Below are 144,179 nucleotides of genomic sequence, written 5' to 3' on the forward strand. Positions count from 1 at the left end.
CTTGTAGGATAACTTAATATACCCAAGAATGTTGACTATAATTTAGAACCTTTTTTTGATTTAAAAGATTTATATAGGCTCAGAAATAGCCTTTCAAATAAATATAAGTTATTACCATTTCTCACTCCTTTATTATGAAAAACAATTGTATCTACTTTAATTGCAATTTGCAGAAAATAAATTTGGTTAACATTTTTATCGCATACACTTATTTAAAAACTATTAGCTTTATTATGATAATAAATTACATTTTTTTAAACTTATCCTTTTGAGTGGAAGTCAACTTAATAATATAATTATAAGATTTATTGTCTATTTTTTTATAAGATGAAATAATTTCATTTTAGATATATTATAATATTAGCCTTGTTGGACCCCACCTTAGGAAAACAGACTTTTAGGGAAACTTTATTTGAATAAAAACAAGTACGTATAGTTTCTTAAATTACATTATTTACAAAATTGAATGGTATTTTACAAAAAAATCGACCTATTTTTTCTTCGAGTTTTTTTGGGTATTTTCCTATTAATTTAAAAAAATAATATATATATATATATGTAATTAGTTTAGTTACATTTTGCTTTTAGATTATTAGTAATCACTAATGGAAGCATTAATCTAAGAAAATAATAATAAAGTAATGTTTTTTTTTTTTTTTTTGCTTCTAACTAATATGACGAAATTACTTTTCAATGGAGTAATATTTAATAAGTAACTTGTTAATCTATTAGGTAATATTATTACCCATACGTAAAAAATGGATCTTTATAATGAAAAAAATAATTTTTCCAATTAGAAAAGCAAAAGTGGTTCTTGCAATTGCTCTTTTTTCTTATTATTTAATAGGTCATTGTGGTCTTACATTCTCTCGCTGAAGTAAGCTTTCTCACCTATCTTTGCTTTTTTACTAGCTATAATTAAATAAATATATACGAATTTAAATATGATTAGAATATTTAATTGCACTAATGCTATTTTAAATGGAAAAGGGTTTCTTCTTTATTGAGTTAATACATTATCTCCCCCCAAAATCATATAACAGGCAGCTGATATTAATAAGGGTCGTAATTCTGTTATAGCTTAGGTCTCGCTGGTAATCCCCTTCTTACGGGCTATGCAGGTGGGACAAATCTTTTTTTACCTCTATTAAGTATGAGGATCCCTTTCTATTTGGTCCAGTTCTGTCTTAGGACAGATCTTATCGATTATTCAGACTGCCGGCCCTTGTGACTGGTCCTTAACTCTGGGTCTTTGGCATTTTTCTTACAAATGTTGGGCATAAATGAAGTCAAATGAGATACATATTATGAGCATTGCACATTTGGGCGATTCGAATTTCCACTTTTTCAAATTTTGATTATGGTTAATGCAGAAAAGTTGTGACATTGATATGAAAATTTCCTATGCAAAATTTAATTTCCTTACGAGGTCATCTTTAGGTGGCACATCTCGATCAAATGAAGAAAAAAAGACTCTCTACTTAATTAATAGAGATACAAAGCTCTATATTCTATATAAAATAATTTTGAAAGAAAAAAATAGGAACCCCTAAAAAGTGTTTTTATAGTTTTTTTTTCTAAATGTGTCCTATTAAACAAAAATAGATCAGAAAATTTGATAATTCACGAATAGTGTGCATCACTTTTGTACGGTGTCAGAAAGGGAAGATCAAAATGTTCTTATTCTGTTCATCTTTTTGCTCCCTAGGGTAGCTTTAAAAAAACTTATTATAACCAACGTTAGTAGAAATACAAGGTTATACCAAAACGTTTTTCGGACTGATGTTTGACTTCCTCCACGCTTTTTAATGGTGACGTAAATGTATAATACTATTAAAATTAATCATATAGCTTTTAGTTTTATATGGTATTTATATAGTATTGTTATTCTCTAAGACGTCGAAATCTATCTGTATTACCCAGTAGTTAAATTGAAAATTCTAGCAATCCTGGTTTAGCCATTTATTTTCATTAACCTTGATTAAAAATACAAAATATTTCATAATTTTTAATCACAAAACAATGATTAATGCTATATTTAAATCTTTTTGACGAAATAAAGAACATTTGTTACCTTTCAAACTATAGAAAAGATATGATACCTGAAGATGACATTATAGGACTATGAAATATTGCATAGGAACTTTTCATACCATAACACAACTTTTCCAAGCTAGCCGTAATCGAAATTTTAAAAAAAATCTAAAGACAAAACGCCCTATTCCAGATATCTTGCAAAAAATATTTTGTCCCATCATAATGCAATTTAACACCAACATATTATATTTTGACTTACCTATATAACTTATTCTATTACCCGAATAATGGAATAGCTAAAAAAAGGATAAACACCCTCAATGACACCGGTAGGGACTGATTTGACATCCTTAATGACCAGCAAGTGGGACTGGACTGAAACACAGTCCTTCGTCCTAAATCAGAACAGTCCTAACACCCCCCTCCCCTTAAAAAAATAAGAAGAAACACAAATGCAATTTTAATTGAAATATTTTTCAAACCCTCTAATAAAATGAGTCAACAAATGATCATCATTATTTGTTCCTCCCCCCCCCCCTCCCTCAATAAGATGGAGTCTTAACTTTCTTCTAAAAAAAAAAAGAAAAATATTCAACAGTTGACTACATAATATCAATAGGTTTGATAGTGTTGGACACTTGTTGAATAAGAGTTAATATTAGTTGTATTCATATGTTGAATTAACGCCAAAAGCTGAAAATATTGAACCATTTTTGAGTGGTTTTATTTATGGAAAAGGAGAAATCCTATTTGATGCTACATAAAAAGCCCATAAATATTGTAATGACGTATTTTTTTCACTCTAACTCACATAATGTGTACATACTTTCAAATATATATTATACACTCGTTCATAGAAATTACTACAACTACAAGTAAGCGCAAAAAGAGGGGGAAATAACTTCTCTTCCACTTTTTTTCTCTCTTTCCATAATGCTTTTCTTTGTGTTTCCTTCTTTTGATGATGAAGGGAGGGGGGGGGGAATAACAAAAAAGAAGCAAAAACCAAAATTACGATCTTTTATTAGTTTATGGTGTGTCCCTTAAGAAGTTAGAAACTATCTAAACTTGTTTCAGGTGGTTCTTAAAGTAAATGAAAATATAGAAAGAATTAGCGTGTGTCGTACGTCATATCAATAATTAATTTTCCCTTTCAAACTCTATCAACAAAAGAAATAATTCTGTATTTATTTATACTCACAAGGTAAGGGAAATCTTTAAATCCAAATACCTCTATAAATACCTAATATTCGTATCTGTATAATACATTACATAAATTTTTCCATTGGAAAGTAATTTACTACATCTGTCAAATAAAAAAATAAATTATCCCGAATCCGTTTCATTAAGGCATTAATGGGTGGGTTAATATAAAAACAATGTTGAACCAAAATCATGGAAAGGAGCAAATCCCCATGAATTTTTTACTGTATATCTCCAATATTTGAATAACATATTTCTGTCAAATATAGGCTTGGTAGTCAAATTTTTGGGATAGGTTAAGATTCAAAAGAATTTAATCAATTGTTTAAAACTTTTATTTGATTTTTGAGAATTAAGTATGTTGGCTCCTAAATGGACTTTCCAAATATATACAATTTCTCAATCTTTTATTGTGATAATCAATTTTATGTACTTTAAAAGTCATTTACGGGTTCTCCATAGGGCTTATATAAATAATTGCATAATAAATAGTGCCTATATCGTGAAAGAGCAAATGAAATTCACATTCAGTTTTGATTAGAAAAAAAATCATTCTGTCGACGGGCTACATATATAGTACATTTTATAGCTCTAAAAATATGAACTGCTGGTATATCAAAAAAATAAAATGAAAATTAATATGGTCAGCCTGACAATTGGAAGAATGTTTAGAAGGAGTGTAAAATAACTCTTAAGACGTTTCATTAGATTATGTGAAAGCAACAAAAAGATGAATTTAATTGAAAAAAATTTCACTCCGCATCAAGCGAGAATATATGCTGGAATTACTACGATGTGGATTTTCAATTTTGCATCAATGTTACTCTTCGTCTTTCATACACTAGTGATTACTGGGTACTTAGATTTTTTCTCTTCAATAATACAATAATAGCTTTTGAAAATTGTAAAAATAGAAAAAAAAATCACTGTTTACTTTTTCAACTACAAAAAGTCTCATGCTCCTGCAATGTCTTATTTTAATAATTACATAGATATAATTACAGTAAGCTCTTATTGGGAAGACATAATTAACAAAGGTGTACAAAGTATGACTTCAAACGAGTACTACTATAACTTTTTGTATGTAGTGGAGAAACTTAATAGTATTTTATATTTCTTAGTATGTTATCATTATTCTTTAATGATAAAAACATATAAGTGTAAAGTGTTTGTGCGCATTAATGACGAAGAGTGACACTCGAGATTTGTTGTGGAATTTTTATAGATGTAAGCTCCATAGGGATATAAAGGAGAACTGAGGATCGACATCAGAGTAATTTCTGCCATTGCCCTACCTAAATACAGAGTCAGATTTGTATTTCTTTCCTTCCTCTTATGGCTTCTGCTTGTAGCTCATCTAATAAAACGCAATAAGTCATGACAACTCTGAAAACTGCTCTTCTTGTAAACAATACTTAAATTGGCATGCCTGACGAACAACATTTTTAAAATATTGGGGGATAATGTTTAATCCATTTATGGTACTGTGTATATACTAATTCATTGAAATATATGCATATTTACTTTTAGCACAAAGCCCATGAAATTTTGAAGAAAGTGACAAAAAACTATAAAATCCTCATTTTATTTTTTTGAATGTCGTTGATCATTTATTTAACATAAAAAAATGGTCCAAAACCATTCATACAATTTTTTTGTAAAATTATCATTTATTCATAAAGAATGAAAGAGTACCATGCCCATTTATGTCATCTATATGTTCTTTTTAACTTCATATAAATCCTATTTAATGGGTGGATAACCCCTTCACTATTGATTTGATTATTTTTATGAATAAATCATCTAAGGTTGATTTAATATTAAATAGTTTTACTGTTTAAATTTAAATATTTCCTTTTCATTAAATTTTATTTTGTTATCAAAGAATTTGAAAATATTCAGCACTTAACTTTGATTAACTTGAGCAACAAAAAAATAAAAATACTGATAGTTAACTAGATCTAACAGAAGAAAATAAACATTTGTGAATAAAAGGCTAATTATTCACGCTTAAAATTATTTTTTTTTCCATTAAAAAGAATTGAGACAACAACCCTAGTTCTGATTCAAACAAACACCTTAAAAAGTTTCTTTCATCTATATTGTATTTTATTGGGATTGGATGAATTTACACAAAATATAAACACCTATATGAAATTAAAATAAGATTTTGCAAATAAAAGGTACATTTTCATAATTTTTTTCTTTAATACTCAATAGGTTGGTTAATCCTATAAAAAGTGAAAAAATATCAAAAATTTAATTTTCGACGAAAAAATAATTTTATAGTTGTGATTATTAGAGAAGAGATAACATTTTGAAACGTACGAGGAGACCTCAAACCGAGTTCAGTTGAAATCCTTCATAATTATTAGACTGTTGCTATTTATTTTTCTTCGCTCTTCCTAGTATCAAGTGTGAGAGTATTGTAAATCGTGAGCATTTTTAGGGATGTAAGCAAATAAACCCTAAATTCACATAGTACTTTTGGTAATTTGAGAATTTTTTGTACTTGACCAGCTTAGCTGCTATGTCGTTTCATTAGATTACATGAAATAAGTTATATAAGGCATGAAATAAGCATACGTCAATCCCCTCTGTATCAAGCAAAGAACATGTACAGAAATTTCACCGTTGTCAATCCTCAATTATACTCCTAGTCCAACAGATACTTTCAAACTTATAACCTCCCATTAAATCATCAACATTACTCTTTGTCATGTATAAGCACACAGACTCGTGTTTTTACTTTATACTTAGATGTTCTCTCCTCAAGAATGAAAGAGTAACTATAACAGCTTTAAAAAATTTAGATAAACACTCTTCAGATTGTAACTAAAACAAAACTAGAACACTATAAAAAACTTAGGATTCTCTGGCTATAATAACGTTTTGGATGTTATCAAGATGTGTAGTTAATTTTTACACGCCGTATGCGCTCATTTTCTCTTCTCTAGACTGATTAAATCGTTAAGTACTACTTGAATAAAATATGGAACGTCAAATGTTTGTTTTTTCTTGATCTGAATAATTGTTTATAAATATTTATTGCATCAACATAAAAACAATCTTAAAGAAATTAAATAAAAAAAATACCAATTTACTTCATTACTTTATCAGACAATATACATAGATGTAGATATTTAATATACATATTGAGTCAATTATAGGGTTTGTATTCAATTATGTTGGATAGTTAGGATCGATAAAAATGAAAACTTTAAAACTTTTTTGATTTAAAAATTATAGTAGCACTGATATAGCCCCTTAAATATAAATTTTTAATTTATCCTTCTGTTATTGTGAAGATCTATCCTTGCTAGTTTAAGAGTTATTTGCGGGTTCTCCATAGGTCTAAACAGAATAACTTTTTCATAAAGGTTGAATACAAATGCAGCCCACAGTCAATTTTGAAAAACAAAAAAAAAAATCCTTCTAGCTTTTTTCTGTGTTGAAGGGCCACATATTTTATATATTACTAGTTTGTACGAGTACAATGGCTCATTTGTCGGAATAGAACAATTTTTTGACTCACAAGTTAATGAATCTTTTTACTTTTTACAATTTTTTTTTCATGCCTATGCTTCATGTGTATGTAGATTTATTAAAATATGATAAATAATATGTTGTCTTGTTAACATTTGTAATAGCTGGAATATCCGCAAGAGTCAAAATGATAAAACTATTACAAAAATATAATGATACATTTTGAGGTTCTTGCCTAAAGTAATATTCAAAAATAATATCATTATTAAAAAAAAAAATATATATAGTGCATTTATTTAAGACATATTTATATTCATTTGTTATTAAAATTTAAACTTCTGGAGAAACTAAAAGGCACTGTTCTAATAATTTGAAAAGGGGGAAAAATCTAAAGTAGGTCTGGGTGGATGTGTCACATAAAGTACATTTTGAAGAAAATAACTATTTTACATCGAGCCTATTCGTCATATTAAAAAGAAAAAAAGAAGTACATATAAAAAAGTAATGTATGTGATAAGATTAGATTGAGTGACCAGTGTATGTTGCTAAATCTCAGCTAGAGAGAGCTCTAGAGACTTTAGTACTATCATGCTAATCCCTTCATGTTCAAAAAGAAAAGAAAAAGGAATAATATATATTTAATGCTGTAAATGTTAAGAGTTTTTTAGCGCCATAGTATTTTTGTTGTAGACATACCTATTGTTTCAAGCTCTTATTATTATTTTATTCTTGAGGACACATTTTGCTGTATTAAAATAGATGATGGATCTCCATAACAAATTTTGAGTGTTACTTTCTGCTTTTATGAGCACAATCACACTTAGTTAATCAATAATTAGATTTTCTCTCCATAGAATTAAAAAAAAATAATAACAGCCTAATTATTATTTTTTAAATTTGACTTGGTTAGCTAGCGACTAATATAGTCTCTAGATATACTCTCTGGCTTAGTTTTAGCTACATACACTCGTTGCTAAGCCTCGCCTAAATCCATATCCATTATTTTTTATAATGTACTTTCCTGTAATTATTGTTTCAGTATGAGCTTTGGCTAAATATGGTTGTTTTTAAAATGGGTCCCAAACTCTAAACGGTATATAGATGCTTAAAACGTCTTCGAGATTTGATTTATTTTTAAATACCGTTTTTAAACAACTTGACACCTAAGAAGGCGATTCCAGAAATACCCGGGCAGGCTAAGAGATGGTGAAACTATATTTCAAAGTAAACAATCTATAAAACAACCCTATGTTTCAAGTTTGAGAGCGAGCTCCACGTTGTTTTGTATTTGCTTTGTAGACAGTAATAATAAACGTGTCATCGAATTAGTAAAAACTGAGAAAATTATTCATTTTTTTGTATTATAATAAATTTTTTTAAAGGAATCAGCTCAACTAACATAAAAGTTAATCTGGATTCTACTCTGAGTTATTCTTCTAAATTGTGATGAGCATTGGTATATTTTCAAATGTACCAAACGTTTGACTACAAAAGGATGTAATAAAAACAAAACTTTAAGACAGTTATGTTTCCTTATAAATCACAAAAATAATTTAAAGCTTTGGGCTGTTATAGAAAAAAAAACTCATTAAAGGATTTCGAAAATAAATAAATAAAAATATCAAATTAAGTTTATCAACCATAAATCACTTCCTAAAATTTGGAGCGGCTCTCTGGTTACGTGACTGAATGTTACTATTGATTACAAAACCTTAGTTAACATCAGCTGAATGCTGGGTTCTTACGTTGGAGTAAAATTTTATATTACTCCACACAGAGAAAACCTTTTACATTTAAAATAATATTAACCCAGGAAGAATATATAATAAATATTCGAAAATCTAATTTAAAAACCTTAGCCTCTCAACAACAAAATATGCATAAAAATATTAACTGAATAGAAACAACAAATAAAACAATTAGACATACATCAATTTTCATATCGATTCTTGTCAATAAAAAAATAGACACTGAAATTAAATTAAGCTCTTATATAAAAATAATAATAATGGATAAGTTATTACTAAATACACAAAAATTAAATCAAAAGACTAGGCCTCATAACTTTATCTGATAGACGTACTATTAAAGATATAATTATGCTTCACCGAATTTTAAACAAAAATATAAACCTATTTTCCCCACCCTGGATACTCACTAATGACTATCTCTTCCACAAAACCAGACTCTCAACTCTTAATACCATCTACCTACCAAGACAAAATATTGACATCCTTAAGCATAGTTTCTTTTACAGACCGACAAGTCTTTGGACTACAATAGATATTTGCTTTCACCAGGAAAGTGTGGCTGACTTCAAGCGATTTTTAGTTAATTCTTATTTTTGTGACACATATATATATATTTTTTACATTTTTGGTTTATTTTATTGTGTTGTTTTTTTTTGTTGCACTGTTACTGTTTATTCCAAATATTCCAGAAGAATGAAATAATTTGAATTGAATGCCGTAGCTCAATGGATAAGAAGCTCGGCTGAAATTATTATCAATGTGCGTAGGTTTGCGTTTTGGCCGTTCCTAGAAAAGGAAATGTACTTAATGTATATGGACTTCCAAGACGATTCTTAGGTCAGATAGAGTAATTGTCATAATATTATGTTTACTTTTACTTTATCAGTACAACTCCATCAGAACAACTAAATGAACAAAACAAGAAATACTTAAGAGATTATTCATAGACTAGCTTTGAGTCACTTCCTGAACAAAATTTCCGGGGCATATTTTGAGCTTGGGATGCAATAGAGCAAAATCCCTATTTTCGTAAATTGTAAATAAATAAATAATGAAATAATCGCCTCAAAACTATAAACAAGTCATTAACCCAAAAAAACCACTACTGGATAAATATTTGTATTGCTGAATAATAATTTATAATTAACTAAGTACTAGCCTGAATGAGATTACCCTTTGAATGAAGTAACGTGGTAATTTTGCAACTGTAAGAAAAAGTTTCATATTGCATAAGAAAAAAAAGCAAAACGTACTAAAATGCCGGCATCTGCGTTATCATAAAAAGCGACATCTTGCCCAGGAAAAAGATTTTACAAAGACCATAAATCTACGCTAGCTATCAAGTGCGTTTGGCCAATTTTTTTAAAATATTTTTTTTTTTTTTTTTGCATAGGAGCGTTAAAAAGTATTCTGAAAAAGGTGCAATAATTGATATAGTACCCCTAGTACCATATAAATCCATTTTTTTATTTATAAATCTACAATGTTTTAATATTTGTTCTACTCTGCCCTTGTTCATGAAGGATCGAAGAATAATATAAATTTTGGCACTTTTTTGTACTAATAGTTATATATTTATATATTAATTAAAGATCATTCATATCAATGTCGCTTTTAATGCAACTTATAAGAGTTCAATAATGTAATTGTTGTTAATTTAAGGTTTCATCCTCTTTTCAATTAATTATTATTTTCAACTGGGTATACTTCAAAGCGTTATGATATAAGTACATAATTTCCTATAAATGATCTTCAAAGTATTAATTAATTTAAAAAATTATTACTTTAAGCATGTAAAACTTCCATTTGCGTCATGATGGTATATCTAACGAATCCTCATAACTAAAAGTAATAGTTCATTAATTTTTTTTCTTTAAAACTTTTAAAATCGAAAGCTTAAGTCTGACTATTTGAAGAATGTTTGAGCAAAGAACAGTTTATTAAATTTTTCAAGAAATATTTCTTTTCCGTATGCCTGTTAAATAATATTGTTTGTAACAGAGCTGAAGTCGAGTACATACATATTTTTTTAATCAAGTTGGAGTCATCAGTACCCGTTTCGGGTTCATTAAAAAAGATATAAGTCCTGTTTTATATATAATTCACTTCCTAAGCCAGGCTTATGAAACTCAGTTACGAACTGGAAATAGCTCAAGATCATTTGATCTCAGGTTGGCTGAACACGTAAAATAACAGAAATAGCCTTTTGTTAGTGTCGCACGTATATATATTATCAGTGGGGCAGTTGAAATTAGATCAGTAGTCGAGGGGCAAGGAGGTTGCCTTTAAATATTTAACAAACTCCCTAATATGAGTCAAACAGAAATTAATTGACTCATCACCCAGGAGAGTAATTAACTTTTTAAAATTTTAATTTATTAAGAACTAATTATGATTGATAAATTTGGCATTTTTTTGTCCTATTGGTAATTAATAAGAAGTTAAATATTAAAAAGAACAAAACAATTTTAATATTTGTATCAGTATCGAAGTTGTCCATTAAGACGGTATCCAAATTGGCAGAAAATTTCGTATTGGTACATCTCTAGTCATAACGTTTTATTAGGTTAACTGTGATGAGCTATGAAAGGAAGGTAATACACACCAATCCCACTCCTTTTTGTAATCAGACTTAGAAAAGAATTACTACGATGTCGATCCTCTATTATACTCTAAGTCCAAAAATAGCTTACGCCTATAACTACCCAACTAAGCATCACAAGTACACACACCAGTGATTACTATACTTAAAACTCTCCAAGAATCAAAAAATACCGATAACATCTTTTAAGAATAAAATACTGTTCAGGGTGCAACTTCAAGAAGTCTTGTACTCCGTCTAGGGCATATTTTCTTCAACTGTAACTATTTAAATTGATTTTTTATAAAAAACAAGAAAAGGAATTTTTTGGCAAAAAATCCAAATGTATTAAATTCAATGTTGTTTGCAAATCTGAGTCAAATTACAATTGTAAGTTTTTTTTTTTTTTTTGTTTAACTTGTTTCTGAATATTTAAACTTTAAGTCTTTAGACTTAATTTTGATTAATGATCCAAATTAATCAAAAGAAAACCAAAAACAATTGTAACATATGAGTCTTTAAAAATCAGAAAGGAACATCCACAAAATTTACATTACAACTATCATATTTATGATCCACTTTTATTTATCAAATACTTTTTATATCTATTTTTTTATTCTTTTAAAGGAAGGGGGGAGCGGGAGGCAGTTTGGCTTTTTTATTACTTTTTGAGATTTTTAAGTTTAATAATTAAAGTTTTGAAGAATGTTTTGTATTAATGATCTACCTCAACGATGAATATGAAAAAGGAAAATGTCTTATTATCTATATGACATGCCTTAATTAATTAATTTTAAAGTAATATACACAACTTAATATTCTTTTCTCCAACCTCTATTTTAGATTTTGAATTCACAAGTATATAATATAATAACAATTAAGTATTCAATTTGTCCACTGATGCTTAGAGCGAATATATCATATTCAACAACTATTAAGCCAAAATATTTCACTCTTACAAATAATATAAATCTTAATAATGTAATTAAACTATCACTAAAGTAAATTCATATGTAAACTTTCGTAGTTAGTAAAGTTCACGAGTGAATTAAAGAATACACGGCTATTGCACATATTGCTTTAGAATTATTGAATGCATTTATAAATAGAATTGTAATATTAGTTTTTACTTCTTCGTTTTATTATTAATAACACTTATGTATTAGATATTTGAGCAGAATGTACTCCTCAAGGATTACATTCAAACGTAGTTCAAGCAATTTATTGTTAAAATATTCATTTTAATGTTTGGGTAGCTAAATACCCCAAAGAAAAAAATAATGGGGAAAATTACTGCTCTGAACATACTCAAGTTAAGTTTAAGATATGACAAGAACTGCTTTAAGCATTGAAACTATTAGTGTTGCAATTAAATATTTGATCAATAAATAACTGATTGGTTGTGCTAAAAATGTTTACCGTTTAAAATATATGAACCGATATAATAAATTAATACAATATTCAAATAAGAATATTTTTTTAATCTTCCATGTATTGGTCAGGGGAAGTTGCACATATTAAGTATAAGTAAATAATAGATTCTTATAATTACTCCATCCATTCTAAGAATTGAAGTCCATATACATAGTGATGTAAACCATGTGTATTTTTTAGCTGACTCTTTTTTTGGAATTGGTAACTTGATGTATAATTTTTCCTTTCCTTGGCTATTGTCATTAATGTTAAACTCCTGAGTAGTTGACTTCCTGTGTTATTGCATTAAATTATAAACGAACACTTTATTGATCATTTTGGTTTCTACATGAATGACGTAGAGTGGAGAGGGATTCTTTCAATGTTATTATTGTAAATTCTTGTTGCACTCAAAGTTGAATTGGGAATCAACATTGGAGTAATTATTTACAGTTTCTTTATTTATTTTCTTCTCCCCTCCTCCCTTGTCACAGTTGATTGTAGTGATCCAATGGAAAGTCAGGAACACTTTGCTGCTCTCCTTCAAAACACTCAAAAATTCAAAATTGTCATCTAGATTGACTATCTAGATTTGCTATTTTTTTTAACAAACCCAAAATGCACACAATTTGTATCACTCATTATACACTTACTATATTTCCTTCTCTTCAAACGCCCCAATATCGAACCTACCCACAATGAGCTTAAGAGAATATTTTCTACCAATGGGCGTTGTCGATGGAACGACGTTGTTTGATAAGATAAAATCTATTTTTGGTTGAACGGTGGGTTTTTCCCCTTACTAAAAGTTGTCTTAATCTATAAAAGTGTAAAAATAATAAAAAAACACTTTTGAAAACCAGATCTGATACAGAAAAACTAACTATAGAATATTCGTGAAGAAAGAATTAAGTACATAATATTTTTGTTGATGACTTGCACACCAAATACGACATGATTTGGTCATTGAACATTTTCAAATATATACTATAGTTGCTTTCTGTGTTAATCAATCTTTTTATTCTTTCAAAATGAATATTTATGTTTTATTTATATCTTCATTATTTTTCATTTTTATTTTTATTTGATTTATTATATTGAGTGAAAGATTTTGTATACATTAATATTATTCAAAACATATTACAGTAGACAAATAATACATTTTTATTGCCTATTCAACAAATTTTAAGATAAGTAAGAATAAACAGTTTTACTAAATATTTGTTTGATAAAACCTTATCAAAAAATTTATTGTCAAGTTAATGAAATACAAAATGTAATGATATATTTTTATACTTGTGCATGCTAATCAAAATATACTTATAAAATGATTGAAATACAATTGGCATACACATTATATTAAATATATTAAGCGTACTCCCAGATTAAAAAATTGCACTTAGCAACAATTTAGCAACGATGATATTCAAGTATGAATGTCATTTTTATTATGAGAAAATTAACTCCAAACTCAAGGATGTTTTTTTAGCGATAGTTATGATATAAAAAATATATAGGATTATATGATTAGTTATACATTTATTGGTAATTATGGTATTACTGAATTCATACCTGTATTACAATTAGCTACCTATAGTATATATAGGTAGGGCAGCAAAATGTGGACTTGAGAGATGGATTTAGAAATAAATCATCAATAATTTTATATTTTCAATATTAGCCAAAAAAATAATTTTAGTAAAATATGTGGACATGGTTTTTTTTGGATAGATTCCCTCTCCAAAGTGCCCCATATGGAGAAGTCCAGTGTGTTCAAATCTGGTAAGGAAAGGGCGTTATCACTTTGGACCACAATCGAGCCGTTTTTTCTGCGCATTACTTTTGTCACTTGGTGGACATATGAGAGGGGGAGCCATCCTAAGTCCACACGTTGTTACCCTCCGAGTAGTTGGTCTTCAGCTACGGCAAGATTGTGTACTTAAGCACTTTGTAGTAGGCCTTTTGGCCGATTTTCTGTCCAGCCTTGAAATAGAATTGATGCATCTTCTCATTAGAGGTCACACGCCGATGACCATTTTTTTGGGCCGGTTATCTGGATTGGTAAGCCCTTTGGACTTCTTTCATTGTTTTTTTGCTTCCGGCGGTTGTGAAATACACCAACTGTGATAATCTTTTTATCCGAGAAATTTTTCACAATTGACCCATTTGCTTTTATTCATGTGTGGTTTTTTTGCACCTCTGGAGCTTTCTGGCTTTCATGCTCTCTCTCGAGGTAGTGTGGTGTCTTTGTAAATAAATATAATCCCAAGTTTTGCTTCATACCCCTCCTAGGGGCCACAGAGAAGAAATTAGGAGGTGATTTATTGAATTAGCGGGATCTTCCTTTATATTCTTCTCCAAATTTAACAAGAACTTCGTATCACTCTTTAAATTATGCCCTCCACTTCTGAAATTCTTGAGAGGTTTTCTCTACTTTTTTTTTTTTTCATCTTGGCCAGTATACTAGAAACTAAATAATGTCCGTAATCTTCATCAAATCAATTCCAGGATATAAGAGATCTGAGATGCACTGCCTTTTTGCTTGTTGCTCACTCATAATGATGAAATGAATAATTTTGTGGCGATTACATAAAATCAAACTATGAATTTTTTGATGAAACAGAGAAAAACGCCTTATAAGTTTTTTACTTCAATGAAAAACCGAAGAGGATTTTTTAATGAGTAAAATACAATATTAAATCACTGAAAAGCTGTCCCATCAGTTATTAATATTATATATACTTTTTTCAATTTTTACATGAACATAATATATACAATTTCAGTCAATTTGATGTTGTGGTTATTTGAACTTTAAATCGTATTTTGACATCATCAATATAATCGATTTCAGTTGGTGAGACATGTTCTTTAGGAGCTAATCCCTTTCTTTTCATTATTACTCGCAACGTCATGGCGTCTCGATAACTTTTCAGTTCACCTTACAAACTGTGGCTTTTAAGGACTTTATCACTTTTTTAAATTAATATAAATTATAGTACACATACCAACGTATATGTCCATCATACTGTTGCAATATTGAGAAAAATTAAACTAGCTTACTTTTATGTTATTGCCACAGATATTTAGTTTTTGTAAAAAAACTCGGCTGAAACAGAATATCAAAAAATAATCACTAAACCTTTTCATATTAATGAGAAAATAAACATTCATTAACAGTCCAAGTTTCGCTGCCCTACCCTGTATATAAATATTTTTTTAAATTATTATTATTTATTCTCAACCATACAGGTGAACATAATCATTATCAATGAAAAATATATATGATATGCACATAAATAAAAAAAAAAAAACACACACACAAAAGAAAAAAAAATATAAATAGGATTTTCTACAAATTAATTTATTTCCACTTGAAGGGGAAACTTATTCCTTTTAAACACATTTATTTGAACTTTCCCCATCACTAATTTTTTTTTTATTTTCAATCTAAAATGAGCAAATTTAAATTTGAAATAATTTCAATTACTATTCAAAACAATAATCATTTTTCAACAGTTTTGTGTTATAAAATATTCAAAGTAAGCCATTTTACTATCTGAGAGTACTTATTTTGTTGTCTTTTCTGATTGCTTCAAAATTGTGAGGTACTATAAGCGTTTAATAATTCAAATGTGTTTTGTGTATCCTTCATTGATATTTATAGATCATCTTTTATTTTTTTAATTAATAATTTAGTATCATTTACCATTTTAATCAAAGTTACAATAAGTAAGTAGTTTCTTTACTAAAACAGTTGAGAAAGCAAAAGTGCGATTGTGAATGAAATTGTTAATAAAATATATGTTTTTATTTGTTAATTACGTTGCAATAAAATCATTTTATCGGTTCAAGACTAAATTTACATTACAATAATGATAGAAAATTTTCTATTTAAAGTTGTTGTACAAGGGTCTCAGTAAAGAACCAGAGATACAGCTATTATTATAGACTTTAAATTTAGTAATTGCAACGATTTTACTTCTGATTTATTTGTAACGAAAATTGATGTTAATATACAGGGTTTCTATAATAAATCGAGACTAACTTTAAACGTCTGTATCTTGCTCATTTGATAAGCCAAAGAGCTTTAATTAGCGTGGAATAAAAGGTTCCTAGAAATTATATATTGGTGCATTTGTTGTATTCATACATCTATGGAGGAAGCTCTAAGTAAAACTATATGAGAACTGTCCTAAGCGGTGACACTCTCTAAATATGATTGCACCCTAACAAAGTACCCAAAGATGGTATTTTATCGTATTTTGTTTAAATTTAAGGAGACAAACAAGGTCAACAAAGATAAACTGAGTCCAAGAAGTGATAAAAAACTCACATCACGATTTAAAACATTTAATATAGACCAAGTCTGAGACTTTGTACTCGCTAAGGCAATGAACGTATTCAAAAAAACCATTATTAATCCCGTGATCAAATTAAAATACATAGCTAAGCACTGGCAAAGTGGCATCTTTTAAATTTTGTTAAATAACCATATTAGTTTTCAATAAAAGGAAATATGTTTTTAAAAGTTGGTTTCTTGGTTTTGTCAAAATTGTTCGGGATTTTTTTAATTTTTTTATAAAAAATGATCACTCAAAAAATAAAATTTCTTTATATTATGTCAAATATTGGTGGCTTTATTTCGTCAAAAAGTAATATAACACCCCTTCCCTAAAAAAAATTATAGTCATTACGTGCGTGCCTTTGAGCATTTTAGTGACTAAAGGACTAAAATAACTATTCTTTAATGTACTTTACTAAGTTTTTTTTATTAGACTAAGGTTCTTAGTGCCATCTTGCGGCGATGTATGTATGCTTTGTTTGTTGCTCATGTTCCTTTTTTAATAAAAAAAGCACAAAAATATATTTAAAATATTGTGTTCCTGAAAAAGTAACGAGTAAATAGCTAACGAAAAAATATGTCTTGAAGAGTGAATTAAACTTCCCACTCATAATCGTAATGTATTAATTAGCATATGAAAAGTTACCATTATCCTTTATTAAATACAAAGAACTGGCCTTGAAGATTGATTGATTAAAAATAATAGAAGAGTAGGTTTATACAATTATACTTAAAGAAACGACCCGACCTATGCTTTCTTTTAATGACAATGGTAGAAAATGATATACAGTGAGTGAGGGGGGGGGAGGGGGGGGTATATATACACTACAAACAGTTAGAAAAATGATTAAATATATTTCTAAGTGCTTTTTTCCTCTTTTCTTTGTGAATAAGAAGTTACATATGGTATTTGTGTAAGTAAATATTTGATCCAGCTTTTCTTATTTAGATAAAAATACAACTTTATATATATATATATTAAGCAAAAAAAATTAAAAGTAGCCTTCTCCAACAAAATGGACATACTCTTTAAGAGATGTAATAAATAAATAACTTTAAAGTTATTATAGAGTATAAATAAACCATAACTTTAAGTATACTGAAAAGATAATTAATAGCGTAAAAAAAATAAACGTCTTCACGTTATAAAGTTTGATTTTGTGTGCAGAGATTTAATTAAGCATCAGCCCATTGTTGTAATCCTACAAATATGGATATCTATGTATATTTAAAAAAACAAATTAACAATGAATGTCTATCTCTGGAGGACATATTAGTACATTTATTTATATTTAGTATACAAGCAAATAATGTCCTTATTTTTGTCTGTTCGTCGACGCATAATAACTACGAGCAATGTTGGGTACTCCTGTGAGTATTTAATAAATAAAATATTTGAATTGTTTCTTTTTTGGGCTTTTGTCAAAGGGAATTATTCCCATTTTTTATAGATATTAAGAAATGCTATAAATATTATAAAAATAAATGAATATTTGTAAATGAAAAAGATTGTTAGTGCATTCATTATTATATGCTAAAATTAAAATATTAGCACAATAACTTTACTTTTATTTTTATATCAGAAAGACATGTCTAAAATATAACATATTCTAGTTTTTTTTTTTTTTTTTTTTGCGTGTTCTGTTCATTTTTATAACAATATTACCCTTGATTATAATTAGTCTTATTAAGATTGATTTGTTAACACAAACTAATTATCATTAAGGAGTCAACATATTTATATAACCAAGTAAAGAAGAGGCCAACAGTTATAGAATATAGGACGTAGTAGGATATAAACCATAGATTAACGAGATTGCTTGATAATGCTGGTATTGCATGATTTCATAACTATTGATGCTGGGATAACTTTTGATATACATATCCTTAAAATCAAAGTTTGCTATACTATGTGTTTGTTTGCCGTAAAGTAATTTTTGAGTGTAACTACTTGATTTTGTAATTAAAAAATATAGCACAATAGGCAATGGACAAGGTAGTAATTATTCTCTGGAATTTGATGTATGATACTCAGTTCGATACTTGATCGTTTCTGAGAACGAAATATAATTATAATGTATGTACTTTAAAGACAATTCATAGGTCAGATGGAGTAATTATAATACTAAAATGTTTACTTATACCTAATTAAACACTGCAACTCAATCTTACCAATTAATGGTACATTAAAAAAAAGAAGGTGTGTAGTTAAACTCAGCTCCCCATATTAAAAAAGAAATGAGGAGTATATGTGATTTCGGGATTGATAATCCTAAGTATTTTTTAACGTGATAGTTTTTTTGCGGATGGCAATTCGAAAATCGTTTTATTTTTTCAAAACGGTTGTCATAATTCTTTCATATTAAAATGAAAAAGAAAGTTGATTTCAATTTTATATTAAAAGATAATGAAAATTACTATAAATTATCTTTTGCAACGAACGTTTGTTGCTAAAGCTCAGCTTGATAGCGGTCTTGAAACTAAGGAACTTTTGGTTTATCACTTCATATAAAATCAACATCAAGCTACTATTATTATTTAAATTTTGAGGAGATAATATCTAACTATGGAATAAGTACGTGTGAGTATAAGGAGTTGTTGGGGAGTTACCTTTTACATTAATTGAGCAAATTTTTTCAATTCGTTTACGACTAATAATACTGTGTACTCACACTAGTTACTACATCAAACGTTATCAATGGAAACTTGTACACAACATTATATACAAAGTTTTATTAACCTTTTCAAATATAATATTTAAATGTAAATATTAGTAAAGAATACTGAAATTATATTGGGTATCCCTTGAGGAAAAATAACTGGGGGGGGGGAGAGAACATTTTTTAATATATTAACATTCTTTGTAAACAAATAATATGCAATCAGTAGACTGATTTTTTATTAACTTTTTTTTTACAGGAAAAATGATCAATATTTTTAGCTTTGGGAGTTTTCTCTTAAACTTGTTACTTTCTTTTTATAGATAGAATTTGATTTTTCTTAGATATAGTTGAATGTATATTGTACATATTATAAGACATTTCTTCTAATATATATTTAAATATGTTGTTAAAAAAATAGTTTTACAAAAATTTTGATATACATAAGTATGTCTTATAATATATGTATATTAGAGTGTCCTGTTTTTGAGTCAATATTTGTCTCCGCCTGCAGAAATGCATTTTCTGTTCGGGGAGGGTGGGTCAAAATGTTAATATTGACAAGGTTTGGTATCTCTCAGATCATATTGAGGGTGGTAGATGCCATTTCAGTTAGGGATCTACTGTAAATGTATTCTCGTCCATGAAGAAAAGAAATTAGTTTCCTCAGGTCATTATAAAGCTTTTTGCACCGATCAAATCGTAATTGTTGTTTTTTGTTGAGTAAACAAAGGTCGTTCAATATGTCTGAGAGATTTGCCACCGGCTTTTATTACTGCATTGGACTCTGTTGAACGGTTACCCGATCGCTTCTTCGCCAAGTCTGCCATCGTCATCTTCGAATTTTTCAAAAGAGTTTTTTTTGCCGTTTAAGGATTTAATTTGATCGGCCTTCCGCTTCAATGATAATCATTGATGTTTTCACCATTGTTATCCTAACTCTCCATACGATGATTTTCAGACATTAAGGGTCAGAATTGCTAAATCTGACGTGGACTAAAAGAGCCACTTCTTTCTTTTTTGGCTCCAATTTTGTTAATGCTTATCCTAGAGACTTGGTAAATAAGGTGTTAAAGAGATAAACAATCAGGTGTTCTTTATTGTGATTTGTGAATATTTTGTAAAAATTTTAGATCTCCTGAAATCTTGGGATAAAAAAATAGAAAGATCCTTACTATATATTTATGATGACAAAAAATTTACTACGCAGTTTCAAATCTCGGCTGGCCGGATTTGTTATAATGTTCCATGTAAAGACTGGGAAAAAACTTTTAATTCATCCATTCACGCTTTCGTAGATTGTCCAAGTGTTCGAATTCGAAAATTATTTAGTTCCTTGAATGTAAAGGGACTAGATGACCAAGAATCAAAATTCCCCAAAGCAATGGCTTTGTTTGGGCTTTCAAAACGAAAGGGATCTGCGGAAAGACGAAAGTGTTGAAATTATAATTATTAAATTTTCTCATTGCCAGCAAAATTAAAAATTATGAACCCTTAGTGATGTTATTAGGTATTACCCCTCGATGTCCACAAAATATTTAGACTCTTTGGGGATTTTCACTCCGGAAAATTAAACAGAAAATGGATTGTACTATCTAACAAAGCTTTTAAAAAGAAATAGTCTAACTATAGAAACTGTTTGTAATTTTAATGGTAGATTGCTTCTTTTATTATTCTTATTTGATCCTATGTTGGTTTAGTTAAATGCTTGTATAAGTGTTCTAAATTCTGTATGATGAAGGATTTTATATAGTCGTTTTTGATAAGTAATATGTGTATAGTGTTTATGTAGTTTTAGTTTTTTTTTAAAGGGATAATTATAAACTAAAATGTTTATTTATGTGATCGTTTTACGTGATCCTTCTTTCTTCATTTATTTTTTATGTATTTTTTGTATATAAAATGAAAACCTCAATAATAAAAAAATAAAAAAGGGGCTAAAAAGATAAACAATCAGCTGGTTTTTTTTTTTTGTAAACGCAACTTTTGTATAAAATTAACCAAAATCCTCATAATGCAATTAAAGTCATGCTCCAAAACTGTTTGACGATCCTTTATAATTTTGATATATAAATTGATAGTGTTTTTATAAAAATTGATCTTGTTTGGAGGGGCTGTATGGAACAACTTGTCGGAGGATTTTGTCACGTGTATTAGAATACTTTCCCTTCTATAATGTTATTTAAAATGTAGAAAGTCTTTGTTGTAGTATTTCATTTTCTCCCCCTAAAATCAGATTAATGCCAGTTGATTTTTATAAGGGCTTAATTCAGTAGTACCATATGTCTCACTCCCACCTTTATTTATGCAGTAAAAAAAGTTCAAGAAGTTTAAGAGGAACTGGTTTAATCTTTTGCCTAAAAAATTAAAGGGAGTGTAACTCAAACAGAGTAACTCAAGCTATTGTTAGCAAGCCCGTATAAAATGAAAAATATAGAGGAGGCAAAGTATGCAACATAATCTCTCATCAACTTTACTTGACAATCGGGGTATTTTCAACAAATAATAGGTATATGATTTTTTTTATATATATAATATTGAGATATTCCAATTTGAAAAACCTTACAAATTATGTCTATTTTCCCAGCTGAATTAATGATGCATACATAAGACTGAAAAAAGAGTATTTGATTTTAAAAAAATAACAAAATGTATTAATTTATTTAACCATAAAAAAACTTCGAAATGTGAACCTTAAAGAAAGTTTAACTCTTTTATAATACACTTTTTACTTTTTATAAGAACTCATGAATTGTTTACTAACATTTTAATTTAAAAAAAAAACCAACAATATATGTATGTATATATTAAAAATCGGTAGAGTAGAACGAATAAAAAATAAATATATAGTGTAGGAACCAAAATGACATTTTTTTAAAGAAGTTTCTCCTATTTATTAAAGTATATTTATGTAATAGAAACACATTTTTACTAATTATGTTTGCAGCCTTGTATTGTAATAGCTTTTAGAATGAGAGAAGGCGGGGCTGATGATGCTCTTATGCAGCAAGATGCGGCTTATTTCAAAAAATTCAACCCTGAACGTTAATATTTGTGGTGACTCCTTTAGTCATCTTAAAATGACCTTTTTTATCCCGTGCGTCATTTTTACTTCCACAACATCCAATATCTGCATTTTATAAGTATCACAAATAATTCTTCAAACGTTTGATATTTGCTCCGATATTTTATATGATGAAATCAGAAAACAGGAAGGAATGGAACAAAAATTGTTTTTCAATTTTAGTATCCAGAGAATTCAATAAAATATATATAGTACTCATAAAAATATGAATGCATATGTTACGACTTATATACTTCTTCGAAAGAATGCATTGCAAAGTTTTTCTCCGTTGTCTTTACGAGGAACTCAAAAATAAGATTTATTCGTTATCAACAGTTTTCAAGTTTGTCTTACATTAAAACTGTTCTTTTTTTTGAATGGTCATTCTGCTAACATTCCTAAACCAGGGTCAAATAGTTAAATCTGTACATTATAACTCAAATATTTGTTATTCAAAAAAGTGTTTCTGGGATACAAGTACATCTTATCGTTTGTAGAATATCAGATCTGAAATTTAATTGGAAAATATTTTGATATTAGTCATGTCTTCTGTTAATACGCTTAATGATTAATCATTAGTGGATAATTTTGAAGAAGACGGACTTTACTGAACCAATACCACTAAACGAAGATGTTAAGAGGATCATTAACATAAAATCGATTTCGTATCCATTGGAAACCTCTTCAGAAATATTGTTAATTGATGATCTATCTCAAACTACAAGGAATAATGATTATAACAGTAATATTACAAGTTACTACTGTTTTAATAATTATTCCTTACATTAAATTGATAAAAATATCGTTAAAAGTTACAGAATTTGAATTAAGTACACCGTGTATTTGTTACATATTATCTAAAAATGAATCTGAAATTTGATTCGTTATCTATTAGTCCATAAATATAATTATCTCGTTCGATTAACAAACCCACGTTTTAAGTAAAGTTTGTTAAACACATGCAAATTACTGCTTCATTGATGTCATAGATTGCATACTAAATGGAATGAATAACATATTTTGAGCATTGTTATTCATTAAGTAGTTATTAAAAATTTACAAAGGTAAGTAGTAAGTAAATATGAAAGAAGGTAAATTAGTGCACGTACATTGTGGTCCAGAGTTAGAGTCCCATTAACCTTAATTTCATTAATTAACATTTATTTTTTGTAGAGATTTTGTTAGCCAAGTTAGAAATATCGTGTCAACAGAATAGGGCCTTAGAACATACTGGAAATGAGGTACAAAAATTGTGCAAAATCAATTTGGAAACTCCTTCCTCTGATCTGAAATACCTTGACTTAGCAATGTTGAGCATGGTCGTCTGGAGTGGGATTGTTGTGATGCATTCTAGACTCCCCAAATATTCCGTAATGGTAGCAGAGATCAATATATTCTGGAAGGCGATGTGTGAACTAGCTGCAATCTGTGAGTAGTTCAGAACTAAGGCAAGAACATTGAATAATGTTTTATTCAATTGGAGGGTATTATTTAACTTGTGAAAAATAATTAATACACATTCTATCATAAACCATAATATGTGAGAAATTTCATTTCATTGATGCAACTTTAATTCTGGAACATGCTGAAATATCTAAACCTATTTAACTCAAAAGAAAATACCAAAATTTGAATAAAATCAAAATAATATGTAGGTAGAAAAGATATTTTACAAATAATACAATTTTTTCGTTCCCTTCGTCTTACTTAATACATCATGGCTATATCACAATTTATTCTTCTTAATATACAAATAAATCAATAAGTTAAACTTTCTATTTATGCCCGTTTCCCAAAGGGTACAATACAATTATTTGTTGATCACTCGTCTTATTATAGAAATGGTAATAGTAACTGGTAATGCATGGAGTTATTAGTCGTCGATTCACTGACAAAACTTGTTTTAATAATATAGATATCCTTTATAAATATAGAAGGTAACTTTTTAACCAATCCTCAGTGTTATTTTCCAGGTTTCATAAGCCCACATAGTAACTCAATACTTAAATATTATTTCTTCCAGAATAAAAAAATACTTGATTTTTGTTCCATTTTCTATTTCCTAAATGACCCCATTTCGAAATAATTTCTTTTCTTATTGTGAATGGATCACTTTATTGCGTCGATCATGTCATCTCATTCCCAAGGACGGAGTCCATTCAACTCCCTTATGAGGTTTGGTAGTTTTACTTGGATGAATTCTCCTCCAGTTGTCCCTCGTGGAATTCGGAATCCAAATTTGAACAACTTTTGAAATGGATAATCGAGTTAGAAGTATATTCTATCGACTGCATCGATCTTCCCTTTACAGGGCATGATATCATGAAATTGGTATAGAAATCGGAAAAAATATGATGATAATGTTGACTATTTGCTAGTACACCCCCATGAAAAATTTGTTATATAGATCTTCTTTTTTTTTTAAATTATTCATTGAATATATTTCTATAGTATATTCTAAGATATTCCTTTTCACTATGTATTATGAATGAATTATAAGGGTCTAAAGAAAAATGTAGTTTGTCATCATTTTTTAGCCTAAAAATAAAAATATATCGAGTTCAAACAAGATACAGAATCAATAAAATCATTATGAAATTATAAAAAAAAACACTTTTAGATAAGTTTTATTAACCTTACTTTTGTGATTGTTTTAAGGGTAAAAATGACTCTGTACTATAATATTTCGGAATTACTATAATCCCAGATATTTCTGAATTCATATGACTGAGAGAAAAACTGAGATCCGTTTGGATTTCGTGCTCATAGATAAATTTGATTATTATATTCAATTTAGCAGTACAAAATTTCCTCCCATAATTGTTCCCCTGTATTATTTGAATAGTAGTGTATGTGAGATATAATCAGCAGATGATGTGATTGACTTATTTTAATAAATACCAAGTAATTTCGGAAATTTTGTAAGTTCTTTTTTTTATAGAAAAGGTTTTATAGAAGATATATAATAATGGCAGTGAAGTTCTCTATTAATAAATTTTTAGTTTATTTTTAGAGTACAATTTACTGAAGATAGATAATTTCCTCTTGGAATGTTTTCAAGTACACCAATTAATCCAACTTAAATTTAATTCGAGATAAAATACTGTGACATCATTTAAGTTGTATTTATGGATATAGCTCTAACGTTATGTTTCTGAATGCTGTTACATGGCAATAATTCACCTTTTTTAGAATTAAAAAGAGCAAGGGCTTATGATTGTGCTATTTAGGGGTTTCTAAGATAATATACCTCCAGAGTGAAGACATTATGTCAAAGTGATCTATATATTCCAAATCAAAATTTAGATATCTATGCAATTCATTATATATAATTGAGTTAAGTTTATATGCTCAATATTCTCCTTGCTACATTGGTACAAGTACATTGGTTCAATACTTGATTTTATTGAAAAAATACATTCCAAATCTTTTTCCCATGCCCTTAAATTTCATAAGTATGAATATTGATTTTTAGGGGTAGTTTTTCAAAAACCTTGCCCAATGAGCCTTAATTATATTAACACTACTTATTCTTAAAATAATTTCACAGTTTTAGAATAAAAATAATGTGAATAATATAGTATGTCAATTTGGTTTTGTAAATATAAAGCTATAAAGTAATACATATGAAGGAAAAGACGCAAAGCGATTGACCCTCTACGCGGTACAGAATCTGTCTTATTTCCGTGCTATATTTTTTTTTGTGTAATAATAAGCTATTTTCAAAACAAATGCCATTAAATTATTTATCTAAATTCGCCATTGAAAATAAATAATTTAAAGCCCATGAAAATTATTTTCAAGTATAGAAACATAACAATGTCAAAAATGTTTTTGGAATATGTCTAAGGTACTTGTGATGTTAAAAAATTTAGCATCAATATTTTAAATTGATACTTCAATTTCCAAAATTAATACCAAAAAAATTTAACTAAATAAAATAACTTTCTAATGGAACTTTATTCAAACTAAAATTTGACTGTAAAGTATAAAAACAGGTAGCTAATTGATGAAATAAATTTATCATGTATGAAATTTGAATTTAAAAAAATATATATGTGCCTAATTAATTTGAAATTTAATATCATTTTTATTAATATAAAATTGTAGTATCACTATTTTTAATTTGTAAATTTATTTTCATTAATATGGCTGTTTAGAGAATTTCCAGACTGACTGGATCTCAATTTTGTGAGATACAACCTCATTGAATAGAAAACTATTTTAGTGCATCACTTGAGTGATTCATTGGATCCGAAACACACCAGAGTTTCTTAAGGTTTTTATTTCCTTTGGAATCTGTGGAAGTAGTATATTTTAGAAAATACTATAAAGGTATATAACCAGTTTAAAATTTTTGTCCTTGGCTTCAAATTGTCTGTTCCTTAATGCATATATATCGAAAAACATGAAATTAACATTTATTAACTTTTTTTTGCTGTTTTTACTTCCAATGAGTAACATTTTATATACCATAGAATAAACCTTGATATCTCAATAAAGATCTGAAAGTATTTTTTTATACAACATATCTTAAATATGTTTAAAAAAATGCTGACTTTTTTAATGAAGTTGTCTTTACTTTACAACAAAAAATGATTTTGATCTTCACAACAAAGTTGTTTATGTTATTGCCGGGGTTCATTTATTTAATTTTTAGTCAGCAGGACTACAGTAAAAGTTTTGACCAATCTTGGTACGAAGATGATGTATGGTCACTGTAAGAGGCCATTAAATTTCGAAAGTTATAAAATTCCTTTTCATATGCCTCGATATCAAAGTATTAAGATACTCACGATCAACACACAAAGACAAAAAATATTAGACTTGTGTGATTTATCTTTATAGTCTTTTCTCTAAAAAAATTATCCGTATCATGTAAAAAAAAGTCGCTGTTTTCATTATAATGCAATAAATATAGTACAAACAATTTACATCTATACGTAGTTGCATAATTTAATGTAATATTATTATATTACGACATAATTTAGTAAAAGAGATGACACCCTTTATGATGTCACGAGGTGTTGATTTTTGACTCTTGTGTTTACATAAGTAAATGCAATAATTTAAACTTGATTTTGATTATATGGATTTTAAGAATTGAATTTATTTTGATATACAAATAGGCTAAGACATAAATATATCAATACAAAAAAAGAGAGTTTAATAACCCCTTTTAGCAGATCCTACTTCTTCTTTCGTGAATGATTAAGTATATAATTTCCTTCAACATACATATAAGCAGACAAATAAAAACTATACAAGATATTATCAATCATAACCAGAGTATTATGTTTCTACTTATCTAAAATAAGACGATATTTATCCTCAGATATTCAATCTATGTAAAATACACCGTTTTATATTATTTCATATGTAATAGTGTTTTATATTGGTTTGAAATTTGATGTCGGTCCGAGATATTTATTTGATTAATTTGACAGCTTGTACAGAGATTGGCAAAACAATTTACCTAATTTGTTTGAACTATAAATTATTTACACGGGTTTTCTTTAACCGACTTCTGTCTTTTTTGTCGTCAAAGCATCCATAAACATCAAATATTAAATAAGTTATTATTATTATTATTGTCAAAAAACCTCTTTTCAATTATGTAAAATTAAAATCACAGAGCTTTAAAGTTTTGTGTAAATATTTTTGAAAAACGACTCAATTGTCACAGCTTTCATTTTTTTTATTGGGTGCGGTACCAAAATTGGAATCAGTATTTCGATACTTGTTTGACCAATTAAAATAAAAGACAAAAATGTAGTTCAGGTAAACTCATATATCCTTTCAAAGACGTCTGCACTATTTTTTGGTTTGGGTGTGTTGGGGATAGCTCGGTAATTTGATAACATTTTTGCTAACAAATACTATGTAAGAAGGGGGATGTGTGTCATCGGTGGGACAATATTTTATAGAGGAAATGGCAGTACAAGTACTGGTTCTATTACTAATTTATTATAGTACCATTTTAAATGCGTTAGTACTTAATAACACTAGACAAAGTCAATTTGACCCGAAAAAAGGTCTATCTCATATACAGGTACAACACAAATAGTATTGCTGTCTAATAGGGATTCAGAGTGAAATAGAGGAAGGAGAAAATGACTATATGCTATAATTACTCCAATGTCAATCCCCAATTTTACTTTGAGTCCAACAAAAAAAACTAATTTTAGAAATTAGAAAAGAGAAAACGTTTGGTGCTTGTGGTCAAAAAATACAAATGTATTTTTTGTATCATTATAATATTTTTACTGCACTAATGTAATTTTAAATGTGGAAGTTTTACATCAGTATATCATATTCTCGCCCGAAATCATATAACAAGCACCTGATTCAGTAATAGCTTAAAACTCGCTCCCGCCTTCTCCTCGTACTTTCCAGTAATTCTATACCTGCTCATAACAGATGCATTCATCTAAGTATGAGTACACTGTGTCATAAGTATTCCCTGGATAAAAAAATGTAGAAATATTATTTTTCTATTCCCTCCATTATTACAACTACATCACTTAAAATATCGGTGCAATTTCAAAAATATTTACACATTTCTTAGATACCCACACACCATGCAGATATTGTATATTTAGTCCGATCTATCAGCCTGCGTCTAGTATATACATACATATAATAACTTATTGTTGAACTTGAACTATGTAAAATAATATTTACAACCCTATGAAAGTCATTGCTTTCACAAGAATACACATTTATAAATATCTATGTAAGTAAGTGGGAAGAAAGAAGAAAAGTTTATGTTTACTCTACTAAATACTAAAGCATACATAATTATACAGTGTTGATTGAAAGATATGTACTTATAAGATATTATCTAGTACTTCTTTATTATGTATATAGTTCAAGATTAAGAACACTTAATAATACTCTCCGACCTTTCCATGTATCATATCTAACTGAATGAGTTTTTGGATTATATTTGTTCAGTATAATAGTCTATCATTCTGTAGTACGTGTATTACTTTTCAAATGTTATTATAACCAAATATTGAAGAAGTTTTATATATTATTTATGACAGAATGAGGCACTCACAAATTATTCATTTGTACGCTCAACGCTAATACACTATTTTCCTTTGCCATTCCAATATCTCTAATTCAGCTTATTTTCTAGTTTCACCGGTCCAATGACGCAAATTAATGTGCAACAGATGCTAGAAGATTGCTGTTAGGCTATCATGACCTGTATTTTGCGATACAATTTATAAGCTTTGAGACTAAAATAAACTAAATACTAAAATATGAATCGTTTTAATCAGTTTGTTTTGAAGTGAGTAAGAAGACTATCTCTGGCATCTAAATAAGAATAATGTTCCGTTATATCAAGGCGGTATTCTATGCTTTGGTATTCGCTACATACCATAAATACTATTATCACTCTATCTATCTCATTCAAAGTGTTTATAGCCGAATTCAATTTGATATAAACCAAGCGCTTAAAATAGCTTCGAATCTTAAAAATATAACATTATCCCTTTCTTAATGAAGACTACGATGCTCTCAGGGACAAAAATTAAGGCCATATTTGGAATGAAAAAATGTAGCAAATAAATGTGATTTTGTTGGATTGTGTAATTAGTTAATATCAACATATCAGTTTATAACAAAAAAAAATGCTAAATAACTTTTGGTTAAACTACTCAGATACAAAGGTACTTTAAAAAAAAGTTTTAAACAATTTAAAATAAATTAGGATTATAAAAACATATTAGCAGCATAATTTAATACTATAATATATTTACTCATTAATGATTAAAAACAGTTTTTGGTTAGTTAGTCTTTCATTTTCTCTGGTTCTCTTTCATTATAAACCTTTTACTTCATCGATGAATAAAAATATTCAAAAGGTCGGGGAAATACCGTGGAAAGTGTTTATATAGTCAAAATTTTAAGAAAAAATCAAAGCTAAATTATATTGGTTCTGCATATTTTCCTTAATGCAATTTTTTATACATTAGTGTTACTACAATAATAAGTTTATAGTGCATTCAATAGACTTAGAAAAAATCAAATTATTACGGTCCTTCTTTATAATGATGTGACAAGTTCCAGAAATAGATTATATTATCCCTAAGATGATTTTTTTAAAGATGAAATAAGTTTATGTGCTACAAAGTTAATTATAGGACTAAGGACTCCTACAAAATATAAAAAGAAAATACTAGTTGCCGCAATAGGTATATCAGACTACTCCAATTGTGGAAAAGATCACCACAAATTAAATGAACTCCTTTCTTATAAATTTGGAGTTTATATAAAAGAATAGGTCATCGGCAGGTCAATTTTTTTAGCCCGGTAAATAGTTGTTCCTGTTATTTTTTTTCCTTTAAACACTAACATGAAAACTTTAATAATATTTTCATCATCAAAATGTTATTGTATGTCATTTTTATGTGTCGACAAGGTATATGTGTTGAAGAACTATTAGAGAATTATTTAATTTCGTATTTGATTTATATCTCGATGAACCTTTTTCTGAGAGTTGAATACAGAGGACATATAAACATCCTTTTAGAGTACAGTCCTTACCTCTAATACTTATATAAGTACAAAAAAAAAGCAAAATTTGTACTTTCATAAAATAAGTTATGAAATTTACAATAATTAACGCATTTAATACGAGGTTTTTTATTAGTTGTTATCTCATTTATGTACATCATTCTTCTTTCCTTTTATGCATTTTTTTATTTCAACATCCATGTCAATTAGTATATTGCAATACTTATTTTATATTCACCAAAACTTTTATCATAAATAACCAAAACTAACTCAAATAATATTTGAGAATGACTCAGAAAATTATTATGTATATATATGTATGTACTAGCAAAGGGTTATCCGGCGTTGCTCGGGCCAAAGAAGGAGCAGGAGATCAAATTGATAATGGTCAAAATAATTGAAAAAATATATTTATTTATTATATTAGTAATTCGAATAGTTGTTTTTTGAGACGCCAATTACTTTTTGATTTATAATTCAACCCCCTATGTAGTTTCTTTGAGCTCCAAAAAAAAAAACTATTTTTCTATTTTACGTATAGCATAAGCTCCCCTTATATGACTCCCTTAAAATTTCTACCTTCGTTTTAGCTTAACCAAGTTCAAAAGAGGCACCCATTTCAAATCAACCACCTAAGTCAAACGGTGTGGGAACTTATATACGATGCACACAAATTTTATCTTATATATACACAGATATAGAAGATGTTACAACATCTATCATGTGTGTACATGCAATTTATTTCTAAAAACTTTCTATATCTTCAAACTTCACATCTCCCAAGTTTTGTGTTGTAAAGTGCTTCTCATTTAAGGAAGACAAAGTGCTAGGTCAGTAATTTTTATACTTCCATAATATAATGTATCATGATTGTTTCGCCCCTACAAACCAGGCGCATTTTAAGTCAGATAACCTCTTTACGTTGAGAAGGAGAATTGTTGAGTTTTTAAGATTATAAAATGCTAAGTTCTTTCAAATAAATTATATATAAACATATTACGTATACATGAATGATAAAAGATATAATCACCTTAATTTAGGATTATTCTTTAAAAAAAGAAAAAAATGATGAATAAAAAAATTACCACGTTTAAAAAAATAATTTTTTTACAAAACCCTAAGAACATATGTTTATTGTAAATAACCATTTTATCCTTATTATTTAAGAAACTAGACAATATGGCTTTTATTAAAAATTACCTATTCCCGAGTGAAAAACTTTTTTTTTCACCCAATCTCTACTGATCAATTGTTATTATTTATTTTTTTTGCAAAAAAATCCTTTGTGTGCTCTTTAAAAATGACATTTATTAAATATTTAATCTCATTATTTATTCACGACCTAGAAATATTTAAAAAAAAAGCTTTGTGTAACTGTTATATATAGGTATTATTAATCTATCTATACTTTATGCCCCTTAGTAACAATGAATTGTATTTTTTCTCCTAACTTTAAAAAAACCTTAGTAATCTATGTATTTTTATCTACAAAACTCAATATGTATTAACAACAAAGTACTAAAATATTTACAATAAGGGCTATTATAAATACAAAATTCCGAGGAATTACGCCTCATTAGAAAATTGTGACTGTTATAAAAAATTGTCTGTGAATATTCGAAATGAATTGTCAATATTTATTTTTCTCCCTTTATTAGGATACATTATTTATGTCATTTAAATTTTTTCAAAAATCTTGAGAACAAAAACAACGAAGTGACATCATATACATATATTATAATAAAATATCTCACTTAGAAAGTTAAAAGCGATATTAAATTAAAATTTCTAATGAAATGTAATTTAATGTACTTGACTGCAAAGTTAAAATAAGAATGATTCCATTTAAATAACTGACTTTTATAGTCCTTAGCTTATTTAAAATATACTATGCCTTCGTGATGATGATGTCAATTTTAGCATTTTTACTGGTTGTCAGAAAGTCGATCCTTCCAAATTTCTTACCATGTCGCTCTTCAATGAGTTGTATAATACCAATGTAGGTCAAATGTAATTGGACTCATTCCCACATGATGTGATTTGTCGTTTCAGGCATTTCTATGCAGAAAAAGCATAAACTCCTTTGAAAAACTTGTCAACGACTTCAAGTGTGCCTCTTAGTATGCGATATTTAAACCATTTTTCAGCAGAAGTTAAGAATTTAATTTTTATAACATTTATACAATCTGCTGGACTTCGTTTGGATATATTTTGTCTTTTTAAATTATTTTGGAAGGGCAGAAGAGAAGGAATTTTTGAACAGTTTCTTAGGAAGGCTGTTGAAATTATTGAAATTTTCAATCTGAAAGGTACCATTGGTCTTTGGCGATTCACATAAGAACCAAAGATCGAAGACAAACATTTAATTCTTATTTATCCAGAATGTTTCTAGATCCATCACAAAACTTTTTACTCTAGTTGAAAATCTTGACAGTATTGATAATATTTTAAGAGACCATGCTGTGTGTTATATAAAAAAAAATTACTTTCCTGTATAAAAATATAATTAGAATATTCCTGCCAGAAATGTTTTCCCTATACCATAGTTTACGAATCCAGATGCTATTGAGATACTTCTAAAAATCAAATAAATTAAGAATGCCTAGGCGTCCATAATTTAAATGATAATAGATTCTATATTTGGAGATATTTTTTATGTCGTGAAGTTCGAAAAATGTGCCTTCCATCTTTGATATTTTCAAGAATATTATCATTTCAAAAAGGACTTTCACAAAGTAAAGACACTACACTTGGTATTATGTATATACTCTAGGCCCTGATCTTATCCCACATGTTCAAACATAGAGAAGTGGAAAAGTTATTTTTTTCCCCTTCATTCTTGAAAAAGTTTCCTTTATATTCATTTCCATACTACTGGATCCAATCCAAGTTAACAAAATTTTGATTTCTTGAGCCAGTTTGACGTCTGGCCACTCCTTTTTAATTAAGCTGTGATAGAGTATAATCAATTTCATAATATATTTTTAGTCCTGTTTTTGTGAAAAATAAACTTAACACATCCAAGGTCTTCTTAATCGATTTCAAAGTGTGAAACGCTGTTCTGAAATAGAACATCGTTTTATTGTTGCCGTTGCACAAACACTTCAGTTGGAACTGATTCAAGTTGAAACTTTTAAGTAGAGATCCGTGATGTAAATTCTGTAGGAGCTTATCAATACATATAATAAAAGGCAATGATAACACAGGATCACCTTGACGAACTCCCCTCTTAGTTTGAAAATATTCAAGGCTATTCCCATACTGAAATAAGGTTCGTGATTTTGATTAGCTAACACCAACAGTGCGAATCATGTAATAACCAAATCCTTTTCTCTAGAGGGTGCGTTTTATATTTTGATGCAATACAGTATCAAAACCCTTAGTGAGCTCTAGTTATGGCGAAAAAGTTTTTACGTCCGATTCTAAGAGAGTCTGCAGTGTTAAATGGAACGTTATCCATAATTTTTTCTCTAAAAAACCATATTGTGAAGAATGAATGACTGTATTTTAAACTTTTTTAATGCAATTTGTAAGGATATATGAATAAATTTTGTAAATGGAAATTTACATCATAAGAGGACGTAAATTCATAAGATAGCTTGGATCTTTACCCTTTTTAGGAATTAATAACATATTGCTTTCTGAAACGAAAAAATCGGGGGGAAAATCATGGAGCCTTTCATACGCCTTTTCATAAAGCAGTAGTAAAATGGAACCCAAATAAAATGCAAACTCTTTGATTCAAACGTAATCCCAGTTTGAGTAGGTGTATTGCTCATTTTTGCAACCTTGATAGCTGACTTTATTTCGTCAATGGATATATGAGTTGATTTCGTTGACGTCATCATAACCGATCAAACGCTCGTTGTCCAATTCACATCTCAATTTTCCGCAAAAGTATGTATTGGACATTTTAAATCTTATGCACAGAGTACAATTTTCACAGTTAATACATTTGTAGAGTTTTGAATAATAGGATCAAATTTCATTACTTACAAATACTGGATCAATAGATGTCACATAAGATTCCACCTTTAAGACAAATCATTTTTGAATTTCTTTTAATCTCTTGTTTTAAACAATGCAAACTGGAGATAGATCATCTATAAGCTCTACTTTGAGCTTGACACGATGAAAAAGACCAGCGTCACAATACATTTGATATATTTTATAATATTTTTCTTGCGGAAATATTTCGCCCATATTGATATGTTCAATTTGATTGAGACATTTTCGTCTAATTTCGTTTTTTTTTCCTGCAGCTCTACGACAATTTTTTTAGATTAGCTTAAGCATCTTCTTTACGCAAGCAAAAACGTCATCACCATTTGATACTTCAGATTTAGTAGTTTCAGTTATTGAAATGATCTTATTATTAACCTCAAGATCATCAATTAAGTTAGGGTTGAGTTTCTAAGATGATCTATATATTGGTACTTTTGAATTGAATTTTAGATATGCAATCAGGCCTCGGTGGTCTGATATCCTAGTGTCTATTACTTTATATAGCTGGGGTGCATCTTTATGATATCCTTGAAAAGAACTAGATCGATCTTTGAAGATACAGCTCTCATTGGTTTGTCAACAGAAAATAATGTATCAGAAGAAATTCCTGCTGCTACCCCAGCATCAATTTGAAGGAAGAGACAATAGACAAGAGAGCTTTTGTAGCTCGAGACTTGGAAGTAGGTGATTTATTTTTTAATCACGCCTTGATTTTAATTTGCTGTTAAAATCTCCTCCAAGAACAACTGCTCTGTTAAATAATATTGAGACAAGCTTGGCATTGAAAAAATTTGGATAATTAATATTAGGCTCATTCAGACCAATTACATCAAAATTAGCTCGAACTAATTCACATTGCTCTTTCTCAAGATTTCCTTGTGAGTATTTAAATTTGAGTTTGGTATTTAATCATTTTTTAACCAACAATGATGCACCTCCTTTAGGATTAGGGTTATAGGTTTTTATTAAAAGCTGAGTAAGACACATAGCAGTCCAGTAATTATAAGTGGTTATCCATGTCGCATCTTGTATCACATAGAATGATAACATCAAGGAAGTTCAAAAAATTTGCAATATAGAGAGACGATATTTCATCTCCAAGGTTTGAAGGGAATTAACATTTTAAGATAAAATGAAATCATAGTTGTTTAGACTGTTTATGGAGTTGTTCTTCGCTATTTTTTACTTGAGTCAGTTTGGATGCCGGATTTTTGGAATTGGAAGAAGATCTTTATCTTATTATATTTTCAGTAGAAATGTCACGTTGGTTCCTTTTTAATCTCCTAGGTGACATGTTGCTTCATATTTTCTTGCTCTTCCCGTCATTAATTCTCAATACATCTGTTTGGTGTGCTTCAATTGTATGTTCCTTGATCCTCCTTTGATCCAAGTATTCCTGTAAATACTTTTTTATAGGTTAGTTTTTGGCTGTATCAGTCTCTTTAACGACGAGTACGGAATCAAGTTTTGATTCTGGCTGAGTATTATCTTCAGTGTTCTTATCAGTCCTTACTGCCTTAATGCCAGTGATGTTGTTCTCATTATTTATTCTATTGTGATACAACTCTCTGTTATAATCAATAAAACATTCCTTAGGAACATCGGTTGTACCTACAATATTTGTTTCGATAAGTGAAGTAGGTCCAATAAAAGAAACTACTTCCCTTGTTGATCCATCATTCGTTGAAATAAATGTAGGCGCAACGAGATAATTATAACTTTCCATATCTATAATCGCCTCCTTTTCAGAGTTTTTGACCTTTTTAATAATAAAACATTTATTGCTACACTTCAAATAAAACATACAATCAGTACGGGCACATGTAAAAATAATTTTAACTATTGGTTCCCTCGCAATAGTTTGCCGGATTAGGTATCCTACTGCAGTCCCTCCTGAACGAGTTGTAGGGATGGTGCACTGTTCAGCCAGGCACCCATATCAGAATTCATTAACAAGCTGAAAAGGCTGGAAATGGAATGTCTTTAAAAGGTTTAATATTGTCTAATAGCTGTGTCCTTTAAATCATACATTTAGGGTATCCATAAACAAGATGAAGGGGTTCTTCATCTCTTAAACCACACCCACGACATAACTTCATGCTGCTTGAGAGTCTGACCAGATAAAAAATCATCTAGGCCCCCATTTTTCACGATTGTCTTTAATCCAAGAAAGATAATTTTGATCTTATGCAAAAGCACAGATTTGTATTCTGAAATATGTAGACGTTTTCCACTATAATTCAAGTGAGAGTGCCCAAACTGGAGGTATATTTGACAAACACCGGGAAACCTTAAGTTAACTAGATACTCGTCAATGGGTATGATTTGATGTTTCTTCTGTCACTTTATATTTGAAATTTGATGTTCCCCAAAGCAATTTGTAGTTTTTAAATTTCCTTTCAGCATCAGGATCTTAAGGTTTAGGCTCAAGATAAGAATCTGAGACCGTACGAAACTTTGAAATCCATTCTCCCAACTCGCTTTCATTAACTCTTTTAATTTTGTTTTTCTTTTTCCATCTAAAAGTTCTAAATATCCCTTATTTTTATACATACAGATTTTATTTCACCATTGGACCCTTCTATGTTAACAATGCATTATTTCTTCAATATATGCATGTAGCCGAGAACGCACATCTACAGGTTCATGTGTATAGAAAGACACATGTCTAAAACCATACTTAGCTTGAGCCCCAGCAATTCCATTCTCTGTAAAGCCAAAACACAGAGCAGCATTACAAATATACGAGTTGTTTCATATCAATATGATTGAATACACGATTTGTGTGTGATTCTGTTAAAGCAACAACACACTTTTCCCATTTGAAAATTGTGTTCAAATTTATCCCTTGGAAGCTTCTTTAATGTTCTTCTCCCTTTTGGAAATAACTTAAGCATAAAACATTTTTTCTTTGCTTAGATTTTTAAAATCATCCTCAGGATGACGATCAGTTTGTTTGTCTTACATACTTGTTCAAAAGGATTATCCGATTGAACCAATTGAAAGAGTATCCCTTATTAAGGTGATTCTTCACACACTTGCACAGAGAGATAATAGTAAAAATTAATATCCTCAGAAAACAAAAATAGTTAGAACATATATATATATATATCTATACTCAAGTGATTTTTTTGATCACGATTGATAACTGATAAGTCTGAATGGACATCGAGCAAAAAACATAAGAGCGAGACATATGGTATTGTTGATTATAGTTATGGTTTTGAAGAAACGAATATCACGTGATTCTGCTAAAGAAATGAGAATTTTCTATATTTCAAGTAGCACTAGATACATACATATAAAAAGTAGTCAAATTTCCAAATTTAGAAATACATTATTTACTCCGTGAAACTCATAATTATTTTTTTCATATTTATGTAAGATAGATCTATTAACATTGAGATCTTCTTAATTTCTTCCCTTAAAGTCGCTAATATGATAAATTATACAATGAGTAATCAAAAACTAATGTCAACACTTTAGCCGTAGCAGTAAATTACTAGTAAATTGATAATTTAAAGTGTTATAACTTATATATGTGATATCAAACATATAAAGTTTGTGTAAAATAAAATAAAAAAATGTAATAAACGATTAACTAATACAAAAAATATTATTTAGAAAAATTTTAATAAAAGTTAATGGTCTACATATAAAATAAAACAAATTAATGATAACAAATGATACGACATAGAAGTTATTAATATTAAATATTACAAATAGATTCAACAAATTATTAGCGACAAATGTAAATTATATATATACATACAAAATATAATGAGACATTTTTACACAGAAATAAATATACTCATTATTGATAGAAATAAAATCTGTCTTCGTCCTATGATACATCAAATACATTAAACGACTTATAATTATCTTAAATAAATTGCACATCTACATGTTCGAATCCATCGAACATACCCAAGTATTAACCCGAAGGAACAGCTGCTAGAAAAACATCTTGATTACTATTTGAAGATAAGACTCCTTCTTTAAGATCATTCAGTCAGTCGTTCTTCGTTATTCGTAAACCCAGATACAATTTAACTTACCAAATCAGGGCCTACATTTTTGATGATACAAAAAAAACCGGATACTCATATATATATTCTAAGAGATAGGACCGAAGCCAGATAGAGAAACCCGAAGAAAGATACTTATAAAATGATCATCCATCTCAAGAGAGCAGATTCGAATCCTTCCTTGCGAAGGAGATTCCAAGATGGCAACACTAAAGAAATCTATCCTCGATGAGTTTGGAATTTAATATTTCAAATATAATTAGAATTTAGTTTATTTGAATTTGTACGAAGCACAGTATTATATAGTTATATTAATTATTATTATTTAATTACAAAGTATGACGTCTTTATCGTTACATTGAAATAGTGAACATTATTAAGATAATTTATATAAGTATAATAACGTGTGTAAGTATAATAGTAAGTTAAATAAGTATGGGTAATTTAAAAAAAAAATACAATTATATTAGTTATAAGTTTTTAATAGAAGTAATAAGCAGAGAATCAGAAAAATTTAAAAAGACAAGTGATACAATATAGAAGTTAATAATATTAAATAAAACAAATAGATTCAACAAATTATTAGTGGTATTATGCATATACAAAATTAAATTAGATATTTTTATACATAAATCAATATACTTATTAGCATATATTGGCTATGCAGACAAAATTATCAAGAAAAGATAGGCAACATTAAATTTAAAAGTCTGTAATTTTATTCCACTCGTTTTCCAATGACAAAAGAGCCACATAATTAATAAAGAAATCAAACGGCCAGGTTATATAATCATCCATATAGATTTTATATCACAAAATCCACCTTATGAATGGAATTGTGATTAAGATAAGTTTTTTCTGCGTTATATACATCAAGGAAATTGAAGGATTTTCATCGATGAAATATTTCTCTTATAGTGAGGAAACGAAGAAAATGCCTTCAAAACTCAATGAAGGAGCAGTGGATGGAGGATGATAACTCTTTTTGTTCCTCACTTGGGCTTTCAGTCGATTAGTTCTTATAGCTGTATACGATTATTCTGTAGAAGATATGGAGGAATTTATGTATTTTTGAGCATAGAAACAATGATTCACGAGGTCAGAAGTAAATATCACAGACATTGAAAGGAAAGAGGTATGTACAATGCACAATCCTTCCATTAGAAAGGATGAGATCTATATATGAAGGCATCCCTTGATCAGAACATGGAGAGAGGATCTGAAGGCGTGTTGTTAGGATATCTAAATGGAAAAATATGAACTCTTGGCGAAAATGTATCGATGGAGAACCAAATAAATGCAATTCAGGCAGAGGAGAACTTTTTAAAGGCATTTGAATAATAAAATTAATTAAATTTAATATTGCTCTAAGGTAAACAGCAAACTCTAGTGTTTTATAGAAGAGATGTTGTACAGTAATTATTATTAAATAATGAAGAAATAAAAGATAAAGGAAACGCAAGAACCGTTTTCCTTTTCTAATCTTAAAAAAGTAATTTATTTGACCCAACGCTGATAAGGAAGAAGAGCAAGCACGCTTGACGGATGGTGTTGACACTTTTCCAAACAAAAGCAAGAAACAGAAGAAAATATTTAATATAGAGTCTCAGGAAGTTCCTGAGAAAATATGCAAAATTCTAGCTCTAGCACAAAGCCAAATCACTTAAAAGGACACAAAAATGAACACAAAAGACTTTATTATTGACTTTAATCGTTAGTTTTCCTACTTCATATGAATTAATTTCCTTTGAAAGAGAGACTCAGTTACTTATTCGGTGAACAGAATGGAAGAGGGAATTATATGAATCAAGTAGGAAAATAAAATTATAAATGAACTTCATTTGTTTAATATAGACTAGTATATCTTTTTACTTAGACTATGAGTCTAGTCTGAAGTTCCAGCTCGATGAGAACGAAATTTATAAGCCTAGGGGCTAAATGAAATCACATGATCAATATTTGTACAAGGTAGATGAACACTTGTGTTTAAAATATGTCACGACGGTATGAAAAAATAAAGAAAACCAAAAATGAACGACGTAATTTTGACAATTTGAAGAATGTTTGAGAGAAGAACAGCTTAGCTGTAATGAAGTTTTATTAAATAAGCTGTACTTAGTCATGACACCAAAAAACACACACAAATCCTAATCCTTACATAGCAATGCCATATAAGTAGGAATTAGCCCCATATCGATTCTGAATTCTACTCCGACTACAACATTGACTTATATATAAAACTCCCGATTAATCCTTCATTGTTTATCTCCGTCCTTCATAAGACTACACAATGGTTATTATTACTTAGATCTTCCTTTCTCAAGAATTAAATAATAATCATTCAATTTTCGATAAATAAAAATCATGTTGTCGTTATAACTGCAGAAAATTGTTCCCGCTTTCTAGGACATAACTAACTACAGTCTACATAAATTCACCCTTTTAACTGAATTGACAAGGTAAATTCTCCGAAGGAAGAAAATGTTGCATTTAAGATAAGATAAAATGATAAAGTGACGTCATCTGTTGTATCATAAAAAGCGACACCTTGCGTGGGGAAAAATATAACTTAAAACCGTGTATTAAAAGGAAGATAAAAACTGTCAAAAGGTCAAAATATAATTGTAAAATATGGCTTGCAGATAGGCTAAAAAAATAAACCATAATTAATATGGTGACACTGACAATTTGAAAAATGTTTGATTAGCTGCCATGACGTTTTATTAGATTAGCTACAAGAAACTATTAAAGAATAGAAATAAACACAAAGCTGACCCATTAACTAGAAAATACATAGTCTTGAATTACTTGAATATTATATTTTCTACAACTCTTGGTATAAATGTGCCTTTACTTATATTTAGATATGTGAAAATGCGGGCATTCGTAAGTGTATGATGATACAACTGTACAATTTTGTTTTACAGGTTGTAACTGCGACATAATAACTTTTAAAAACAAATTGCACCGTTGTAATTTTGTACACTTAAAAATGCTGCCACTTTCATATCTTGGGAGCAATAGTAAGAAAATCTTTCAATATCAAAGATGAAGGAAAGAAGAAAATCTCAATTAGTTTTTTATAATTGGGATATAAACAATCCCTGAATTTCAAAGTCGCTTTAGAGTCAATTATAGGATTTGAATTCAAATTTGTAAATGAGTTAAGATTTAAAAAATATTTACTGTGGCTGTAGACCATTTAAGAGACTTAAGAGTATATTTATTTTTATTATGATGATTTATTTTAACTTCTCGAAGTGCAATTTTGCAGAGTCTTCAAAGGAATACTAATGATAATTTGCATATAGAAATCGATGATAATTTATCGAAGAATACAAATGTTATCCAGGTTAATTTTTGCAAAAAAAAATTTACCTAGCATTTGTGTTTATGAGCCTCATATCTCCTCATATTTTCGTTCAACAATCTCATTTCAGGTTTGCACGCAAATAACTATTTTTATGATAAATATGAATTACTTATAGAATGAGAATATACAGGCATATTCCCATACTTACCCACATATTATATAAAGGTGAATCATTATACAAATGTAGGAATAGGAAAAACGAGTCCTTCATGAGTATATGCCTTCTTTTTATTTTCTTTTTTATAGTTCATTCAATTACCTCAAACGAGATCGAATCTATTTATTATGATGATGATACAATTATTAGAAAATGCTTATTCTTTTGATATATATTGTTACGTACATAGTATTTTGAAAGTACAGTGCTGTATAAAATATATTCTGTCGGTATGTAACAACAGATGGAATCAAAAATGAGCGTGGTAATCTTAACCATATGAAGAATGTTTGAAGGAGAACACTTAGATATCAGGAAATTTTATTTGTTTACCCGTAAGTAACCTCATAAACACAAATATCCCTCCTTATCAAAACAGCAAGTTTATTTATGTAGGCTGGAATTACACTGGTGTCGATCCTATGGTGTACACCCAGTACAAAAAAGTTTTACACTTATAACTTCTGAGAAAATCCTCATTATTACTCTATGTCTTTCACACGCACTAATTTCTAATTTAATTATATTTGTAATCAATGGCGTTGTTAGCCCCTATTGGGAGCTAAACGTTTCTTAAGCTCACTTCCCCCAAAAAAAAAAAAAAAAAAATAATAGGTATCATTTATATATTTATAAATCTGTTTTTGGTGTAATCACACATAGAATCCAAAATGGAGGAACAAATAAGGAAGTAAACGTTTAAAATAAGCATAAGTATTTTTTATTATACTTTTTTTGAGCCTCCGAGGTCATTTAGAGTCCCTTTTGGCCCAAATAAAACTCTTTTTCCTTTGCTTTGTCTTTTCTCTTTCTTCTTCTCGCAATGTATCTTTCTACATCCCTCTTATTGTTTATTATCTTCTGCTTACATTATTTGTTTCGATTCCCTTCTATTCAACCCTTCACCACCGGTATCCTCTATTATTATACAATTGTATTATTAATTTTTGGGGCTAATATATTAAATAAACCCTAATAGAGAACTGATTTGAAAAAGTGAATATAAAAATTAAGTTAATTGAAGTTTAAGATAAAATATCTTAATGTGTAGTGTTCATTGAATTTAGAAGACTATCAAGCAACTAGATGGGAAGAATAGTCCAAGTCCTGTTCCTTAAGTTCGTGAAAGGGGATAAATTGGCGCCCATCTCAATACACCTTTTAAATAATTATATTTAATATTCTTGAATAAATTAAAATATGGACTACAAGCTGAACAATCCCAAATCTATATGCTTTCTGTTTGAGCTTTGGGAGACATATAAATAAATTGTTTAAATGAAAGATCCATTCATCATTGCAAATGTGACAACTTTGTATGCATGTTCAAGTATTTGTTGATATCTTTGCGTTCAATCATGAAATGAAGCGTTTTCTTTAATTTAGACCAATTGCACACATGACACTCCCATCACAACTCATTCGCTTATAATATTTTTCTTGAGATCTTATAGGATCTCCACAGTAGCAGTGCAAGCCATCTCAACTATATAGATTTTTTTTTGTCAACGGATAACAAAACTTTGCTCTATTTGGTTATCCAAAACCAAGACTTCTGTTAAAACTCTCTTTGTTCTTAAAAAAAGTCGGGAACATAATTTTTTTCTTGTGTTTGAATCCTCTACTATGCAAGAAACGATACACGGTGTATTTTCTTACGTTCATGATCCTGGATGCAATTAGCTGATTAGGAAACTGTCCATAATCTTATTAAACATCTCTTGAGATTCGTTTTTTGTATCTGCCAAAATCTTTTTTGTTTATTCAATAGACATAATTGTATCTTTGAGCAATGAATGGAGGGTTAGTTCTTTAAACCACTTCAATATTTATTTTCGTTATTCCTCATAGAAGTTATCATGATTTTATATAAATTAAGAGTCTATAAATGAATAAAAAATTTTTTTTTTTTCCTGCCAACTATAAAGTATAATCAAAGTTATATTTAATGCTAACTTTCTAGTATAAATAGTCAGTGGATTAGTGAATCTCTATCAGAATAGATTGAGAATCAAATACACGATGTGGTTTAATTTATAACAAAGGAAGTAAGCCTACAGAAATTAATGCATGTGCTGTTGAACAGACAGTTGGTCCCCATTTATGAAAGCTAAAATCGTTTTGATACGTGACACATATGTATTATTGTAAAATCATTGGTTTCTCCTATAATTATTAGCATAATTTACATTGAAAGCCATTATTTCCTTCTTATAACTCTTGTACATGTGTAAAACACAACTTTTCACACTGTAGGATAATAAAAATTAATATTCTCTACTAATTGTACCTACATATAAGATATTAAAGTTTCATTTCGTAAACAGTTTAATTAATCAGACTGTACATATGTATATACTTACACAATACCTTAAAATAATCCTTGCCTCTCCTTAATGTATACGAATTAATTACTATATTTTATGAAATATTGGACAAAATAGACTCAAATAGTTTCATACCAGTATATTGTAGGTATTTTTATGTACATAAAAAAAATATAATTTTCACGTTGCTGTTTTGTGACAAATTTACTACATGAGATATTGAACATTAATAAACCATAAATTTCATTGTACCGTTTTAAAATGATGTTATGAGTCAAAAATTTTACTTTTTTTTGGTTTCCTAATCCTGTCGATCTATTTCTTAAAGTAATTGATTATAGTTAAAAATTGCATGGAAATTGTATTGCAATAACATTATTCACTCTTGAAGATACTCTTTTGGGGAAGGAAACAAACAAATATGCTTAGATGAATTTGTCTGAAATAATATGAATTGAATTTATAATGTGTTATCATTCATCATGAAGTTTGAACAAAATAAGGGTAATTTTTCTCCGATGCAACTTTCTCCAGGGCTATCATTCACAGGTAGTTTTCCATCTACTCTTCTAAAATCTGAATTGTGTTCCGTAGTATTTTTCGAGAGTTTGGAACTTTGACTGCATTTTACTGCAACTCGACTTGATCACACAATCAAAAACTCAACCATGGATTTTGACTACATAGCTAAAACTCGCAACTCAACTTAAGCTAAAAAATTATTCTAGTTTTTCACATGCTCTATGAAGGACAGTTTAAAGGATTGGTACCCAAAACCCGGGCTGCAGACCATTATCAGTCCGTAAATCAATCAGTGCTGGATCGAACAAGAATGAAATAGTTATTTATGGGACACTATTAAAGGGGGAATTACTAGTTCATCTACAGTTGGTTCAAGAAAAAAGAAATATTAAGTACCAGCGCAAATTAAAAAAGATAATTAATTGTACAAGGAAATTTTAAATTATTTTTAGGCTGATTATTTTTATTGATACTTTGCAGCGACGGGTTCTCAAATGATATAATAAATCCTTCAAAACTGCTTCAACACTTAGAAACCAAGTGTAATGGAATAAAAGAGAAGCCTTATTAGTATTTTGAACAAGAAAAAAAAATGAACACAAGGGACAGAAGAAATTACTGAGGGGCATCCTATAATGAAACCAAAATGAACTGAGAGCATCATACTTATTGGTAAATCACATTGCTAAGGCTAAAAAACCATTTGCTATCGGTAAAGAATGGATCTTGTACTCCACTTAAGATATTTGGAGAGGATGCGGTCAAAAATATGTCACAGATGCCTCTTATGGTTAACCCAGTGACTCGGTGAATGAGAAGATAGTGGAAGACATTAAAACACAGTTCTTGGAGATAATTGATAAATCACCGTGGTGAGCACTCCAGGTGGATGAATCTAAAAATATTAACAACAAGGCGCTGATACTTGTTTATGTGCGATATATATTTTAGGGTGTGCATAAGTATTTGTTATTTGCACTATCATTGCAAATCAACACGACAGTCGTAGAAATGTTCAAATTTCTGTATGGTTACATAACTGAAAATGAAATTCTCCAGTTGTGTTGGCATATGCTCCGACGGCACTGCTTCCGCGGCAGGACAGCTGTCTTGATTTACTCCTCGTATGAAGTGTGAATCCCCACATTGTATCATTCATAATTAATTTAAGAACAATGCATAGTATTAAAAAGAAGTATTTGCAAATTTTTGTAGATATCATTAGTCGCTCATTGGATGTTATAAACAAACAAATGCGCAACTAGCCAACACATCATTTAAATATTTTTATTGTTCTTTTAGACACGTAAAAATGATTTATCATGAACATTTAATTTAAACTTTTGATAGAAAATTAACTTAACTAAATTTCTTAATTTAAAAAACTTAGAGTATACGGATGATATTAAAACAAAATTACCCATTTTTCCCAAAAATATGTGAAAATTCAAAACTTTAAAGCCGTTAAACTATTTCTAAATATTCATAAAAATTGTTCATACTTTGTTAATTTTTATTTTTTTCTTAAAAACGCATTTAAGCCTTCAATTTTTATACTATCACAAAAATGTATTTAATTGGCACCCTTGTACATATATATATATATAAAGAACTAAAGAGGGAATTTCGTTCTATTGTTTTAAATAGTGCTTTATAAACATTTTTATTATTTAAAATACAAATTATTGCCTACTTATCTATGCCATTATTATTTAGGGATTATGTAATGAGTACTGATTTTAATATATAATATTTATTTTACACAAACAAAATTTAAGTTTTAAATCTAGTTAATGACATTACTATAAGTAATGTCCTCTGAATAAAACTATTTCTCAATTTGACTTCCTCACATATTTAGAATAAAATTTTAGATTATTGACTATCCGTTGATTAAAAAGTCAGAGCCTGAAATAAGTTGATGCCGATCAATACAAAAATTGTTCAATAAATTTCCATTAACCATGTGTTCACTAAGAACATATAAAACCTAATTATCTTTTCACTAATTCCTTTTTAATACTTTACAAACATGTTTTAATTCTTTTTAAAAAAAAGGAGTTTTGTCAATTAAAATCAATTTAAAATATACTCTTTTAGTTTCTTGATACACTTGTGAAGGCTATATTAGGCCTTGTAAATATTTCCTTTTAGTCAAAGCTAAATTACTGGGATCAACTTTGGATGAATCTGCCACTGCTGATTTGCAAAACATAAAATAAAGACGTTATTGCAGTTTGACGATTACAAATCTAGTGATACAAGTGATCACAGCTTCCTTAAAAGAAGAGAGTGTAGAAGGTAAAGCAGGTGGAATCTCATAATAATCATTTTTTTCTTTTACTGGAGGACTATATAACTATTTTGATGAAGAAATAGAATATTTAATCTGGAATAGAAATTCTTTCAAATTCATGCAGAATTTATTTTGCTTTTTGCTTGATTAATTATTTCCTAAAATATGATAATAAACAAATATTAAGTTCCTTGAAGTTTTGATTAGTAATATCATTTTTTTTTATTGTTACAGAATTAAATTCGTTCCTATACTTTGAGATGTCAGATTAATAATATATTAAGGAATCAGTGAAATAATGGATTTCCATAAATCCGTTAAACATGGAGTAACTAAATATTTTATTATTATAATAAAAAAATGTTATATTGTGTAACTAATTTTTAATAATGATAATAAACACGAGCTAATAGTAGATATTTTTAATATATTCAGTTGTTGAACGGGATTTCAGCTGTTTAAAACACAACAAAAGAAAGTTTCCAATTAATCAGAACTGCTTGTATTGATTTTCATGTTTTTAAATATATTCTTTGCATTAGCCCCAGATGTGACCATCTCGTTGCAAGAAAAAAAATAGCTCAGCGCTACCAGCGATTTAGTGTTATGGAAAGTTTTGGATGATATAATAGTGTTCTATTGTTGGAGTAATGTGGAAATGAAGTTATTATTTCTTAATGTTATAATATCATTATAATGTTTGTGCAATGTCCTAATAAAGTGTCATATGAGTACACAGTGAATTCATGTTTATTATTTTTTCTATCTTCATCCAATTTGTAATAAAATTGTCTAGCGTTGACCGGTCAGCTGTGAAAGAAAGGTTGGGGACCACTCATTGAAAGTAATTATATATTCCTAAAGACTTAAACTGGACTCAGTCAATTTTTTTTCCACTTTACATAGAAAAGTAAGCATAGAATTGCAGCTCAAGACATAATTGTAGTATAAGTACTTTTTACTACCTCTGTTATTTACTATTTCATTCAAGAATTTCCTGAGTTTCTGCTATACAAAATTTGCTTTTCTAATACGTATTTTCATATATGTACTTAGAACTTCAAAACAAACATGATTAAAACATCTTTAAAGGGTGTATATAATATATTTATATATAAGTATGCGGAATGATGAACCATTCTTAATTTATTCAATACTCCCAAGTAAACATGTTTATGCATACAACAAAATATATTCTTATACACTTCTTTTAAGATCATGTCAAACCATAACGAATGAAGAATTACACTTAATTTTATAAAATTTTAAGAAATAAGAATGCACTTAGTAATAATACAAATACACATTAATTCAACACTAACATTATTTCGTAATGGTCTACAGATTTATTGAATGAATACATATATGGCCCAACAAAACAAAATTAAGCTGGAATGGTTTATATCAATATGGAGGGTGTATTACATTCGAATTCTTGCACGAATTATTGTTAATTTATGTAAATACAGAAATCAGTCTTATTACCCCTTTGGAGGCACGAAAATTGCACTTAATATAGTAAAAATAGATTGTCTAAATAAAATAATGAGGTATTGATGGATTTTATTTAAAATTTCGGTGTGAATATAAATCTCTTAAACTAAATAAAGTTTCAAAACTATAGTAAATATTCTTGTGTATCTTAGATCATCCTAGAAATTTGAAAACAATCCTTATAGTTTAATCAAATATGTCAATAAAACTTTGGCCTGTGTTTATACATATAGGAAGTTAAAACAGTTTATTGGGATTTTCACCTATTCTTGATTTTGTTCAATATATTTATTATGGTGATGCTCCAAGTATTGTATATTGCACTAATGTACATATTGGGAGGCATGTAATAAGGTATACACGAAAGTTATTAGATATTCGTTGTTCCTCGTTCTCCCAATGTTTGTATTTGGCCCACATTTTTGAAAACTCATCTCTTTATAAAGTACGTGCATTATAGCGTATATTCTCAACCTCATACCCCTTCTACCAGTGTACACTGTACGTACTTTCCCATAGGCCCTTATGTACACTAAGAGGCTTCAGAAACACAAGTATCCAGTAAATTGTTATGTTATAATGCGATTTTTTTATAATTACTAAATTTAGATCGGTCTAAGAAAATGAAGTTTAGTTCTTCAAAAAAATATAAGATCAAACCCCTTTTCTTAAGTGGAATAAGGATTGACAGTCCTTAATATTTGTTAACAAAATTGTTAGAGGTCAAAATTCATTAATTAAAAAGGAACTGTTCATAATCACGGTTTCGTTATTCGGGGACCTGATTTTTTAATGGTTGACTATATTGAATACAAATGAATCACCGTTTGGCCAATAATCTTTATAAGTCTGTGATTTCAGCATGAGCAACAATGTCAGATAATAAATATACTTTCGAAGTATTAATAATTATTTTTGCATTCGAATATAAAGTTATTTAAGTTTTTCTGTCAAATAACCCCCTCCCCTTTTGGCGTTTTTACCTCCACCAAACAAGTTCCACGGAGTCTACTGTATTATTTGTAAGCAGAATTCCAGAAAAAGTAATAGATTAATTTTCATAAAACTTTCTACAAAAATTGTATATGAACTAAGAGACTTTAAAATTTGAGGGGTCAAGGTCACACAAAACGTTAAAAACGTAAAATCGATCCCGACTTTGAAAAAAATTCAAACACATACCTGAAATGATTTAGTCCACAGGTGTTTCAAAATCTGAATTTTGTTGCATACTTTTATTCTATAAAGGTGGGAACTTGGATTCTATTTACTTCAGACTGGACATGATCACACAATCTAAGACTCAAGAATTGACTTTTATTGCCAAAAAATATGCCCATTATAATAAATAAATGCATTTGATATGAAATGAATTTTTAATTTTTAATGGATCCTTGGATCGAGTATTTAAAGTATTTATAAAACTTGAGCAGATCGGACCAGTAACTTATATCATTAAAAAAGAAAATTTTGTATTTTTATTCTCTTTTTATTTAGGTACATGTAGAGGGAAAAAAAAGGTTTAAAATTATGAAAGTGCATTAGCAATTCATCAGCGAACAACATTTTCGTTGAGGTAATAATAGTAAAATATTCTTTTAAAGCAGTCTAATGATAGTAAAAATGAAAAAACTCAACACATATCTTAAGTTAAAATTGGAAGGCAATTTTTGTGAGTAAGAAAAATGGATAAAAATCAAATAAATATTTACTTTTTCCTTACTAAACTTCAGTTTGGTTCTAAATATGACTTTATAGTTTGCAAAAATGATCACTAAGCCCAAAGGTCACAATCCCATTTTCCCGAGAATTGCCCTCAAAAGTATAGCAATCTGAGAAAAATTGTAAGCAATTATAATAGCTTTATAATGATTTATCTACAGATTTGTTCCACTTATAATTGACTTACCAAATATTTAAGCAATGGAGTTTAGATATATTATTATCATATAAATTTCAAGAAATTTTTCTTAGAAAAAAATTATATCATTTCAATACTGCTGTTGAATTAGACCTGTTAGCTACAAATACTTTTCTTCCTTTAAATAAAATACCAGTTACTGAAGCATCAAATAAACTACTTTATCTTAAAAGAATAAAAAATCTTGGCGTTATTCTTATACAAAGATAATTCTTAAAAGTATGGGATTTTGAACTTTTAAGTACATTTTCTCAGAATTCTATTATCTCATATTAAATATCAACCTATATATGAAATTAATTTACAATAAATAATTATTTATTTTAATGTGGACTACAGATTTGCTTCTTAGTCAAAAAGATTACAAAAATTGATAGTATTAATGTACAAATCGGAAGGATCTTCCATTAATTTGTAAATACACAATCAAATTAAAATAATGTGGTCAAATGCTGTCGCTAGCCACTTTTTTTGAGCTGATCCCCCCTTCCAATAAAAAAAATGAATTCAACTTGCAACTTCTACAAAATTGCAACTTGTATATAACAACATACTTAAATATAATAAACCTATTTTTATGTATATGTAGTTGTATTACGGTATGATAATTTTTGGGACTAAACTCCCCCTCCCCCAAAAAAAAAACAACAACAACGATGAAAGCTACAGACACCCCTTACGAGGTCAATCTACTTTTAATGTTCATAGTAGAAAGCTAATCGATACTAAATTCCATTTACTTGATTAAATTACTTATAAAACTTGTTTATGTAGTTAGCTATTACTTTAATGTAAACTTTTTTCACGATAATTATTGACTTAATTATTTATTAATTTATTTATAGTAAATACAATACTATAGCCCGTTGCAAATTATTATACATATATAAGTATTTGCATTAACTTATTGTACAAATAAGACTTTTTAATCCTCAGTTAGTTCAAGTTTTTTTTTTTTTTTGGTATCCTCCAATTTACATTTTTTAGACAAATTGGTAAACATAATTTTGTAGGTAAATTCCTTAATTATCTTTCTCATCATGTAATCCATTTCTGAGCAATAAGAATGATAGTGTCTCGATTTTTAAAACTTATTCAGTTTTTATTCGATATTTTGTGAATAAATAAAGTTATGTTTGGCGATCTAGATCTTCATTACCACGAAAAATATCTATAAAAATAAGGAAATAAAGAAAAAAAGGTTGAAGGAAATCTAAAAATATTCAAAATAATAGAATGAATACTGACGTCATGGAAATTATATTGAAATAAGCTTCATTATAAATAATTAATACAAATACAGAGTAGAGAAAAATAAATGTATATAAACGTGGCAAATTTTTCAAATTATTTGTAGCTTGCTTACCTAGCTACATAATGACGTAACAAGATAATTATTCCTTATCAAACCCCTCTTGGAGATTTATCCCCAAGCCCTATTATTTTATAAAAGTAGAGGAAATTAGAAAGAGAAAGCCCTCATCAACAGGGAACATAAATCCCTTTAAGTTAGCTGAACTTCAAAAATCTGCTTTGGGAAGAATAAACTGCATCCTGTCCATGATATTATACTAATTCTTAGGTTTCCTTCATTATCTCATTCACGGTTAATTCCAGGCTTCGGATTTTATCTGGAGCTACGGATCGTATGAAGTATCTTCCATCAACTTTTCAAACCTTTGCTATAATTATATGGGATTTTCTCAAGAGCTGTAGTACTTGAGTCACTTTTTTTATTGTATCAAAGTATGTGGACTATGAGTCAGTTAACTATGCGTGGAGTCATATGAACTTCAATTGAGATTTACCATTATATGTCCTATAACATCGTTCAATAAGTTCGGAGGCTTTCTCAAAGATGGCACCAATATTTCAAATCTCTTTTTTTTTTCACGTATTAATAGTCTTCAAACCAAAACCAAACATATCAAATTTTTATGGCAATGGACTATTCCCAAGTCGATTTACAAATTATTATTTTATTTTTTTATATCATTGGTTTTTTATCTTCATAAAGTTAAATTTTGCTAAAATATTGAGTTTTACTTAGTTTACCTCGGGATTTATTGAACAATGTGTTACCTGATTTAATATAATTTGAGAACTTAGCAAAATTTATTTTATTTCAAGAATAAGATTTTTTAAATCATTTTATTACTTATGTAAGAGTTTTTCATTTTTTATATGGAATCTAACTATACAATAAATATTTTTACATTTGAAATAATGTCTTTACTAATTAAGGCAGAGACTCTGATAATGCTACATTTTATCATTCGTTAATATATTTTATAGTATATGAAATATATTAGGAATCTGTGTAAATATCTTTTTTTCAAAATAATAGTTATTTAAAGAGCTAAGTACACTTTTATTAAATGGTATTGTGTTTGACAGACTTATATTACTGGAGCTTGGATTCATAAATATATATTAGCTTGAATTAAGTTCTATGTATATTGTGCTTTTGAAGTTTGATCGATGGACTTAAAAAATAGACAGGGCTTATTGTCAGTCATAAATTATAACTATACTGCATTTAAACTTAAGATACCGAACCTAACCAAAAAAAAAAATTATGCGTTGGAATTAATAAAATATTCCCATCAACATCTGTTAGGAATTAAAAAATGTTAAAATTTATAATTAACTATTATAAGAAGCATTTTGTGATGTCAGAGGTCCTGAAATAGTTTACTTTATTTTATTATAAACTTGAATATTTTAGGGACTTCGATTTAATTTTTATTTATAATTTTATATATATCTGTAAAACATATTTTAATGATAGGCCATTTAGGTCTCTAAATAGGAAATTAATTATAAACTACAATGTTTATGTATGTTTACCTATATTACGCTAATTTCCTGTTTTTATTTATTTATTTGAATAAATACCTTCCTGGAGAAGAAAAAAAATACTAGGTACACTATTTGTATTCCTAATTATGTTTTTATTGAATAAATACAAATAGTAATAATTATTTGGAGGAAATAAATAGATACATATAATTTAGCTATGGAAAAATTATTGGAAAAACTGTCGAATATTCGAAAATAACTGGTCTAGAGTACAAAGATAAACAATACCAGATAATTATAGCACGTCTATAAAAAGATAATGAGCTTGACTGGGAGAGACTACATACTTGGATGGAGTTATAATCCGGATAGTGGAATAATATGTGAATAAAATATTGAAGAAATCTACGGAATTGATGTAATATCATAACACCGGATGATAGGTATGGCTTTCTAAGCCAGAGTTGTAAATACTGAAAACGGATAAGAATCTAGAGATTTTTGCTCCCAGTTTATTAGAGGTTTTTTTTTTCTATTATACATTGATGAATGAGAAGGATAAGGCTGCAGTGGGGAGGCATTGAAGGGTTGTATACGTATTTGTTTATTAACTGTTGGTGAACCTATTCGTCGGTCCTTATTTGCTATCTTTTTATTTTCATCACTCTTAGCTAGGATTAAAGAAAATAAGAATAAAAAAAAGAATGAATAATAGCCAGAACATATATAGTACTAAAGTATTATATGCTTTACATACAAACTTCTTTCTTTAAACTTCAGGTATTGTGTCTCATTGAAAAAAGTCATGATATTACTTCAACTGCTGAAATGACATAGTTATTTCAGTTGAGCTGTTGTAGTTGCCATAAAAAATGAACAAAAGACCGGTCTTAGGAGGGAAAACTTATATAATAAAATACTGTCTAGTACTTTCCGGTGAGATTTTTTAGCTTGCTCAATGTTCACGCCATATTCGAGTTAAAACTATTACTCGTCCTTGAGCTTCAAATATTGGTAACAAATAAAGGATATACGAAGACAATCACATTTTCCTCCAAACAAATCTTTGACGTACATCAATAACACAAAAATTTACACCGTATTTTGTTGTCAACTCTTGATGTTTCTGCGTCTTTCACATAATCAGTATTCCGAACGTTGATTGGTTGAATTATAATTAGCTATTTTTAAGCTGTGAACAATATTTGATAAATTGTTCCATCGTGGGGAAAAGTTGCTCAAAAAATTATTAACAGCTGGCTCTGGGTTTTTTCTGCTTCTGATAGTATGAGAAGCTACATAATGCAATAAAGATAAGAAATAGAATGTAAGAGTATACTTACAGCTGAATTTTAAAGGATTTTTTTTATTGTATTGCCCCTTTAATTTTAAAATAGTAATAGTATATCCTTTATCAGATATGAAAATCACGTTCATTTAAAATTTAATCCATTAAAGAGACGTGCATATCTATTACAATATAGTTTTTATTGAGAAACTTTACTTAATTCATTCAATCCTTTTTAATATGCCTGTAGTTTTGCATATAAAATTTTTGTGGTACTATTGTATTAAGAACTAATTATGCGAATTATTAATTAATTGCACATGGAAAAAAGAAAAATTGTGGATATGCAGCTACAATTGAAAAATCTCAACAAATTCCTTTCACATATTCTCAAGGGAATTTAATTAGATCTCGGCTCAATAGACAAAAGAACAGGTACTTCTCAATAGGATTAAACAAATTGAACTAAGTGGAATGGCCATGAAATATGTGAGGTTATTTCTGGATGCACGTGGCAGAGTGGAGATTAATCCAAGGGAGGTGACCAAAATGGTTATTGAATATTATCAAGAAATGTATAAATGCAGAGACTACATAGATTATAATAAAAAGTCCTGCATTAAATGTATTTTCAACTCAGCATACATTGCTGGCGAGGTTAAAAATATTGATATATTTATTGTAACAAAAATGGAAGAGTCTTTTAAGAAGGCCTTAGAAGATAAAATTGGTGTTAAAGTATTTAGAGAATCCATTAGGTCATATATTAAGAAAAATAAATCTCCTGGACCTGATGGGTTTTGATGGAATTTTATAAGAAATATACTACGCTTCTTTCCCCATCGTTAGAAGAAGTTTTCAAAAAAGGTATTTCTAACGATGTTTTTGCTAGACATATTTCAATAGGGAAAGTAAATCATATACCTAAAAAGGATAAGGGTCCAAGATCTATAGAGAACCTTAGGTGTTTAACTATGGTCAACGTGTCGTATAAAATCTATAGTGGAATCTAAGTAATGAAATTATGAAAGGTTTTTGCCTCATATTTCAAACTTGTCACAAAAAAGTTTTGTTCCAGGTATAGTCATTGAGGATGTGGTCAGAGGAATTAAGGATTCGATTGCAGAGGCAACGAAACAAAATTCCAAAGAAGCAGTGTTGGCGATTGATTTTATGAAGGCATTCGACAGTATATCAGACGAATGGATAATAAGAAGTTTAAAGGCGCACGGGCAGGGATATAAGTTTATAAGAATAGTGGCAGTAAGTCTCTGTGATCTTATTACCTTTTATAAAAGAGAAGAGTATAATTTCAATGTGAATAGAGGATGCCGTCAGGGAAATCCCATCTCCCCAGTTCTACTTATTATTGCCTTAAATCCATTTTTGGAGGAAATCAATACATCACAATATATAAAAGTGGGAGAGATGAAAAATAAAATTGAAGTTTTGTTGATGACATTACTATGATTTATTCAGGAAGCCACAAAAATATTCAGACGTCTTATAAGCAGACATTACATATTTTAGGAGATAACGTGAAAAATCTGGATTAACGATTTTTTTTCTAAAAGATGCAGATAATGGCTGATTTTAATGATTTTTCTAATTTGAACGCTATAAATGTTACACCTAGGATGAAAGTGTTAGGAACATTTGAAACTTTGAATTGAAGTTATTTTTTTGAAGACATGAAGGTTATTGGGTAAAAGATTCAAAAAACAACCTCTAAGTACACAATTTTTGTAAATAATAATATAGGTGCAAGAATTCAAATATGGAATTCACTTATTTTATCTAAAATAATTCATATTTTGAAACTGACACCTTTTCCGATATTTTATGCAAGAAGATTGACGAAATATGTAATAATTTTTTATTACCGAAAGGAAGAATCAGAAGGTATCTTGAACTTGTATTATATTCCCCAAAAAGTTAGGTGAGTTTGGTTAATTAAGATTTAAAGATTTTTGGAAAACGATGCATTTTACATGGTTCGGACGAATTTAATTTTTTAAATTTCCGTATGAAATAAAATACTGGAACAAACGTTCCTTGAAATAATGGACATTGCATTAAAGGGAGAGAAAGGCAATGGACCATGCAAAATTATATGGATAACTATTGATAAAAGCCAATTCCCGGGGGAAAAAAATGAAGCAATTAATGGGGAATCGACGGAAAAAGTTTTAGAAAGAATAGAATGGTCGGAACCAGTTTTAAAGAATAGCAGATTCGTACATATACCAGATACTTTAATCAAAAGGAAGATATCGTTCTCGGAAGAGGTTTTGAATAAAAAATTGTGAATTTATGGCAAATGAGATTTTGGAAATAAAAATTATTTTAAAGTGGGTGGTTTTTAAGAGAAGAGAAATTGGCCCAAGGGATGTTATTTTTAATTTTATGAAAATGATAGGAAAAAATAGTCTTCAAATGCTTTTAGAGCACAAATCAAAACAAAATCAATTTTTAGATCAAATCAATAGGTTGGCTAAATGCCTCGGTCGGGGAGATAAAAAGAGGCCTTAATAGGACGACAGATTATTCATTATTTTGGATGTAGTACAGAGTAGTTAACAATTTACTAACCTTGCTGAGTTTATATGATTAAACATCGGAAGGGAGAACATGTTTCTTCTGTAAACAATCACTGGAGAGCCTGACATTTTTATTCGAGTGTACACATATAATTATTATAATGGGCCAAGTGAACTATCATCTCGTAAAGCTATTTAAATTACTGCAATTTTGTAAGAGAGTTACAATTTATTCTTTATAAATGTGATGGATAAAAATGATTAATAGTATTTTGCAGCGAAAAATTGCATGAAAGGATGTGGTAAATTCCCAATAAATTATTGATTTTTACTCTAAAAATGATTTTAGTTTCTCGTTCAAAAAAAGGTAAAAAGTATTTGTATTAATAATATTTTTGTCAAAGTTAAACAAATAAATTATAATACCCAATTAAGAGTTGTGGACAAAGAAATGTGATCAAAAACAATCTGTTTCTATTTAAATGTTGCCGGGTGTGAGTTGACTTTTTGTCCGTTAGGAGCACTGGAGGTACTATGATTTATTGGGTTAATGTGACGTATTCAAAATAAACAAATTTCAAGAAACAAATTTCATCAATCAAGCAGAATTACCTGCTACAAAAAGTTACCCGTAATGTATCTTTCTATGAATTTAATAAATAAGATATTGTGGATTGTTAATTTGTGTTATATGACTGGACGAAATAAACTGTAAACCAATGTTTTTACCATAACGATTACGAGACGTAGACGAAAAAAACAACTTTTCTGAATGTTTTGTCTGACTAAGACAGTGGTTTACAATATTTCTTTGTTCGTAATGAACACAGAAATATTATGAACCTTTGATCTATGATTACTTAGACAGTCTAAAAATTTCCTCAAAATACATACTCAAGAATAACTAAAATTGAATGTGATTAACGATTGAGATGTGAAAAAAGTCAAAACCTCGACCGTATATGAAAAACGTCAGAGTTTTATACTTATAAATTCATTTCGCTTAATTTTTTTATCCTAATTTTACTTATTATTAAAGAACATTAAATATTCTTAGAGTTTTCAATCCTAAGCACTTTATGTTTAAAAGAAAAGGAACCAGAAAAATGTCTATCTTTAGAGATGTGAAAATTATCAAAATCGTATTGAGCGTACATTTTTTTGAGAATATGCCATGTTAGTAATTTGCAAGACACTAATGTTCTTACTCGTTATTTATCTCTATTTTGAAAATTCAAAATAATTAGCGAGCACGAAACACTTTCGGTGTTACATTGGTTGTTGTCAACAGAAATAACGTTGATCAAAGTTGTCAACATATACTTTTCCTTTCGATTTACATTCACAAGCATTAGGGCAATTTTTCTATCCCTAGTAATCCTGACAATTTGAATAATATTTGGGAGGAGAGTAGCTTGACTGTCTTCATGTTTTATTGGATGAGTTGCAAGCACCTATGAAAGGAAGAAAATAAACACAATGGCCACTCTGTATCTAACTAGGACATAAGCAAAAATTATTTTGCTGTCGATCTTCAATTCTACTCTTAGTCCAACAAATTTTTGCAATAGTATCTCCCGGAAAAATCCTTGGTATGAATTTCTGTTTTTCGCTTGTGTATACTTTATACTTAGATAATTTATCTTCAAGAACCAAAAAATATGATAACAGCTTTATAAAATAAAAAATACTGTTCATATTGCGAAATAAAAGATTTTTTCAATGCGAGTAAATAATTAGAATGTACTTCAACGTTAATTTCTAAAAATAACATTTTAATACTATATATACTATTATAAGTCGATATACTATGTGATAATTCTATTTCAGATCACTTTTATCGTACAAATACTATATTATATGTAATTAATCAGTTTTTCTTCTTCTGAAGACCTCATTTTTTATATTAAAATTCACTTTACGAATTTGTATAGGTAAACATAAATCCAATTCACTACATCCTTTGATCATAGGTCTTTATTATTATTTTGGTTTCTCAACAGAATTTTAAATTAGAAAGTTGTAGTATATACACTATATACTAATTTATGTGTGAACTACTCTTCTTAGTATTTCACAGATTCATCTATTTTGGGAGATAAATAAGCTTCTCCATGTCAATGTCCAGGACAAAATTAATTTCCTCATCGAGTACGAGTCCAAAGGAGTTTAATTATGATAAAAAAACAATCTTGTCGATGCAAATATAAAGGAAAAATTAAACTTTAAGTATTCTGAGAAATCTTACCAAGGAGCTGAGGAGAATATCTTCCCTAAGATTGACGTCTGGTGTAATAACGGAAGATCCTACTGAAATAGCGACAGAAGCTCAAATATTTTATGCTGAGTTATATAAATGCCGGGAATGCTCTGAGGAGAAGATATGTTTATTTTGTTTAAGGTGGTGGGAAGAGGAAAACAACTTCTTTCCTTTGCTCAATGAGAGGGAGAAGAAAAATAATTACTGGTTCATATAATAGAAGATTTGACCAGGAATTAACGAAAGAAGAAATTGAATATTATATCAATAATTATTTAAAAAAAAAATTAAGTCTCCAGGCCCCTCTGGGCTACATTTTGAGTTCTACAAATCGCATGTAACACTTCTCAGTCCCATTCTGAAGGAAGTTTTCGATGAAATATTTGAAGAAAGAGTTATCTTCAAATTTATGGATAATGGGATAAAAAAACAACTCATAACTCTCATTCAAAAAAAAAAAAAAAAAAAAAAAAGGTAAAGATCCCTTTTGTATTGATAGCTATAGGCCCATTACACTACTTGATACAACTTGCAAAATTCTGACGGGTATCTTGAACAATCGCCAAAAGAAAGTTTCACTATATATAGTGTCCACCTCTCAAAAGGGTTTCATGGAAAAAAGACTCCCAGAGGACATACCAAAATCACTTCAAGATGCGATAGAATTGATTTGAAAAATTAATAAGGAATTTGCAACGATACTTGTTGATTTCGAGAAGGTTTTTGACTATAAAAGCTATAACTTTATAATAAACCAAGGCTGGTTTACCTCCAAATTACATTTCAAAAGTGGCTACAATTCTTAGGTTATCTTTCTCAATACTCGCCTTCATTGTTCATTATAGCTATAAATCTGCTATATGAAAAAGTGATCTCTAAACCCATTAATCAAACGTCTTAAAATAGGAAGGAAGTCATCAAGGATAATGATATTCGCTGACGACGTATCTGCATTTATTACTGGTTCACGGGACGAATTAAAAACTGCTTAACGAAAATTAGAAAGGGTGTTAGTCCAATTCCGACGGGAATCTGAATTAAAGGTGAACTTATCAAAGACATAAGTACTTAGATATATGGAAAATTAACTTATCAAGGAGTTTCCTTCGTATTCATACGTTGACTCTGCAACACTGCTGGGCATTATAGTTTCCTGACATAGTGAGAAACAAGCATTACACAAAAACGTGGATTAAATTTTAGGGATAATTAATAAAGCAGTCGAGGGGTTAGTCCCATTTACGATAAACAAACTTCATAAAATATAGATATGGAACCAAAAAATTCTACCAAAAATTGTGCATCTTTTGCGATATTCCCCTTTTACAGAAAGCATTTGCAATACAATCAAGGCAAAGAGAGAACAGTTTTTATGGGAAGGTCTAAGAAAGTATGTATATTTCCGAAACGAGATTGATTGCTTTAACTTCAAAGTGGGGTTTAGGACTTGTCGACCTCGTTTTTTTGTTTTTTTTTGAGAACCTTGAACATTAGATGGTTTGCAAGAATTTGTACAAGTTAAGATTTTTGGGTGATATTAATTAAGTCAAAGTACAAAGAAATCAGAGGAATGAATTTCCAAGAAAACAAATCCACAGTTTACATGCAAAATCAATAAAATATTAGTTTGTAGCACTGATACCGGTTTGTGCCTTGAAAAGTCAAGATTAAAACCCGAAAAAAAATAATTATATACAAATTTTATTAAAATATATATCTAAATCAAAACGTCGCTCAGAACATGCATTTACAGGGGTGTCTAAATTATTTTTGCTGGGAAAAAATGCTCAGAAATTCACTGAATTCAAAAAAATTATCATTTTGGCTAGTTGATACTTTTTAAAAGTTATGCCCTATAATTTTATGATGAATTGTTCAAACTGTAATACAATGGGGAGGGGTTAAAGTTAAGCACGGTTTTAAATCCAACAATATCTACATGCAGTACTTATTCCCGAACAAACTTAGTATACGTGGTTTGATATCAAATAAATCATTATTTTTTAATTCCAATTTCAACTATCATTGGATCGAAAAAATTGAAAGAAAAAATAAATTTAGGATTATGATCCTTAAAGCATTTGGAAAGATTGTTTATTTTTCAAAATGTACATCTATTTTAGAAGAAAAAAAACATTTCATAAGTTTTAAAGAATTTTACCCAAAATTGATTTTAGGTACCATTTTTTCCAATAGTAGAAAATTGCAGAACACACCAAAAGACCTCTTAACTTTTTAATTGTCAAAAACAAAACAACTATGCAAAATGGATGGATGATATTGTCAACTTCGTTGTAGATTTGTGTACCAACATAATAAAAAACAAAGTTGAAAATTCAATCTTGAATGAGAAAATAACGGGTTCTTTATCATCAGAGTTGTATATCATACTTCCAGTAAACGGGTGAGAATGGAACCCCATTACCATCTACGCCCTGAATATTAATGAAATATAATAATAATATTAATTAAGAGCTAAGGTATAGATTAAATATATGTTGTATAATATTGATTTCGTAGACTTTCGTAGAGAAATGCATAAATACATTACATAAACTTGGTATTTCTTTATCCAACTATGTCACTATCAGCTGCTACTATAGTTGTAATACTTTGACGAAAAGAGACGAAGGACGTCGGGAAGTAGTCAAGATCCATTTCAATCCAGCTATAGTTAACATCTGCCTTCATAGACTACATACCTTTATTTTCTTTCTTTTTACTTATCTCACTTACACAAAAAGTAATAATTTTAGTTGTCCTTATACATATAAGTATTTATAAGCGATGCACGAGTTGATTTTTTTAGCCTCAAGGTCCTGCATCTATTGAAATTTGAAACATGACCATCTACATATTATTTTATTTGAATACTATAGAAAATTTGACAAATGCTAATAATATGTGATTATTTCTTGACCTACTTAACACATTACTTCTGATACACTTCTTGAATACATATTAACCAGATGTAATTAATTTAAAATTGAAAGTTTATAAACGAATTGTTTACACAATTTCCACTTTTTTAATGTGATGTAGATGTTTAGTGTTCAATAAAAACATTTACCAAAACACACAGTTTATACAATAACTTGTCAGAGAAATAGTAGGATCTGCCACAATTAACTCTCACAGGTCTCACATTAAATTCAAGGTTATCTCTTCTATGATTGGAAAAATTTGTTTGAAACTCAATTGCTTAAGTTTCTAACCTATTTATTCAGACTTAAAAACACTCAAATGAAGACACTTGTAAAAAAGATTATCTACAAAGTGTAAAGTAAGCTAATTTTTGTTGGAACTACAGGTTTGAAAATACACAACTCGAACTAAAATGTGAGTTCCATGGCTGAAAAAGTCAACCTGCACAATTCTTGTACCAGGAAAAAAATTAAAAATTACCAATTTTGCAAATTATTCTTGAATGCTTTGTCTATTACTTAAACATATATTTTACAAAAAGAATATTTCAAAAAATGTTAGCAATTTCTTTATCAAACTATGTCACTATCAGCTGCTACTATAGCAGTAATACTTTGACGAAAAGAGACGAAGGACGTAGAGAAGTAGTCTAGGTCCATTTCAATCCAGATATAGTAAATATCTGCCTTCATTGACTACATACTTTAATGACGTTCTCTATATACCTTCATACTCTTCCAGCTGGGACTCATTTAAGATCAATTAAAAGTAATTTGTAACGATGAAAATAGTTTTTATAATGCAGTTTGTAAGAATAAGTCTTCTTAAATTGTCAAGGGCATACCACAGAGCCTTGCGAATGTTTTGTTGACTGCAGTGTGAGAAAGTTATATATATCATGATTGGGCATAGACTTAGTTAGGTTAATCTCAATTATGTTTTTAGGTAACTGAATTGACAATGGGTTTCCTACTACTATTATCCTTCCTTTTTTAATGTTCTTATTCACTTTCAATTTCTTTTTTATAAGAGATAATAGTTTTCTCGACGACATTTGTAGCTCAATAAGAATAAGTTTTACAAACAACTTATATTTTGTTGACTGCATGAAGTCCCAGATTTTTTATAATCATTCACTTACAACATCAAAAATTTTATTTGTATGAGTGTCTAAACTTTTTCTTTCCATCCAGTATGTATGTGAAATGTAGATATTTGATCAATCCAATTGCTTAAATTTTCAAATGGAGTAGAGAGAGGAAAAAATAGATGATGTGAAAGATAGGTAGCACCCATTCTTAGAGACTTTAATTATAGCTCATACGATGAGAGAGATATCAAAAAGAGAAGAGAACACTACTAAAAGTAGTATCTAAACATGAACAAAAATAATATAGACATTTTTCCTGTTGGGAATAGTTTTATCATAGCATCTTAATTCAATAAAAAAATGTGACAATGCAACAATGGTGTGAATACTAGTGTTAGGGTTCGGTTTGAAAGTTGTTCATAATTGGACTGAACCAATTCGATTTTTAAAGAAGTTTAGTATAAAACCTTTATAATTTTTAGAAAAACAAAATAATTCGATTTTTTAAGGAAAAATTCAGTCTGAATCGGTCTTACAAAAAAATAATATTTAACAATTTTAGTATAAAGTTACTATGTGTTTTTAAGCAAATGGCACTGATAATTGGTTAGGAAGATAAGGTGGGTTACTACATCCATCATGTTATTTATTAATAAGAACTTTGCATATTATAGTCTTCAAACCTCAACAAACCTCTCAAAATGAAGAGATTCTGTGATTTTAAGTGTTTCCTGTTTGATTAAAATAAAATGCAACATTAGTCATTTTCCTTTTTCCAAAACTTGATTTATCATGTTACATGTTACTCCTAAGAACAAAACACATTTTAAATTAAAGAAATATAACTTTAAGAATTGCTGAGGTTCGAAGATCATTTAAAACAGAGTTTTTAGATATAAATTGTCTATGCACGTAAGATATTTGTGGACACCAACAATTATAAGTTTTAGTTCTTGTTGGACTCAAAGTAGAATTGAGAATCGATATTTGAGTAAAGTCTAACCATATCCTTCCTAGATAAAAGAAAGGATTTCTGTATATTTCCTTCCACTTTTAGCTTCTGCTAGTAAGTAATTTGATACAACGTTATTTTCCTCTAAAAAACTCTTCAATTGTGAACGTTATCATATAAATTTTCTGTTCTTTATTTTACATACTACATTGCTTAGAATTTACAACTTCATGTGCTAGTAACACAGATATTCTAAAATGAAATAATTAATCTGTTGATACAAATAATAAAATCTACATAATTTGAGCATGCAACAACAAAACATCGAAGGAAAGAGTTTAAAAAAATCAATTCGATGGCTTTCATTTTGTTCCTCTTTCCTTCTTTATTTTTATAATGTATAATAGACACACAAATTGATGATTAAAAAGGATGGAAGGAAAAGTCACATCCCTAAATGATAATGATAATATTATCAATCAACATTGAAGATAGATATCAGACATTGATGAATTCTTTCCTGACAAGGTGCACACATTATTATTATACTTTCAATTCAATAATATAGAAAATTGAGAAGTTTTTACAGAATATCTAATGATTTTTATTTATAATTTTCAGCCATGGCTCTTTTACATCGTTTCCTTCGATTAAATGATAGTAAAGAAACAGCAATTTTTACGTTTATAGTTACTAAATCTGTTACAAGGGATCTACATCGAGATGTGACAAGCAAGGAGTTTTGGTAAGTATGACATATACATATATAAATATTTATAACATTCTTCCAAACCTGCAAATCTTGGATCAGTATAAAGACCAAATCGATCCAGTTCTAATATATTTGTGAGTCCTTACCTTGCATTTATCAAACATTCCTCCAAACAGAGATAAAAAAAGGCTAAAAGTTATGTTGTACAAAATAGTAAAAATTAATTATTTTATAAGAATAAACCATTTTCAAAAGTTTTTAGAGAATTTTACCCAAAGTTGATTTTTTTTCCATTTTTTCAATAGTAGAAAAAGCAAGGAGAACATCAAAAAACATCTAACCATTTTGATTAGTAAAAAGCAAATTATGAGTGAAAATTGGCTAAACATTGTGGATACGTGTAATAGTATAACTTAAAACAAAATGAGAATTAAGCTCGAAATTATAAATAACGGTTCATTTCTTATCAGAGGAGGTTTTACTTAGACAATAACATTCTCCCCAACTACTGGACTATTTATACAATTCTTAATTTTAGGAAATAACTACCATTAGAAGCAATAATAAATCCATAAAATTATTTTTTTGTTTCACAGCAAAGGGAAAAGGTAACCATAGGGCGTCTGCAGCACTCAAGGCTATAAAGTTGAAAAAGAAGATTATCGACTGTAGATATTTTTCGAATAACAACAATAATATATTCTCAACCAAAAAAAAGAAAAAGAAAATGGTGACATCAAGGCTAGACATGTGCTGGAACGATATACTTCCAAACTTCATCTCTGATAATAAATCAATTCTTATAGAATTTGCAAGTACGAATGAGAGGAGACACAATAAATGATGGATTCTGAATAGTACAATTCTGAAAGACAGTGTATGCCAAGAAAAGCTGCATGATGTAATTGTCAACACTAAGATTCGGATTATGGAGGGAGTGGATATATCAAAGGAGTTAGAAAACTTTGAAAAAACTGGAAAAATAATTACAAAGTCAATTAATTGTGCCAAAGTCACCCAAAAGAAAAAAACAATCTAAAGACTACCTGCCACATAAGAATTAAACTCTGGAATTTTGATCTCCAAAATTTCTAATAAAAATTATACTTAAGACAGTGGCAAACCCACAATACAGTGAGAGTACTTATTTGATAACAATAATGACCTAAAAGAAAGTCAAAAAGCTTTTAATAATATTGCTACCGACTACTGTGAAAAACTCTATGCATGCAGAGATAGCTCTGGGCTAAATAAATGTGCAAAATACTTATTGAACAGTGCATATGTTGTTTACTAATAATACTCAATTTGATATTCCTGATTCAGTATTGATGACCAAAAATTTTTTATCAAACAGATATTATTTATGCAATCAAAAACGGTGGTAAATGGAACAAATCAACTGGTATATTGGGGAAAGGTTTTGATATTCATCAAATGTTTGCAGACGAGTTAGCACCGATTTTAAACATTTTATCGAAATATACACTTTTAAAAAGATTATTTACTTCAATTGTGATTAACAACCTGTTGATAGCAATTCCCAAAAAGGACAAAGACCACCATTATGAAAAAAATTTGAGACCAATCACACTAAAGAGCACAATTTATAAAATACTATTTCATGTGGTTGTCAAAAAATTGAAATTTACCCTTCCCGATATTATTAGCAAGTCTCAGAAAGGTTTTATAAAAGGATGTTGAATGAAAGACGTCAGCGCTAATTTACAAACACCGTTCGAAAAAGGTAACAACTGCACTATTATTGCCCTTGATTTTGAAAAAGCTTTTGATTCAATATTGCACCAACACCTGATTAAAACTCTAAAATATAAGGGCTGTAGACATTTTATTATATGAGAAATGGCGTCAATGATAGTGGGATCAAAAACTCAATGCGGCAAGGGTAAAAACTTAAGAAACTTCGAGGTTGTCAAGAGGGTGTAAATAAGGAGATCCAATAGCGACTTTGCTATTCTTAATTACAGATGATCCTCGTCTCCATAAAATAAGTAATAACAAGTTCTTGAGAAAAAGCCAACCCATGGATGGTCTTTCTGTATATTCCCACTATCATCAAGGCATGAAGTCTATTTTTCAAAAACTAAGTGTAGTTGCTTATATAAATACATTTATTTCTAGTACAAAACGAACGTTAGAATTACTTTAGTTATCTTGTGGCCTAAATGCACTTCCAACTGATGCACTTACTGAAGGGAATCCTTCGCATCTGAGAAAGGGTGTGAAAGTTCTTGGAGACCTGGAGGGATTGCATCAACATCTTCTGGATACATTAACTTTTAAAAGGCTAACATGGTTACCGAAGTAAAAACCATTTCAAACTACCTTGTTTATATTATATCTCTTTCAGGAGTTGAGTAAAAAGAATGAGTTTTAAATCAATTCGAAGATTAGACTTGCAGTAGTGATAAAGTTTGTATTAAATCGCAGGAGCGCTGATGAATCCCCTCCTCAACCTTGTATGAGCTACGCAAAAATATCTCTTAACTACATCTGAGAAATGGTTTGTGTATCTAGAAGTGACAGGAACACTATTGGTATCAGGATACCTATCCGATAGTCCGAATCACAATTTCAACAATTCAGAAAGAGAGACAGGTTCTTTTCTTCTGTGGGAGTGCCCAATTTTAAAACTTGTTAACTCTACTCTTGGAGAGCTTATAAAGGAACACTTCGGAGACTCAGTAAGCAGAAAGGATTTTTTCACACCAGCTTCCAATAACAAAATATATCATCATGTAGTGATCGTGAAAATTCAATTCTGCATCCTTGCCATGAAAGCATTCCTACTCCAAGCTTGACGGTGGCATGAAAAATATTTAAAGAAACTATATTAGCATTTTAAATACAATTTAGCTATGGTATTGCATATTTATTTGTGTTTTATATGTTTTTAAAACTCTATCGTAGCTTTATGTAATATATTTCCAGTTTTTGAAAATCTTTGAAATAGATTCTGGTTATGAAAAAAAAAATGTTGTTACTGAACACCAAGTATATATTCTGTTCAGTCCAGATATAGGAAGCTAATATGTCAAGTTGTGGAGCGGGCTCTGACTCACACTTCAATAACAGAAGGGAAGACGTAATAGAAAATGAACGCAGATCTAATGTATTCGGATGTGCATGTATATATGTTAGAGACCATCTGGAAAATCGGGCATTTTTCAAATTCCACGGGTTATGCTAGTGAAGTACTTGTCAACAAGGTGGTTCAAAGCCCACAACCGTCACTTCTCTGAGCATCAAGGACCCATTATAATATTCTAGAATACACCTCGGCCCACGGGTTGTGTAAAAGAACTGCTAGCCCAAAACTTGGATCAAAACCCACTGTACTCATTTCCATGAGCCTCGTTATTCTACACAGCTCAAGGGCTTGAACTAATTCTCGTAATATACTTAGAGGGCTCTGTTAAGATATGTAAAACTTTGGTGGTGGTTAATGCCCCTCATGCCGCTCTTCTGCAACCAGTAGGTTCAGGTATTTTTAATACTTAAATGTAGGCCAAAGAGGGGATGAATTTTAATGCACGTGATGAAATGTGGGTATATCAAGATGACTAATGCTCTAATAAATATTTACACTAAAATCGTTAACCGTATTCAATAATATTCAAACTACACCGTTCTATATTTCATACAAGTTTCATTACTTTCTTCAAAATAGACAATAAGAAAAATTTTCTTAAGACTATTGATAACATCAAACGTAATCATTTCAAAAAATCATCTTTTTTAACATACAACTTTATATATATATATACTAAACTTAAACATATTAACCAAATAAACTACTTGTCGCAACATGTTGTGCTATTATGTCATTTGCATTTATAGAAGAGTCCCTTCCTTTTGCGGATGCACTTTTTTGTATGGTAGATGATGGAGATTGTGTAATTACACTGCTTAAAGCCTTGTCCATTTTCATACAACAGAATTGATGTAGTCTGTTGCAATGTAACTTCCTTCTCATTGGGTATTTCGTCAAAGTCTTTCAATGAAATTACTCATGATCAAATTGCTTGTAATGAAATTGTTTTACAATCAAGTTACCTCCAATAATTTTATAATTTAAAATTAAAATTACCTGGCAATGTAATTGAACTTAAAATGACTATACTATCTGAAATTTTAGATACCCGGGAATTTTACATATTTCCAGATCTAACAGACATTGTACAAATTTCCCGTTCTTTAGGTATTAGATTCCCAGATTTTCCACATTGCCCGTAACATATATATATATATATATAATAATCTTTATATTTAATTTAATTGTAAGATAAAATTCTTATTTTATACACAGTGTACCAGTAAGTATGTATAGTATTGTAAGTGCGTTCAGACCGTAAAAAGTTTGAAAACCACTGGCAGTACAGTTTTTCGGAACCATTGGTGGCAAATTATCATTAAGTCTACTTTTTTTAGACGAAGTGTAATAGTTCAATAATAAATCTGTAAAGTTACATGACAAAGACGTTTCCATTATATCATTTGACCTCCTCAATTGCATGTACATGCCGATGTACCAGACCTTTCTCTATATTAATAAAGTAAAGTTTGTCTGAATGTCTTCAGAGACATTATTTTTGAGTCTGCGCCTAATACCTTAAAACAGCGTGACTACTTGACCCAAGAAGTACTAATCTAGCAACGAGCGTATCTTGCTAATGCTTGGTGCGTCATATTAAAGAAGAAAAGAAATGAGAAGTATATATTGTTATTATTGGAGCAAATTTGGTGGGCCCTTGTGTCTATGCCTAATTTATCCTGCTAATATTTTTTATAAATATATCCTTCTTATTACACGAAGTTTGGAGCTGTTCAGTTCTTCATACTTTTTACAAAATGTTATCTCTGATGTCCATTCCATCCCGAATTTATTTAAGATATATATATTAATTAGAATTAAAATAAAAAATCTAGAAACAGAATCATTAAATCATACTCTACTACCTCTTTTTTCAAGTATTTAAAAACCTGCATTTACGGAATCATCAATCAGTCTTACATATTGTACATAAATACACATTATATATGTACATCTTTATTTATACATTAACTTAATTACTTTCATCAATTAATTTTCATTTCACGAAACTCATTATTCGATACATCAATATAAATCAACGATATAAATAATATATGTAGACTCCATGTAGATGTACTCTTATATTTTTTCATACGGCATAAATACACTAGAGATAAATTTTCTAAATGAATATTGATGTTTGATTATTGTATATAGAGTCAAACCGATAATAAGTAGTTAGGTAAAAGAAACTGAAAAAGTCACTTCTTAATGTAGATGACTTCTTATACTAAGTATAGTATTTATGAACAATTCCAAAGTTCAAAATAGTTAATGAAGGAATACAATAAAGTATATAGTAGACGTTTGGGCAGTAATTGGTAGGTTTTGGAATTTTGTTGAGTGTGAAGAAAATGTGTGAGCTAGAATTATGTATGACACTACTGCATTAAAACCCTTGTTAACATTAGTTGACTATTTTAGAAGGAAAATATTATAGTTTGATCTATATAATATCAATTTACTATAACTTTCTTAAATACACAAGAGATAAGTGGGAATTATTCCATCAATGCCAATGTAAATAGAATGAAAATCTACTCAAGAAAAAAAAAAAAGAGTACACTCATCAACTGTTTTTCCTTTTCAAATCTGTGAACAGTTTTGTTTTTTTCCTCCGTAAAAGTCCTATCTCTAGTACCAGGATATAATTTATTCTCAAATGAGAGGAAGAAAAAGAAATAAAAATGTTGGAAACATTTATTTGTTTGCCTGCATACATATTTTATTTATTAGCTAGTCAAAAGAGGCTCTATGAGTCGATAGCCAGTTACTCTTTATTCTTTTTATTCGAATCAATCTATATAAGTTAAAAATGTGACGTTTAAAAGCAGATTCATGTATTAGCCTAATTTGTAATTATGTAATAATTTGTATGATCAGTGGCCAAGGATTGCAGAAACACAGATTATGTTATGAAATTCCTACGTGGGAATTGGATATGGCTTCTTAATTGTGATACGCATATTTTTTTTAAAAATATAATGAGATTTTTATTGAACATCGCTGATAGTATTATAGATCAAATAAATTCACTCAATAACCTTTCCAATGCCCTATTTTTTTTTCTAAAATATTTTCGTTGTGAAGTGAAGTTATATAAAATAGTAAAGAATAATTAACAAAATTAGGAAAATTCCAGCACTTGTTGCAATTGCCCCTCTTGTACTAAGTTTTACAATATTTCAAATTTATCATCACAGAGTGAGTTTTTAATTTTGATACAATATCAGCTGACAAAAAAATAATCTACATTTAGCTCAAATTATATAATTAATAAAAAAAAACTAATTGCATTAGGACAAACTTAATGATCCTCAAAAAAATTACTTTTGCTTCTGAAAAATCATTTTCATCTAATAAGTCGAAAAAAAAATGGACAAAAAATTAGTCATCTTTTTCTCAGTAATCTGCATGATATTATTTAATTATGATGTAAATTTTCTGTCTGTAGCTTTTCTGATGTTTGAGAGAAAGATAATGATTCAACCATCCTTGTGTTGCAACTGTCCCCAATCACCAATTTATAGATAGATATATCAAAGTTATCCAAATAATAGCCTACGAGCTACATGCAGATCGGTAAAAACTTTCGAATCGTCTGTCAGGTTCAGTCGGGAAAAATTACTAAAATTCTCATTATTTCTATTGGTCTTAAATTTTAATTATATCTTATTTATGATTTTATGGTTCCAGACCATGGTTAGCAAATTTGGCCGATTGCTCTATGTAATTGAATATACATTTTATAAGAATGTCTGCCTCATAAAAAAAAATTGGGATAAAGAAAAAAATAATTGCTACTTAATAGCAGTAAGCGAAATACGGATTTTCATAAATTGAGCTTCCAAAAACTAAGGAGCTGAATTGCAATTAGTCGAATTTTACACAATATTCTGTCTAATTTTTATTTCTAAGAAAAATTCAGAATTTTGCCTCTACAATGAAACCAGGCCTACCACGCTACAACTTTCACACATTATAAAAATTAGGGTTATGCTTTTCTACCCTGTACAATAAAATAAATTATATACCTATGAAAAATATAATATGATCATAATATATTGTATTATTATGAAAGCAGTTATAATTTTATCAAGAAAAATGCCAAGGAACCACAGTTCAACACAAATCTCAAGATTGGATAGGACCGAGTAAATAAGAGCCAACGCAACAGTCTGTTGAAAAAACTTTTTGTATATGTTCCCGTACTTTTACAAAGCTATTGTATGTTAAGAATATAAATATTATTATTTTTTAGGTTTAGAGTGTTCGGAAATGGTACCTTGTGAGCCTTAAAGATGTTAAAAATACCTCTTTTTGAATTTATTTCATAGTTGTGAATAAAAAAAAATCATAATTGACATTATTATGTTATAAAATGAAGCTTGAATCAAAACTTAAACTCATCTGAATAATATAAAATATTGAATTTGTTCTATAAATATAAAATTTAGACTGTAATATGAGGGAAAAGAGCCAAATCCATACGTTGTGCATAAGTGGTCTTTTTTCCGTAATATTTTCATTTATTTATTTTATTATTTTGCTAAGAAACTATTCTTTAAAACATATGCAAATAACTTATTCATCTAAATTTGTCTTTAATTAACAATACATTTAAGTCCCATCAATTTTAAATTATTTTCTTCTTGTGTATTTGAATATAGTTTATAAAATATAGGTATTCATAAAAAACCTATCTATAATGAATATTTCATTGTAATGGTATTATTGATATTTGTTTAAAACAATTACTTAAAACTTTCAAAGCGTAATCTAAGACCAAAGATTATCTCTGTTTGGAATCCTTGATATGATTTTATCAGTTTAGCCCCTATAACAGGTTTTTGCATCTATAAAATATATTATTGATATTAAAAAGTATTCACCTATTTAATTGTTAACATTTTCTTTTATTTTATAGCTATGGTCATCACCGATGGGCCATTACGTTCTCAAGAATTGATAACATGCTGGGCATATTTTTAATTTGGAGAAATCCAAGCGATTCAATGCGTGTGTTTGTGGATTTTACTTTTACACTATTAAATACCGACCATTTTAGTCAAAACGAGTCCTTTTCTCGAAAAAATGTCAAATTTACAAAAGATACACCAGGAAAGTCAAAAACAGAATTTGTTTATCTCTTTCATTGACAACTTAGTTATTTTAAATTGAGGGTACTCCTCTTCTAGGCTAACTATTAAAAAAAAAAGTTGGGCTATTACCATATAAAAACAATCTACTCAAATTAATAATTCATTGTAGGGTATATGTGGCTAGAAATCAATTATTAAAATACAGTAAGACCTATGTTTTTGGATTTTCTTATGTATTCACATTTTCCCTCATGCTTTAAGATATATGAAGATCGAAAATTCTTGTTAAGGATTTAATTGTCCTTAATGATTTTCAAAAATGCAGTTTTTGATCATTTAGGGTAGTTTTGGACAAAAAGTATGCATGAAACATGGGATTTAATTTCAAATAAGACGTTAATATTTAAAAAAAATATTATCTTTGCTTATTAACTTTTATGTGTTTTATTACCTAAATATCAAAATTGCCAAAGTTAAGGTAAAAAGAACCAGCTAGATGCATTAAAATATCAATAATATTTTCCTTACAATTACTCATTTTTTGGAAAAAGTAGTAATTTTTTTTTTTAAATTATACATTTACATCTATTTGTTATTTTTTCATAATTTTACAAATGCAATTTTCAAAAATCAAAATGATATATCTTTTATAAAATCTGTTAAGGTCGAACCAAAAAAAATTATCTTGAACTGATCAATATATATAGTTAGATACTGTTAATCAGAAAATGTCAGCTGGCTAAAATAGCACAAATCATAATTAAATTTATTTATTATTTTTTTGTCCAAAAGTTCTTAGTCAAAATTGCCTTTGGCAAATTGTTCTAGCTTGACTCATATCTTACTTTTTAATTTTTGTAATACAACATATAAAATGGACACATAATATGAGGTATTATGAATTTAAACCCATTCACCACAGGGAAATGATTAAATTTAAACTATTTTAATTGTATTTTTTCAATTTGTTAAATGGATTCATTCATCAAATAGTTATTATTATTATTAATTTTTTTGTAACAAAAATAACTTTCAATTTGTTATTTTTATAACTTTTTACGTTACTTAATGTAAAAAAACAAATAACATACTGACAAAATATTCATTACAAGAGTTCATTTTATTTATGAACAAAAAAAGTAGTGATTAATAATAAAAACTTAACTGCCACCCTCACCCCCCATCTTTCCCAAATAAAGCCAATTTGATACTGAGAAACAAGTAATAGGTTATATAAATATATACATTCACATAAATAATTTATGTGTATGTATAAAAAATATTGTATGAGAATTGCCTGAACCTATTAATGATCTTTTATTCTACCTAAAAAGAAAGTTCCGAACAAAAAACATAAAAATGGTTCTTTATCAATTTCTACCTGATGAAGCACATTAGTTGGTAGGTATAGTTATAATATTCAACTCGAACACATTGTAGCACAAACATAAATAATAAAAAAAGATGGTCGTGCCCATTAAACGTTTGAGTCACAAAATGTAGACCAACGGCAATTCTTATCAGTGAACTGGAATTATTGCTTCATTTAAAATGAGAAAAATATTTATATACCATATATTTAGTGATGTAAATTTTGTGTATTTTTAAGTTACCCGGTTTTTATAAAATTAGAAGCTTGAAGAAGGATTTTTCCATTACTCAACTATTGCCATTGTTATTTAACTCCTAAGTAGTGAACTTATTTTCCTACTACATTCACTTATAAGCAAAATCTGAGTGAATATTCGTATTCCTCAAAAAAGACAAGGATAAATCTTGAGGAATTTTTATAATTGTAGGTCCGTGTTGGGTCCTTCGATTAGAATTGATGATCAACAAGGGAGTAATTCTTGTCTATGCCCTGGTTTATTTACTTCTCTTCCCCCCCCCCCTCGTGAGACTGGTGTTTGTAGCTGATCTAATGAAACGTCATAACTATGTTTCTCTCCTACAAATCATTCTTCAAATTTTCAAGGCTATCATTTTGATTTTCGGTTTCATTTTTTAAAATACTAAAATTACAAAGGTATAATACATATGATACTTACTAGAAAACCGTAAGTTACAACGAAGAAATGGGTGGAAGAACCAAAAAAAAAAATACAATGACCACAGTTGAAAATAATAGGACAAGGGCGTCCACAAGAATAAATATACATTTCTTTAGATGGGGGGGGGGAGGGCTTGGTTGATATGAAAATTATAAGAATAGTTTGTAAAATCATTTAAAAATTACATTTTTTCAAAAAAAATATTTAAAAATATATATTTTTTTAATTTGAAAATCCAGAGCTATTCATAAAAAATGTGTTTTTTTGGCATAACATTTCCAAAATCTATAATCATTTTCAAAAGTTAAATTTTTTGGAAGAAAAATTGAAAAATCCACAGTTCTTCACAAAAAAATTAATTTTTAGGAAAAAAAATTGAAATATTAAATTATTTTCAATTTTTTGAAAAAAAAGTCGAATATTATATTTTCTACTAAACAGCAAAAATTCTTTAACTTGAGAGGGGGGCTACAGCCTCTCCAGCCTATTTCTGTGGACCCCTTTGTAGGATCTGCCGGTATGCTAAAAAAAAAAGAAACCAAATTTTTTTTGGTCACCATAACAATTTGAAAAAGGTTTTAGATGAGGAGCAACTTAATTGTCATGGCGGTTTATTGGATTAGCTGCAAGCAATTTTGAGATGAAAGAGATAAACACAAACCTAAAGTACTCCGTATATATCAATGATGTAGGCAGGATTAACTCCGATCTACAGAGTTCCTTAACTAAACTCTTAATAAGTTTTACAAATTCTGACACACATAATTCCCCCTACAAGTTATCAATGTTACTCTTAGACTTTAACGCCCTAGCGATTACTCTATACTTATGTTTTATATTATCTTTTCAAGAATAAAAGAGTAATGATAACAGTTTTTGAAAGTAAAATTTTTTTATAGATTGCTCCCTCTTCCATTATCATACTTTTTCACCTTCAACATTAACATAAAATAAGTTATGAAGTCCTGCAAAATATAAGAAGGGATACCCCCCTAAATTTCACCAAATTCACCCTATTATAGTCAATGAAATATAAAAACTGTATTTTTAATGATTTTGGTTAAGTAAAGATTGATTGCAAAATTATAGGTTTTTGTGTTTAAGGGTTGTTATTTAATTACTATTATACACATATTTTGATTGCCATGACACAAACCACAAATTTGAATAAAATAAAATTTGTTTCTGGCTTTCTAATTCTTATACGCATAAATTTTCTTCCTTTTAAGTGGGGTTTTCTCCAAAAAATAAATTTTTCTAATTCAGCAATAGGGACAAAAAAAAATCCTGTTTATTTAAACTTTGAAGAGTGTACTAGATAAATATATGTTTATTTATCTTAGAATTATATTAAGCAACAAGTTTTTACAAAAATTCAGTACTTTCCTTTCTTATAACCAGAGTTAGCAACTTTTCTTAAATAATTAATTAACTTTCAAAGGTTAAAAAGGTTCGTGTTAAAAAAAATGTAAAATATTTAAGAGACGTCACGGAATAACTAAAAAACATTGCTCTTAGATATTCAATTTATTGTAGGAAATAGTAGAGGGGTAGCCAACTTTAATGATACATTTCTGTGAGATTGCATGTTGAAAGAAGTTAAGAATAAAGAGTATTTTAGCATAATATGAGACAAGAGTAGCGATTTTTTCAAGGTTATGATCCAGGTTGTGTCAGAAGAAGAGACGGTTGGCTGTGGTGAAGGAAACCACTGAGATTATTCAATGAAGCACTCAAATTTTGGATTGTAAGGGGGAACAAGGAAATGATAGAAGTAAGCGAGGAAACCTGTAAGGCCCAATACAGTTGGAGCAATCTTGAATCGGAACAGAAAGATGAGAACGATGGTTCTCATCTATTCATGATTTTTCTTTTATTTTGTTGCACTTCTTCATTCATGAGCCCACGCATATTTGGCTCAAACATGTAACTCCAAAAATCCTGTTTTAAAAAAAATCTTAATCATGGAATTCTAGATATCTGGATTAAAAACGATATTTTCATTTCCCCCCTACGAGCCAATTTTTCCTTCATGCGAACATACAGTAAAATAACTGTAAGCTAAGGGTTGAATATATTTTGTATGATATTTCTAAAATGTCAATATAAAACGGTATCCTGTATATGTTTGCCCGCACGTCATACTTTCCTTTTCTATCTCGAAATTGGAGACAGCGACACAGGATAGTTGAAATTGAATTCTTGCAACCTTTTAAAAATAAGGAAATAACTTCGGTACGTCAAGCAAAGGAACATGACGCGAAAAGAAGAATTAATTGACGTATAAAGAGGAGAAGGCTCTCGACCTTTTCGAGTTATTTGGATAATTAGGACTTCGAAGGGTTGCAGAATTATATGGCAGGTCTCATTGTGTAGAAAAAGTTTTGAATTTGGCTCCTATGGAGTCTTTGAAGGAGGGTAGGGGGAAGGTTCTCTCGAAGTACATCCATCAACTGAGGGATGATGCCAAAGGAGATCATATCTATTTTACTTTACTCCAAGAAGAAGAAGAAAAAGTATATCTGAAATATTATTCAGAAATTGGACTTGTGAATTAAACGAATTGAAAATTTGGATTGCTTTCATTTGATATTTTTAATCTATTTTAGAATGATTCTTTTCTTTATTTAAGTATGCGTTCCTTCGTTTACTTACCGAAAATATTTCCTCAGATTAAAAGGTTGAAAAATTGGATTTCAACTATCCTCTGTCGCTGTCTCCAATTTCAAGATAGAAAGAGGAGGTATGAAGTGCAGGCAAACTTATACTGGATATTAATATAAAATTTCAGTAAAAATTTGTCTTTCTCACATTTTTTTTTTTCAAATTTTAATCTTAACAATTTGTATATACAAAAAATTAATTTCTAAAGTTAAAAAATTAACCACATTACTTACCAACGAATATGTGTGTTTTTTTTCCAAAGAATTGCCTTATAAAAATATATTTAGATAGGAACTATACAATAAGAGCTTGAAGTATATCAAGTGTATCATAGAAGAAGGATCAACAACACAAATGGGGGAAAAAGGGGAAAAACGAGGTCAGTCCATGTTTCCATGGTTCTATAATTTCCTTGTTCATATAATTTAAAATGGCAAAAATAATATAAAAGATCTGCAATTTTGCAAATAGTGCTTTCTTGATGCTCCCCGGTAAGAAAAATTGAGTGCAATAAAAATAAAAAAGTTTCACTTCCTTCCTCCAATAAAAAAAAACGAAGCTTAAAACTCTAAGATACATTCACTAATATTGAGTATATTAGAGCAAATTCACCTATACAAAACGGAAAATGTCTTTGTGTAGCTTTATCCTCATATTTGTTTGATAATGCTTGCAGCAGATACTTGTATATATATAAGTGTTGAGACTCTGTCCAAGAGCAAAAACTTCGGTTCCATCTTAAGTGACTTGTCGGATTATATTTTCGTTACTTACTTACACATGTGGAAAAGGAAATAATAAATAAAGTAAAATATAGGAGAACCCCGAAAGAGACATACTTGATACACAACATATTCAGAGTTTGACACAACCTGGCAAAAAAGCTTTGCTTCAAAAGAGTCTAGTATCTATGTTTGGAAACTTTTTCAAATTCCAACTGACATCCTATTTGTTCCTAACTAAATATAAAATTATCCTTTTTTGAGAAGAAACATTATTTATTAGATAAGTAATTAATATTTTGTAATTCAAATCATTTTTCATTTTCCTCTCCTCTCCCGGGACAACGACCAGTTCTCTGAATTCTAAGAAATTTTTGACATCAAACTCAACTCTCGTGACGTGTGTTGTATTTTCTTTGGTTTTTGTGGGTTTGGCTCTGTAATTTTTATATAAAAGTCAAGTTTTTGGAGAAAAACTTGATTGTTTAGAACGGAATAATTCGTTTTCAGTTACACCAGAGGGCAAATTGATTCAAAATTAAATTGCATTGCTTCTCGAAGTTCCTTCCTTTACGAATTTGCATCAATTTTTGAGCTCTACCGTCTATCTATTGATGTTTAAATCCGAGATTTCTGCGAGTATCATACACTGTGCCACCAAAATTATATCAATTTTAATCGGCTTAAGTTCAGTGACTTCATAAATTTCTAGTTTAAATTTAAGTCTAATTAGAGAAATAGAGCCTGGGGTCGATAAACTTTTGTTAACCGTTTTGAAAACTATTTTATTGAATTTATAAATCATTTTCTGGGGGTTTAGAGAAAACAAGGTTCCACTGAAATTTTATTTCAACAATACTCTTTATTTTTTACTTCAGGAATTACAATAAAGAAATGAAATATTAACAAAATTTAAAAGAGAAATCTATATTTTATTTAAAAAAATGAAAGTAGGAAAAATACTAAATACTGCTTATTTTGTAAAATATTTTATATCAGGGGGAGATATTTGTTAATGACAGATGCAAAACTGTTATGATGGTTATGTCGAGTTTAATAGTGGCATTTAAAGTTAGTAACATTTATTTTGGATTAGACGATTGTCCATGATAAGATGGCGAGCCAAGGGTTGCCGACCTCTGTTCTAAATGCTACAAACTAGAATATGAATAGTGAATAATATTAAAAATGTCTTGTAATTGTTCAATGTAACCTGCACTGTTCGAATCCGGACAAAATAGTGTTTTTACCTTATATCTACTTTTCATAACTGAATTTATAACGATAGCACAAAACTCCTGTTCCACTGTTACATAATAATGCCGAACTCCCAACTCCTTTGCATCCTTTTTGTATTTATTTAATATTGGCTGGACCGATATATTAATGAACTTTTAAGGACGTCAATTGGAATGGTTAATGAGAAAACATCGATCAATGAATTAATATAAATTTATATACAAAGACTCATTTTGATGATAGATCCAATAACATTTTGGTCCACAAGCTGAAGAGACCGATTAAAATTCCGTCCGTGGTTGGACATCCACAGAAGACCAAAATATTGATTTCAAACTTTATATATTGGAATAAATTAAGACAAGAACACAAGAAATCTGTTTCGGACCTGGTCACAACTTTAATATCTTGGTATATTGTACCCATATACTTGTAGTTTTCGATCCAGCATTAATTTTGGTTTCACTTTTTGTACATTTTTTTTGTATTCTTTATTCAACAAATTTCACGTTACTACTGGTTACAAAAGATCCTTAATTAGAAAGATACAATAAACAAAAGGAAAATAATGATACACGATGAACGGGCTAATCTGCAGATTGAAGTCATCTTCTCAATACCGCACTACATAGAGTACAAGTATAAATACTATTAATTGAGAAGATAATATCATTTAAATACAGCAAAAAAATTAGTATGCAGTAGGCAGAACCTTTCAAATAAAAAGGTTGTTTATAACATAAATTGAGAAAGTTGTCTTTCTGAAGTCACGTAGCATTTCTTAGAGTATATTTTTTCTTCTTCTTTTGAGTGAACAAGGCAGGGAAACACATATTTTTTTGACAAGCTGTACCTAAACCCCTTGTCAAATAATTTTTATATTTCAATATTGTTTTGTTTTTTAGGAGTAGATCATTGATACATACATATTGTACATATGTACAAGTACACTGCCCCATTTTCGAATTTAAAAAAATCCCCTGTACAAAAACCTTTTGCCACTTTTATATAAATTATTTACAGTTCTTTCTGTTTTATAAAAGACTAGTGGAAGTACATTACATTGCTCGAAGATATTATACGTCGACAAACAGACAAACTTTGCTTTAAGAATACATATTTCCTAAATTAATATAGAAGATAGCTCCCAAACAAACTCTCATTGTCACTCACTCGTAGTGACACAATTATTAAATGTACTCTTCTCAAAGATGAAAAAAGAATTGTAAGAGCTAAAAAAAAGTTGTTCTGACTCCCAATAATAAAAAAATAATAACGCTAAAAAATGTTTGGGATTTGCAATTCTAAGTAAATTTTGTACAAGTGAAATGAAAACAATAATCGATTTCATCAATAAGTGCAGAATCAAAAACTGATCTCAGTTTGTCTCTTTGTCATCTGAATTCTGAAATATCTTGGATTATTGAAATTCGGAACTATTATCGTTCAGAATCATTTTTTACGCTTAAAACAATCCCCAAATTAAAAGTAGGATTAATCAAACTAATGTAAAAGGGTTTTATTCATTCCGTATCTTGTCCTGAACTTAATATATTTACATTTTTTAGGCTGAAAGATTATGAAAAGCGTAACTCTTCTTCAGACCCTTATAACTTATCTATAATACATAGTGATATAGAGTATCATGGCTTAAATTATTGAAAAATATTCCCTGTTTAATTTTAAAAAAAAAGATATATTTAAAAAATATGCATCTCCAAGGATTTTTGTTCCACTTTTAGTGATCCCATTATTTATGGGGGATGTACTAGTAGAAAGTCAATATTATGCTTATATTTTCCCAATTTCATGATGCCATACCCTGTAAAGGGAAGATCCAGGCAATCAAAGGAAAATACTTATAACAAGATCATCTATCTTAATAGTTTTTCAAATTCGGATACCGCATTCCACAAGGGACGATGGCAGGAAAATTCCTCCGAGGAATACTACCAGACCTCATAACGGAGTAGGGTGCACTCTTTCCTTGAGAATGAGATACCAGAATCAAAATGATGAAGTGATCCTTGCACGACGAGTTGATAATTTTTTTAAATGGGATCACTTAAAAAATACAAAAGGGAACAAAAATCGTTGGAGATATATATCGTGGGCTGAGAGCCAAAATGTAACAAGTCCCAATTGCTCATATATGAGTAAAAGGTAAATGAAGTTTGAGCTTATGTTCTGAGTTTTGAGATCAACACACTGGGTAAAAAACTTTTGAATACTAGTTTTTATTCACACTACAAAAGATTGCAATTGTAAATAAAGTAAATGGTTTCGTTTATGCAGAATGTCACTTGTTACAATTTAGAAGAAAAAAATATTGGAAGCAAAGCTTTACAATTTGTCTCTAAAGTAATTATAATAGGGTAGTTCAAAAATGTTTACATTGAGAACAGTCTTGAATTTTTAAATGTCACATTTTAAACTTTTGTAAAACCGTCTTGTCATCTGTCTGGAAGTGCCTTGTTTAGCGGAATAGATTCAGAGTACGCTTGCGGAATGCATCGTTAATCGACGTTGTTCTTTTTAAACTGTCGCCAAACACATCTGGTAGCTCTCAAAACAACAAACAACGTCCTACGAGTACATAATGAGGATTTACGATGTAATAATGATTTTCTAAAGTGATTTAAAAAAATAAATAAGATATTATTGTTTCACTCTAAATATTGATAAACCCCTAATCTACAGCATACGGCTGTTTTTTAACAACGCACTTTGATGCTTTGCGACAGCTCAGCATGTGCAAGTAGGACGTTGTTTGCTGTTTTAAGAGCTAGCCAGAAATGTTTGGCGTCAGTTAAAAAAGAGAAACATCGATTAACAATTCATTTATTCCACAATCTGTTGTGATCCGCGCCAGACGAGACAATATTGTAATTGCGAAAAAAAAAAATCTGGACAGGTCTTATGTCTGGAGAGTGAGGAAGGAACCGGAAAAGTCTGGGGGTTACTATGAATCAATACCTAATCGTGCTCATCACAAGATGGGATCCGACTGCATGGGAGATCAAAATTTCAATGCAAATTTGTAAAAAAAAAAAAAAATCGTGGAAGATAATCAAGATCACAATATATTTTTTATTTCATATATACCTATAATTCATATATTTTATCGACATATTTGAATCAATAATGAGATTTGTATATTTTATTTGTAGGACTAATTTATATACTCAAGAATTGTAGCTTTATTTTAGAACCTTCATTTGATTTATTCGACTTTATAATTTTCACATTTTAAGGTGCCTCCAAAGGGTATATAAGAATAATTTGTTGATCAAAATTCACAATAATTCGTCAAAAAATATAAATGTAGTCCACATTCAATTTCGAAAAAAAAGCCGTTCTAGTTTGCTTTCGTGTTAACGGGCTATATGTTAAAAATTAACTTTTATGGTCTTTTAAAAACAAAATCCTTTTGTCTTTCACAAAAAAAAAATTATTTGGTGAAATGTACATACTTATGTACTGTGACCTATCTTTTTGAACTCAACTCATGTTTTACTCAAAAAATCCTAGCCTAATTCAAAAAAAGAAAAGCAAAATTTAAGTGTTAGAGATAAACAAAAAAAACAGAAATATTTTACAATTCTATAGCACAAGGAAGTCGAAAATTTGTTACTCTTACCACACTTGAAGAAGGAAATTTCATGGACCGAAATGGAGAGTTTCAATTAGAGCTCAAAATGGCGGGAGTTGCATCCACCTTCGAACATAAATTCAAGATCAATCAATCTATTTTTAATAACTCTAAGCAATTCGGAAAGTTGGAAACATCGTACTTCTCATATAGTCCTTATGATTGGAATTTATCTCTTTATCCAACTGGTCGCTCGGACTCACAACTAGGTAAGTCGCTAAAGATCTCAAAAAAAATATTTTATAAAGAGGGATGTAAATATTGACTTAATTGCAGTGAGTGTAAATTGAAAAAATAAAAAGTATATTTTGTAAGAGCAAGTTTTGAATGTTTTTATCTATTACTTCTATTCTTGAAAATTAGAACGTAATAGAAAGCAAGGAGTATTATACATTATAGTGCCCCCTGTCAGCAGATATGCCGTCTCTTAAAGTTACCCTATTTTTTATGATATTCTCTCAAGTGTGGTTTTTACGCTTTTCACAATTTAATCAACATTCATTATTCATATTAATTTCAAAATTGTAAATTTCATAAATTGAAAATAAAGTTAGGCAGAAATGTAATCCTTCAAAAAGTAGCTTTTAGTAACTTTCACTAACTTCATTGTTTTTTTATTATACTCCTTTAATTTATTAGATGAAGTTGCACTGATTAAGTATAATTAAACATTATAATATTACATTCACTATATCTAACCTAGAAATTGTCTTTAAATTCCATAATATATTTAAAGTATATTTCCTTCTAGAGGAACTACCTGGGCGTAAACTTACACACACTGAGTTCAAGAGAATAATTTCTCCGTAGTGCGAAGTCAACTGAGCTACGTTGTTCCATTCAAGTTTTTTTAGATCAATATTATGTCTGTGGTAATGTATGCAAAAAGTTCAATTTAATAAACTTTACCACAATTCGTTACATTTTTTTGGGAATTCAATTGAAGGGGAAATTACGTCAGTAAAATTAAAGTATTTTTCTTGCATTTACAAGAAATTTTTGAATAACTATATTTAATATTAGTGACAAACAAAATTTGATAAGTTTCTTTAAATTTGGCAAAATTGAATATTACTCAACTATTCAAGGATAAATGCAAAGGTGTTTTGATGTTTTTATGAGATATAAAAATACTTAAAAAGTCAAATATTATTCATGAATTATTTGAAATGTCATGTATTTTATAATAAAAATAAGATTAAATAAAACATAACTCGCTAAATTAGAATATATCATCTCAAAAATATTTTAAGCATATTCCCTATATATCGAAAAGTTTTATTAGTTTGTTGCATTAACCATTTCAAGAAGTTTGGTCTGTTAGTGGAAGTAATCAACCAGATTGATCGACATACTGTTGTATGATGTTGAAATTATTCAACATCAATAACATTTTTTTCTTATATTAAAAGTTTTTAACTTTAATATATGTTGCTAGGACTTTTGTATTTATAATTGTTTTTATTATAGGTTCTAATACTTTGCTTCAAAATTCTATCAATATTTTATTTTTGATCCTTTATCCCTCCTTTATTTCTCTGGGGTATATATACAAAATAGAAATAAAATATTCGGTAAGATACGCACCGTCAGACACATCGAAGAGGTGTTAATGTTCATATAGTTTATATAGACATCGTGCGTTATATTTGAAATTTTTTTAAAAATAAACACATTGATATATATGTTAGTGAGATGTTGTGTATCAAAAAGTTTTCATTGAAATATCAAATAAAGAGGTTAATAAAGATTTATAAGCACTAACAAAAAATTGCCCAAAGTTCGGACAAGTTTCAAATCATAAAATTTAATTTTGGACGTAACTCTAATCATGTTTCTTAATTTGAACACCATGAAATAGCAAAAATATAGGAGACAAATATACATAAGAGTGGTACTGTTGATTGAATATTTATCTCTTCGGTGGATAAAGTTCAAAATACAACATATTTACTCCTGTACGCAGAGGAATCCTTGATTATTTGGTAATCCTTGAGATGAAGGATCTCATATTATTTTATGAGAACGAATAGAGGGAGAAACAGACACAGGGCACGTAAATTAGAAAAAGAAGAATCATCACTCCTCTTTTTGTCGAATTAATAATTAAAAATACATACATAAGATCATGTCTGTGTTTCCAACTCCGTTTCGGGAAAGAATATAATTGACACAGTTCTGCGATATGATACGACGTATTCCATGCATACCTCCAATATCCAATTCACTGTTAAATCTAGCCAAGTATCTATGGGGTCTTTCGGAGTCCAAGTCGCTTCACTTCAACTCATGGAACCTCGGGAAGTATTTAATTTTAAAAAGATATGCTGTAATTCTCGTTTCTTGTTTGCTCCTATCGTCTACTACAGAAAGTTAAATCCTCATTTACAATACAATCCTATATTTTATTGAGACTCTTCCATGTCAAAATATATATTCTCCTGATAATATGTTGGATCAATTATGTCGAGGAGTTGTCTCTTACTCTCAATCCTTCATTTAATTCAACAATCACGAGTTATCATTTATATTCCGATAGATGATGTTAATGTTATAGCCTTTTATATTCTTTGGTTTCATTTATCAATATTAATTACTAACTACAACATCCCTATCTGCTTTATACATCTTTGCATTACCGTTCTACAAAGTCCAAGTTATACTCTTTGTTGAGAAAGGCTTAATAAGCAAGGAAGTATGTATTTGTATTTAAGAATACAAAATGAAGCTGAGCTCCTACATGATTAAGGAACTAATAAATTACAATCTTCCACTCCATTATTGCTAAATTCAGTTTCACATTGATTCAATGATTAAATATTATTCTTTTATTGTCTAATTTATTGTTTGATTAATCAATTAATTTAATATTATAATGTACAATTCATAAATGAATTCATTTGAGTTCTTAATTGATTAATTAGTACGAATATATCGCGTTGAAGCATAATGTTGGAAAAAGATTATTCTGTCGTCTTCTTATATTTTTCCCAGAATAAAAGGTATTCATCAAAATGATTTCAAGATTCAAATCCCCAGATTGGCAATGCTTCAAGTGGAATAGTCGCGTGAATCCATTAATGTTGATATAAGCACTTGTTAGGGGATCCATGACAATATTTTATGCTTGAAAACGAAATGTTGATATTTCCCCAAGGTGATGAGTAGGAGTGAAGCGACTCAAATTCTGAGAGACTCCATACGATACATGGGCAGTTCTAATTCAAAGAGAGATTTAACTGTCAATCAAATATGTATTGGAGGTATCCCTGGGATAAATGACATTATCTTGACAAAGTGGATCTATTATATTCCTTCTTGAGACGGAGTTGGATGCACGGATATAAGCGTGATCCCTTCTATTAATTATTAATATGATTGATGAGAGGCGTGATGGAGTTGAGTGTACCGTACATCTCTTCCTCCTTTTCTTTTTTTCTGATCAAGAGCTATTTGAATGATTTTCTCTTTTGTATCTAATTACATATTTGTCTATTTAGTGAGTTATTTCTTATTTTATTCAATTTAAAACACTGTCCGATAATATTAATTTGTCAATTATTTGGTTCATATTATCAGACAGCGATTATTTTGCAAATATTATAACAAAAATAAAGCAAATAAATAAAATACTAATGTCAAAACTCATATTGAACTCGAACATGGGAATTTCGTTCCAATATAACCAAATGGAGAGGAAATGTCTTCATATTATCACACACCATAAAATATAGAAGTGTTGAATTTTAACTACAAATAATTAGAACCTCGAACTTTAAACTTTTGTTTCTGAAAAACTGTATCATCAATCAATTCGAAATTTTACAGGATTATTTTAAAATGTGTCATAATAGTTTCTTTTGTTAACCTTGGTTAAAGTACTAAAGAATTTTTGCAAATTAACTCTTAAATGTCCACAATTTGAAACGTCCGACGATACGTAACTTAACCTATATAATTATTTACGTTGAAATATGCCTCTGAATTGTAACCATAAACTAAAAACGTGATTTAAATTTAAAAACAACTTTAAAGCCAAACAAATAGAGGCGGAAAGTTTCAATGGTCATTTTTGTGTTTTATGTCTTAAAAAACAATAATCAACATGTGTTATACCCATGGGATATTCCAAGATCGCATTTTTTTTTTTGAATAGGTTGATTAATTCAATGTTCAATATTTAGTTATATTAAAAAGTAAAAAAGTTTGTGAATAGGTATTTGTCTTTTTGCAATTAATTTAGATATACTTTATAAACAATTGTTTATAGATAGAAAATATTGACCCAAAATAGAGTATTATACATAGTTCGACAGTGAAATTTCTGTGATCAAGAAGCAAACCCAAAACCTTAATAACTTTTTATTAAAAAGTATAATTAAAAATGTTATTGACAAAACTTTTAGCAATCAATCTTGGCAATAATTATTTAATATGACCGCCTCCAGCCTCTATCACAGCCTCCACAAAAGATGGAAGTTGGTGCAGTTTGCCACAATATAATAGGCAAACAATTTTGGCCCATTGCTTCTTGATGCTGTGCTTGAGCTCCTGCACATTTCTGTATGATGTCTTCCAAACCTTGCACTCTAAGACGCTCCACACACTGAAGTCCAGAGGATTGAGATCAGGACTGGAAGAGGGTCAGAAGGGTTGTCCTAGAATTCAGCAAAGTGCTCCTTGCAGAAGTTTTGTGTTTCAAGGCCGTATGTCTGGGTCATTGTCTGGGTTTCACATAAAGTCGTTCTCAGGTAGTTAGTTTTCATCCAGGGAAAGATTTTCCACCTCAGGAACTTAAAGTAGGCCTTAGGCGAAATTTTTTTATTAAGCTTGAAGAAGAAGGGATCCATTTTCTTCCTGTCAGAGGTCACGACTCCTACGTCCATTGTTTGGGGCGGATGTTTTGTCCTAAAGGTACCCTGGACTTCCTCAGGTGATGCTGCTTATAAATCTGTTGTTTCTACGGTTTAAAACCTGTTCGACTTTGAAGATCTTCTTATCTGAGAAGATCTTCACAGTCGACAGATGACTCTTCAAGTAATTAAGTACTTTTTTGTATCTCTCCAGCCTTAATACATTCATCCTGTCAGGTAGGAGATGTCTTGTATTGCTGACAATGCTCTTAGGACCGAGGTAATCATCAACTGCCCTCCTGATGGTACTCTCGTCCACAGTGAAGTCGTCAGCCAAGTGGCGCATTGATAATGTTGGCTTCTCCTTGATCTTGCCCTCCAGGGACTTGAAAAATGACTCCTCATGGCCATGCCGAAAATGCCTTAAATTCTTTTTGAATCAACATACATGTCGAGCGGATCCAAAACTTTTCCCCCTTTTTTTATTCCTGTTCAATCATCTTCCCCCGATTTTGATCAAATCAAAACAATACACAAGAAAAACAATACATGTATCGGAATAATGCTTGAGATGTCACCTGAAACCTTAATTAGAGCCAATAAAAAATTCATGACGCAGAAAATTTCCTATTTCGACTCTGTATTGTGAAAGGAACTGGATTATTTTACAAATTGGTCGTCATTGATTAAACTACGACATTATGTACATAATTAGGTATTTTATTTAATTAAAGTATGATGCTTTGTAATCTCATTGTTCCACCTTAATTAGTGTAATCTGAATAATGTAATACAGTTTTTTTAAATTTATAATACGTTATTTGTAAACCTTATTCCCACCTATATATGATGTTATTTTAGTTAAATACATTGAAAATGGAATAGATTAATTAGAAGCTTATATCCCCTTTCCACAATTTAAATTACAATTTGTCGCAGAAATGGCAGAACCCGCCGTCCTGGTTAAGAAAGGAGAATTATCATTAAGCCACAATTCCCAACCCCTTTAAACATGTAGTTTTCATCTAAGACAACCTATTAATTCATAATAGGATTTTTTTTCTAAATTATAATTTATAGTCCTAACTATTAATGCAATAATCTTAGGGAACTGCATCAGAGGCATGTTTTGATTTATGATGGCTGTGGAGATCCAGACTAGCTGATCAATATCCTTATTATTAGTAAAGTACCTACAATCCTTTTTGGTCGTTAATTGATAATTTTCTAGGTATTTTTATCAGATGAGATAAGTACTCGTCCATATGATGCCTTGATATTTTTTAGGAGTCCATGTTTTCGTTAAAAATTGGTCTTTTGCATTTCTTGGGTAAAAAGGGGCATCTCCGGCATCATAAGGGCTTCCCATTTACCCTTCTCACCGACCTGTATATCGTGGAAGGTGCTAAACCCAATCATATTGCGTGTGTACGAATTGACCAAGCTGGGTTCGTTTTAATAGCTCTTTTCAGCATTCCAGTCTCGCTTTTGGACTTTCTGATGAATCTGTCTTCAATAAGATGTTTTCCTCGATATATAGTCCTATGGTCACATTTAACTAATTTAGAATATTGATCATAATTAAGTCCAAGCCAAGCAAAGCCAACATATGATGGCGTTTTGTCTCTCTTGTTGTCATCCTTTAACTTATAAAATAAAACTTTTTTCTTACAGATAAAGATACAATATTTATTTTTTAAAACTTTTTAATCAGACATGATTTAACTTTTTTTAAATAATTTTCAAGGTGTATACTTTATTCAACACCCGCTACGAATCTATTTTATAACATCCATCCATCAATAAATAAAATAAATAATTTATAGGTTAAGGATAAAAAAAAAATATATATAAATTGGTATATGTGGCAATTATATTATTTTTAGTTTATAATAAGATTACCCAATAAATATTAAATAATCTACTTGTTCATATTTCTACATTCATTATCTCAATTTATTAAATCAATGTTGTTTATAACGAAATACTAATTCATGTTTGTGGATCCATTACTGCACTTAACTTAATTAAATATTTAATGACTACTGCTCTCTTATACACAGAGTTTTAGACCATAAGGGATGCCCATATGCAGACAAAGAAAAAAGATATAAAAATCATATTGAGAGGAGAACAGTTTCATTTTCGAAACGTTTTATTATAATTTGGCTATAAGAAAAGCTATAAAACTAAGTGAAAAAAAAGTATAGTAGCTAAAGCAATAAAATATCAGTAAAAATCAACAACTTTGGACGATTACTGTCAAATTTGAAACAAACTTAAATTGGCTAACTCAAATATATGTATTTCAAAAACAGTGATTCTAAAACTTTTTTTGAAGACGTTTATTCAGGGATCATCAATGTTTAAATTTAATAGTTTGAAATAAAATTTAACATAAAGTTTTTTTTTAAATCGAAATTTAATACATTTTTTTGTTGGCTTGAAAAAAAGATTTTAATTGTAATAAGTTGAAAAATAACTTGGATCAAATATAGCCCGAATGAATTTGCCCACATATGCAACAAAATACTAAGCATCAGTAATGATGCCAAGCGTTATTGCACAAAATGCCACAAATGAGGTTTGATCAAACGACCGTTTTCTTGGTAATATTGGAAACAAAAATGTTCCCCATTGATATACAAAATCCCTTAACAGTCTGGAAATATTATATGGATTTTCAAACAGAACTAAGCTTTTTCTTCAATATCAAAGATTGGTCAAGTGTGAATGTCAAAAAAAAATGAATATTTGATATAAATAGCTTTGGCATTCACAGAGCCCCATCCTCAACCGATTAAATTATTATATTTGATGACAAATATAATCCAAAGCCTGTCAAATACGCCATAATATTATTGAAGGCCTGAAATCATACTCAACAAAGAATGGAGAAAATAGTTAAAGCACTTTTTTTATAAAGTTTCTATTACTTTCTTGCATCGCCTGTAAGTCGTAATTGAGGCCCAAAATAATATTAACGATGCCTAATATATGTAGAATATGTAAAAGTAAAACTTATTATTCTTCACCAAACTGAAATATTATTAAGGAATAATCTGAATGTGAAGTGTTGGAGTTCTTTTTGAAAGGCTGGTATATCATACAATGCGTTGATATTTATAATAACTTCTGAAAAAACAATTATTACAAAGTCAGAATTTAATATTAATTATAAAGGTGGGTTTACAATACGACTTCAGAAGGGGTGTCGTGTCACAAAGCTTCATCAGGCATCATTAGACCAATTAGTGTGTGTAAAAACCATAGTCACGTCAACTTGACTCTTGAAGGTAAGTGAAAACACGAATACTCTTTCCCCTTTTCTTTTTCATACTCATACATTTTTACATAGTGCAACGGTACTGTAATCCTTTTTATGTACAAATGTCATAAATTTGGCGATCATTTTTTAAAATTTGAATTATTCATTTTGTTTTTTGACATAAATTGTTATCACTCACTTATCATCATGTTTCATATCAAGAAACTTTTAGGATATTATCGATTCCCTTCTAGAAGAAACAGGGATCCAGATAGGGTAGTCATACTTCTTTATGCAAAAAAGATTATTGCTATACGTGGTAGACGAAGTAGAAGTGTGGCTTCGATGCCTCTTCCAAAATCGCACAAGTCAAGAATAATTTCATAATCTTCCCTAAAAAATAAGAGTGTCGGATCCTGAGCTTCATTTTGACTATCTTAGAATATCAAAAGATCGTTTTGACTCTCTTCACTCAATAATTAATAAACACAAATAACTAGAAGTGAATATTTATATCTTCCAAGTTGGCTCTCTTCTTTCTCCAATGCTTCTTATTTATCACACAGTAATCCTTGCCAAAGGATTCCTCCTGTCTTTATCGTTTCTTTTGACTGAGCATGCCATATATATTTATATCAAATGATTAACTCTATTTGTTGCTTCAAGTCCTCCAAAAAAATTTCCGTATGTATTCTGTCTCTTATAATGTTTTTTTTTTTTTTTTGCGTCTTGGGTATTCGTTTTTGAATATTTTAATAAATTTCTGTCCTCTTGAGGGCAGTTGTATTTTATCACTTTAAACTATTTAAATTATTAACAATCTTATTCAAGAATCATTCTTCATTAGATTCAAATAGGATATTTTAAAAGTCTTTATCCGTCTTTGAAGTATGTTTACTATACAGTTTTTAGGATATAAACTTTTATACGCGTCATTTTTGTTTTTAATCATTCCTAACTTGTTGTCTTTTTCTTACGTTGTTTCTATTTCTTCATCGAAGAGATAAGTAGCATTGTCTCCATAAGAACACTTACAAACCTTTTCCCATTTATACAGATACCATGCAGTACGTTTTCACTTCTTAATTGAACGGACCTTACAGTAATGTTAAATAAAACTGAGCTTATTGGATCTACTTGGATACTTTCTCTACCAACATAAATTTCAACTCCTCACACAGCAGTAATTTCTTTCACTCATTTAGGATTAATGCAAATAGCCGTATTAATATTTCAGGAATGTCTAATGTACGGAATTTGTCTTTAATGTGATCATATAATGTGTAAAATCCCTTTGTAAATAATAATCTCCTTTTATCCTGCCATTATATCTATTCCCTTACTGAAAAAACTACGTTGCTCGCGGATTTGTGTTTTATTGTCATTGGTTATTATCATTTGTCATTGGCCTTAATTCTTCATGTTAGGTACTTATTCATATTTGTTTGAAGAATAATAAATTTTTGAAAACATGATTTTGTATAAACACATATATTTTATTAAATAAATATATAATTTAATTTCTGGTCAGAACATCATGAGCAAGTTCTTTTTCACATTCTACTGCAAATAATAACTTATTCCTCTTATTAATGGTTCAAAAACTTTGATCGCAGATCGACGTTTGAGTGTTGTGGCCACATGTTGTCCAAAAATTTCATTTGAATCACACTCACTAATTCCTCTGTAATTTTTTGTTAGATAGTAGATAAAGGAAAATAGTAATGAATAGCTGTCTATAGTTTATAGAATCTCCCAAGAACTTGATAAGTGGAAACAGGGGCAATATAGGTTTATACAATGGTCCAGCACCGCTTCTTATTTCTTTACACTTTTTTAATTCTTGCAAAAATTTATATCTCATCCTTTTCCACCTCGTCTAACAATCATCAACTGGAACTCCACCAATGGGATAAAATGTTAGATAATTATTTATTGCCCACCGCTCTGCATATACATTTTATGTGTATAAACATCAAGGGTGCAATTATAATTTTAAATTTGGGGGAAGATGGGGAAGTCATGGATGCCATTACATAAATGTGGTAAATCTAAGACGGAGGATTTTGGCCTTACAAATTATATGGAGGGTGTAATGTTTCTCCTCCCCAAACTGCACCCGTGTAAAATGTACACATATATATAAATCGTTTTCGAAACTTAGTTCTAAGCGTATACACTTCTTCGACGATCTTTGTTATCTGGAATTTCTTATATTCCATAGGGATTCAAACTCCTGCACATAACAAACTAACTTTTTGGAGTCCATGACTAAATTAATATTGAAGAAATAAATGGCGTTAATCTGGATTAATATTTGAGGTTGTGTTAAATAAATAAAAATAGTTCTGTTTTCACTTTGTCTACGTGTGAAAATTATAAACTCCACAACACGTGTTAAAGCTTATGTTGATGAAGCTTCATGACGCAACGCCTCTTCTTACGTCATACTATAAAACCAACTTTATTAGACATTTTTATTAAATACGTATATGAATATTTAAAATATTCATGTTTCAATTTCTATGATAATATGTTTTTGCGATGACTATAGATATTTTTCTCTTGAAAACACTTAATGATTAATACAATACCTTAGTAAACTTTTTTTCTTTAGAAAAGAAAATAATACAAAAAAGTTTGGACAGTATAAAAAAAGTTGTAGAAACTTTTCTCCAATATCTTCATTGAAAATCATTGTTTTGTATTTTGTGACTCGAATGTACAAAAGTTTCTTAATACTGAAAGAAAGTACATATAATTATTTCATAGGAAACACTGGGAAGAGTTCAAACAATTCTTTTTATCCAGGGGTTTCTTTATATTGTTGATTAATGTACAATTAGATTTAAAAAAACAAAACATTACAAAATATTAGGAAAAAATTGCATTACAAATAACCTAAATAAACATTGTAGTTTATAATTAAACCCCCTATCTAAAAAGGAACAAGAATAAACACATAAAAAGCTATTTAATATTAAACATTAAAAGATGCCTAAGACTACATTAGGTATATCGTCTCCATTTTTAGAACGTATATTTATCATTATTTGATATAATCAATGGTATTTATTGTCAAAAAAATAAAATTATACAATTCTATGTTTGAAATTTAAAGCTTTCAACTACACAACTATTGAAAATGCTAACAACATGGTTCATATTTTTTTTTGTTGAATCACTTTATTAAAATACAGCTAAATGAAACTCTACAAAATTAAAAAATGATATTTTGACCATAATTAAACATAAAAATGAATAAATAAAATTATTATTCTGATTTTTCAGTATTATATTTCAATGGTTGAAGAGGGGATTTTTTAAAATTAAAGTTTAGAATTTTAACTATCAAATGAGATTCCAGGATTTATTCTTGTTGGATCTATGAGCCTCTTGATAAAATATAAATATTTTCGAAAATAATGAAAAATAACTTTCAAAACATAAAGTTTCTTTCTTAAGTTTCTAAACATGATTTAAACGTGATTTTGTTTTTGACAGTAAATATCATTTATTTAAAAAATGGTTTTGGAATATGTCAAGATGTGACTATCTTCAACACCGAGCACTTAAAAAAAAGCTTTGAATCTGAAAAATATTTAAAAATACCAAAAATAAGTTATGGCCTTTGTCTGACGGCATTGAGACTAAAAGAAATAAATTATGGTCATATTTGATTAAAGGGAACAAATTCGACAAGAAATAAGTATAATTTTTTCTTTTAAAATTTTTTTTATTGAGCAATGGTATTGGATAATAATTCAACAGTTATGAATAATTTGCTTACAGCTACCAAAGAATTAATTGCTCTTTTTTTTTCTCAATAAGGTTGAAAGTACACTGAAAGTCATGACGTGTAAAATTAACCATTGCTACACGGTGTTATATACAAAACACCTGCGATATTTAATTAATATGACACTACTATTATATTTTAGATCAAAAATAAATTAAGAGATTACATACATGCATGCATATGTATAAACAAACTTCCCTTCAATAATATGATATTATTCACATTCAAGACCAACTTGTGAGATCATAAGGGGTTCTTATATTTTTAATTTTCAATATTGCTAACTTTGCATTGTATATCTTTGGAGCATTCCAGTCTTTGTTTTTTTTTTGTTCTAGAACTGAATTTTCACTTTCACATATTGTAGATTTCTGAATGGAGAAAATGACTTTGTAATATTTTGAAGTGTAGAAGACAGTTTCAAATATTTTCTTATATACATTTTTTTGGATATATTAACAAATAACTACAGAGTTCAACCATTTTTCATATAATATAATATTTTATGTTTTGGAAAATAAATTATTTACCAAACATGGATTTTGTTAAATGTAAATGAAATAGTGGAAGTAGTGAAATAGCTAAAAAAACTATTGATACATCCCTAATTGATTAGAATTTTAAACTACACAATATACAATTTTGGTGACTCATCTATGTACATATAGGTATTAATAGAACAAAAAGTGTTTGGATGTTTGCCTGCAACTCAGTTTTTAGTTTTATTACTTGATATATATGAGCAGCAAGTGTGGGTATCTACATAAAGATCAACGTGTTCTACAAATTTATTGTTGTAAATCCTAAGCTCTTTTTGATATTGAAGAGAAAACATAAATAGTGGTCTATAAAATATGTCAAAGAAAGCGGTAGGGACCTTTTTTTAATTTTTTTATGTTCCTTTAATGGGTTATATAGAGTTACACTACTAAAATATAAGTAAAAATTAAGAATTACAATATCTCTACCTGACCTAGGAGTTTTCTTTCAAGTAAATATATATAACTTATATATTCTTCTCTAGGAGTGACCAAGTATCGATCTTACGCACATTGAGTTCAAGATAATAAATTTCCCGAGCGCATTGTTCATTAAGATACGTAATTTTGTTTGGGAGCTACAAGTGTAAGTCCTTGTCAATTTCAGAGAAGAATTGAGAATTGACATAGGAGTGATTTCAGTCTTTGTGTTCCCACGGCTCCTTGCAACTGATCTAATAAAACGTTATGAAAACTAAGCTGCTCTTCTCCCAAACATGATTCAAATGGTCAGAATTACCACCTGACAACTCCCTTATAACTCCCGAGTAAATTCTCATTGTTACTCTCTATTTTTCATGAGTATTTTCATTAGTTATTAGATTTATACTGAGATATTCCCTTCTCATATAATTTAATAATAAGGAGGACAGTTTTAGAAATTAAAAAAATCATGTTTAAGTTGCAACTACAAACTCCCGCTTTCTAGGACATATTTTTATACACTTCTGGAAAAAACATATTTACGTCTCAAGGTACGCAAAAAATGTTCAATTGCCTTCAGCTCTTAATTTTAGTATTCTAAAGGGATAGTATTTTTCCGTCTCAGCTATCTAACAAATATAAAAGAATATCTACAAATAAACCAAGTGTATTAAACTTCTCAAGATCAGAATATTTATTCTCATTTTGATATGATCATTTTGGAGAGAGAAATAGAGTAGATTTAGAGTGACAAAGATATTTGAAATGAAAAATTTATGTGCATTAACATTACCTAAGTACTGCTTGATACTATGACTAAAATATTCATACGCTGTAGTCTAGAGCTACAACATTACAAAATAATTAAAACTATAGACAAAGAAATGAGGAAATGTTTTCAATGATAATGAATTAACTTAAATCAATATGTTAGTTATTGAGATAGAAGATCGAATCTATAATGAGTTATTTTAGATCCAAAGTAACCTGCCAAAAGATGTTTGATGAGGAAAAATTGCAAGATTTGTAGTTTAAAGAGGTTGTAGTTGTATCAAAAGAAGATGATATTTATAAAAACTTGACTTATCTTCATATTAGGAAGTCATTTTTTTTTCCTGAATGTAGTATTTTCTTTTCAAAAAATCTTAAAAATGAATAGGTCTCATTGGTAATAAAATAGAAACGAGGTTAGGAATTATAATAATAACATCATAACAATGACTCCTGTACTCACAAAATATGTCATACCCCATGGGAAGGACATCTTTTCAAAATTTTGCATATTCATCACTTCAAATATTGAACGAATCATATTGAATATGACTAATTTGTATTGTTTTAGAAGATAGGGTATGGATAGGACAACCCTTGATAAGACGGACCTTCAAGCTTACATTGGGCTATTGATATTAATAGGTATCTATCGATCTTGTGGTGACGCTACCCCTAGTCTTTGGAACCCAGAGAGTAGTAAGGCCATTTTTAAAGGTACAATGCCGTTGAAACACTTCCAGACATACTCAATTATATCATTTTACACCTTCAAAAAGAGCTGTAAAACATGTTTTTCATGTACAAAATATATTTATAAAGCCAAAAATAAGATTGATATCCATTGTCCAACACTTTTAAGCTTTTTACATTTTAGTTGTATATTTTTAATTGTTTTGTCTATTCATACTGATGATTAATAAATTAAAGAAATATAAAAAAACATTTTATGCGACTTAGAATTATATATGGTTTTTAGATTGTAATTTTTCGTATAGAATCAATCAATAATTTTATTAAAATTAGTTATTATACTGTTAATTCATCTTAAATATCAAATAAGTAAAGTATTTTATAGTAAATAATGAAGAATGGGTCATTTTGACCCGTAAGACAAGCGGGCTTTATAAAAAGTAAAGACGGGACAAGAGTTAAGAATAATACTCTTTATTTACTAATAAAAGTAGTAATATTTAAAATTATTTTGTTAAGAAAAAAAACACCAAACACCTGAAAAAAGATTTAAAGTTCCGAGTTACCGACTGTTGTCTGTGGAATTTGCTGGGACAATGAGTTAGTTAACGAGACCACCTCCCAAATTTATTAGAATGGGTGTGCTGCTGCATACAAGAAGTAATATATTTAAGCTTGTATTTTGCTGATTATCAACTCTACCCTATGATTCCATGGAAGGTTCTGGCTAGTGGTCACTACCCAATCAATTTTGAGGCCCTGACTTGTAGATTGTCTCTAATTTTTTTGTTTATACATTTCAAAAAAGAGTTTTTGATTAAATGTTAAATCTGGAGAGACCTAATATGTCTCTTTACTAGTTATTCCTGTGAGTTTTCGCCTTAACTAGTAGCTGTTCCCTCATATGTTTATTTTTAAAAGATTTGAAAGCTATAAAAAAGGATCAGTTTTAAGGATAAAGAGTGTTCGTTATCTGTTCAATATCCAAGCCTAATTATCTTACACGGCATTATTGGTGCTTCATATAAACAGGTCGATGATTAGATTTATTTTTACAAATTATAACACAGGCAAATTTGAAACTAATAGGCAAAAGTTTCTGCAAAAAAAACCAAAAACCAAAACAAAAACTGTAGTTACATATTTTTACCAAAATCTTATGTCTCAAAAAAACTATAGAAACTATATAAGGACCGATAAAACACCACTTTCAGAGACAAGTTTCTGCTGCCAGAGATTATTTATTCTCTTTCAAGACGTATGTATAGATATGGCAACATAAATGTTGGATGAGATATTGAGTATTGTTTAAAAGATACGTATTTTTTTATTTCAATAAATTTCTTCAACAGTTTCTGAAATACATTTTGTTATAACGTGCTTTTACACGTCACGATAGCCATAAATGAGACAAGGGCGCATTTAGTTGAAATATTTATTCATTATGTGAAAAAAAAAATCAGAGTTCTGCAAATTATTCTGTTTCAGGATGTAAAAAGACCATATTAATATAAGTACACATTGCAATTTTTAATTTATTTTTTATACTATTTAATTGTTATAAATATATTTACCATGTTATATAATATACCCATCGGTTTTTTAACATAGTTATGTTTCCTTGTTTCTATTCTGTTACCGGATGGCTACCATTGGCATATTGTTCACTAGTGTGGTTTTTTATTTTTGGTATTGCTCACTAACATTAAATTTGAATTTTTATAGAATATATATTTTGACTAAAATGGAGAGTTATATACAACAAAGTATGAAAAGGTGTGAGAAATGTTTGAGTGAATTTGAAATTTTAAAACTTGTTTTATGTCCAGATTATGGAAATTTATATAAAATAGATCATGAAAAAATGAAGAAGATAATATTGCTTTGGAAGATGAAGACTTAACATCCTAAGTTGATCTTATGAATGATGTAGAAGTTGAAAATCCATTTGAACAGGAAAAAAGAAAAATGTTGATTGAAGGAAAAGTAAATCAAGAAATGGATATAAATGGCGAAAAATTGATTTTGAAACTTAAGATGATATGACAGGAAAAGATAAGTTAGAAAGAAGACGACTTATGGTATGGGAATCCTCAATCTTGTTTTTAGACTTATTTTTCATGAATCAATCATTAAGAAAATAAATTATTAAACAGTATTATATTGTATGTAAAAATAGGCTAAGAAACTGTACTTTCCAATAGATGGCGTAAAGCTATTTTTTTGAGTTTTAATGATGACATCAGTTGGACTATTACCAAGTTAAAGAATGTATTTGATAGGATCTTTAGATTGTATCAGAAATGTAATGCGTTGGGATTAATTTGAAGAAATAACGATATATTTACAATTTAATAATAAGAATATTTTTGATAGTAAAGGCACAAATCATGAAAAGTTTAATAAAAGTAAGCCTCTTATTGATGCCATAAAGAAAAACTGTATTTGCGTTCCCCAAAAGAGTATCACAGTCTCGATCAACAAATAATCTCGACAAATTCAGTACAACTCTAAAAATCAACATAAATCGGATATAAGGTTATCTCTAGAGCTTGGTCAAGTGGGTACATTTATAATTTGAAGTGTTCACTGGGAAGGTTAGGGTTAGGGCTCCAAATACTGAAAATGAATTAAGAATTTATTTTAAATTTGTTATGACCCTCTGAGTGAATATACCACTATATCGTAATTACAAACTGTTCTATGAGATTTCGTTTTCTTCAATAGAATTGAATCCTATGTATAGCCACAATAACACAAGAAAGGATTTGAAGAAAAAAGGATGAAGTAGTTTTGATTATAGAGTTAAATTTGAAGAAAATATTCTGCGACTGAAATGGCTTGACAATAAGTATGTTCTTGTTATTTCAGTTATCCTGAAGTGCATCCAATATCAACTTTAAAAAGATGGAATAGAAAAAAGCAAAAACTTATCAATATAAACATGCCAAATGCTAGTGCTGAATACAACAAGTTCATTGCAGTAGTTGATCTATGTAATATGCTCCTCGAATTATATAGAAAAAAACACCAAATCAAGAAAATAGTACATGATAATTTTTTTCTTGACCTTACAGTTGTTAAGACATGGTTATTGGTTACAGTAGAACATAGCCAACTTCTAGCAAAAAGTATATTTCCAAGTATGACATCGAAATGTATCTCATAATCACTCTAAAAAAGTTCCTCGGCGTGGAAGACCGTCAACTGAATTTCCGAAAACGAGCTGAAGAAAAGTCAACAGTTTTTCATCATGTGGATTCAATCAGATTTGATAGACTTTATCACCTACCTAACTGTATAAAAGGAAAATAAAAATGACAGAAAATTCTAGAATATTTTAAATCTAAAACAATATTTCTTCGTTTTAAACCAATATCAAAAAATAAAGAGGGAAAAAAATATTTAGTTGTTTTTAATATTTAGGCTTTAAAGCAATAAACTGTAGTGCTCCTGGCTCGTGTATACGTAAAAAATACCAAAAAACAGAGGAATAATTCATAAGAGCATTCACATTCTGTTCTTACCAACATATACTTTATTTGGATATGGCTCACCACAATTTAGCCAATATTCACATCTCTAGTTGTAAGTGTCCGTCCCTGTTGCACTCATAGTATAATTCAAGATCAAAAACAGAATAATTCCTTCCTATGGCAATGCTTGACAGTAAGACCGAGTTGGGCTTGTGTTAATTTTCTTCCTTTTATAGCTACTTTCCTCCTGGGCATTCTTCAAATTGTTAAAGTTACCAATTCATATTTTTTTAAACTATAACAGAATAAGTGCATAAATATTATATAGAAATGTATTAATATAATATATATGTATGAAATGTACCACTTTAACTGCTAAGTTATTTAGATGCACTTTTTTCTTTATTAAAATTTTGAATATTTTTTTGTTTACGAGTAGAAACATAATATATGTATACTCGTATTAAGTACATACCTTTTCCATCCCAATTGCATTTGCTTCAATACATAGTGATATGTAGTTATTCAAAAAATCTCAACACAAAGGCAAGTTAAAAAGAGTTTAGATTACATGCGTGTTCTCAAACGAATTATCGTCAATTTCTATCGCCAAGTTATTTTTTTTAACCCTTCGGTCTTGATTTGTCTCAAAGAAAATTTTTCTCAAATCGGTGTCACAAAAAAAATCCATTTATAGATGAATTATGACGTCTGAATGTTTCTGAATTGTTGAACATTGGTACAATGATATCCATAGATGGAGACCAAACAGTGGTTCAAAATTAGAAAAATATTAAATTTTTGTACATGGTCTTGATTGAAATATCGGTACAAACCAATTTAGAAAAAACCACTTACGACCAAAACAAAACAAAAATAGATGTTGAGCAAGTTTTTAAAAATAATTTGCCCAGTTGATGTTTCATGATGTTTGTTCAAGATTTTTTTTTGAGTCAATTCATGTTTAAAAAATGATTTTCTAACTTTGAATTTTTTTAATCTCTAGTAATTTAATATGTGTATATAAATGTTTGAGTAAGTTCATTGAAAAAATGTGTTAGGAAATATTTTAATGAAAGTATAACCAGAGTAATGTAACAAAAACTTTATTTGTACATTGTTTGTTGCTTTTTTATAGTACAAGTACTTTTAATAAAAATTGCAAAGTTTTTTCATCAATGAAACGTATTTTCTATAATAAATATTGCAATGATAACCATAAGTTTAATATTGTTGACTGTGGTGAAGTAGTATTTTGGAAAAAAAAGTTTGAAAATACATCTTAGTGTGCATCTCTGTATAAGTTTATAGAAATAAAGTTTCTTTATAGCTTAACACTATAATTGAGATTTTTAGTGTAAATGGTATTAGAACGTGTTTATTAAAGTTCTGATAATTAACCATTACATTTTTATAAATAGTTTGTCAATAATATGTATCTTAAATGTCTGATGATGCTAATTATAATATCATTTGTTTTGTAATCAAAAAATTTATTTACAAAAATGAAACATTGGAAAATAATTAATCATCGATAAAAAATTCTAAGTATTTAAAAAAGATGTAGAAAAATCCCGAAAATGACATTATAATTCTGATACTTTGAAATTTTTTTGAAAGGAGAGTAGCATAGTTTTCATGATGTTTTCATAGATTACCAACTAGTAGCTACAAGAGTTATAAAATAAATACGAATTCCACTCCGTATCTAGTAAATACATATACAAGCATTAGTTCAATGTCGAACTTCAATTATATTCTAATTCCAAAAAGGACTTCATATCCTTATGCGATTACTTATTTGGGGAGTTTAGCTACTTCAACAATAAAATGGATCATAGGCAGATTTTCAGATTTTTGTTTCGAGGGGTGATGTAATATCGGGGGTAGTGGATTCAACTGTTGGCTTTGGCATAGAACTTGTGGTAGAACCATAAATGTCATGGATTTTTTTTTACTAAAGTTGTACTAACTGCTCGCAAATTGTCGTTTTATCTCAGAAATAGCATAATTATTTTCTATATATTGTTAAATTTTAAAATGTTTATGTAATATAATCCTCGATTCTTCCACATTAAAAATCTCAACGGAAAATTGAGAGACTTTAATATAACAATCGTACTAATACAAGTATAAGAGCAGACTTTACTATAATGAATATGGTTATGCATTGTTATTTGCACAAAAATCGACTTCCCCTCGTTGTATGTTTAACCAACACATTTTTCAGTAATAGTAGAAGGCCAGAATAATCAAAAAGGATGTTTTTGAACAGTCAGATCACGCAATGTTATTAAATATAACTTTTATTTTTACAAATTTTGTAAGTCTTACATACTTTCACAGTTCACAAATTCCCTTTTCTGTTTGTTTTTGAAGCCACGAATTAATAAGTGCATCAAGGTCAAGTTGTGGTATCAAATCTTCGTTAAAGCTTATGCAAAGAACATCCCCGAGTCTGTCCAGAGCTAGCTTTGATCGCAACTTGGAACATAATCTGTTCATTGAAGAAAAGCTACGCTCCACAGTTGCCGTACTTGTTGCAATGGTGTTTTTTAAGTTGACAAGCTTAATTCCTTTCACTAATCGGTAGCCCTAGTTGAAAATCTTGTTTGGTTCTTGACAATTCCACTTTGAGGACGGATCTGCTAATGTCTATAAGATAACCTAAAGTATCGATATTCAAGTAGCACGGGTTGGATGTATCCAATGCATCGAGAGATTTCAATATTTTGATGTTCTTCCTGTCGAACCGGATTCGGAACTCTTCTTCGGTTATACTTTTCATGTAGGAATTTAGATTAGAAATTTGGATAGTCATTAAATTTGCAGCACTGTTTGATGAAGTTGACTTAGTTTGGTGTATTGGCATGGTGAGTGTACTTTCAAGGCGTAAACCAATCTTGTCACAATACCCATTTCTTTATCTTGTATTTGATTATCGTCTATCACCGAAACTGATTTGTGAGTCCTTTTAACCTCATACTGACCATCTGTCCAGTTGATACTTCGACTCTGCAGCTCTTTGGCGGGAAACACATTTCAGTAAGATAAATCTCGAGTGTGACAAGCCCTATAATCTACTGGGCAGTTGTCAATTTATGGTGAGAGCCCTTTGCTTGCTGAACTTGTTTTGGATCATGTCTTGTAGGGTTTTGAGTAACTCTGATTAAAGTTACTAAAATAGTGCAAAGTTTATCCATGATAAGCTCAACTCCTTCGAATTTGCAGCCCCAACGTATATCGATTTGCTAAGGAAGATGTTTAATTTGTAAATGAGGATAAAACTCGCTGTATACAGTACGATAGACTTGTCTGACCTTAGCATGATTCAAAAATGGATACAGGGAGTTTATTGTGGACATAATGTCAAACGCAAGATTGGATCCTTTAAATATATCGTTTTCTAAGAGGTTAATACGGTGTATGTATATTAACCAGTGAAAATACTCCAAACGTAACAGTTCTGCAACACCAGTAAATTTATCTGCCATTACACTTGCAAAATGAGATCAAATTAAAAAAACAAAACAATATTATTACAATTATGGTCTATGAAAAGAAAATAATATTTTTATAATTTTTTTGAATTTGTTAGTAATTTTTTTGACTTTATTATATAGTCGGTTTTGTAAGTTATAACTCATAAAGTAACTATTGACGGCATACAAATATAGATAAATAATTATGGCATATTTATTATTGTATTATCAAATTTCTTCCAGATTAAGATACAAACGGGCATATACAATATACATACATAGTTTTTAAATCTTTGAATACCTTGTAAATAAATTCATGAAATCAGACTTTTGAAAGTTTTTGTTCAATTTTTACCTTGAGTGATGTGTAACAATTAAATTTATGTGTCTTCTCTCTGGATTATATATTTTCTGGAATTCCTTTTATATTGATGCTGCATACCTTTTGAGAATGACATGGAATATCTGGTAGACTTAAATCTTCACCTTGTGCACGTTATAATAATTGATTATCTGTTGCACCAAATGTTCGTTTTGTAATTTTCAAGATTTGTATTAAGTTATTAAATCTAGGTCATTAGTTGGACGTAAATTTAGAAATACTTTTGTAGGAAAAAATTGTCTGACTTGACTTTTGTGTCTGTTTTTACAATCTTCTAAGATAATTTCAACTCTTTTTTTTTTTTTTTTTTAATCCTAAGGTTTGAATCGAAAAAATGACATTTTCTGGATGTGCAAAGAAGGAATATGACATAAATGAGACCGATTTTTTCATTTCTTTCTTCAGAGTTGAGATGCTGCTAATAGGTCATTACCAACACCTAAACACATTTCGTGGTCCATGATAATTTTGAATTTGGTCAACTTTACAAAATAGCGAAAACTCTACTACAGTTCTAAGGCTTTCAGAAAATATGTTTCATTCGTCCATCACTGGTTAGTGTATCCCATGTTCACCCCAAGGGGTGCAGTGTTAAAATGGACATGATATACTAAATAAGTCAGTTAATTATAATGTCGTATTCAACGAAGAGAGAGGAGAGGTATACTATTGAAAACCCAAAATGCCATAAACTCCTTGTTCTAAGATGACATTGGTGCAAGTAACATTTTAGAAGGGTCATTAAAATTAAAATAACTTATTTTAGTTACCTCGGTGTTGGAGGGTTCATTTCTCATTCGTTTTGTGAAGAAGGAATCCAACTTTGTTTGCCTTTTATTTTCCCTTTGCATGGTTAAACTATGCCACTTGGGAATTATCGTTATGTCTTGTACACAAACTTGCAATAACACTTCAATACACTCTGACTCAGTTAGAAACTAATTTATTCATGGTTATTTTCAGGAATGTGAATTGAGTATCAATTTTGTGCTAGGCCGGCTTTTTTCTGCATCTCTCCCTGTGTTAATCATTTCTTTTCTACAGACAAAAAAGAGATGATTAACTTGCTAACTACTTAGTCATCTTTTTTCTGTCAGAAAAAAATATGCAGTGCGCAGGGAAGAAGCTGAATTAGCCGGGCAGGCACAAAATATAGTACTAAATTCTCATTATTGAGGATTGAAAATAAATATCCACTTCCATTTTATTCTTCCTGAACGGGGGGAAAGCGAAGGGAAATTAAAATTGTTGATCTTCATACAGCTCTTACCATTCAAGAGCAACGATGATGTTATTTAAGTTGGCTACTCCTATAAAGAATTTATCTATTTTTGTTCGTTACTTTTTTCTCTTTCTACAGTGACATTACGTGGGTGAAATAAAAATGAGTCAGAAGAAGTGTTCAATAGAACGATAGAGCGTTGTTAATGTATAACATTGGGGTGGTGGAGGTGTGCAAAATGCATTTGAGGTGGGGATTTTTTTTTTTTTTTTTTTTGGGGGGGGTACCCTACCGCACTTTCAAACAAAATCGGCCTACGAAATGGATATGATATCGATATTTAATTATTTTTCCTTCGTTGTTGTTATAACATAAGCATCAGTAAACAATTTGAAAAAAAAATCATCATTACATTTTATACCTATGAATTCATAATCTAAAATAGTATTTTTTTTAATTATGTATTTTGACTGTAGATGATAATATATAACTACAAATTAAATATTAACTTTTATTAGACAAGTCATGTTCTATACAAAATAACAGATTTCCCTATTTCATATTCATCGTCGGGGTAGATAATTTATTATAACACAAGGAAAACATTCTTAGAAACCTCAATAACTGATTTCAGAATTTGTTAATAACCCAGAAACTAATTTATATTTTTCCATAAAAATGAAATAAATGATAAATTATTAGTTGACATAGAAGGTTGAGTAAAATATAATACACACAAGATATTACAAAGTTGTTGTTTTTTCTCAAGAGTGACACACACTGCAGGGAAGTAAGATAAGTTTATTAATATAAATGATAATTATTAATTGTACTTGACACATGGAGGATATTCTTGAGTTGCAAGCCTAAAGCATTTTTATTCCCAACTGAATGTTTGAGCCTCGAGTTGCGAGTTTTCCACATTTCAATGAGATTTAAATTGGAATCGAGTACGGGTATTTAGCTTATCAATGAAAGAACAAATTGATTTTAAAACTTTATTAAAACAAAATCATGAAAAATATTTTAAGTTATTTTATTCATATTTTTTTTTTTTTTTTTTTTTTTTTTTGACAATCATATATTTAACTCAGTATTAACAAGGAAAAAATTAAAGCAATAATAATAATTTTATTTTTATTTAGTTTAAAAGGCCAAAAAAGCCTAATATTTTATTGTGGTAGAAATGTTTATTCCCAGGCTTGAAAATCCCAAAGCAATGATAATACCTGATTGCTATTATTTGAATGCAAAAAGGGAAGCTATTCCTCCCCTTAAATATTGGAAAAGGTTACACATTCGAAGAGCCAAATGATTTCCCGAAGTCACTTATTCCATCTTCTAATGAGTATGTGTAGGAAGAATTAAATATGATAATTGGATGTACTAAAAATTATGTTCGCTCATCCTCATTATGTAAGTCTGATTTGAACCCTTAAGATACTGTAATTTTTCTCCCTTGGGTCACATCGGCTACAAGATACTGGAAATGGAACCAGCTACGATCAATAATCACTACTACGAATTTTTAAATTCATAACCTCATTATGAATGTAAAGTGGTGACCTTTTCGGGTGCACATACAGCTGAGGACACGGGGACGTCTGATCACTCTTCTATTAAATACCATTATTCAAAATCAATAGAAAAAACAGTCATATATTTTCAAGTCCCAAACCCAAGCTTTAAATTAGCAAAAGCAAGCAAAGGAATATTTTTAAAAGTCCATTCATAAACCAAGTCCAAGCATAGGCTTGTTAACGACTCTCTTATAAACCTTGTTCTTATGCTTCCAAACCTTTCTTGTGTATTTCACTATACACCTCAATATTATACATAATATGTTGTTGTATGTACTGTACTGTATTTGCTACACAGAAGAGAGGCGGATTATGAAAATAATTGCTTGGATATAACAAAACACACTTTTTTAAAAGAAAACAACACCTTAACAAAAACTTTTGAATTTTTTTTATATCTAGGGAGAGTAATAAGTATTTGTGTAAAGTTTAATTTTATCATTTTATTTGCATGTATACTTAAACAAGAACATAATGTTTGCCCAGAGGTGTAGTGTATTATACATTGACTTACATATTTAAATAAAGCTGGGGAGAATGGGGACAGTCAGGCCAGTGACTACGGGGAGGGGGGGGTACACAATTTGACTAAAAGCAGGTTGTCAAATAGCAAGTGGTCCATTAAAATCAGAAAACTTTGAATTCTGAACTTCAAGAAGATTTAATTTATTAATTAAAAATATAATATCAACAAAATTGGTACTATAAATAGATGTGTCTCTGAGCTCTCTTAATCAATAATGTAGCTGCACTTAGCAGAAATGATAGGTTTCAAACGTTGATAGAAGGTCTTGTATTCGCAACGAATTTAGTCCTCTGTCATGGGACCCAGTGATGGCTGACAGGGCTTTGAGGTCCCTGGTGTTTGGATGACGGACACCACATGCCTTCCCCTCGACATACACCCAAATGTTGTAGTCGAGGGAGTTGGCATTAAGGGTGTAGGTGGGCCAAGAGCTTCAAAAAAGAGTTTAAAATAACTTTAAAGAGTCCTGCAAGGAAGAATATGGGTGTATTTTAATGCTGGTATCAAAATTGGTATCTCCACCCTCACAAGGCTTTTTCCACTCACTTTTTTGATAGCTTTCTGTAAAGTTTTCAAGTTAAAATATAGGGTGGTCCATCGAAATCGGATCACTTACTAATTCAATAATTAATGAAGGTTGAATGATTGAAATTAGTTCATACTTCAATATATTAAAGCATAAAACAATTAGTTACGAAACAAAACATATCTGATCTATCTAGCTTACGTACAAATCGAGAAAATGATACTTGAACGTGATTGATCAATTGTTTTTCACACACTACAAGCATTTGGACGTTTGCTTGAACGTCGTATACCATATATATATCATGAGGTACAATACAAGAGATCTCGCAGTTTCACACCAAACTTTCCAGAGAGCTATCAAAAAGGGCGTTGGAAAAGCTTTGTGAGTGAGGAGAGACCAGTGTTGACACCAGCAATGAAAGAAAACCATATTTTCGTTTACAAGAATATTTTAAAGAGTCTTTGGAATGTCTTTAATGCAAGGGATACAATGTAAATTGTCTTCATTGAGGCCTCATTCTGTATTCCAATGGCCTGTTAGAACAATTGCATGCAACGGAGCTCTGCTATCTAAATCTTCTTCTCCTACTGTGTGCAAATGATAGCGTCTAGGACAAAGTTTTTCTTAGCAATCAACAGCTAATAATGTTTTCTACAACATTACTCATAGGAAAATTGTAAGAAAAAATAACTCTTGACCGGTCAAAATTTGCATAATAGAGATGAATAAATAAAAATATTGATTTAGTTTCTGTTAAAGGAAAAAAAATTATCCTTTTTGACGAAATTTTGCAAAATTTGGCATTGGTAAAGTGTTTTACATGACGGTTTTTTGTAGAAATGTATTATGAAATTTGACATATTAGTTTCACTTTTTGGCATTTGTTATAATACTCCTCAAACCTGGACAATAAAACTTTCAGCAATTTATTTTTAGAAATTTAAATTCTTGACAACATAATATGTTTAAAAATGGAAACAAAAATCAATTAAGGGTAAAATTCTATGAAAATTATTGAAAGCTTGTTTTTTTTTCAAAATTGAGCATTTTGAAAATAAATAGAAACTAGTTAAGAAGACATATCCTATTGAAATAAACAAAGAAAATATTCTTCTAATAATAATTATAAGTTGCCTACAAAAAAATTACCTAAGGTTAGTAAACTATCCGAAGCAACTAAATAAGTATATAGAAGTTCTAAATTAGATTACCACTTCTTTTTTTCACCATAACTAACTAACAACTGAAAAGTAATACCTATTATGAACACGAAAAGGATATAAAAAACCTTTGTATTTGTCAAAAACAAACTAAGAATTTATGATGGCTGATAGTATAAGCATTCGTTTGGGCACGTGTACCAACATAATAAAAAATAAATTAGAAAATTGAATGAGAGTTGAATTCGAAATTAGAAAAAAGAACGAGTTCTTTATATCAAAGGAGGACATCTGAGACATAAAAACATAAGATATAAATTATTTGTAAGATTATCATTTAATTTTTTTTTGTATTTGCTGTATTTTTATGGCTCCAATATACAACTTAGCTTTTGGACCCTTGAATACGTGAGTTGTTGTTTTTTTAAATAGTGTTCTTATTACTTAAATAGGTGTGAATATACGAGTATTTTTAATGTTAGTATTACACTTGTATATACAATTAAGTGTCTTCATTGTAAAAAAGTGTTTTGTTTTTACAAAAATACGTGTTTGTATTTTTAATGGGGTACGTATGACTAAAAATGTGTTCAATATTAACCATAGTTTATCCTTTTAGGCACAAGTGAATCCATAGTGGGAAGCCCAACGGGTAACGCAAGTATGACGATTTATCTTAATAGACAAACGGGATTGGATCGTAACTGCCGTGTCAAATTCAACTTAAAAATTGGTGACGGAGAAAGTCGAGTAGAATCTGGAGATAGGGATGAGATTTCAGATCACGATGGAAAAAGCTATGGTTGGCTCCCTATGGTCAAATTTGCAGACTGTGTATCACGTGGTGTTTTAAAGCTAATTGTTGAAATGATTTCGATTAATACGGTTGGAATGACTGGAAATTTGATGTTTGAGTTATAAAAACGTACTTTTGCTTTTTTTTTTTTTTTTGTATGTTTAGGTGAGTTTATTAGAAATCCCTGTGGTCCCTCCAAATCCTGTTGGATTGCCTGTCTATGATAAGGACAAATTGGCATGGGAAGTAGAGCCAGATATGAATGGTGATACACTCAAGTTACGAATGATTCATAAAGACGCAAAAAACATTCCTCGAAATCATATTAGATACGTGTGCTGGTCTGCATACCTTATCAAAAATCATCCGAAGCTAAAGCATGCCTTGGGTGGTGGATCTAAGCCAAAAGACTATACTGCAAAAATACCTTTGGACCAAAAGCTCTATTTCCAATACTTTGTACAAGATGACACGGAGGATGGAACTCTTATGGACACTAAAATACCCATCAAAGAAGTAAGTATCATTAAAAATACTCCAAGGCCTAGTATATACTTTAACTAAACATTTCAGATAACAGATTCAAGTTTAGGTTATTTGATTGGACGATCCAACATTCGAATCCAAATTGAGTGGATACAATCATATCTTTTATTTCAGTCCACATATCATCACTACGATGATTTGATTAGGGTTCAAACCTATCAAATGAGGTAGGGATTCTTCTCAATCTGGCTCCTTTTAACACTGGCATTATTATTATCTTTCGTTTAGACATGACATTGCTAATCTACGTTTAGAAAATGACATGCTCGAACAGCGACTATGTCTCTATGAAAACAAAAAGAGTTCATGTAGTGGGAGAAACACGGATAAAGCTCTCATTAATTTAAGTAGAAGTCAAGAAGATTTGGATGAAAATGAGTATGCATAAGTTTCGACATATGAATGCGAGGATCATGTTGATATACATTCCTTCCAGTCAAAAAGCTATCAAAATCTGTTTCTCCATATAAAGAACAACGAAAGCAGAATAATAATTTTCATAAGTTTTATTTGTGTGTACATAAGTAATCCAATTTTTCATTTTATCCATGTAAATATAATATAGATATACTTTTTTATGTTTTCACATGACGTCATAATTCTATATGTTGACTATCTTGACAATGCATGAACAACAAGCAAATTGCAGTAGACTAAATATACTAAAACGGTACTGTTTTCTTTTCTTTTTTAAAGCAATGATATGATTTTTTCTTAAAGAGAACTTCGCATGATAGAACCAATTGACCTTAATTGATGTATATTGTTCCTTTGAGTGTGAATGTATATATATGAGTTCATAAAACCAAGTCATTTAAAAAAATCATACCTATGTGACACAAAGTTTTCAACTCAAATTATTTTAAAGCTAATGATGTCATACATCATTTATTTTATTTTTCATCTTTACTCTCCTATTATTGTTTTGACTTATTATTTAATTCAATTAATTCAACTTATGTAAAAAAAAATATATATTAACGTCAATGAGTTCATACCAAGACATCACAATCTTAAGGATATAAATCTAATTGAAAACTTTTTTGTTCTACAGCTGTCACTTTAGAAATCAAAAAAATGGCGCGATTTTATCTTTTATTATTGTGATGTATGCAATTTTTTCTTCTGTTTGCGGAATTGACTTTATTAATTCACTTAAAAAAGTGAATTTATAGAATTTCCTTAGTTAGTGAAAATTAATATTTATAACGCTCTCAGCGCCCCCTAACTACTAGTAAAGTATACCCGTATACAAATTAATTTGCAAAAAAAAAAAAAAAATGATCAAGTGGTGATCGTTTTGCAACTTGGTTTTTAGTTTTACCCTATTCAAACTTATTTAATAGCAGTTACATTATTGGAACCTTAACTTCATTTTCAAAACTAATTCGAATTACTAATGCCAAACTATTACTTACAATTGGATTGTTGTCCCGAAAATAATAAAGGTGGAAATATGACATCTCAAGTATTAATTTTAAATTTAAAAATACCGAATTCTTTAAGAAATGACAATGTTTTGCCAATATTCAAACTCAAAAAAGCAATATATTCCAATCAAGATAAATTTCTTGAATCATGTAAGTTCTGTTTCAGATTTTTTTCAAATTTTGTTTCATAGTTTTAAAATAATTTGGTTCCAAAATGGCGTTTTTTTAAATATTTGTGCAATCTGTTACGTCAGTGAGAACTTTATATACATAATTATACTATTTTTATTTTTTCAAATAAAAACACTCCTTAGTCTTAACCAAAATTCACTATGAATAGAAAGATTTCTACGCGTAATTAATGTCTGTAGACTTAACTTTTTATAGCAAAAAAAAAAAAAAGTTAATAAGTGTATTTCGTTGAAAGCAAATTTCTTTCTTATCACAAGGGGAAAAATCAACGCAATAAATTAGTAAATTAAAAAGATTTTTTATTGAAACTTTCTAAAGAAAATTAGCATCCTTTTTTTTTTTTGATTTTATCTTCTTATTGTTGAAAACCCAAAGTTGCGTAAAAAGATGCAATTTTTGTAAAAAAATATGAGCAGAGCTCATATCAATTATTTTATTATTAATTTTTATTATGTATTGAATACTTTAATTTCTAGTTGTCATTTTTTTCCCTTTAACTTTTCAATTTCTTTACTAATTACACTAATGAACAAATTGTTGCCCTTGGATTGATATAATGTGTTTCTGATTGTTTTTACTCCAAAAAAATGAAATGACCTTTTATAAGCAAAATTGTCTACTTTTGTGGTCTACATAGAGCGATTCTTCATATACTATCATTAAACCTTGATAGACAATAAATATATAAAATACTTTTTGAGTAACAAATCGAAATAAGTTTTAAAATATTGAATATTTTTTTATTATGAATTAGTATGTCTTCATTTTATAACAAAATATTTTTTTTATCAAAGATGAACATTTTATTATATTTCTAAAGAAGGGGTCCATTTTTGTCCATTTTTGGTACTTACAAAGCATTTTCTCCGATTCAGAGAAAGATACAAAAAAATTATAATTTTTTTAAGAATTAGAAAACAAGGGTGGTCAACAACCTTTCGAACCTCAACATGAACATGGCAGAACACGTAAATAAAAGTGTGTTACATCTATTTAGCATCTGTTGACTGTTACTCACCGTAGTTTTCGGGATTTTGAACACATAAGTAATTGTTATGTAAATGTCGTGCTGAGTGAGTTGATGTGAGTGGTTTTGTGAAAATGGACAAAATCGAACAATGCGCTATTGCTCCGACATTTTTACAACTAGAGACATGATATAAATAAAAACACTGTTAATTTTGTGACAGCTGTCTTATAATTGCTTAATAAAAACTTGTTATATTTAATGTAATATTTTCACAAAAAAAACTCCCATCAAATCACTCATCCCAGTGATGCACAATAACTAGGGATCCAAAATGGCTAAAACGTTAGAGTGTAACTGTCAACAGATACTAGATAGATGTGGCTATGTTTTATTTACAAGTACTGCACTCTTCATCAGAGATCAGAACTTTTCAGACTTTCCTCGTATTTGGTGTATTTTTATACTTTTTCTTACTTTTAGATACTTAAAGGGGGGAGGAATAGCAAGAAGCAAAAAATAGGGGATGTCACATTCATTTTCATAGTTCTTGAAGTAGAGTCAGTTAGGAACACATTATTTCAATCCAAGGGCAAAAAAATTAAAATTTTATTACCTAGTTTTATTTTGCATAATACATATTACAATATCTATTTTACTATATAGCATATCTATGGTACTCTGTATATGTATGTGTTAACTTTATAAGATACTTAGCTATATATTAATAAAATGCATGCAACTAATAACTATGTCTTCTTATTTAAAATTTTAAAACATCGAAGATGTGGAGGGATTGGTTTTAGTTAACACACATTTTAGTTTTAATAACTTACAAGAAGTAATTCTTCATTCCAAGAAGGGTGCTTCAACCTTCCATGATGAAGCAACGTCGGAAATGATCTATATCACAGATTGCATTTAAAAGAGGATGAAACAGAAGAAAACTGAAAACTTAATTCACATAAGAACTTAATCATAATCTATAGTAATAAAACCATTTTTGTCATTGCTGGTGTCTTATTTTTGAGTGTTTCTACTTGAACTAAGAAACAACATTGTAGCAACGAGTTAGTGTTGCTATGGTTCAAGGTGTCATATTGTAAAAGAAAACGAAAAGGCCGTTCATATATTTAGAGTTATAAATCCTATGTATTGTATAAAGCTATATGTATCTGTCAAGCTCCTATTATCATTCTTTCGTTCATTTTTTAGAGAACATCCTAGTATTAAGTAACTACGTGTTCATAAGAAAATTAAAAACAAAAATTAACCCTGAGGATTTGTTGTGGAGTTATCTTCGTATTATTATAAAAACGTTTGTATGTTCATCGATGTCTAATAGCTTCGACCAATACCGCTAGTTACGGATATAACACCAGCACAAAATTATTTAATCTTTCTTATTTTTTTTTTTCATTTTTTTTTTTCATTAACAATTTTAATAGCAAATTTTGAGGGTCAGTAATCCTTATTAAGCTCTAGAAGAGAGGGGAATAGTTCTAAATTTTTATATAATACATATGTATATTTATAATAAATCTTAATTGATTATTTTGTAAAAAAATTGCTCGATAACATAATGAAAGTGTTACTTAATAAGGAAAGATATGCAGGAGCCCAAGACAAATATATTTCCTTAAAGAAGTCGCAATTTTCTATAAGTATACTTTAGAAACCCCTAAAGCTGTCATTTCTCGAGAAAAAAAAATTATATTATTCCCCTTAAAATATATAATTTTACTTACTCTTGGGATATACAATATGCACATATTTTTATTTAAATCTGTGCATTGATAATCCTTCTAATGCCAACAATAAGTAGGCATTTTCGGAAGATGTTGACAGCGCAATACTGCTATCTATAAAACGTGATATGGCAAACAAATATATGAACTTATGAACTACTAAAAAAAAAAAAAGTTGGAGATTACAACTTTGATTTGAGCCGTCCATGAAACCTCAAATATCGTCAAAAAGCTTTTGAATAGATTGCAACTAAATATTTTGTTAAGAAAATCGCTCTGTACTTAATTAAAGGATTACTTTTTTTTACTAACCAAAGTACGACAACTTTATTCTAATAGCCTAATAAATTAAAACCAAATGTAATAATAAAATAATAATAGTTATCTTTTCTTCCAAAAAAACTTATCTTCGGTTGCAATAACTGGGGAAGGCTTAGAGTAAGGCAATTAAAGGCATTGCTTTATTATTTTCTAATGGATTTAACATTTTTACATTGAACACAAATACCATTCAAGGTTGCACTCATATAATTTCCGGTAGTATGTGGTTATTTTAATTATTAATTATATCATACTCGATTGGAAACAATCCAAACAAATTCATTGTACAAAGCCTTGTGTCACCAAAAGATTGATGATCTGGATCATATGCCACGTTATTGTATGGCTAATATACATATGATTTTTGGTTGTTTTACCATGTCAATCGAATAATATGTTAACACACTTCTTCGACATCTATTAACTAAAACACATAACGTTTAACTAATAGTAAGCCTATACTCACTTTTGTTCAGATTCTCCAATTCTAGTTTCTTCCATCCTCATTTCTTTACTTTACTTACAACTAGTTTGATGTATTATCTGCTCATGCAATCTAAGGTCAATTTAAGAGCATGAAACGTTGATTAACTATTAAAATTCTAAGTTTGAAGATACTTTATGATGATTTCACGAACCCTTACGTCCGTTTCGTCGTTTTCTAATAAGAAACATTCAGCCTCCATGCCTTCTTCACGTTTTTCGGGGGAAAATTAATATTTACCAAACCGGATTATCGTAAGATTTTTTTTTTTGGTATTACCTCACACTAACTAATATTAAGAGCGAAATGAGCCGATAGAAATATATAGTCGAGTTTAGAGATTTTGACTACTCCATAATTGTTGTTAATAAAAAATGAATTCCCAGGATGATTCCTAAGCCGTGTTGCAGAATCCACCACACCTCTTTTTCTGAGTATTTGCTTGAATTTATTTCAAGATTTTTTATTATTTGCATTCCAATCATTTGTCCTCCAAGATGCAAGGTTGTTATAACTTAATTCTCTTTTCCATCTGTTGCTATTATTTAGGAATCAAATTTTTCAAATTCCCCTTGAATGATAATTTCACGTATTTGTATATTCGGGAGCCTGAATTATATCTTACTGGATTTGAAAAAAACTACCAAAATTCATTTTAGAGAGCCTTGTGTCACAAAAGGATAAAAGATCTGGATCTGATGTCCTAAAATTTTTTATCCAGCCTTAGAGTTTTTTATTTAATTTAATTTACGCTTGCAATAATAATTATTGATATAATGCCCATTTCAAATTCTAAATGTTAAAAAAAAAAAACTCAATCCAATTTCGTTCTGAAATAAAGCACAATTTATTGCTGGAGTAGATAAAACATTTAAAAATGAGTATATGGGGCGATTCTAAGAAAAATAGGATATAGATATAAACATGGGGTCATGGTACAATCAAATGAAATAGGATAACTATCCAAACGTAAAAATACCTGGGTAATCACTAATAATTTTAATAATGCATTATGATTAAATTTAATTGATATTGAGAAAATATTTAGGTTCAGTATTCTTTGAATCGAAGTTACTTTACTATTACGAAAAAACCCCGTATGAGGGCGAGATCTCTTATATATATGGATTCGGATCCAGTCCGTTAGTACAAGATGTAACCCTAGTTTTAAGCAATGCTCGAAGCTGTATGTAAGTCAAACTAATCTTGGAAGTTGCCAAATACTTTTTCTAGGACAAGCCGTCCATACTCATGACCCAATTGTTAAAAATAAAGGAGCCTGTAAAGTTGTATACCGTCTCAAAAGTAGTCAAGACTACTGGAAGGAAATCAAAGAGGTTCGAGGAAATGACTTTTGTCGACGAAAAGCAACAAAAACTTCGTTAGGAGCATTTTAGGAGTCTTCTAAATGATCTCAAACATTACTCCCGATCCCAGATTTCAATCGGTTCGACTACAGTATATCATGGCAAGTAAAGTCCAAAGCCAGCCGATTCCCCTATATAAAATCCCTTGCCTCAATTTATCTGTAAATAACACAGGGGAAAATTTATTGTGTCCAAATTTGTTCAAATGAATTTAAGTCAAATGTGGAATGTATCTTTGAGGACAGAATCCTGAATTGATCTGTTTTTCACTCGCTCATCTAACTTCTGAAATATCTGGGATAATAGTAGTTAGGGACTATTTGTCTTCGGAGTCAATTTTCACCATTAGTACAATAACCAAATTAAAATAACGATTAATAAAACTTATGTAAAGTGTTCTATTGATTCTGTATCTTGTTCTAAACTTTATATATTTCCTTTCTTATGCTGAAAAATGAGGAAAAATTACACTCCTCTTTAGAACCTTTTAGCTTATTCATAGTTCACAGTGATAAGAATATCATAGCTTATATTTTATAGAAAAATATACTGTTTACGATTTCAATATCTTCTAATGACGACATAATCTGAGGTTTCATCCGTGGTGGGATACATAACTTTGAATTTGAGTATCTCTTGAGATGGATGATCAAGTTAGAAGTATTCATCCGTCGATTCCCTTTAGTTCTGACCCTCGGAGAATCCAAAAATCAATTTCTTCCGGTCTTACAGAATAAAGAATGATGTTACAACTTAGTACTTGTCTGATAAAAAGTACATCAACATTTTGCATTTTGAACTAAAAATTCATAACCCTCAACACCTATACAATAGAATATTTTCAATTTCTGAAACTTTTTATTTTTTATTTTTACAATTGTTCCTCTTAACAATGCCAATAATTATTATTCTTTCCTTTTTTTTTTTTGCAAAGTTAGAACAAAACAGTTTTTTGCTATTTGCTTATCAAAAATCACGAATTGAAATTTTTTTTTACAAAAAAAAAAAAAAAAAAAAAAGATAGACTTTTTCCAGAAGTTGTTTTTCATGTATAAATGTTGGAATGTTATATATTATATTATTAATATTTGTTTGTTTAAAATTCAGAATACTAATTTTATATAACATACAGGCACTATATAATAATGCTCGCTCAAACCGAAGGGGTCGAAACATTAAGAAACAATAACATTTACTGTTATCAATGTGAATTCCCACTCCCTCTTTGGACAAAGTAACACCGGCTACCCCTTTCCTAGTATATCCTTATTTAAGGGTTTGTATTCTTTAAGTATTTTAAATTAGTGAATAAAAAAAATTGTTGTAGTTTAATGTAAAGTAAAGATAATCTCATTGAAGTACATTAGGATATGATGATGGATAAACAATATATAACTTTCCATTTTATAATTGCTTAAACATAGCATAGTGTATCAAATAAACAAAAGTTTAAATTGTATTTTCTAGTTAGCTGACAATTTTTCTCCTTCCCTCTTAATAAGTATTCTGAAAATTGATTGGGCATATTATAATTATTTTTTAGTAAGCTATGTGTAATCCTATACAATTATTGAATAATAATTCCCTAGTTATGTAGAATTGCCCAACTACTAATTGATTTTGACCTTTGTTATGTTTCTCTTCGGATAAGAGGTTGCGAGTTAAATAAAGGTAACAAAGTGATAAAGTAGAATATAATGCTTTTCATACTTTTTTCCTCTTGAAATCTCTATTTTAACTCACAAAATCGCATTTTTAATCCTTTCAGAGGGTTTCCAATCTTTGAAAGTTTTCAACCACCATTTCTTTGTCTTTTTTATTAGCTTAGTACAAATAAGAAAGGGATATTAAAATATTAAAAAAAACATGTGACACAATGTTATTCAAAACTCATCAGACAAAAAAAAGATGTATTTGTATCTTATAAGATTCGAGCAGCTATGACAGAAGGGAATAAGCACAAATCTCAACTTAATTATTTCTCACCTATATACGGTTTGAATATATATTAATACAATATATTTAATTATTTATTACCTTACATATGGTTTAAATATATATACAGTATTAACACAATGTATTTATTAAAATTTCAATATATCTTTTTAATGAAGTGAATCACTTGAATCAATTCACTAAAAATATTGATATTGTGGCCTTTTGTTCGTGGGCTTGGGTATTTGCCTTTTCTACCTCCAAACTTGTTCCAAAACTGCTTACTCAATAGGATAATGTTACCTTATAATAGCCATGCATTTCTCGAAGCATAGGTATTAGGAACGCTATTGAATAGAAATTGAAGTGCATCGAAGCTGCGCCAAAAAGGGTTCCGGGTAAAATTATTATTTTAAAAAGGTTGGGGTAATATCGTTGCGTGAAAACTATTGAATGATGAATAAATTCCATTTTATATACTAAAACATACCCCAGCCCACGGAAGGTTCAATTCTTTCATAGACACTTCCCTTATAATATCCTATAATATAGTCCAGTTCACTAGATAACTTGATTCAAAAAATTACATGTCAATTCAAAATTCCTTATATTCTAAAACTTCCATATCACACGAATAATAATATAACATCATTAACTTGTACTCTAGTTAACCTATTAGTTAAGAGGGTTAAGATGGCCGAGATGTATTATAGCATATTAGAAGAGGTCGTTGATGCTTAGAAACGCTACGGCTGTAGAGTTTAAGCTGCTTTGGGGATCAGCACTTCATTTCACAGCCTGTGGCGGGGAGTATTTTTGGATAATATAAAATGTGTTTTTTGTGAATCGTTCTTTTGATGATTCAGTTTCTTTAAAGATACAGTTCTTTTGATGATTCGTTCGTTTAAAGATTCGTCCTATTATATATTCAGTTCTTTTGATGATTTGTTCTTTAAAAGATTTGTTCTTTTATAGATTCAGTTCTTTTGTTAAAACAGTTCAGTGGGTGACTGCAGTATGATAATATACATGAATATATTCATATTTCATGATAACTTAACAAAAAGTCAAAATGAAAAAAAAATATTTGATCGAGGTTGAGGGATATATATATATATGTGGGAAACTTACGGTATAAACGAACAAATCCCTCATGCAACTGAGTCAATTCAGTATGTTCACTAAAAAGATTTGTTCAAAATAACGAACATAGACATGGATTACTCTATTTTCCTTCCTATATTCTACTCTAAATTCAACAAGGATTTACACTTATTACTCCTTCTCAAATATTCATTACTATTCATCATAATTCAGAAGCACACGCACTTTATAAATAGATGTTTGCTCTTTAAAAAAAAAACAATTATTATGATAACAGGTTTGGAAAATAATTAGCCCTATTTTTTTTCCATATATTCACCGATCATGAATATGCTAATACATGAAACCGAAGATAATGCGTATATACAGATACATGAATGAATTTTTATCAAATATCAAAAATTCGAGGTTAAAACAATTTAAAAAAAAGGTCAATTAGTTTGTAAGACTAGAATAAAATTCTTACCAGAATGTAAAATTAAAATTTAAGTGATACATTAAAAGACAAAACACAACAAAAAACAACTAAGTAATAAAAAAACAACAAAATACGGACTAAATGGGTTTGTTAATTTTTTTTTTTTCGCTTATAATTTTTTTGTATTGCAAAAAGAGAGTTGGGAAGTATTTATCTCTCTCCCTGTCATCGTCCAAGAATTGTCCACTAAAATACTCCTCAATTTGTAGGGCTATAGCGGTTTGTACGATGTCATCTTCTGTGCAATAAGAGCCTTTGTATTGAGACTTGAAAACTTTACTGCTTATGCATCTAAGATAGTCCCGCGTCTTCCGAGTCCAAAAAGGATATTACCCTTCCAAGCATTAGACTTGCATTTTAAGAGGTCTTTCAGATTATATGTTATAAAACATTTAAAAATGCTGACAGCTTTGCATTCGACAAAAATGGACTGTCGAATTGAAGATTTTGCTAGTCTTCACACAGTCTTGTGAATCTGATACAGTTCGCAGATATCTGAAATTGGGCCGTAAACTTCCTTCCGTCATTGATTTTTGCTAAGGACCCAACGATCTTCTTTTTTTTTCCAATTTTGAGGGAGACTAAGTAATGCTAAGTATTTTTTGCAAATCCTATTAACATCAAAACTGTTGTAGGGCCTAGACATTATTAGATGACACGGCTTTGACAACTTATGTTCTTTCAGAGATCTTAATATCAGAATCTACCATCAAGAAAAGGTACAAGTTATTCAAATCGTTTAAGATAAAAACTTTTTTCCTGAGTGTACCATCTTCTACATCCTTTGGATTTTGGTAGATTTCGAAAGAAAAACTGTTTCCCAATATTTTTTTTAAGTGACATCAATCGTGGTATCGCTTTCATAAACTGAAATCCAATTCCAAAGGATTTTTTGCCCTGCACCCCAAACATGGGAAATCCTGGAAGCGGTATCGTTCTCCAAGTCCGACCCAAGAATGATCAACATATAGATCACACTATGAGACATAGTTCGGCTCTATTCAGGGTGAGGGTTGCAAATACGAATTTTATGCCACTCGCTAAAAAAAGAATATTCTTTGATGCAGGTTGCTACTTTCACATTTATTTTAGTTATTCCAGTTAAGACTCCTTTTATATAACCATTACCCATAAAAAAGTGAAAGAAATTCGTCGGTAGGCACCAAGGACAATCATTTCTACATGAGAAGGAAACAGAGAATTTCTTATCCTGTGAGCAGATTAATCAGTGTCTAATTATAAAATGTGTTAGACTGTTTGATTTCTTTTCACTGACGATTGTGAGTGAATTCGATGTTCTCAAAGATGTGCTTGCAAATTTGATTTATTTACATTGCTTTGTCCATTTTTTTTAGATATATTTTCCGATTCAATATAAGTTTTTCTTGGGGGGTTTTCAGAGGTTTCAGAGATTCTATCATTGCAAATTCCCTTTTTCTCAAGTAATACTCATATACAACTCTTCAAATGAAGAGATGAATGAGAGAAGAAAAGGGAACACTCACCTTTATGAATTGAATCCCAAGAGATGATTTAAATCCACGAAAGCGAAACAGAAATAGATAAAAGTCCAAAATAACGCCGATAATGGGGTCTCCTGGGATTTAAAACACTTTGTTGATGTTCAAAAAGGTCCAAACACTCTTTGAACCGAAACAAATTGAAAATATTGTTACACCACAAAAAAATATGTCAGCACGCTGTACATAAACATACGTCACTCCAAAATCAATGAGTATTTTTCCCCCTATCAGTTGTCAGTATTATTAAATTTCTAAGTTGTGAATTATCTTTCCGAAAGAGATTCAATTTTATTCAAAACCTGATTGAATATTTGTCTGTGATGTATAAAAACGGAGAATAACCCAGAACATTTGTTGCAGAGTTTTAATTTAAGGTCCTTTTTGGTTCCAGAGTAGAATTGGGGATAGACATCAGAGTAGTTCTTGTTTACTTCCTTCTCCCACTCCTCCCGTATTCCAGATGATTGTAGCTGATCTCTTTCAAAATATTCTTCAAATTTTCAGGGATATCAAGTCGATTTTCAGTTTCTTTTTTTTTAACATGCCCATTATTATGTTGGGGAAAAGGATATTCAAATATATGTATGTAGATTATTTTTAAATTATTAATAATTAAACAAATTAAGATATCTCCCAATCTTCGTAACTCTACCTCTTATATTTTATTTTATCCCTAAAGATTCATAATCTAAAAAAGTATTTGAAGATATGAAATAACATTTTTGGTGGACTTTATGACATAAATTATTTATGAATTAATTAATAATTATCAAACCTGGCATGCTCATAAAAAATTAAGATATATTTCACTTGACTTTCATTTAACTTTTTCATATCCATCGTTTTGGTATATTAATAATAAGAACACACAAAAAAACACATTTTTGGAACCTCGTTAATAGACTCAGGATCTCAGGAACTCATAACTAATGTCCCAAAAAATGGATTTAACAGGAGGAAAAATTAAATATAGTTTAGTTTCTGGGGTGGACAAATACACCAGGGAAATAACGAAGGCATAACTCAAAGATTCATACGTACCTATTTTTTCACAAAATATGATAGTTCTTATAAGGATATTAAAAATTTTCAAAATTGTAGTTTATTATTTGTCACTCAATTAACTGTGACGATAAAATGCTTTGACCAATATTTTAACTAATTTACTAATTATTCGTCAAAATTATACAAATATGTAAAAAACACACTTGTTTTACAAATTATTAACATAGAACATCATACTCAATTGAAGTGGGCATGTAACCCTTTCTTTTAATGTGGGCACACTCAAGATCCTGATGCAGGTCCCTCTTGAGATTTTTTTTCTTGATCATGATGGCCAGAAGTGATGTATGTATGACCTGAACACTTTTCTTCAATTTATATCATTATGGTAAAACATTTGGTCTATAAAAAAGTTATTTATGCTATTTTGTCGTTATCAAATAAGTGTATGATACAAAATAACACGTTGGGACTTTGTGGTTGAGATAATTTTTAGTGTATGAACCATTTTGAACATAGCTTTTTTGAATATCCTTCAATAAAATACTCATAAAATTAAGAGATTCTTTATAGTTTTGATCCTTTGTTTGTTGGTCACACACATTAACAAACGTCAGAAAAAACGTTTGTTTTTTCATATACATACATTCACATTAAACAGATTTCAACTATATTAATAAAGCAAAGTATCTCTGTATATATGTAAAAATTATGTCATTTTTGATTGAAGATGCTTTATTTAAGAAATAGCAATATAATCGAGAGTGCACGACTATTAAAAAATAGAGTATTTGTATAGAATTGCATAAAAACGGTATGTAAAAACGAATAAATCTCACAGGCGCTTAGTTCAACTCATATTAAAAAGAAAAAAAGGAAGTATTTTCTTAAATATAACAAATAATGATAACATATAAAATATAAAACACATATAATATTTTCTAGAGGAGTAATACTTCTATGAAATCATCAACTTTCAAATCATACCATCTTTATCGTTTATTAATCAAAATAATAGCTTATTTAGATTACACAAGGGTAAAATTGGGAAGGAAATTTTTTTTTCAAATTAGTCCACGACAAAAATCGAATTTATCATTGAAGATAGAATACAAAATCGATCATAGTTTTTCTCTCAGTGCTCTGCATTCTGAAATATCTGGGACTATTGTAATTACTATAGCTCAGAGCCACTTTTTATCCTTAAGACCATCACCAAATTAAAATTATAGTGTACAAAAATTATGAAAACAATTTTTTTGTGATTAAATAAATGTTATTATTGATTATGTATCTTGTAACAAACTTGATATATTTCCTGATGATAAAAATTGAAGAAAAACGACTCTCTCCTATATATCTTATTCATCATTTATAGCTTATATAATTTGAAGAATATTCAATAATTATAAATTGTCGAATTTATTAGAAGAATATACATCCACAAGGATTTTTGTTCGATTTTGTCATTTTCAAGTGATCCCATTTTTGATTTTTTTTTTTGAGGGTGTTCTAGCAAATAAGCAAAGCATTATTTCCGATAAATTCATATTTTTTTTCAATAATATTGTAACAACCTTTATCTAATTTGCTTTATGGTATGCATTTTTTTTATTCCAGATATGCTGCCAATAAACAAATATTATCTGTGATACCGCGTATTACAAGCATTTATTTTGATGTTTATCTGTTTTTTACTGCTCCAATCTCGTTTTTTAATACCAAGTTTCCAATATACTTTCAATGTTCATTTATACCAAATAAGACACCTTACAATACCTATTTTTAATTTTATATTACTTAAACTCTCAATTAAACTCTAAAAAATACGACTTTTTATTTAGTATCCCTTAATTTCTAGGGTTGCTTGTATTTTATTTAAGCAAATTTATACTTTATATTCTATTAGTTCAACATTTTTTCACTTTCATTCGTTATTTATATATAATTTTATCTCTTTCGATAACCTTTGAAAAAGTAACTATGAGTTAATAATTGCTTTTAATTTGTTGTAGTTTTTTTGTTTCATTAATAAAGAAAATTAAACACAATTTTAATTTTACTCCGATATAGTTCCTACTGTCAAAAACTTGAGGTAAAGCATGGGTGACTTCTTTTATTGCACGTTCACAAATTCGTGTTTGGTGAGATATTTTGGGAAGTCGTAGCGGTGAAGATACAAAACTAATCAGTTGACTTTGAGAAATGACTGCCGTGATAAAATTATCAATGGCGTTGTTCAAATCCTCGATATTAATAATTGATGTATCATTCCAATTGAGTTTAGGTGAACATTACGGGCGCACATTGATATCTCCCAAATCACTTCCATCTCTTATTTTTGATATCCCTAATTTTCTTTCTTCGAGCTTAGAGTAAAAATAGTAGAACATACTCAGAGTGAGTATGCCATCCACCTTTCTCCAAAAATTTCATGGTGATACTTTTTTTTGTGTGTAACTTTTTTTTTAATGTTCTGAATTAATTGTGTTTGGCATAACATATGTGATGAACACGTTTAAATATTTGAATCTAATCTAATTTCGAAAAACAAGTGGAAGTAAACAGTAAGAATGATCTCGACGATGACGTGGAATTATACCTACCTAACCCTTGCTTTGAGATGTAGAGTTTTACAAAATAAATTGCCATTGTGTGCCATCTTGATTATGAAACATTGGTAATTTTAATTTGAAGAAGATCTTCATCTGCAATTCCTGAGATAACCATTTTCAATAAAATTGATCATTAGACAAATCATTCCAAAAACAATTCTTAAACCATGTATTCCAAACTATAGAATTATGACTCAATGATTGCTAAGAATTGTTCATATCTCAACAAGAGGTAATTAAAATTAAACCAACGAACGTTTAGAACACTAAATAGTGGAAAAGAAGCAGAAGCATCGACTGACACAAGCAAATTAGAATAAGAGTTGTTGTTTTAGTTATGCAACTTAAAGATTAGGGCCGTGCCACAGGGGTGGCGGGGGGAGGGATATTCCTCCAACTTTTTGGAACTTTCAATTGATATATAAGAAAAAAATGATGTGTTTTTTTTTTAAATTTAAGTTGTTGGCCCATTTGCCCTTCACTTCTCAAAAAAAAAAGTGTGCCGAGCCTGATATATACAAAATTTTAATAAATATGTATAAAAACTGTACATAAATGGTTAGAAAATGTTTTTAACATAACAACAATTTATCAAAAAAGTAACATAATTTATTAAAAGTACAAATAATAGCAACATTTTTTTCCTTTTGTAATCACAAAATTGTATTTTTTCTCTGCAAAAATACTATAACTATCTATTATTTTATATACATTTCTTCAATACTCTCCTATTCTGGTCATGGATTGTCTACCAACAATCAATGAAACATTCTTTAATAACGTGATGAAAATAATGTTGTCTTTGAAAAATTGATGAAATAATCTTAAAATACAAAATGATAGGCAAATAGAAACCTTCAATAAATCAATATATTTATTAAAAACAAACTATTATGTTGTATTGCTTATATATTTTTTTTTGCAACTATATTAATACTCTGAATTATTTACACTGTATATACTAATATATATGCATAATAAATCATTATTTATTATCTATATTTGGTCTTTAGTTTGAATTTAAAATAGTATATAAGGGTTAATCTAAAGAATTATGTCTACATCAAAGATCCACTCATTTTTTATTTATTTTTTGACCAACTACGGGCAACTTTTTTATATTTGCTCTTTTTCTAAAATAGCCATAAATAGTTTTGTGTCAGTCCTTACTTAGAAATGAATGCTGTTGCCCCGTCCAGTTCTGTTTTGGTCCGGTCCAGTCCAGTCATGTATATTAGTCCAGCAAAACTTATTAAGTTTAGTCCTTGATGACTTCAATCAACTATATTTTATCTTTTTTTAAATCAGTTCTAGTCTGACAGTCCAAAAGACTGACTGTCATAAGGGCCGGTCCTAAAGCTGGACGGAACCTAATAAATATCGACTGACGCAACATTAGTTATAAAATGAAAAAGATAATTGTATTACAACAATTATGTGATTAATTTGTGAAGGAGTTAAAATAGATTACTAGCGGCAGTATCTGGAATTACATGAAGATATTAGGCGTTTACAACGACACTTTACTTTATAATATAGAAAATAATTTGCCAAGAAATCCTCAGTGTTAGTCTCCATTTTTTTTTTTTTTTTTTTTGATTCCTTTAATTGGTTAGATGGCGTTACACTGATTAAGTATAAGTAAACATTATAGTATTACAATTACTCCATCTAACCTAGGAATCTTTTTGTGAAATCCACATACATACATAAATTATTATATATTTCTCTCTGTAGGAATCACTTGGGATCAATTGCACATTGAGTTCGAGAGAATAATATCTTCCGAGCGCGTTGTCACTGTGCTATGGCGAGTCCATTCCATCTTTCATCAATACGGTCACACGTAATTACTCAATACTTAACGATGTTATCGTTATTCGTTCATTCTTGAGGAGATAACATCTTAGAAAAAAAATTATTTAGGCTCCTAAGAAAAACAAAACTTGTATGCTAAAAATGCTTAGTATTTGCAGCCCCATACATATGAACTCCCCTTTTCTTTTTCTTTTTGAATTTGATGCACTGAGCCTACACATATTTGTTGCTAAAGCTCATAAAAAGTCCCATTCATTTTTATATTGACTCCATTTTTCTTTTTCTTTTTTAATATGAAGCACTGAGCTTAAGCTACATACGCTTATTGTTTAAAATGAGTGTTCCCAGACTATCAGACCGGCAAAGCTTTTCTTGATTAATATATAATATTCTATTGACATATAAAAAATAGATCAATAAAAAAATATATAAATAATTTTATGAGGCATTTATATCACAATTGATATGATTCCATACACTGTTCCGTTTCATAAATATTATATTCTAAGAAATTGCACGTTAGTTTGACAAACTAAGGTAGAAAAGGAAAAAGAAAAAAGTAATGCATGTTAGGTAATTACGCTAATAACAAATGTTTGCTCATTGATTAAAATACTGTTGTTCATAATTACTTTTACATCAAAAACGTAATTGATCTTCATAAATAAAGTTTCTGTTATTGCGTCCTATAGATTGATAATATTTCACACAATCTACAAGATATATTTATGTAACAATCCATATCAAATCACCAACAACTGAAAGTTTAATAAAATTTAGCATACATTAGGGAGGGTCAATATAGACGAATTATTAAATCCTTGGAAATCATTATCGTAATACAAGTATAGTTGTTGAAGATATCAAGTAATTGAATATTACATGAATTTAATAGGATCTAAGTTTAGATGGTCCATCCCGGAAAAAAAGTAAAACACTACTGTGACTTTATTTTTCAGCCTTTTTTGTTTAAATTTTCAGAAAAATCAACATTATAACATAAATATGACATATACCGAATATATTTATCGTTGACCGAAACCGCACGTTCACAACGTCCCTAAAAAAGTCCCAATGCCTTTTGATCGTACTCCTGGGTAAAGTTTGAAATCTCCTCCTTACCCCGCAGATATTATAGTACTGTGGATACCCGTTCAACATTGCCTGAGAAAAAATAGTTAAAAGTGGTGAATGCTGTCGAGTTAGGAGACCAAGAATTCGGAAGGATATACATCACATTCTCAGAATGAAAAAAATCGATAGTCCTATTTGCTGGTGTGGCAGGGTGCCTCGTCTTACTGCTAGAGCCAAGGTCGGTCTTTCATGGTGTTATGGATTTTTGGGAAGTTTTTCGTAAGTAAACCACGTGAGGTAGACATTGGCGTTAACCTACACGGCATAACGTGACACTAGCTACTAATAACGCCAAAAACTATAATTTTCTAAGGGTACTAGGCCTTCATGATCCTTGAAACGTTATAAGGACTTTTTTAACAACAATATAGTGTTCCTCGAGTCTTATTTCTGGGTTTGACAAAAAAAATCATCTGAGAAGAACCAGACAAGATCTTTCACGGGTGGCTTCTGTTTTAGCTTGATCAAAGTCAAGGTTCTGGTAACCCTTTTATACCTGTTTGACGGGGTTAGAAGCTGTATCTTGCCACTTGCATTACTATAGTACTGTAAGTCTTCATTGATGACATAACGGAAAGTTTAAAAGAAGCTATGTTGATGCTGTCACCAATGTATTCATCAATTTGCGTCGAGGTCACAAGACCTCTGAAAAATCATCGTCAGTGGATATGACTACCCTTCTCCATACTCCATTTACTGAATTCTGAGACAAATCAAGTAGTGCACCCGACCATTTTAGCCAAAAATGTGTGGTCAATTTTCACACTTAAATTACACAAAATACACAAAAGTTTACTACGTTTTTCTTCCTGTTAAAAAGAAAATGGGAGTACGTTGTCGTAAGGAGCAACTGACACAGTAGAGTGACATTTTTACCGAATTTACTCTCCATGAGTGTGTATTAAGAGCTGTTTGTAGGGGGATGGGGTGAGGCTTGAGAAAATTTTGAACGTTTTAGAGAACAACCTTATTAGGGTAAGGATTTTAAATCCAGAACGAGGTTAGTTCAAAATCCTTGAGTTGTGCTTCGAAGGCAAACACTGTGCAGCCATTATCGTATGCCTCCTTGCTAGCCACACTCCTAAAGATGAAAATATAAGGATGCTAGAGAGCTTCAATTGATGTTGAAAGATCCGGCGTTATGCTAAAATTTTAAATTGGTACAATTTGTCTAAATCGGGTAATTGGAAACGTATTTATTCTTGAAAACCCAAGACCTTTACGTTTTGGGCAAAAGGATATGTTGTCTTCTATCTCGCCCTATCTAATCCCCTTGGACTATTATGTTATCTTGGAAAGAGAGTCAAATAAATGTATACATGACATAGTTGACTCCTTGCATGTACCCATATTGGAGGCATTGTCCAATATGGACAAATTATCAAAATCGTTAAATATAGACATGAAGGAACATTAAATAGCGTTCAAAAGCTTCCCGAAGGATTTCGACAGAAAAATACATGTTTTTTAGAAGCGTATAATTAATCATTCTATTGAATATCGTTGATGAGAGGAAACTATATCTTACTATATATATATAAAAAAGTCATGTTCGGTTGATTTAACAACAAATATGAATACAATCATTCATTTTGTCAGAAATGTTTTGTTTTTTTTGCCTGAAAATCACATTTGGGCTATACATTTATGACTTAAAATACTCTTGAGAACATATAAATTTTTGAAATAGAACGTTTTTATATAACGTCAACATTGTTGATGTCGGCCATTTAGAGGGCCTAAAAAACAAAGTTTTATAACAATGAAAACTTTTTTTTAACTAATATTAAGGAAATTAATGAACTCTTGGATGTCAAATTGGGATTTACAAATAAAAGGACATAAAATTTACTATATGTATATATGAAAAAAATTCCCCTTAATTTTTAGTTTTATTATATATCAGACTAATATGTATTTAAAATATGTATTGTGTATCTTATTTTCATATTGTAAACAATAAATTAACCTTTTCAGAGGAAAGAATGGGATATTTTTTGGGATATATCTTCGTCACCAATCAATCAAAAAAAAGGTACAAATATAGCCATTTTTAGTATTTAGTATATTGATTATATTCAAATATATATGTTTATCATTGGCATTAAGTAGTATTGAATGCTGGTATAAAGTATGTTTTTATTCTTAAAGCCATTTAATGGAGTAACATCAAGATTTATTAGACATTTGTTCTTTTTTATGTTGTAAAAATATCACCTTTGAGCTCCCAAAATAGTGTTATCTTCAACTATCATACAATTTATGAAAACGCTCCATAGGTTCATAGAAATCTCTTCATCTAAACACATTGGATTTTTGAACCTTGTATTAAAAAAAAGTCAGATTTTCTTTCAATTAGTGGCCCCTTCAATATATATATTTACTACTCTTTGGGGCGGAGAAAAATTAAATTATATTTAAATCTTGTTTTAAGAAACATTTTGATTTTTTGTTAAAGTTAGTGATGTGTCAACTTGAGTCGAGTTGAACCAAACTGAGTCGATCCTTAGCCACTTGACTCGAAAAAATAGAAAAAGAAAAGAATTAAGTAACTACGGATGGCTATTGTCTATTTATTATTTCACCGATTTCATTATTACTATTATATTCGGAGCGCTGCTGACCAAATTTTCTTTGTAACTGTGAGATAATAAAGTTCTTTAAATCTCTGTAGTATATGTATAGTATGTCTCCTAAGGTATTAAGGGAATCACATTAGAAATTATGTCTGTTTTGAAAATAAATTTGGAACAACGCCACCAAACTCGAATCTTTTGATGAGCAGGATGGAGGAAAAAAATCAAATTGTCTTGTTTTTTTTGTTTTTTTTTTTCAAAATCAAATTAACATTTTAATCGAGTAAAAAAAATCATCAACTGAAATAGAGTCAACCAATTTTGATACTTGTTCAAGTCGACACAACAGTAGTTTAGAATACAAATACAACAGATGTAAAGAGTATGATTCATTTTATATTCTACTAAAATATAAAAAAGTTAAAACAACCATTTGGCTCTAAATAGAAAAAATACTAACCATTCATCAAATACTTATTAAAATAGTATTTATCAAATAAAAATCTTGTACATCATATATTAATATTTTATTCAAGGATGTATGTGTATGTAATCCATCAAAATAATTTAATTTTCCCGGAAGCTTAAAAAACATTTTGAGGTATATCAAAAAAATAGCTGAAATTAAATTATTAGTTTGATATATTTTTGATTTATGCTATTATGTAAAAAAGTATTGACTTTAATGTTGCATGAATTTCTAGCTTTTCTACGTCACAAATTTGTGGACTAAGTTTTTTAATTGGTATAATTAATTATTTCTTATTGTGCATGTCCATATAATTGAAAATACCTTTTTAATGTATACTGATTTATAGTGTTGCAATTTGTATAAAAAAAAGGTACCTTGGCAATTTGAATAAAGTTATTGAGGAGACCAACATAACTGTCAGGAGTTTCATTAAATCGGGTATAGGAAGCTATGTCGAAGGTAGATGGGAAGAAGGAAATACAGATTTAAGCCAGAATTACTACAACAAGAAATTAGAATTATAACTTCCCAAATAACCCTCGGGGTTCTTTCATCCTTTTATGAGCGCACGCAAAGGTTCAAACTGATTTTGTATGTATTAATTATAAGGTTTCACTATTAATAGTGTATCTTAGAATTTATATAGAATAAATGACTCAAGTGGGAGTAAAATAATCCAGTTTAGATCATTGGTGGCTTGTTCTGAAATAATAACACTCTTGTTAAAGGGGAATCGACCTCATGGATCAATTGAACCTCTTCGTATCAATGAGAATTCAAGTCATGGAGTCGTTTTTATCTAAAGATTATCTTTGATTTTATAAATATGGTATACGTAAATTATACTACTGTTAATATATTAAATATATTTTTGCTTCTTAAATATGTAATGGAAATAATAGTATTGTTTATAATAAAACAACATTGAACATCAATTCTAGAAAAAATAAAAATTTATTTTTAGAGACGTTTTTTATTACTTTTCTAATTTGTGCTTAACCCATGTCAGGTATATTTAATAATTGTACATATTTTTTAAAGTTCAATTTATATTTCTTTATTTTATAATTGTTTTGTCAACATAAATATATCCAAATTACATTTTTTTTAAAACCTCAATTTCATCGTCAAAACCAGCAAAAATAAAAACGAAAATTGACCATTATGTTAGATATTTTCTGGAAATTAAAAAAAAATAAAAATTATTTGAAATAAAGTCGAATATATTAAATTTTTGCCTTGATATTTTCCTATATATATAATGAAAAATTTAAAAAATAACATTTTTATTTATAATGTGCTTATAAAGTGTATAAAAGATAAGTCCCAATTTTCAAGTTAATTTATTCAAAGACAATTATTTTTATATCTAAAAATTCAATATTAGCCACTTTGAATAAGTGTTAAATTGTTATTATTGTATACATAATATAGTAATATAATTATTGATATTGATAGATGTGTACAAATAATAGGAAAATTGCACGAGATGAAATACTGTCAAAAAAACTTAACTTATGAATAGACTTCCAACATATGAAGTTATTAAAAACTAAACTGACGAAATTCTTGAAATCGTCTGAACTCAATGCACTTTTGTCTCAACAATAATTTAGTTTTTGTACTCAGTAATTTTTTAGGGAATTATCTTCCATATTATTAAGGAAAAGTGCGTCTGTCAGTCAACGCCTACTTACTCCGGGCAATGCCGATACTACCGCTAGTAGTAAATACTTACACATTTCTAGCTAATATCTCAAAATAATAATATTGCACTTTATACACTTTGGCTTTAGGCCTAAGATATAGAATAAATAGAAATGCGACTAGGTTGGATAGATCATGAGTGTTTTCAACGATATTTAAGCGGATGTTATCATTAAGTTACACAACATTTCTTATCATTCCGTACCCTTGAAATAATTAGTCATTAAACGAAGTTTAAAGGAACTCCACTCGCTTATGATAATATCTATCTGTATAATATAAGTGAACAATATACATATTATTTATATATCGGTCAATCAAATATAATTGAATATTCACGGAACCACAAAGGTGTTTTCTATTTTATATGTATTTTAAGCTTATAGAGCACTTTCATGTGATGTCAGGATAGTGATTGTTTTTCATCTTGGAAGTCCAAACAATCAAGATTTATTAGAAGAAAACTATTTTTTTATATTAAGATTGAGAAAAATGATTAATTGCTGCCGTATGATGTCAAAATCGGCCAAACAGACAAAAGGACTTATACTTTTACCGTCTACCAAAAATGTATTTCTCTAATTTTATTTTTATTATACCTACAAACATCCGTTATGTGTCACAAAAACGTTTTCCTATCATTATAAATTTGTATTTACATTGCAGTGCATGCAATATTTTAACAACAAAATTTGCAAGAATCGATTATTTTTCTCTAATTATCCTACTTTTATGCTTCATCATCGATCCATAATAAAATTAGAAGCAATAATCTAGAAAATTGAAAGAGGCATTCAGAGATAAATATTTTATTAAATTTTTCAGTAGCATAAATAGTTTCAAGGTGTTTTGTCTTTTTTTTTTTTTTAAAGCCATTTGACTAAGTTTCTTCAAGATTTTGCAGGGAACTTTTTTCCATTTTAGTAGATATTCATATCGTCCAACAAGAAGCCCCAATATGGCATTGCCTTCAATTATAAACAATTTTTGACGTCAATGAAAACGCTTTGTTGCTTATACTTTGGATTTTTATTTGGGATTTATTGCCATACATGCTATTATGAGACTTCATTTAGTGGCAAAACAAAAAAAATCATTGCATAATTACTATTAGAAAATGAACTAATTATGCAAATGAGGAACTTTTTTGATTTCATTCTGGCTTTAACGTATATTCTTTTTTTTCTTTTTTTTTGTAGAAAAATAAGTATTAATTAACTATTTTTTATATTTTTTCAAGGTTTATATAATAATGTATCAAAACTTCAGTGTTCACTTATTTCTATATTCTTTTTTTCTACAATATAATTCACTATCACATAATTTAAAAGAATTTAATAACGTCAATGTATTCGTCTTAAGCTTGTATACACACAAAGCTGACGTTCCACCTAAAACTATATATTTACTGAAGGGATTAAAGATCTTAGGATACCAAAAGAAAAGAAGTTTTCAGGGCTTTGGAGTTGATTTTGGAACGTCAAAACATATTATTAATATGTATGCTAACGATATAACTTTGACATTGGAGGTAAAGTCAGAAAAACTAAAACGTTTTGGTTCAAAAATGACCCATTTAATGAATCGATTTTTTTTAAACCTAAGGAAGCTAGAACATTTTTCTATTCATTACTGCAAAAAAATATAAAAATTGATAGGCAGATTCAGTTTTTATGAGATAAAGGGAATTTTTGACTCTGATAAATTATGAAAGGAGTGTCAAGTTTGTATTCTGCTTATTCCTTCCTGTCGTTGAGCCTCGTACAATTTACATCTAGGAAAGTGTACTGTGTATTTTTTTATAAAAAGGTTTGGATCATCAGTGATATCCTTAACCTTTTTTTCTTGTCGGGATCTATTCTTGGGGATTCTGATTAGCATAGACTTTTTTTTATGAAAAATATTGAACAACATTGAAAAAATAATTAATTATTACGTTAGTTAATACGATTAAGTGTGTTGAAGAACTTGTAATTGTAGATTTGTTAAAATAATTCGGAGAAATATCCGAAGAAGAATCCCAACAATAAGAGACCGGAATTTTTTTTACTAAGTCTAAGAGTATTTGAAAGGATAGTGATCATAGTTAGAAAAGTGTTGCTGATCCCTCTTCACTTCTCTAAATTATAAAATTTCGAGGAACTCTAGTCAGGTTAAAGTTTGCAGAAAATAAAATGTAATGCCAGAATTGTTTTAATTTTGGCTATATAAAACATTTTAGTAGTCCAAATAGGGTACAAATCCTAGAATATGAAAAAAACATTGAAGATTTTTATCTCAGAGAGAGATAAATAGAAAAAAAGACAACAAAATTGGATAAAAATGGCTGAAAGGAATAAAGTTCAAATTCAGAGGTGATTCCTTTGGATGATGGTGGAAAAAAAAAAGTTTAACAATAACAAAACAAAGTAATGATGAAGTTGAAGTAATTTCTTTTGATGAGGATAGTGGAGATAGAATTTCAAGAATAACATAACGGATTAGTAATTGAGTTGAATTAATTGAGGTTTTACCTGATGTAAAATTACAGATTGAGAGTTCTAAATATTGCACTTGTAAGGAGTAGACAACTTTTAACGGTGTCGGAGTAGAGTCAATTTATGAATAACTTTGCTTAAATGCTAAGATATTATCTATATTTAGATGTAAATAAATAATTTTATTAGGTATTTTAGTCTGGATCAATTTATTTCTATATATAAAAAGTCAGTAAAATTTGAACTAACAATCCGTATTATAAGCATTCAATTCCATAATATTTATTTTTTTAAATAAAAGACAAAAGAGCCAATTATTTACCTTTAAAATAGAGCGAAACTACTTTATTAACTAATTGATAATAGTAAATTAATTTTCTTTTCAAGTTAATAGCTAAATCAAATTAATAGGGAATATAATAGTGTATAATAATAAATAGTGTATTATCTAAACTAAAAATACATCTTAATCTATAATATTGATAGCTTTTTTATTTCAAATTATAAGACTATCTATTTCTAATATTCCTAATCCTTCAACAATATGATCCTTCCATTTAGCTATATACTGCAATTATATGATACCAGTTTAATTAACAATCTGGATGCTAAGTCAGTAAATTTGTATTTAAAAAAAATAAGACATTAAACCAGATTAAATATTCATTATTCATTTGTAAGATATGTAGAGGGGAAAAAATCCTTTTCTGATTTTCTAAATTTTCAATTAGGCGAAATTCTTAACTAAATCCCATTATTTAAATTAAAAATTAATTCATCAAACATTACCAAATTTTATTGCCAACTATTAATTTATAAATAACCAATGGAAGACTAAAATTATTTAAGAATTGAACTTGGGAGGCTAAATTATATTTTAGAATTAAGTAACATAAATTCAATAGGAATAGTTTCAAATCTTGGTTCAACACTTTGATTTATGGAAATTCCGTTATTATTACAATATTTAACAGGGATAAAAAAATTATGTCATATAATTTTAGTCTAAGTCCATGAATATTTAGATCATATTTTTTGAGAACATTTCATGTCAATAATTATAATATATGGTTAATAGAGTCTATGCTTTTCTTGAGTCCAGTATAAACTAGCTTTCGAGTCGCTAGTATTAGATATAGAGACCAATTCAAGTTTCAAGTCTTTGATTGTGAGATCAAATTATGGTTACAGTCTTCAAAATAAGTACTCAAGTCCAACTTGAGTCCCGGGTTTCCCTCTAGTATTCAATTAATTCACAACATAAGGAAAAGACACAAATAAACAAAATTGAGCAATGAATTTTAGTTTCAGTGGACATCGAGTTTTTCTCTTGTTATTATTTCTAAAGCTTTGTTATTTCTCTCACTTAAAAAGTGCCTCCTATTAATTATGGCAATACCAATTACCATAGCTTAGTTTTTATTTTGTTGGATATTTTTATTAAAATTAATCCTAAATATCGGGTCGTACAGTAGAATAATTGAAATATTTCTCTAATAGAAATTGTAGAACAATAAACAATGACAAGGAAACAGTCCCTTGTTTTGTTTTTAGGGAAAAAATTGTTCGCCACACATATTGATCTTCTTTACCTGCCCAAAAATGGAAAAAGGTAATAATGGAGTCCCTCACTTTTGTCAAGGAGGATAGGAAATTTACGGCTCAGTTCTAAATTTTGACGGGCTATATTTACTTCAACTCTCCCTATAAGGACTGTGGAAAGACTTTTAATTCATTTATCCATTATCTGGTCTTCGATATTTCTTCGCTTTGAATATTGATCTTTTTAATTTGAGTGACTACCTTCCCTCTACTTGCCGACATTCTTTTTAGAATGCCCAAATGGCACGAAATGCAATCCCAGAAATTAGGGATGTCTGCTTTGCTCTAGTTAGTGCTACAGCATACATAGCACTCTCTGATGAAAATTTTGATTGCATCGGTCAACAATATACACAGCCTTTCCCTTAAGGATCCCCCGTTTTGAGGATAGAGAATGGAAATACGCAGCAGACATTGTTCGATTTTTTCCACAATGGTCATGTAAGTTCAACTCACCCCTTAAATAATTAGTAAGAAGATACCTGATGATGAGACAGGAACATCGAAAACAGTTTTGGGGTACTACTAGTTTATTTTCTAGCTAGATACGGAAATAGATTTGTTTTGTTTCTTTATAGTCATAGCTGCTTATAGCTAGCTGATTTGATAAAATGTCATGACAGTCCGACTTTTCTCCACTCTCAACCATTTTTCAAATTCTCCGGTAAACAGGTCAATTTTCGGATTCCCTTTTTTTTTAAATAACTACAGATGATATTGCTGCAGCTGTATCTATTAATTACAGATACTTTGATGTAAAATAATATTTTAAAATAAGTCAAAATATACTTAATTGAAATTGACTTTGCATTTTAATTAAATATGTTTAATCAGGCATGAAACATCAAAAAGCCGTTTAATATAATTAAATTTACACTTATTTGCTCGATGATGGGTAAATAACCTAGAATATTAGACCCCACTCCTCGTAAAATGGACTTGAAAAACAAATTATCCATGAGAATGTAACTTAAAGAGGAAAAGAGAGATTAAAACCTAGAAAGAAAAATGTAAAAAAGTTATGTGGACACTTTTAAAAGTTAATTTCTCAACAAAATTTTGTTTTGATATTTATTAGAAAAAATATCTAAATAATTGTATTAATTATTGTTCGAAAAGAAGCAAATTTTTTATAAATAATGTTATTTAAAAAAAAGTAATCCCATATCAGAGTCTGGCAAAATGAGATGCTAGTCAAAAATAATAATAAAAACAAACTCCAAACCTCCCCAAATTAAATTATGCCTACTTCTTTTCTCTTTTTATAGGAAAAAGGGATAGATTTCATGTATATTATCGTGCATGGATGATCTTACTTTCACTCCCAAAAAAAAGGGTATTTGGTTTGACCAGTGCTTTTTATGAAGTATACAGATTTCAGTTAAATAAATATGTGTAAAATCTTTGTAGACCATTCAGGCAAATTAGGAAGGAATTATAATGTGAAATTTTTCTTTAAATTCAAAGTTTTATAATTTTAAAGTGTATTTAATTTTATTATTTTTTAGAAAATATATATATATATTGTTACGTATTTTTATTGGATTTTGAGTTGTCTTATAAAAAGATTATATTTTTTTTTGTTGAACATAAAATTTAAAATTCCTTGGACTTCTCAAACAGAAAAAAGAATTTAAAAAAACTGCATCGAGGTTAGGTTTCTGTAATATTCTAGAATGATGACGTCATGAAAAGTACTATTTTAATCTAATACCCCAATCTTGTATTTCGCAATCTGTCTACAAAAAAAGAGCATAAAAATGTCCCCAAATTAGTTGGTAGTTTACCAATTCATCCAAGTTATGGAATAATTCTTCAAAGCTTTACTTGGAATTTAACCCATCAAGATCCCTCAGAACACTGATTCGATGAAGAGAAAGAGAAACATCTACAATTGACAACAAAATACCGAGTATTCTTTCTTGTGTTAGTGAGGTAAGGACGTGTTAAATGTTATTTACGATAAAATATTTAAAATATTTAGATATATAGTTATATTTCTGTATGTCATATATACTCTTTTATGATATTGATCTTCAAATCATTGTGGAAAAGTGATCCTAATATCCTAACTCAAAGGAAGTACATAATTTTACATGCATACATTTTCCATTCTTTATTGAAAAACAAAACAAGTTCTGTATATGTATTATGATTTCATATCTCCAGGATATAACAGTACAGCATACCATACAATATTTTCTATTTTTTTATTACTATGTCCTTGAAACGTACACAAATATGTTTATTATTTTCCAAAAAAAAAAAATAATCTAGGAGAAAATAAGGAAAGTTCGTAATCATTTATATTAATATATTTTTCAAAAAGAGATATATATATACATATGTTGTGTACAAGTTTCAAGTTTTACAAGCAAATTGTAGTACAAACTTTGCATCCAAAAAATTAGATGAAAACCTTTTATATGAAAGATTTACAGTACTCGAAATGAGGATAATAAAATAATGGTGTAGTCCATGGATGATTGTATAAATAGTGTAATTTTTGGCTATTCTAATAAAAATTAATGAAATAAAAGTAGTCTATGGCACATTTTAAAGTTCATATGTCATATTACTTATATATGCATAATAATCATCTAAATGATATGGATCAAAATTAAATAATGGTATGAATTAGTAGTGAATTATTAGAATGATCAATTTTGTGAATAAATAATACCTTTTAAGACGATAAAAATTGCAATTTGTACAATTTGCTTATATATACAAGTTAAAGCTTGTAGAGACATATACAAATAAGTAGTAGTATTACTCAAACTACATACAAGCTACTCCTTTATATGTATCGGTGGACAAAACGTAGAGAAAATAACAACCTTGTAATTATTAAAAAAATGTTTAATAGTGGTGTACATTTTTTAAAAAAGGGTTTTCATTATTTGCAAAGTCATTATTATTATAACATATCCCTCTAATAAGGAAATACATATACCGTAAATCATTTTGGAAATCAATTTTATTTTAGAAATACCAAAAGAAATCCCCACTATGGCTGGATTTTTTTTTTTTTTTTTTTTGATAACAAATAAAAAAATGTATGTATATTGGCTATAATAGTAAAAATGTTGTTCAATTACAAAATATTATCAAAAGAATTAGTAGGTGTAAATTTATTTATATTTATTCTTACAAAAATAATAAGACTCATTTAAGATTGTCCCCAGGGATATTAATGTGATGAATTTGGGATGATTTCATGTGTGTTTTAACGTTGTAAACATCGGGACCATAACATAATATGAACTTCAATGTTTTGCCTTAATCATATTAATGCAAGTCATAGAGAAAAATCGGTCTATAGATTGAAGTCAAAAAAATTTATCGCTATATTGAGACCAAAATAATTGCTCCACAATTTGAAAACAATTAATTTTTGGTATTATGTCTGAAGTAGCGGTCCGCATCAAAATATCGGTCCAAATCGATCTAGAAAAATAAATTAAGACCAAAACAGAAAAAACCCAAAAAGTACGCAAATTTCCTCCCACCTTACCCTACAATATTCAACCCTAGTTTGGTTCGCTACGCTTGATTCTAATATACGACATTTTTTTAAACAGAATATTTAAAAAAAAAGTGTTTTATAGATAACTTTATGGTTTATTTTTTCCAGATAAATGGTTATTTGAAAGATTTTCTTATTGAAAAAAAAAACAGATCAATAATTTGTATATCATTACATGCTAAGAACACTACAAAGTATTTTCTTTATTTTTGAAGACCGCCAATTAGAAAATCAAGTATATATGTCCTAGACTGAAATTTAATCAATCACAACTATATTGCTTGATCCAAGTTACATAGATTCTTACAAATCTAATTAAAAAATCAAAGTTATAATAATGGTCTTGGTCTAAGAAGTAAGAATATCGTCAGGTTAATGAAATAATGCAAGCGTTTTGCATGTGTCATCGAGCGTGTATAAAGGAAGCATCATTTTTGTGGTTCTTTTGTTACTGAGCGCTCTATAGACTAAAGTGCACTCAGGCTCAACAGACATCACATATCTAAATTAAACACTAGTTGAAGAGCTTATTTTTTTTTCTTTACGAAGTGCCATTTAGAGGCAAGACATAAGAGCAAAAAAATCTGGGTCCAAATAATCCTTTTCAATTCCCAAAATATCAACAAATCCCATGTAATTTTACCAATACTTGTAAACCATAGATTGTTACTACACTTCCCAACTTTTGATCTGGTGAACTTCAATTCATTGAACTCAAATTAGCGATTGCTAAGCTATAAACAATTTATATTATTGATTGAAGAATTGTCTAACTACTAGGCTTGAGGGACGGTCCAAACTTGAATTAGGTTCGGTCTTAAGAATTTATTTTCTTGATTGATATTTTGATTAATACCCAAGTTAAATCTTTTTTAAATCGTAGACAGAATTTTTTGATCTCAATATAGTGACTGATTATTATTTATTTATTTTTCTCAATCTATGGACTGATTTTCTACCCTTTTCTGATTTGTGAGTTGTACAAATATAATTTATGCAAAAGATATAACTTTATTGAAGGACCATGTTCAGAATTTTGAAATATACATGACAAATCATCAATAACTCATCTTTAGAATCGGTCTTGACAGAAATTTAAATTCGAACGATTCAGACCAAATTTTTCATCGGTACTGTTAAAACGGAACTTTTGTAAAGACCGAATTAGTTTAGTCCTCTAAAAACTGACCATCTCGGATTTTCAGATCAAAAACCCAACATTACCAATTCCGAAATTATTTTGTGCCTTTTTTTTATAAATCCTTTTTGGAAGAACGATTGAGAAATGGAATGAACATGAGAAAAATCTAATGTCTTAAAAAGCTTGATTATTGATTAAGAAACAAT

The 144,179-nt window shown here is 29.1% G+C and overlaps 1 protein-coding gene across 1 annotated transcript; it reads left to right on the top strand.

Annotated features, from left to right (window-relative positions):
* Positions 1 to 3,069: 3,069 nt before the first annotated feature.
* LOC121118572 (uncharacterized) lies at positions 3,070 to 115,683 on the top strand. Its single transcript, XM_071888725.1, has 8 exons — positions 3,070 to 3,241; positions 65,668 to 65,791; positions 73,801 to 73,992; positions 84,259 to 84,512; positions 111,626 to 111,891; positions 111,968 to 112,318; positions 112,376 to 112,515; positions 112,577 to 115,683. The coding sequence occupies exons 2-8, from the start codon at positions 65,670 to 65,672 to the stop codon at positions 112,734 to 112,736; spliced, it is 1,485 nt and encodes a 494-aa protein (XP_071744826.1). The 5' UTR covers positions 3,070 to 3,241; positions 65,668 to 65,669; the 3' UTR covers positions 112,737 to 115,683.
* The last annotated feature ends 28,496 nt before the right edge of the window (positions 115,684 to 144,179 follow it).

This window comes from Lepeophtheirus salmonis, chromosome 5 (genome assembly GCF_016086655.4).
Source record: "Lepeophtheirus salmonis chromosome 5, UVic_Lsal_1.4, whole genome shotgun sequence".
Classification (NCBI taxonomy): domain Eukaryota; kingdom Metazoa; phylum Arthropoda; class Copepoda; order Siphonostomatoida; family Caligidae; genus Lepeophtheirus; species Lepeophtheirus salmonis.

What these genes read in the sequence shown, in the direction of transcription:
- LOC121118572 (XM_071888725.1), top strand. Translation starts at nt 65,670, where the DNA reads ATGGCTCTTTTACATCGTTTCCTTCGATTAAATGATAGTAAAGAAACA. An exon ending in AAATTTACAAAAGATACACC is followed by an intron (nt 73,993 to 84,258) that starts AGGAAAGTCAAA and finishes TTACAATTCTAT; the next exon opens with AGCACAAGGAAGTCGAAAAT. An exon ending in GTTCAAACCTATCAAATGAG is followed by an intron (nt 112,516 to 112,576) that starts GTAGGGATTCTT and finishes TCTTTCGTTTAG; the next exon opens with ACATGACATTGCTAATCTAC.